This window comes from Cajanus cajan, chromosome 7 (genome assembly GCF_000230855.2).
Source record: "Cajanus cajan strain Asha chromosome 7, NIPB_CcT2T_4, whole genome shotgun sequence".
NCBI classification, from domain to species: Eukaryota; Viridiplantae; Streptophyta; class Magnoliopsida; order Fabales; family Fabaceae; genus Cajanus; species Cajanus cajan.
The window spans coordinates 56680696-56822164 of record NC_138523.1 but is presented as its reverse complement, the minus strand read 5'-3'; the positions used below and the strand labels follow the sequence as shown (position 1 = coordinate 56822164).

General features: G+C 34.0%; 17 protein-coding genes across 39 annotated transcripts in view; 9 read left to right on the top strand and 8 right to left on the bottom strand.

The window, feature by feature from the left end:
- Positions 1-2259: 2259 nt before the first annotated feature.
- TIC21 (translocon at inner membrane of chloroplasts 21) lies at positions 2260-4630 on the bottom strand. Of its 3 annotated transcripts, none has more exons than XM_020381688.3 (5): positions 4283-4630; positions 3892-4149; positions 3570-3773; positions 2724-2839; positions 2260-2624 (listed from the first exon to the last, which is right to left on the bottom strand). In XM_020381688.3, exons 1-4 carry the CDS (start codon positions 4562-4564, stop codon positions 2726-2728), a joined length of 858 nt encoding a protein of 285 aa, XP_020237277.1. In that variant the 5' UTR covers positions 4565-4630; the 3' UTR covers positions 2260-2624; positions 2724-2725. The 3 variants fall into 3 exon arrangements, with proteins under 3 accessions (XP_020237277.1, XP_020237273.1, XP_082916331.1); XM_020381684.3 differs by having other exon boundaries at positions 2709-2839; positions 4283-4629; XM_083060205.1 differs by having other exon boundaries at positions 2260-2839.
- A 4598-nt stretch (positions 4631-9228) lies between these two features.
- Positions 9229-12515, top strand: LOC109795439 (Leucine-rich repeat protein kinase family protein). The gene is made up of 2 exons (XM_083060204.1): positions 9229-11304; positions 11711-12515. The coding sequence occupies exons 1-2, from the start codon at positions 9651-9653 to the stop codon at positions 12352-12354; spliced, it is 2298 nt and encodes a 765-aa protein (XP_082916330.1). The 5' UTR covers positions 9229-9650; the 3' UTR covers positions 12355-12515.
- Positions 12516-14937: 2422 nt separating this feature from the next.
- LOC109794660 (carbohydrate esterase, putative (DUF303)) lies at positions 14938-15964 on the top strand. Its single transcript, XM_020354104.3, has 2 exons — positions 14938-15558; positions 15674-15964. Exons 1-2 carry the CDS (start codon positions 15013-15015, stop codon positions 15866-15868), a joined length of 741 nt encoding a protein of 246 aa, XP_020209693.2. The 5' UTR covers positions 14938-15012; the 3' UTR covers positions 15869-15964.
- A 3797-nt stretch (positions 15965-19761) lies between these two features.
- Positions 19762-22456, top strand: LOC109795032 (D-3-phosphoglycerate dehydrogenase 1, chloroplastic). The gene is made up of 5 exons (XM_020354438.3): positions 19762-20412; positions 20611-20987; positions 21093-21203; positions 21296-21391; positions 21622-22456. The coding sequence occupies exons 1-5, from the start codon at positions 19890-19892 to the stop codon at positions 22291-22293; spliced, it is 1779 nt and encodes a 592-aa protein (XP_020210027.1). The 5' UTR covers positions 19762-19889; the 3' UTR covers positions 22294-22456.
- A 1168-nt stretch (positions 22457-23624) lies between these two features.
- LOC109793767 (sodium/proton antiporter 1) lies at positions 23625-32519 on the bottom strand. 2 transcript variants are annotated; one of them, XM_020353241.3, is made up of 14 exons: positions 32238-32519; positions 31934-32047; positions 31547-31660; positions 28976-29047; positions 28794-28894; positions 28005-28131; positions 27299-27427; positions 26779-26955; positions 26270-26376; positions 25689-25809; positions 25151-25212; positions 24730-25032; positions 24085-24379; positions 23625-23990 (listed from the first exon to the last, which is right to left on the bottom strand). In XM_020353241.3, the coding sequence occupies exons 1-14, from the start codon at positions 32343-32345 to the stop codon at positions 23874-23876; spliced, it is 1947 nt and encodes a 648-aa protein (XP_020208830.1). In that variant the 5' UTR covers positions 32346-32519; the 3' UTR covers positions 23625-23873. The 2 variants fall into 2 exon arrangements, with proteins under 2 accessions (XP_020208830.1, XP_082916329.1); XM_083060203.1 differs by lacking the exons at positions 28005-28131; positions 28976-29047; positions 31547-31660; positions 31934-32047; positions 32238-32519.
- A 5445-nt stretch (positions 32520-37964) lies between these two features.
- MTK (S-methyl-5-thioribose kinase) lies at positions 37965-43363 on the top strand. Its single transcript, XM_020349883.3, has 6 exons — positions 37965-38337; positions 38426-38735; positions 39181-39355; positions 39443-39644; positions 40520-40734; positions 43070-43363. The coding sequence occupies exons 1-6, from the start codon at positions 38152-38154 to the stop codon at positions 43233-43235; spliced, it is 1254 nt and encodes a 417-aa protein (XP_020205472.1). The 5' UTR covers positions 37965-38151; the 3' UTR covers positions 43236-43363.
- Positions 43364-47910: 4547 nt separating this feature from the next.
- LOC109793091 (uncharacterized) lies at positions 47911-48812 on the bottom strand. Its single transcript, XM_020352561.3, has one exon. The coding sequence runs from the start codon at positions 48752-48754 to the stop codon at positions 48077-48079; it is 678 nt and encodes a 225-aa protein (XP_020208150.1). The 5' UTR covers positions 48755-48812; the 3' UTR covers positions 47911-48076.
- A 4178-nt stretch (positions 48813-52990) lies between these two features.
- LOC109795048 (uncharacterized) lies at positions 52991-53900 on the bottom strand. The gene has a single exon (XM_020354457.3). The coding sequence runs from the start codon at positions 53835-53837 to the stop codon at positions 53166-53168; it is 672 nt and encodes a 223-aa protein (XP_020210046.1). The 5' UTR covers positions 53838-53900; the 3' UTR covers positions 52991-53165.
- A 5224-nt stretch (positions 53901-59124) lies between these two features.
- LOC109818173 (basic helix-loop-helix (bHLH) DNA-binding superfamily protein) lies at positions 59125-62019 on the bottom strand. 2 transcript variants are annotated; one of them, XM_020383586.3, is made up of 5 exons: positions 61245-62019; positions 61040-61150; positions 60771-60833; positions 60537-60659; positions 59125-60087 (listed from the first exon to the last, which is right to left on the bottom strand). In XM_020383586.3, the coding sequence occupies exons 1-5, from the start codon at positions 61566-61568 to the stop codon at positions 59884-59886; spliced, it is 825 nt and encodes a 274-aa protein (XP_020239175.1). In that variant the 5' UTR covers positions 61569-62019; the 3' UTR covers positions 59125-59883. The 2 variants fall into 2 exon arrangements, with proteins under 2 accessions (XP_020239175.1, XP_020239169.1); XM_020383580.3 differs by having other exon boundaries at positions 59130-60087; positions 61040-61159; positions 61245-62011.
- Positions 62020-66163: 4144 nt separating this feature from the next.
- Positions 66164-72472, top strand: LOC109792121 (alpha-L-fucosidase 2). Its single transcript, XM_020351500.3, has 10 exons — positions 66164-66463; positions 66667-66812; positions 67010-67914; positions 68115-68247; positions 68720-68878; positions 69566-69790; positions 69882-69983; positions 70131-70266; positions 70748-70943; positions 71839-72472. Exons 1-10 carry the CDS (start codon positions 66196-66198, stop codon positions 72155-72157), a joined length of 2589 nt encoding a protein of 862 aa, XP_020207089.2. The 5' UTR covers positions 66164-66195; the 3' UTR covers positions 72158-72472.
- A 3756-nt stretch (positions 72473-76228) lies between these two features.
- FUC95A (1,2-alpha-L-fucosidase) lies at positions 76229-82975 on the top strand. The gene is made up of 10 exons (XM_020351491.3): positions 76229-76529; positions 77114-77259; positions 77581-78488; positions 79188-79320; positions 79544-79702; positions 80413-80637; positions 80721-80822; positions 80971-81106; positions 81580-81775; positions 82205-82975. Exons 1-10 carry the CDS (start codon positions 76265-76267, stop codon positions 82521-82523), a joined length of 2589 nt encoding a protein of 862 aa, XP_020207080.1. The 5' UTR covers positions 76229-76264; the 3' UTR covers positions 82524-82975.
- Positions 82976-84923: 1948 nt separating this feature from the next.
- On the top strand, positions 84924-87221 carry LOC109789208 (uncharacterized). Of its 7 annotated transcripts, none has more exons than XR_002238809.3 (5): positions 84924-85195; positions 85367-85485; positions 85798-85864; positions 86443-86460; positions 86999-87221. XR_002238809.3 is itself a non-coding variant. In XM_020348129.3 (4 exons), exons 1-3 carry the CDS (start codon positions 85041-85043, stop codon positions 85815-85817), a joined length of 294 nt encoding a protein of 97 aa, XP_020203718.1. In that variant the 5' UTR covers positions 84924-85040; the 3' UTR covers positions 85818-85864; positions 86999-87221. The 7 variants fall into 7 exon arrangements, 4 of the variants coding, with proteins under 4 accessions (XP_020203718.1, XP_020203702.1, XP_020203709.1 ...); XR_014428017.1 differs by having other exon boundaries at positions 85367-85527; XR_014428016.1 differs by lacking the exon at positions 86443-86460 and having other exon boundaries at positions 85367-85527.
- A 2727-nt stretch (positions 87222-89948) lies between these two features.
- Positions 89949-93215, top strand: LOC109795116 (zinc finger protein 7). The gene has a single exon (XM_020354539.3). The coding sequence runs from the start codon at positions 91077-91079 to the stop codon at positions 91650-91652; it is 576 nt and encodes a 191-aa protein (XP_020210128.1). The 5' UTR covers positions 89949-91076; the 3' UTR covers positions 91653-93215.
- Positions 92671-95897, bottom strand: LOC109795115 (TIP41-like family protein). 3 transcript variants are annotated; one of them, XM_020354538.3, is made up of 9 exons: positions 95704-95897; positions 95410-95595; positions 95091-95181; positions 94759-94869; positions 94350-94409; positions 94199-94240; positions 93629-93757; positions 93376-93427; positions 92671-93062 (listed from the first exon to the last, which is right to left on the bottom strand). In XM_020354538.3, exons 1-9 carry the CDS (start codon positions 95844-95846, stop codon positions 93046-93048), a joined length of 831 nt encoding a protein of 276 aa, XP_020210127.1. In that variant the 5' UTR covers positions 95847-95897; the 3' UTR covers positions 92671-93045. The 3 variants fall into 3 exon arrangements, with proteins under 3 accessions (XP_020210127.1, XP_020210126.1, XP_020210125.1); XM_020354537.3 differs by having other exon boundaries at positions 93376-93401; XM_020354536.3 differs by lacking the exon at positions 93376-93427 and having other exon boundaries at positions 95704-95895.
- A 2049-nt stretch (positions 95898-97946) lies between these two features.
- HAT3.1 (Homeodomain-like protein with RING/FYVE/PHD-type zinc finger domain-containing protein) lies at positions 97947-108609 on the bottom strand. 7 transcript variants are annotated; one of them, XM_020369589.3, is made up of 9 exons: positions 108442-108608; positions 107144-108051; positions 105250-105415; positions 105033-105156; positions 104838-104950; positions 104213-104758; positions 103707-103985; positions 98644-98733; positions 97947-98556 (listed from the first exon to the last, which is right to left on the bottom strand). In XM_020369589.3, the coding sequence occupies exons 2-9, from the start codon at positions 107986-107988 to the stop codon at positions 98248-98250; spliced, it is 2472 nt and encodes an 823-aa protein (XP_020225178.1). In that variant the 5' UTR covers positions 107989-108051; positions 108442-108608; the 3' UTR covers positions 97947-98247. The 7 variants fall into 7 exon arrangements, with proteins under 7 accessions (XP_020225178.1, XP_082916326.1, XP_029126526.1 ...); XM_029270693.2 differs by lacking the exon at positions 97947-98556 and adding an exon at positions 100290-100374 and having other exon boundaries at positions 98679-98733; positions 108442-108609; XM_020369594.3 differs by lacking the exons at positions 97947-98556; positions 98644-98733 and adding exons at positions 99700-99909; positions 100290-100374 and having other exon boundaries at positions 108442-108609.
- A 5736-nt stretch (positions 108610-114345) lies between these two features.
- On the top strand, positions 114346-119931 carry LOC109813514 (B3 domain-containing transcription factor VRN1). Of its 5 annotated transcripts, none has more exons than XM_083060196.1 (9): positions 114346-114745; positions 115188-115229; positions 117071-117231; positions 117758-118202; positions 118351-118481; positions 118602-118851; positions 118945-119004; positions 119304-119389; positions 119509-119931. In XM_083060196.1, the coding sequence occupies exons 3-9, from the start codon at positions 117151-117153 to the stop codon at positions 119743-119745; spliced, it is 1290 nt and encodes a 429-aa protein (XP_082916322.1). In that variant the 5' UTR covers positions 114346-114745; positions 115188-115229; positions 117071-117150; the 3' UTR covers positions 119746-119931. The 5 variants fall into 5 exon arrangements, with proteins under 5 accessions (XP_082916322.1, XP_082916323.1, XP_029128937.1 ...); XM_083060197.1 differs by having other exon boundaries at positions 114347-114580; positions 117106-117231; XM_029273104.2 differs by having other exon boundaries at positions 114347-114580; positions 117102-117231.
- Positions 119932-127968: 8037 nt separating this feature from the next.
- LOC145950094 (uncharacterized) overlaps positions 127969-141469 on the bottom strand; it is a 15892-nt gene continuing 2391 nt past the window's right edge. The window contains exons 2-5 of the mRNA XM_083061023.1: positions 130848-132023; positions 130083-130682; positions 129475-129588; positions 127969-129393 (exon numbers count right to left, since the gene is read on the bottom strand). Of these exons, the coding sequence (XP_082917149.1) occupies positions 127969-129393; positions 129475-129588; positions 130083-130682; positions 130848-132023 (3315 nt within the window). The remainder of the gene's footprint in view (positions 129394-129474; positions 129589-130082; positions 130683-130847; positions 132024-141469) is intronic.

Here is a 141469-nt window from a genome sequence, read left to right as displayed (position 1 = left end):
AGCGAAAATAGGCTACCATAATCGATTATGCAAGCCACATAATCGATTATGGGCTTGCATAATCGATTATGCAAGCCCCCATAATCGATTATGTGGCATGCATGGAACAAGGGCATTTCTGATTTTTCACAAATTCTACGTGTCTTTCATCTCTTTTCTTCGCTTTTGTGCGAGGACAGCAACAGTGCTTCTCCCCCCTTTTCTTCGTCTTTCCTTCGTTGCAAATCATCGGAAACAAACACCCACTTTCTTCGCCTTTCATTGCTCGTAAACAGTACATCACCGGAAACAAACACTATGTAAAGGCTAGAGTGAGTTTTGAGAGGTCATGTCATGTGAAGGTTGTTGAGACTTGAGATGTCTCTTAATAATATTTTTTATTTTCAAAATTATCAGACTTCTTTCATTTATATCAACTCGCGATTAATAAATAAGAAAGAAGCAAAAATTTTATATATTGAGTGTAAGAAGAAAAAAATGATTTTTTTAAAACGGAAATTGAAATCACATTGTTCTGTAATCACACTTTACCTGATCTCCGCATTCTTTAGATTTATTGAGTAAAACTATTTTAAAATCAGAGGTAGAAATGACAACACTTGAACGTCTATTATTTCGTTTGATTTTGGAAAAACAAGAAAGATGGTATGTGAGAAAAAAATAGTTATGTTGTATCAATTAAACTATCAATTATGTGATGTTTCAAATAATGAAACTGTGGACTTGCCTCAATCAATTGTCACAAGCTTATTCTAGTTATAAATATACAGCTGCATTAAACATTGAGAGAAGGTTTTGTTATCTGTGCTATCCGTTGATCATCATAATAATAATAATAAAACAAAAAAAAAACAATAAAACAACAACAACAAAAAAACTAAGGCACGCTAACCTTTTAATTCACCTTTTTGAACACAGTCAACATATATATTTGAGAGATCATTTTACTCTAGGAGTAAGTCTACCTAGACTTACTCTGTTCAATAACTCATGTTCTACATCAAATTTCAACGATTCAACCGTTCAATTTAAAGTTTTTAATGCATAGATCAAATCTGCAAATTTTTAGAAAATTTGAAAATTATTTAATACTTCATTTCATTAATTTGATACTTCCTTTTATGAAATTGTAAGTTGGAAAACTAAAACAAGTATGACTTCTTCCGAACACCTAAAGATATAAATGGATCAAATCAAACAATTGAAATTTAAGTTTATCTTATAAAAAAAATTACTGAAATTTGTCTTTTATGTTAAATTTTAAACTTGAACTTGCCTTGAGTGAAAATTTTAAAGTTTGTATATGGTTTGAGATTATGAAAAAGTATATTTTTGTATTCATAAACCATAACATTGACTTAAGATTGAGATTATGAAAAAATATACTTCTTTGAAGAAATTTTATGATCATGCATTTAATGATTCTTAAAAATTAAAATTGTTATAAGCGCATATATAAGACGATAATTAAAAAAAATTAATTTAATCTTAAAGTTTAATTAAATAAACACAGTTGCATGAACATTGAATAAACAAAATTCAAATAATTTACAAATAACCTGCTCTAAATGTAACTCTTATTTTAACTTGTTCCATTTAATAAACTTTTATAAATATCGAATTTTGTTAACCTAGCATTAGTTTTGAGAGGTCTCATGAATTAAGTCAAATATACAAAATTTTATATAATTCAAAATTCTTTAATATTTCATCAATCAACTTTATATTAATTTATAATGATATACTTACACAAAACCAACGTCAACTTTCACATCGTTTTTTTTTTCTTCCTGGATTGTGGACACCAGTTTCGTTTGAGTATTCCTTTTCTTTTTCTCTAAAAACACAATTTATCAATTTCTTGTTCCTACACCTTGAATCTCAACATTGCCATTTCCCACATTCCTGGGCAGTCTCAAATCCCGAGGCGTAGGAAACAGTCGAAGCATTTAAATTAGAGCGCTTTACCATTTTAATGTGTTAACTGAACAAAAAACAAGAAATAAAAAACCCAATGTGTTGGCAGATAGCAGTTTAGCGTGAGAAAAAAATATAGTAACGGTTAGTTTGATCACAACTACAAGTGAAACAACCAAGATAGTTTCAGTTCCATACGCAGTTAGGAGTAGATTCTTAGTCCTAACTTGCACACAACCCATGTGAATATCGCGCATGAACCATGACAAATACTGCACAAGATTCTGATGCATAAATCATAATGAGTGATGCAAATACAAAATCATGGGCACAAAGAAACCCTAACAAAAAAAAACTTTGTTCCTTTGATAAAAAAAACTCCACATCATACTGTCAAACAAGCTGGCGAGTATTTTGAAAAGAAACAAAAACCCGCAGATAGCATGACAGGTCTAATATACAATTATTTCAAAGTTGTTTTTCGAAATTTCTCCTATTGACACATACCGAGACAAGCTATGAAAGTAAGTGATAACTCCAAGCTGTGAAGCGTAGACAGACAACGCGATCTACTCCTGCCATTGTAATAATCAACCCAAGGATCTTCATTTGCTGAGTTATCATGCTTATTAGCAATATTGCACATGTTCTTTTGAAATTGGAAATACGTGATGATGTCAATTGCCTAGGAAGAAGGCCTTAAAACGCTGTATCAAAAAAATGAAAACAATTCATTAAGGAAACAACCACCACCAATAAGGGTACAAGTTTTGGGTGTGATTTCATCATACTAGTCTCGAGACAACCATTATGCAAACTTGGGAAATGGAGTTGCTTCTGAAGGCGGAAGTGTGACTGATCGCAACAACTCGAGTGAGAAAACAAGCCCAAGGAAATGAGAAAGAATAGTGTTCGCTGAAGCCTGTAAAAATAAAATAAGTGTTTAATAGTGTTACACATTTCTTGATGAGTGGCGCCAAGTGGCCAATCATTGCTTTTGCTGAAGACCATATGTTGTATACTTGTGTCTAAGACAACGAAAATCTATGAAAATATTCACCAAGATCAGACATAACAAAAATGCCACCTTTTGTTTCTGGAAACAAGATTTTGTTATTATCATCATTTCCTTAAGAAAATCATGAAAACAGTGGAGGTAATATTTACGGAAATACTGGCAATAGACCCTATCCATCACACTTTTTTCCAACACACTCTACACTATTGGGTGAAATTCATATCAACCCACTAAAAATTGTCAGTTCTACCCCATATAAATTTGGTAGAAACACATAAATTTTACCCAATAGTGAAGAATGTATTGGAGAAAGTGCATTAGAAAATGCGAGATACTAGCATTCCCCATTTTGTAATTGTTATTTGTTAGTTAAAACATATCAACTTCATGGAAAAAAACTAAACATCACAACCTTTCCTATTTTCATAAGTCATTTACATTATTTAAAATTTGTCTCGTCTTAGAAAATGGGTGCATATCAGAGGACAAGGCTTGCAGAACAAAGGGAACAGAGGAAACTAATGAGAATAAAACTGATGAAAACAAGAATTAAACTTAAATTACAGAATTTAGCTCGAGCACAAACCCAGCAAAAAAAAATCTGTAGAAGGGAAACTTTCTACTCAAGACATACCTGCACCAAAAATACATCCAATGCGAGAACTGGGCTGTTACCAGGTGATATTCCCTGATAATACGGGTTGGCTGAGGAAGTGAGAGCCTTTGCAACTAACAATCCAACCGTGGCTTGCATTCCAAGGATAGCAGCACCCATCCCCAATAGGTTCATTATTATACCATTTTTCAACCCTTTCACTACATCAGCGCGAGGGGGTGCCTGAAAGTTATATGTTAAAGATATACAAACAGACAATTCCTTCACATTGACAAAACTAAGTGAACATTGCGAAATTAACATCATTCAGCTCCCTAATCAAATTCAATAATTGACACACCTTGGTAGGGTCATTTGCAGTTCTTTGAAGCTTCTCAGAGAGGCGAATATAGCCAAAGGACCAAAACACGGAAATGAAGGCAGCCACTATTCCACCCGCAGTGGCATAAAACGTGGCCGGCGACGTCACTTTTCCGGTGATGACGACGGAAAACGAGAGTATAACGGCAGCCACGACGGTGCACACTAGCTGACCCCAAAACCCTAAGCTACCCAAACGCTTGAAATGCCTCGCCGTCTTCTCCAATCTCTTCGCCACCTGCACCGCAACAAAACCACATTTTGAAACCCTAGAAATGCAATTCGAGTCGGCAATCGAATAAGACGGTTCAGCAATTCAGAAAACACACACTCATTGGTTGGTGAGGGAGAGAGAAGTGACGAGAATGTACCTGCTCGAGTTTCGCCTTCTCTGATTCGCCGTTGGAGTGAGTGGAAACCGGAGACACTTGCGAAGAAGCGCGTGCGATTAATGGAAGCTTTTTCCATCGTTGACCAGCGAGGGAGGAACCGAGAGAGGAAGAAGAACGAGTCAAATTGAGAGGGAGTGAGGGCAGGGAATATGGCCGGAGAAATGGTTGGGGGAGACGAGGGGCGGCGATGGCGGAGGCTGAGAGAGGAGCCGCCGCCGCGAAGCTGCCGGCGCGTGTTGCCGGCAGAAGTAGCGTTTGCATGGCTGTGGTTGGTGAGAAGAGAAGAAATAGAATGGTCTCCGTTTGGCTTTTATGGTCTCTTCTTTTTCAGTCCTGTACTTACCTCATTACCACGCTTTCAAATTCGAATCCAAGGGGTTGCAAGGCCCAGTTTACGGTTAAGATATTTTGGGCCACTTTCTCGTACCTGTTGGGCCTTCATTACTGAATCATTGCTCACTGTGTTGGCAAATGTTCATACCACCATGCCTCATGAAGATTTGAAGACCAAAACTTGTCCATAGAGCATAATGGGTAGGCGAACTACTTATTAGACTTTTACTATATACATCTTCCAACTTACTAAGCACACTGCACTTCCACTTCTCTTATTTTTTACTATGTAAAATTACTTCAATACCCTTCATTTCTTTTAAAAAAAATACTCCTCGTTTCGTGTTGTGTTTCTTTTTTCTTCTATTCATGTCATGAAGACATGGAAAATAAAATGAAGGTTTAAGATTACAAATAAATAAAGTGTACTTATGTATTAATTTACTCTAAATAAATAAATTAATTAATGAGGGTGATTTATGATTCACGGACAATGTCATCAATTTGGTGCAAAAATAATAAGAAAATATTAAAAGTTATATATCTCTTATGCTATATTATATTAAACCCCGGATCCTCTGTTATTCACGGTAGTTCATGATCTCAAGTCCAAAACTATATTCGTGGATTCACACTATTTTTATATAAAAATAATAATCTTAAGGGCCGAAATCATTTTCGGCTCAAAAAAGTGGCTGAAAAATGATAATTAGGAGGCGAAGACACACTCCTAGAATCACGAGGTCTAATTTTAGACAAAACTTTTTGCAATTTGTTTGATCATAAATAGGCAGACATGTGATGATGCAATGTTGTCGTTATCGAGCATGTTAGGTGACAAATATATAATGTTGTCACACGTGTCGTAGTTCACTGACCTCTCAACGGTAGTGCTGAGAAAAAACCAAAAAGAAACAAATGCATCATGACCGCTGAAAGAAAGGGCAAGACAACCTGAGCTAAAAAAAAAAGTAAAAGAGGGAAGTGGATTCAAAGGTGGATACGGCTTGTCATCCCTTTAAACAACTTTGAACATAGATGGATTCAAAAAGCATCCACTTTAAAAAACTTTGAGCAAAGTAAGGCCAGGTTTTGGGATTTTACTGCGCCATCACCCCTTTCTTATTTCCTTATGTCACAAGTAAGAGGAGATGTTACTTTACCATTTCTTTGCATGCATCTTTATTAATCAATTAAAAAGAAATATAAACTTTCATCCATGTTATCGTTGTTGTCTAGCTTCACTTTAGTCTAGGCAAGCTTGTAAGTTTTTCCGGGTATGCCTTATATACTGCTTTTGGACAACCCTCTCAACAATTAAGAGATCCATTCGAAAAACATGGGGAATAGTTGAAGTAATGAGCCCTCTATATATAGAAGACTCATTACTTCAATTAAGATAATCCAAAATTATTTCATTTTTTCGTTGAAACTTTAGGGGTTCTCTAAAAAAGATAGCGAGAAAAATAATTCCTAAAGTCGAGACTAAGAGAAATGTATAACTATAGAATTGTATCTTCTTTTTTTTTTGTCATTTTTTAAAATCTAAAAATTTTGTTTTGCGCGTACATAGTATATATTGGATTTATATAGAAGTTTATATGGTGATTATTGGACTGTTTTACTTTTACAAGTGAAAGTTGATAAAAAAAAATGTTTAAACACTCTTAGGCACAACAATTCAATTTATATACTCTTTACTTTTCTTCACCTTAACTTGCTTGGGACTTTGTTTATTTTTCAACAAGGAAAAATAATTTAACCTTGTACCCATCACATATCGACAAACAGCCTTGTAAATAAGAAATAATGTAACCTTTAACCTTGTATATAAAGGCATAAACAAATGGGTTGAATTTAGTGGAGGGAGTCTTGCAAAGTCACTAACCAACATTGGTATTCTTTATTGGAAGAGAACAAGTGTTTACATTTATTGCTAAGATGATTGTCTCTAGAAAATTACCAAACAAATAAGAAAAAAACTTACAAGAGATACTTACATATTTAACCACTGAGCTGCGCATCTATTCTATTGTAACAAATCAAAATTCAAGACAAAAGTGTCGCATGTGATTCATGAAACGGGCTCATGGTCTCATATATTCACCATAGAAACCTCGTGTCTATCTCTACTCCCATGGACACGATTATAAACACATCATTCTTCAATGACACTTATGTTTGCAGCCTACATTTTAGAGTTGTTTATTCTTATTTTGGGCATTTCAAATGATTGTTTTTCCTGTATTTAAGAAGAGGGGCACCATTTTTATCCATATTGCTTGTATCTCATTTCACACAGTCCAAAGACGGGTTATAGAGGCTTTTCACAAACTAATTCTTTTGGCTTCTTCTCTGGGACCATTGCTTCAAGTAGGGTCCTGTTATTAGCAGTTGGGGAATACCATTCAATTTCTTGTCATCTGTTGCATGAGTTTTCCCAATCATACCGAAAGAAACTTTTGCAACTGTTTGTGAACTAAAATACTTCTACTTCCAAGTTGTTTTCCAAAATCAGCATAGAAAAAAGAAATGAACTCAACATCATCCATTCATCATCAACTTTTTATCGTCATAGATTATAATTTTATAAGAGACTTGTTGTGAAAGGACAAAAGTACTTTTCATTTTGCAAGTTGGAATGGACCAATCATAACTATATAAACTAATCTTTAATTTACCATTTAAAGTAGTTATTTAGTTCCTACTTGTTGTTAATGATTAATAATTATACATTTTTTAAAGTTTCGTTCCTAAATTCTCCCATTTTATAGCTCCAAAACACTTCTTTTCTTGCAAGTTGCAAAATTCCTTTAGTGGAGAAACTATTGGTCAGGTCTAGTGATCTAGAAAAGATAGACAATCAAGTCCAACTAGTAGTTACAGAAATCGTTGTGCGAGACCATTCCCACATTCTTCTCAGATAGTACACTGGATCTGCAAGTAAGCTTCTGTCGACTCATTGAAATGCATTTAAGAATTTAAGCAATCCAACAAAAGTATTAGTGTGTTCTTAACTTCATATGGAATTAATCACTTACTTGCACAGTGTCCTCGCTTTGTTTTTTAAAAACCGCTTGTTCATTCATAGTCTTGGATTCCGTTCATCTCAGAAAAAGGTAAAGTCTCATGTGAAAGTTTTGTCCCTTTTATGAAGTTACAAGCATACTCACGAATAAAATATATACAGATCTTCAGTCTTGACATATATAGATAAGTTTAAATCTGTTATATGGTAAAACAAGTAAGTAACCTAGTGACTGAGGTTAAAAAATGGAGAATTCGGGACAGTTGATATTAAATATGTGTTGTTATTCTTTTTTTAACAGTAAGGGCTATGAAATTTTTCCTCTTAAAAATTATGGTCTAGAACTACATAGACTACATTAATGATAGACAATAATTTATCACTTTTAAGGTTGGAATTAAGATTATTCACGACATGCCTTTTGAATCCTTCAGTGTCCATTATTTAAGAAAATGATGGTGACACGGGCAGTTGTCACAAGTTTAATTGCTATTGAAGCAGCAACATGTGAAGTCACAGTAACAACTCCCCATTTACTGCTGCCATGAATGCCCTTTACTTGTATAGTGAATTAGAGATTAATGAAATGTTTTTTCTCCCCCATGTAGTTTACTTTATGCCCGTGACCCTCCATCTTGTTATTATTAAACTGTACGTTTCAAACCAGAAAGCACATGTGTCCAAATGGTGATTAGTGACTTTGGTAGCTTAGCTACACTGAAGACTTGAAAATTACTATTTGTTATCACTAACTTTTTTTCTCTTTTACAATGCTGGCAACAAAATTAGAACTTAAGATCTAGGACATATTATCTAAAGTCTAAACTTTACATTACTGGGTTAATCTTTGTGATTTGTATTTATAATCACTAATCACTAACTACTATTGAGAATTTGACACCACTTCAGCATCATTGTCCGAATTGTACTCTTGTCTTTGACCATGATAGGAACCAAACGTAGGTGGTACCGAACCCAACGAAAACGGGGTAAACACAAACAGAAGAAAGAGATGCCCCCGCCCCTTCCGGTCCCAAGGCCTCAGCTTATTGTCTCATTGCAATTTCATAAGGAATTCTAGAAGCTATCTATTATCACTCATCATTCATATTTAAGATTTTTTTAATTTAAAATACCATTTTGTAAATATAAGTAATTTATTTACAACTGAGAGAGAAAACTACCTCCTACTGTCTTTTTGCACCTTGAATTTAAGTATCAATTGAATTTCAAAATAATTGGTCCATAAGAATGTATCTCCTACAAGCTGTAAATCACATGTTAATACAAATCGCATATACTATTATAGTTCTTTTTGTAATGTAAAAGACGGTGCGAAAAATGTAATATAATCACCTTCCTATAAATTTCTCTTTTTTTTTTCACCCATATCGACCACGGAATACTAAATTCACGGGGGTGGTGGTGGACTATTCAGATACTCTGATACAAAATATGGAGTCCAACTCACTCGGATGTCTTGTAGCACCAATTAGATTCCTTTCGGTTCTATTTGCCAATTATGTCTAAAGAAAATTGTTTTTTACCTAAGACTTGATAGAGAGAGAGAGAGTAGGCACAGCAGTACCATATAACTCACTTTTATTATCTTTCCTTCAGTTAGGTTCAGTTCATCTTTATCAACTGCACAAAGAAGGAGAATTATCTTTGCTTTCTGCTGCCATTTTCTCCCTACAACTCAAACCAATTCCACCTTTAGTACCCCCCATTTAATCATTTTTCGTCCTCTTACATACCAGCCTGTTTGTCTGCCACACTAACACTTCCTAGCTACTTCCCAAAAGTCCTTCCACTAATTCTCTAACCCCCCAAGCACCAAACTGATCAAAAGATTTGGTGAACAAAACAAACAAGTTGTAGTTGGTAACCATATCCCTTCACTGTTTGCCTCTTCCCCTCTATCCTCTTTTTCTACTCCATGAACTTGTAGTTGCAAGCCAATATGTTGTATTACCTACGGGAAACATGAGCCTTAACTTCCAAAATCTCCATTTGTGGTGGAGAATCACATCCTTCCTTCTCCTACTTCTTCAATCTGCTAAATCTCTCAACTCTGATGGTATTCTTTTGCTTAAATTCAAATACTCCATCCTCAGTGACCCACTATCAGTCCTAGAGAGCTGGAACTACGATGATGTGACTCCATGTTCATGGCATGGTGTTACATGCACCGAAATTGGACCACCTGGTTCCCCTGGCTTGTTCAGAGTAACTAGTTTGGCCCTTCCCAATAGCCAACTTTTGGGTTCCATTTCTAAAGACTTAGGCATGATTCAACACCTTCGCCAAATCGATCTCTCCAACAATTTCCTCAACGGCTCTCTCCCCAACACTATCTTCAACTCTTCCCAACTTCAAGTGCTTTCCCTCTCAAACAATGTCATCTCAGGTGAACTACCTGAGCTGGTTGGTAACCTCACAAACCTTAAACTTCTCAACCTCTCAGACAACGCCTTTGCCGGGTTGATCCCAGAAAAGCTTCCTACTTTACCAAACTTAACCGTTGTTTCATTGAAGAGTAACTACTTTTCTGGCAGTGTCCCAACCGGGTTCAACCATGTAGAGATTTTGGATTTGTCCTCCAACTTGCTCAACGGTTCTCTGCCAAATGACTTTGGAGGCGAAAACTTGCGCTACTTGAACCTCTCCTACAACAAGATTTCGGGAACAATACCTCTAGCATTTGCAAAACAGATTTCTGGAAACACAACAGTGGATCTCTCATTCAACAATCTAACGGGACCAATACCAGGGTCTGAGGCTTTGCTCAACCAGAAGACAGAGTTTCTATCAGGGAATGCTGATCTCTGTGGTAAGCCTCTGAAGCTTCTTTGCACTGTTCCCTCTACTGCATCCACTGCTCCACTCAACGGCACCACATCTTCACCAGCAATTGCAGTCATGCCAAAAACAATTGACACAACACCTTCAACAAACACAACAGGAACCACCACCCAGAATGTCTCACCAAGTGGCCTAAAACCTTCCACCATAGCAGCCATTGTGGTAGGAGACTTAGCTGGCATGGCCCTTTTGGCCCTCATCATTCTCTTCATCTACCAACACAGGGAAAAAAGATACACAAATCCAAAACCAAACATGAATGCTTCTGTTTCCAGCAACTCAGAAAAGAAAGAGGAAACTGTTTCAAGACAAGTGGTAGATGTGAGAACAGTAACACTAACACCTTCTCTTCCGTGTTCCTGCTTAACAATCAAAGAAGAAGAAACTTCAGAGGCAACAAGCTCCGACAGTGACCGCGAGAGCAACACTGCGGTGGACATCATCGGCGCACAAAACGGGAACACTCTTGTAATCGTCGACGGTGAAACGAACCTGGAGCTAAAGACTTTGCTCAAGGCTTCAGCGTATATTTTGGGAAACAGCCACGTCAGCATTGTTTACAAGGCGGTGCTGGAGGATGGGAGAGCCTTTGCCGTTAGAAGGATCGGTGAGTGTAAGATTCAAAGAATGAAGGAGTTCGAGAACCAAGTGCGTGCCATTGCAAAGCTTCGCCACCCCAATTTGGTTAAGCTTCGTGGCTTCTGCTGGGGTCAAGATGATAAACTCCTAATATGTGACTATGTTCCCAATGGCAGCCTCGCTACCATGGGTTACAGTAAGTTCACTCCCCACCTTATTTACCACATCAAATATCATTCATAATCATAACAATTCATTAGGTACCTTAATTAAACACTTCATGTGGTGTTTTGATAAGGTTTTCCAATCAATCTTGACAACTTTTTTTATTTTTTATAGGAATCAGTAATTCTGATTAGAAATTTATAGTGCTTGACAACAAACAGACGTAGGACTATAAGCTCAATATATCAGTGTGCTTACGTTGTCCATTCTAAATATATATGATTAATGCACAGCTAGCAAAAACAATACTAAAAACTAGTAAAGAACTATATGTCTGCATATTTTAGCTTTTTAAAAAAAATTAATTAAACATTCTTTAAGTGTGATAAATGATGAGAATTATATTGTTTGATGGAGGTTTTATATATTATATTTAGGAAGAGGAGGTACATGTTCTTTGAAATTGTCCTTGGAGGGGCGATTGAAGATAGCAAAAGGGGTGGCACGAGGATTGGCCTTCATTCACGAGAAGAAACACGTGCATGGCAACGTTAAACCGAGCAACATTCTATTAAACTCGGAAATGGAAGCCGTGATAAGCGATTTTGGGGTGGACCGGCTCCTGTTGAATGACGTCGCGATCGCCCACAGAGCAAACGGTTCGGCAAGACAACAAGAGCTAACATTGGGTTCAAGCCCCTACACGACAATGGGCTCATCGTCCAGTACGGTGGGCCTAATGGCCTATCAAGCACCAGAAACGTTTAAAAACATCAAGGCCAGCAACAAATGGGACGTGTACTCTTTCGGCGTGGTGTTGCTGGAGCTTCTAACTGGGAGGGTTTTGTTGGAGCGGGAGTTGGAACAGTGGCATGAACCGGGTTCGGTGGAAGAGGAGAAGAACCGGGTGTTGAAGATGGCTGACGTGGCAATAAAGTGTGACATGGAAACAAGAGAGAGTGTGTTATTGGCATGGTTCAAGTTGGGCCTCAGCTGTGCTTGTCCGGTCCCACAAAAGAGACCCTCCATGAAAGAGGCTCTACAAATCTTGGACAAGATCCATGCTGCTACCCTCAATTAATTCTTCTTTATAAATCATAAGCCTCTATTTTTAGCCTTTTCCTTCTTTTCTTGACCTTGTTAGAGACAAGTGTTTAATTGTTTGTGCATGCATGCTAGTAACAATGATTAATTGTAACATTGATCACCCAATCCAATCTATAATTAAGGTGCTTTTCGCCACTCTTGCTGACTATTAATCTTCCGCAAGAACCGATATTCATGTTTAGTCGTACATGTGAATGATGGAGAACGAGTGCTTCTGAATTTGATTAATGCTTGGACAGTGACAGGGTGGATCTAAAGTCTTTCATAACTGATACTACAATAGACTGCACTCTTTCGTTGTCAGTTTTTAATATTTCTATTTAATTTAAATAGAAATATTCGCTTGTGTTTAAAACATTTTCAATTCTTAAAGAAATTGGTAGTAACGAATATTTATCTTTATAAAATAAGTTGGATTAAGCGCATGCTTCATGGCAATGGCAGCAGTGGAGCATGTGCTTGCTGGTTTTAATTAATATAATAAATTTTAACTCCAAATGCATGTGGTTTCCTGCTGGATCGAGGATAAGAAAATAAATAAATAAATAAATAGTGTCAGGTTGTTGATGGGTCGCATAGATAAGGAGTATCTAATGATGGTTTTTGTTTCTTGGTGAATCATAAAATGGTTTAGCTGTATTTCCAGACGATCCATGAACAACTCTCATCAGCTGCCTTCAGTAATTTCTGATTTACCCACATATATATTCCTCGAAAAATTCATTAATATTATTTAAAAATTCTTATGTAAATATACACAAAATCCCTATCTACCGACACTACCAGATTCCCAACTCTTCATAATGCTCATGACAACAAAATTACAACTTGTTTTTGTTCCACATTCATTACAAAGACAGTCTAGGCCCAATTGCTTGTCATGATATCAAGCTGAACCATCATCTTTGAGTTTTTTTTTTTTTTTTTTTGTCAAAAAACATTAGACTTCTTAACATTAAAGGCCTAAATATCTAGAACCATGTTAAGAAACATTAAGCCCAATGTAAAAATGGAACGTGGTTTTAAATTTACAACATAGCCTTAGCAAAACAAAAAATTACCAATATAACCGCGATAATAGGAGGCTTTGTTGATATCTGCACAGCAACTAACAAGGAATGATAATCATAATATAATAAATGTTTTGATTTTAGCTGTAGAGAAAAATTTGATGAAACAAAACAAGTGTTATTTAAACACACACCTAACAAAAGAAAAAGTGATGAAGTTGAACCACCTAAATACCATTAAAGTGTTATTTAAATAAATTGATGCATAAATATTTATAGGATAATAAATAATAAATTAAATTTTAACCATAACTAAAATTTATTTACATATAAGTTAAAATCAGTTTTATAGAAATTAAATGAAATAATTTCTACATCTTAAATTACACATAGGTTAATTTGAACTTGTCAAAGAAATTTATTTCATTTTAACTTCTTATTTACTTCTCTTACAGACGTTTATAAAAAAGATCATCTAAACAAAATTTAAGATTATAATTTATGAGTTGACTCAAGTTATTATTTAACCAAATAAGAAACAACAAAAAATGAAAACGTGTTCAGTTTGATGGTTTGCTAAATTGAAAATGTGCATGTTTTTGGACCTTATTGGTTGGTTGTTGGTACATCATAAATATAATATCTTTCTTCTTATTTATAAACTAAATTTAGTATAATTATTAATTTTTTATATAAGACTAAATTTGTACATACACTCTAAGTAATTTAGAAAAAGACAAGTAATAATTAAAAAAATATATAAAACATATACATTCTAATTGATTAGAAGATATATCAACATTAATTAAGAAAGCAAAATAATAACTCTATTTAGTTGACTATCTAAAGTGACTGATCTACATCTTTCCTTGTAGCCTTGGAATTGTGTCTTGATCTCCTGGATACACGATTTGAGACTAATCCCTATGGAGATTTTGGTATAGTTTTAGAAGAAAAATATATAAACAAGATAAATTTATTTTTATTCTCTCTAAACTTATATAAATGAAAAAATAATTACAAAAATTAGTTTATGTATTATAATATTGATTATTATTTTTTATTTAAATATAATTTTAGTTATTTAAATTTAAAGTAAATCTATTTTTAATTTATCAAATTTAAGACTATTTTTTTAGTCTAAAATTTTTTAAAAATTTAATTTTAAATTTTTATGTTACCAATAACACATTTAAAATGATAAATTTAAACAATAATATAATAACGATACTAATAAATAAATTTTATATAATACTATTTGATAAATTAATTTAAATATAAAAATTAAAATAAAATTTTAAAAAATTATAAAATTTAACTTTAAAAATTAAAATAAATTTATTTTGAAATTGAACGAGACTAAAATCATAAAAAAAAAAATTATGCTTCATAATGTATAAGCAAAACACAATTACAATCTCAGTCTAAGGTTAAGAACCAAATGATATTAAAGAATGGTATTGATTCTTATGAACCAAATGAATTGGTGCATAATAAAGTTATGCGCAATATGATTTAAAGAAATGAAATTTTAGAAACGAGTTTCACGGGTCCACCTGTTTTATAATGAATAACCACTTGATAGATGGAACAATTGAGAGGAACGTTGGAAGGTAGGAGCCATGGAAACCAACAAGAAAAGGCAAATCTTCATACTCTCAGGTCAAAGCAACATGGCTGGTCGGGGTGGCGTCGTCAGGGACAATAACACCGCTAAAAAGTATTGGGACGGCGTCGTTCCGCCGGAGTGCCGCCCCGACCCTTCCATCCTCCGCCTCGCCACCACCCTCCAATGGGAGCCGGCGCGCGATCCCCTCCACGCCGACATCGACACCACCAAAGTCTGCGGCGTGGGCCCCGCCATGCCCTTCGCGAACGCGCTAGTGCGGCGGGGCGTGGCGGGCGAGTTAGGTCTGGTCCCCTGCGCCGTGGGCGGCACCGCCATAAGGGAGTGGGCGCGTGGGGAGAAGCTGTACGAGAACATGGTGAAGAGGGCGAAGGAAAGCTTGAAGCTTGACAACAATTGTGAAATCAAAGCGCTTCTGTGGTTCCAAGGAGAAAGCGACACTGACACCGAGGCTAAAGCTGCTGCTTACAAACTCAACATGGAAACCCTCATCCATAATGTTCGTCAAGACCTCCATTTTCCTTCTCTTCCCATTATTCAGGTAAGGTTCCTTTCTATTTACCACAATTTTATCTTTTATATATATATATATATATATATATATATATATATATATATATATATATATTTTAACATTGAAAATTCCCTATGTGTAGGTGGCATTAGCCTCTGGGTCTGAGTACATGGAGAAAGTGAGAGAGGCACAAAAAGCGATTGATCTTCCGAATGTGATTTGCGTGGACGCTAAGGGATTGCAACTGCAGAAAGATAATCTTCACCTTACAACCGAGGCTCAAGTTCAGTTGGGTCATATCATGGCTGAGGCCTATCTTACCCATTTTCATGCCTGATCTCATCATCACTTGTTTGTTTGGCTTAATGTGAAACTTTATCTTCCACTTTTATATATTATTTTACTCATAATACAAATGATGAGAATTAATTTCCGTCTCTTCAGCTTATGGAATGCTAAACCAGATTTCTCACAATGTTCAGCTACACTCTTTAACTCAGTGGATGTTCATTTAGAAGTGGTAAGTGCATCAAAGAATTAAATTTACCTTATGGAAAGCATTTAATAATGTTTTGCCGACAAATGAATTTCATAAGAAGAGGATAGTGAATATTGACTATTGAGGCCAGATGTCTTGTTTGCGAATAAACCCATCCCTCCACTTTCTGTTTGTCACAAAATTATGGCCCAGGTGTGTAACATCTCTCATTCGTTGCAATGTCCATTTCATCTTGTGCAAGCTCTTCAATTCCTTTTTTAAATGGCATGCTCCATCTCAAGGATAGTTAAATTCTACTCTAATGGTTCCTTCATTATGAGTCTAAGCAAACTTCTTGTGGGGACTCGTTAGAAGCATAAAGCTCAGTTTATAGTTGCCTACACTTCAAATTGGGAATCGTGTTTTTACCGTCCTAGTCGGATCCCGATCTGATACTCCTTACAGGATTTGATCCGATGATTCTTGAATATGGGTCTTCTCGGTCAGTAGACGATCTAACCTCTCGCATGGGTAAGATCAGTCAGACCGCGATCTCACCCACCCCCTGGACGAGCTCGGCCAGGGTGTGGTCGGTCATGGTGAGATCAGCCAGGGTGTGCTCGGCCATGGTGAGATCGACCTGGGTGTGCTCGGTCATGGTGAGCTCGGCCAGGGTATGGTCGGCCAAAGTCTGAGTGGGTCTCATCCCTTGGACTGGTCCAAGAATCAAGGAAGAAAAACCTATCTTTGATAATCAAATATTCTCAAGGAAAATCATTATGGAAATCTTCGCGCTCACAAGGCCCAAGAGGCCCATGAACAGAAAAATATAAAACCTAAAATCCTAGAATTAAGACGGTAGATTACACTTTTGAATGTTCTGGCTCTAAGGCTTAACCTAGGAAAAAATCCTAATCCACCCTTTGGCCGGAACAGTGTTGAATCCTTCATTCTTAACAATGGGGTTTAATCGTTAGTCTAATTAAGATTTTTCTTTATAGGAGTTTCTCAAAGATGAATGATTATTGTTAAGACTGGTTCTCCTTTGCGCCGATTAGCTTATAAATCGCGTGTGACCCAATAAGCCCCTCAACTCCCTTGATTAATTCCATTCGCATACTTAGCTTAAGAGTATACTAAGGGAAGCTCCTAAACACACACTTGTTTGGACCTTTGACCTACTTTATCACCAAAACACAAACACAGAGGGAATGATTAACTTACACAAATACAAATTACATTTATTAGTACACTTCAAATATTTTATTTAAATTGTTATTTTTACCCATTCAGCATTTAAATTATATTTATATATTACTGAAACTATTTGTATTGAATCTTGTGAAATTTGAACAATAATAAAAAAAATCAAATTATTCATATTTTATACATTTTAAAAGCATATTGTGTATTGACTTTAATGTACATAAATGAGATATCAAATCAAATAATTTTATTGAATTTATTTTATTTTTTATCCATAAATATTACATTGACAGTAATATGATTCAAATTTAATCTAGTGAATATTACCCTCACCCACCATTTTGATTAAATTCTTTTTTAGTGAATTGTGATAATTATAATTGTAAATTTTAAGGACAAAAATCACTTAAATTACTTATTACATAAATATGTGTGGCATAAAAAATATTTTTTATGCAACATTATATGTTAAAAAATTGTAATTTATTCGTAAGTATATTCTATTTAGTAATTATTAATGATTTATGTTATGTATAAAATGTGAATCAATTTGCACAATGTTATTTTGATTTAACTATTTGTTTTATATTTGAGTCTCATATAATAAAGAGAGAGATGTACTAGAAGAATATATAATCTAACCTAAGCATGGTTGTCTTAGATATATAATAAAAGAATGTAATATAAGGATATACGCGATTTAGATTAAATTAATAAATTATAAAACACTTTCTATTAAATGTATACACGTATATTTTTAAATAGTATATTTCTTATATATTAATAAAAAAATTCTCATGACATGTAGTCTATCATGCTAGAGAGAATTCAAAGATAAATATTAAAATATATTTGTTGTTAGAATCAAAATGGAATCTTTTATCTTTTTTTTATTCATTTGTATAAACTTATAATTTGAGTGTGATATTTGAATATAAATTGATGCCGTTAGAATTTGATTTATTTTCAGTAAAAAATTTACTTATTAATTAATTTATCGAAATACTTCTTTATGAATTGAATTGATAAAATAATTATAAAAAAATATATTACTGGATGAAAAAATCGTTGTGACGATGCTGCATAATACAAGAAATTAGAAAAATATTGTTTTCTGTGTTTTGAAATTCAAACAACAAATTTCAAATGACGAGAAGATCATTGAATGAAAATGGTAGTGATTAATGCATTCTTCAATATTCATTTTTTATTGCATATATAAGTCATGCAAATGTTAAAATATTAGTCGGGAACTTGTTTTATGCAATGAGGTTTATATTGAGGTTATATATATATATATATATATATATATATATATATATATATATATATTACAATGAGACTTTTTTTTATTATTGAATTAACTATTTTGCTCTGATACATTATGAGAATAATCTATTTAATGAAAAAAAATTATGTTTAATTTTATTGTGCAAGAAAATTATTTAGTGACAGTTAAACTACTGTGAGGATGATTTGTGTCTAACCTAGTAAATTTGGAGATGCTATTGGCAAAGAAAAAAAGATTTCAAAAACTCAATTTGTATAAGTTGTAAAATAATGTCAGAAAACAAATTTCAAATACCAAAATCTAGAATTAAAAATTTTGATATTTTGTATAAAAAGTTGATATTCAGATAAAATAAAAAGACAAAAACTTATTTCAAAGAAATAATACAAGAATATATAAAAAGGAAAAATTAAATTTACTAATGTGTAAGAATACAAAGTACATAAAAAAAGTTATGTATAGTATAACATTAATTTTTTATATATTTAAATCACAAAATTATTTAAAATAATTATAATATTTGATCAACTGTTATGACTTATGTTCATTAATTTAATTATCATAATAAATAGTATTTAATTAATTTAGTTATTTATTCTGAATAATTTATTAAATATTTGAATTACTTAATTAATAATTAATTAATTAATTTAAAATTCTATTTCTATAAAATTATAATAAAATTGACATTGTAATTATAAGAAAATAAAATAGAATAATTTCAATAATATTAAATTGATAAAAATAATAAATAAAATTGAAAACCTATGGCCACCAAACCACAGTTGAAAAATAAAATAAAATAAAAGGATACCAACCAAAGGGGTCCCACCCAGGTTGATGTTTATTCATTACTCATTTGGGTTGGTGGTGATATCTGACTCACGCGACAAGGAGAGCGTGGCATTCTGTTCCTGTATCTCATAACTCATAACCTCCACCAATTATGCTCCAACTTAACTACTTCAAGTTTCTTCAATAAAACTTCCTGCCTTTTCACTATACTTTAGAAATTTTTAAAGTATTTTTCGTATAAACATTCATCACAATCGGGGAGTAAGGTTAATGATTTATTCTATACTATATCAGCGTAAAAAAAATACTTTATGCATCCGTATATTTTACTTAAAATATAAATAAAATAAATGATAAAAAAAAATACTTTAAGGCAGAGACAAGATTGGCACTTGCGGGAAACGGTGGTTATGCAGACTGATTGAATTGAGGAAGAGCGCGTGGATTTGGAAGAGCTTGAATGTCTTTAAGAAATAAATAGTGAAGAAAGAAGAAGAAAAAGAGAAAGAGAGTGATAAACCCTATCATTATAAAAATTAAAACCCCACACTCTCACTTGTCGCAAACACCATACTCTTCATCGCAATAATGGCCACCGCTTCATCCCAAACCCTTCGATTCCCCACTCTCTCACTCTCTCTCTCCTCCAAGCTTCCTCTCTCCTCCGCTTTCTCCGTCTCGCTCCGACCGCGCCGCCGCCCTCTCGTCCTTCTCGTCTCCGCCGCGCTCGACGCCAAACCCACGGTGCTCGTGGCGGAGAAGCTCGGCGACGCGGGGCTGAAGCTGCTCAAGGACTTCGCCAACGTGGATTGCTCCTACAACCTCAGCCCCGAGGAGCTCTGCACTAAGATCTCGCTCTGCGACGCCCTCATCGTCCGCAGCGGCACCAAGGTCACGCGCGAGGTCTTCGAGTCCTCCGCCGGCAGACTCAAGGTCGTTGGAAGAGCCGGCGTCGGAATCGATAACGTCGATCTCGCCGCCGCCACCGAGCATGGCTGCTTGGTCGTTAATGCTCCCACCGCCAACACCGTCGCCGCCGCCGAGCACGGCATCGCGCTCCTCGCCGCCATGGCCAGAAACGTCGCTCAGGCCGACGCGTCCGTCAAGGCTGGTGAGTTACTCTTTCAATAAATAGCATTTAGATTTGGATCCTGTTGTTGTACTATGCTTGATTTGTAACGAAATTTATATTAATTTGTATGTGGCTGATAGATATAACATTAGGTTATGATTTATTCTTTGGATTTGTGTTGTGGATTGTGTTTATTGTTGCTTTGATGAATTAAGATGGATGTCTTTGATAAACCAGGGAAGTGGCAGAGGAATAAGTATGTTGGAGTTTCCCTTGTTGGGAAGACACTGGCTGTGTTAGGGTTTGGGAAGGTTGGTTCTGAAGTTGCACGGCGTGCCAGGGGGCTTGGTATGAATGTCATTGCGCATGATCCTTATGCTCCTGCAGACCGTGCTAGGGCCATTGGTGTTGAGCTTGTGAGCTTTGATGAGGCCATTGGCTCTGCGGATTTCATCTCTCTGCACATGCCTCTCACAGCTGCTACGTCCAAGATGCTCAACGATGAGACTTTTGCGAAGATGAAGAAGGGCGTTCGCATAGTCAATGTTGCTCGTGGAGGAGTCATTGACGAGGATGCGCTTGTTAGGGCGCTGGATTCTGGCATTGTTGCTCAGGTTCTTGCCATCTCACATTTGGAAGCATCAACAGTTTGTTCATTCTGATTGAAAGTAAACAATTGGATGAAATAATGATTATGCATTTGTGCTGTGTTTTTTCAGGCTGCTCTTGATGTTTTCACTGAGGAGCCACCCCCCAAAGACAGCAAGTTGATTATGCATGAGCTGGTTACTGCAACACCTCATCTCGGTGCCAGCACCATGGAAGCTCAGGTAAGTTACTTAAAGCATTTGGACATGATCATGGACATTTCCTTGTATTCCTTGTAACTGTTGTTTTTGAAACTCTTGAAAATGATGACCAGGAAGGTGTGGCTATTGAAATAGCAGAAGCTGTTGTTGGGGCGCTGAATGGGGAGCTTGCTGCCACTGCAGTCAATGCACCAATGGTTCCTTCAGAGGTACTTAAATGCTTAATGAAATGTCAAAGTTTGGTTTGATAAATCCGATTGGAGCAATTGGAAATACAGGGAAATTTTTATTCTTGAATCATCAAATTTGAAAATTTGGACTTCATTCAGTGCTCCACTTTAGTGGGCACATGAGAATATAGAGTGATTATTGAATTATGCTTGGTTTACAAAAGGGGTCGGCCAAGTTTCACATATATTTCTTTCTTTTGTGAGTGCAGGTGTTAACAGAATTAAAACCATTCGTTGATCTTGCTGAGAAACTGGGTAGGCTGGCTGTCCAGCTGGTAGCAGGAGGAAGCGGTGTAAAAACAGTGAAGGTCTCTTATGCTACCTCTAGGGCCCCTGATGATCTTGATACTCGTCTTCTCCGTGCCATGATAACCAAGGGTCTGATTGAGCCCATATCCAGTGTTTTTGTGAACTTAGTTAATGCTGATTTCACTGCTAAGCAAAGAGGAATCAGGATAACCGAAGAGAAAGTTATTCTTGATGGTTCACCTGAGAATCCACTTGAATTCATCCAGGTCCAGATTGCTAATGTAGAATCCCGATTTGCTAGTGCCATATCTGATTCTGGGGAGATCAAGGTTGAGGGACGGGTGAAAGATGGTATCCCCCATCTGACAAAGGTTGGTTCTTTTGAAGTTGACGTGAGTTTGGAAGGTAGCATTATACTGTGTAGGCAGGTAGATCAACCAGGCATGATCGGAAAGGTTGGGAGCATTTTGGGTCAGGAGAACGTGAACGTGAGTTTCATGAGTGTAGGAAGGATTGCTCCACGCAAGCAAGCTGTAATGGCAATTGGAGTGGACGAACAACCTAGCAAGGAATCCTTGAAGAGGATTGGAGAAGTTCCTGCAGTCGAAGAGTTCGTTTTCCTCAAGTTGTAAGATGAATGAAACTTTAGTCTCTATTATTTTTTCCTTTTCCTTTTTTTTTTTTGGTAATATGGATTGGGCATGGTTGCCGGATGAGCCCGATTTTGATGTATCATCATCAATTGAGTGTAGCGGTAGTTGTAGGGGACGAGGAAAAGAATAATTTTGTTGTGCATTCGATAGTCTTAGTCTGTTTTTTAGCGAGTTCTTGCTTGTTCATTTTGCCTTTTTATTTGAAAAATAAAGAAAATAAAGATCACTTGCTAAGAATATTTTAAATTTACACTTGTTATCATGCGGGTAACATAACATAAATTATTCGCCTAGTTGTGAAAAAAGTTAGCGCAGGGAAAGCCTGTTTCCCTAAACCGTAATGACAATTGTTGGATCTTTAATTAATTAGTGTCTATTTTGCTTATGGATTCTATATTTGTTTTAATCCTAATACACAATGATAAAATTCATATGTAAAATTCATATGTTATTATTTCATTGTAATTCTCGATCTGAAAAGTGTTTGGACGAAGAATTTAAATAAAGTAATTTATTTATTTTAAAAATTTAAAGTTTTTTGAGATAAAATACGAAAAGTTAAAAAAAAAATTAAATTTAAATATTTATGAAAATTTTTAAAATAATAAAATTTAAAATTTCTCATGTTTATTTTTTTAATTTTATTGATATATTTTATTTTATCACTTCATTATTTTAATTATTAAATACTTAAAATATTTTAAATATTATTAAATATTATTTCATATTAATTTTTAAAATAAATAAATTAGTTAGTATTTATTTTTATAAAATTTAATTTAAAAATTTTAACATATAAATATATTTTTTAAATTAATTTTATCATGATATAATCAAATTATGATACTCAAATTAAAATTTTAAAATTAATTTATTTAAATAAAATATTTTTAAGATGATAAAAATTGAAATTAAAATAATTTAAATACCAAAAATTTTAAATTTCTTAAATTTGTAAAATCCTTCATCCAAATACACAATAAAGTCTATAATTGCATTTTGTTAGATTTGAACCTACAACCTTATTTTTAAGGGTGCACTTTTTAATCAATTACTTTTTTAATTTGCATTTTTTTTTTATATTTTTGGTCTGGATGACAATTGCTTTAGAAATTTTCAAATTCTCTATATTTTTGCTACAAATATTAATAATAAAGTACAATAACACAAGTTATTTTCAAGAATACATTATTTAATATATGAATATATAACTAAATAGATAAATGTAAGTTATATGGATGAAATTGTTAACTTATTATGATATTTATGTTATTTTAATACAAACGTAAGACAAGTGCGACACGTGCAACTGACGCAAGTGCATGGTTAACATACTTTTTATATATACAGGGCACATGGAAGATATATAAAAAAAATAAAAATCTAAACCATTCATGCTTACATAGATAATTAAGATTAACTCTATACCTAATTTTTTGCGCATAAAAATCTTAACCATGACAACTTATACAACTGGTTGACTTATATACATTATTTTAACAAACTATGCTGCTTTTGATACCATGAAAATCGAATTGAATGAAGTCCGAATTGTCGATTTAGGAATTAGAAAGGGAAGAAACCTCAGTTGGGGTTGGTTGGGAGATGTTGAGTTTATGAAGCGCTAAATAGGTAGCAATACCAGCAGCATACCCTGCTAAGGCAAAGCCACTAACCTGCAAAAAGGACACAAAGGACTTCTCTCATGAACTATGATCCAACATTTTATCACATCAAAATGTCTAACAGTACAGAAGGAAATAGTAATACCTTCCGTAAGTACCAAACAAAGTCCACCTTTTGCATCCCCATGAATGCAACTCCAGCAGCTGAGCCAATAATTAATATTGATCCACCAGTACTAGCACATAATGCAATCAATTGCCAGAACTCAGAATCTTGAGGGAAAGAAGAGACATCATACATTGCCATTGTTGCAGCAACCAATGGAACATTGTCTATTACTGCAGATATCATTCCAATAGCACTTGCAATAAGTTCACTACTTGGAACACGTGCATCAAAGTAATTTGCTATTTCCCGAAGAATCCCTGCTGCCTCCAGGCTGGCGAACATTATGGTTAAAATTGATCAAATGCAACCGATTAACATGAGTAACTAGGAATTTAAAGATATGTCATGAAAGAATATGTAATCACAGGTCATGAAAAAGAACAAGCATATGCTTCTCATAATGTAGAAAAAGGTAAACCAGAACATATCATCTTTACAGAATTATTAGACTTTGTGGATGTCAGATCTATTAAATGAGTCATGGCAAATTCCCTACTACTCAAATGGACAATGACTTTTTTGTTGATGACTTGATGCGTTTTATTATTGATTTAAATGCATGAACACATGGTTATCGTCAAAACTTATCGCGGCAGAAAAATTAAAATGTTTCCTCACTACCTACTAACGGATAATAGAATTCCCAGGAAAAATAGTGCTCCTTGAGTGTCTATCCTTGACAGAGCCTGTGGCACTTTTAGCTTCTGCCTTTCAGATTCACCATAGTGGATAGCATCAGTGAAGATCCAAAGCACGCCAAGTCCAAGCAGCATTCCCATGTACGGAGGTAAACCTGTGAGGGCCTTGAACACTGGCACAAAAATTAAAGCTCCAAAACTCACTGAGAAAACAAGCTGCCCTCGAGGAGCAATTTGTTCAGAGGCAAAGACGTCAGGAGAATTTTGTCCCTTCCCATTGACTCCACTGAAGAAGAAAAGGTGAAGTACTAACATCATCTAAATTGTAATATGTTAAGCTAAATCTCACTATTCAAATCAGCTTTTGTGGATGACCTTTGCAGTGTAGGAAGAAGAATGCCTACCTAGTCAGGGACATCAAAACCAGAGGAACAGCTAGAGAAATGACTGAAGGTACAAACAAACCCTGTAAATAAAGAAAATGCAATTACGGATACTTGTTTATTTCGCACTGCACTGAGTTGAATCCAAAGTGTTTATGCAGTCAAAGATAAGTAACAGAAACACTTTGACCAAGGAAATCCTAATTTATGGCCATAAATTATGTATGAGAAAAGGCTAGCAAGTAGCGACACACTTTCTATTATTTGGTGAAATTCATGTATGACTCACTAAAAGGGGAGCAGGACCCACTCATTTAATGATTCCCACATGAATTCACCCAATAGTAAAGAGTGTGTTGGAAATGGTACGTCAAAATGTGTGTTACTAACATTTTTAATGATATATTTCTAAATTCTAATCACTATATCCAAAGAATATCTTAGGATGCTACAATTGCTTAACTCATTATTCCACTATAATTTATGTAGTAGTTTAACGCAAACTTTTCACATGATCCAAACAGATTTATCACACTGGAAGAATTTTCCAACAGATAACCTTTATTGTTTGCAAAGCTGATATTTGACCATGTATCCACAGCATAGTGGTGGTAACAGCACCAATAGGACTCCATGCACCACCAGCATTTGCTGCTATTACAACAACAGCTCCCAAAATCCTGTCAATATAATCCAGATCAGCTACTTCTTGACAATATGACGAAGTGTAGTCAAACCTCCAAATAGCTGGAGAATAATAGATGCAGCAAATTTAGAAGATTCACAGACATGTTTGAATGTTTATCCCCTCAACAAACACAAGCGCAAATTTCAAGTCACCTATGTATTATAAGTACAGCAGGAAAGGATATATTGAAATGATCAAAAACTAATTTCTGGAGGAAAATTAATCAAGATCTCTCAAATCAATTAAATATTCTGATTTTGTAAGAGAGTTGAAAAAGCAAGAGTAATAATATAAAATTTCTCCCAGTAAGGTCTAATGATTGAAACCTCAGTTAATGCATGAATGTTTCCAGTCAATCATTATTGTGGTATTGTAGAAAATATGGTCATATTTAGTACTTCACCTCAAGGGCAAACTATTACACTGAAAGCTAACACAAAAGACTAACATACTTCTGATACTCTGTTGGAGGTACTAATTTCCGCAACAGAGAAATCATGACTATGGTGGATGCCAGACTGTCTAGAACTGAACTGAGAAAGAATGTAACAAATCCAATCTGCAAATTCAACAGTAATTTGTCAATTTCCATTATTGAGGTAAAAAAAAAGTAATGCAAACTACAGAAAATTTAGAATTGTAGTTTGGGGAAGGAAGAATTTGGTCTTGTCGACTCTGTTAATGATGCCCTTTTACTCTTAAAATATTGATATTTCTAAGTATAAAACAGTGAAAAGTTTGCTGTCATTGATGCACAGCCTAAATAAATATACTGCACCCTTTTTAAGAAGGAGCTCTTGAATCTAAGCTCTATCTATTGTGTGTCATCCAAATTTGAACATAAACCATAATGTTGAACAACTAATGTAGTCAAATTTCCAAGCTAAATTCGCAAAGAATCTGATAGGAACATCTTTTACTATGGTCAACAAAACAATGCAGTGAAACTCAAAGCACATACCACCCACAGGAGAAGGCGTGGGCTTCGGGTCGTTATATTGTCTGTAACCAGCTTAAATCCCTGATGAACGTCAACTACCTCAACAATGGTCATTGCACCAAGCAAGAAAAACACTATTTCACCGACTTCCGCAGATGCATAGATTAGCTCTGAAACAGCTATATCAGTTGATGGAGCCTGTAGACGAATCAATTAAGAATAAAAATACGCAATCTTCAAGCTAGAATGTTGTTTAGTATGAATGAAATCAACTCAGATTCCTTAGGTCATGAAATCACATCAAGTGTAAGTGTAACAATGTTTCCCAACATGTGTATGGTTCAGCCAAAGAAAGTTGATCTATTCAAAGCACAGGTACATAAAAAAATTTAGGAGGGAGAGGAGGTTTCCCCATTCCAAATCCTTACTTTATCCTCTTCTCAAAAGTTTGACCAATAACGCAAAAAGTTCTAACTAATCATTAATCAAGAATTAACCAATAATCTCAAAAGTCAAAGCACAAAAAAGAATAGACATTTACCCCAATACTCCGAACCACCCATAAGCTTACAGCCATCAACAGTCCCACTCCGCTTTTATTGAAGGCTAGATATTGTTCTAATATGATGCCTGCATATCCTATTACAAATAGCAAAGCCATAGCAATATCCTGCAGTGCAATGTCATAATAACTATTGAAACAATAAAGTATATTTAGAGACAATTTCCCAAATACGTGTACTTCATTGTGAAACATGCAGTAGTAAAATCAAGTAAGTGGAAAATGATGGACTTGATTTGCAGCCACCCAAGAATGATTAGTTGCCACTGCCTCAGTTGCAGCTGTCACAAATATTGGCATATTGTAACAACTTTGAGCAAATCAGTCTTGGGCTTGTAGTTGTACTCAAAGTCTTGTGAGCTTGTTACATCAAGTGTTAGCGGATCACAAGTTCCAGATTCTGGAGTCAAGTTCTAATACCATTTTCAAAGTGCAGTTTAGTGTGAGCATTATTAGCATATAAGGAGCAGATTCTGCAACCTTGAAACAGTACTAATGTGCACTTTTCTCCACGATTCTTGCGTTAACTAACAAAACCACAAAATTTAACCCTTTAATTTTACGTCCTTTCATGGATAAGTGAGGTGCACCTAACCCAGATTATTCACCCAAGTTCATATATTAGCAGACCGTAGTAATTAAAAGGGTCTTCTAAGAACTTGGTTAATGGGTCATACAAAAGAACCTGAAATTGTTGCCTTGAAGTTTGTTGAGGCTGAAACGAAGAAAGTGTAGGATTTTTGGCCTTAGCTTCAGCATGTGCCAAATCATTATGATGAAGCAATGTGGGAGTGGTACTTTTGAACCTGGTTCTGCAAAAATGAGAGCCAAAGAAGCGTGAGGTTTCAACTGTGCAAAGGCCATGACCATTAAGTGGAACCAAACTAATGGAATAAGCCAAGTATTGTTTGACTTATGTCTAGTGATTGGGTGAAATGATGAAAGAAAAGGTGCTGTTTGAATAAGATGTGAGGCAGGGAATAGTGCGGATGTGTGTTGAAATTTCTACTGGAAAGGTATGATCCTCTTGTGTGAATGTTGGGTACCATTACAGAACTTCGGAGTCCCAACTCCACTGGTGGGTGTCTTGACGCCAGTTTTCAGCTTCCAATCAGCCTCAAAGAACTGATTACGTATTTAGGCCTGCTTAAGCTCTTAAGTTTCAATTTTCAAGATGAAATTTTATCATTTTTTTCCTGTAATACTTCTTTTGGTGATGCCTTAAGTCTCAGAATAATGGCGTCAACTTTCCCTGTCGCCTTTATCCAAATCAATCTTTGTTATTGCCGTTGCGTTAGTTAGTTGAGAATTAAGGAAGAATTTCACTTGTAGTATGTTAGTGTGGATGGATTTGGAGGGAAAAGGAAGAGATGGTTAATTTGTTAGTTTGAAAATTAGGAAAGCTAGAAATACATTGAAGAACATATGCAAAATAATGAGAAAAAAGTAAAGAAGGAAAACTGATATATCAAACCTTTTGTGGTTCAGTTGTTGAATGTCCTTGGCAAGTCCAAGAGCTGCAGCTTCAACCTTTTCTGCTATCTCCAGTTGAGTGAAGACAGCGAAACTTTTACCCTACGATGATGGATGGGAAATATATGCTATAAAAACCAACAAAGAGCATGTGAAAAGGATGGTTTCAAAATTCATCGATACCTGTGAATGTCCGAGTACAAATAGCTTTGAGTTTGTTACGGAATTAATGTACTTCATCATCTCTACAAGGTCCTGCCAACTCCAATCTCAAAAATGCTATAAAGGGTGATTTCATAACTAAATTTCAGGATTCAACTTTCAATGCTAAATTTTCTATTTTATCAAACATATCTTTGTTGACTCTACAGACGAGACAAAAGAACCTTCCCGCTAAGGCGCTAACTAAGAAAATGAAGTTACGCCGACTTCCCTTTTATGTTTATTGAGAATCCACACAACTTTCTATTTATTTAATTTTTAATATTTACAGTTGCATACCTTAACGAAATTAGTGTAATATGTAAGAAGTGTGATTATAATGTTTTTAAATAATTAGAGTTAGTGTAGTTAGACTTGGTATAGTTTATTTTTTTAAAAAAAGTTGTATTTTTTTTAACTAAATGTTTTGTGATTTTGTAAATTTTGCTATTCAACTTTTAAAACTTCATATATTTTGTAATTTTATTAGTTTAGTTGATTGTTTGACATGATTGTTAATTAATGTGACATATAAATGACGATATGATATAATATGTCATGTTTATAATTAATATGTTATATCAGTGATTAATGATTAAACAATCAAATATTTAATTAATGGAACGATAAAATATGTAAAATTTTGTAAATTGGATAACAAAATTATATGGATAATAAAAAGTGTAATTAAGAAAAAAAAAACCAATTACATAAGAAAAAAATATGAAATTTAAGGGCAAAAATAAAAACTAAAGACATAGAGAAAAATGTTAATAGTAAACCCTAGTTTTGGAGAAACTATTACATGATTTAGGATTATTATCATACAACTAATTTTTATATGAGACATGATTGAATATTATTTATTATTTTTTATAAATTAAAAATGTTGACGTACTGCGTCATGTAGAGATGGATTAAAATTATATACATTACCATCTAATAATTTCATTCATTTTTGGGTTGTATGGATAGAAACAAAAGGAGAAATCATTAATTACATAGTACATAACTATCAAATGTTTATATTTTGACTGATTTATGTATGATACATCCAAATTTTCCAATTTACAAAAAAAGAGATAATAAAACTTGAAAATGTATGGCATGTAGGGATGGAAACGAGGCGGGTCGGGTACGGGTTTCATGATATTTGTTCCCGTCTCCGCGAGTTAAACCCATTCCCGTCCCCGTCCCCATACCTGTCGGGTATAGATTTTCATTCACATCCCCGTCCCCGTCGGGTATCGGGTATACCCGTACCCGTACCCGTACCCGTCAATTTTTTTATTTTTTATTTTTTATAAAAAAAAATGATATTTTTAAATTATTTTTTTTATTATATTCTAATTATAATTAGGTTATTTCTTTATCTTATGTTATAATAAATAATCACACAAAAAAATATTAAATTTTTTTTAATATAATTAAATTGAAAGTGAGTATTAAATTAAAAATGAGAATGGAGACGGGTACGGGTACGGGTACGGGTACGGGTACCAGGCGGGTAAGTACATACCCGTACCCGTACCCGTACTCGATTTAATATATCGGGTTTTACCCGTACCCGTACCCGTACTCGATTTAATATATCGGGTTTTACCCGTACCCGTACCCGTACCCGGTCAAACCGGGTATTTCCCGTCAAAGTCGGGACGGGTTCGGGTATTATTCGCGGATACGGGTATGTTTGTCATCCCTAATCGCATGGAAAATGACCGGTAATATGGACCATTTAATAATTTGTCAAAGAATAAAAAGAAAAGGAAAAAAATTGATAGATGTAACAAATGATACGTGGAAAAATGAAAGAAAGAGAGAAAAAAAAAGTGAGTTGTAAGAGAGGTTGAATGTACTTCTTTTGACCTCGAATATAAATAAATAAAAAGTCTCATTAATTTTTAATATAAGTAAATCTTAATTTATTTTATTTTATTTAATGATAATATTTTCAAAATACTCCTTTAATTGTGATCATATTACAAATTGACTTATTTTTATTCTTAATGAAATTTTTTTAATCAATATTAATTTAGAAAATGAATTACTATTTAAATAAAATTAGTAAAATTAAATAATATTACTTACTTTTTTAATGTTACAAAAAAAATTAATTTTCATAATAAGCATGAATTATTATTATTTTTTCTATATTTAAAATCAATTTTTATATATTAAATATGAACATCTATTTTACGTAAAAATGTATTAGGAATTTTTTTTAACAAAAGAATTTGTAGATATTTTTTAACTTTTTATCAATTTTTTATTTATCATAATTATGTATTAATTAAATAAAAATATTTTAAAATAAATTATTAAAAAATAAAGATAAAATTTGTTATAATATAAATTATATATGATAAATTTAAAATATAATATATATATATATATATATATTCATTAAAATTCATTTAAACAACTTTTTAATAAATTTTAATTAATAAAAAATTATGTTGAACAAATATATTAGAAAAGATGTTATTTGTCATGTATATAATTACACTTATCTAAGTTTTATAAGATAAATTAAGGATAAATGAAGGTACGTACCCCGTGGCTGGAGCGTGTTTCACACACATTTCGTACCCAAACATCAAAACCATGATCCACAAGTATGAAAGCAAGAGATTGGTCTGGAGTATATAGGAACCAACCATCACCTTCCTGATATGATCGTAACAAAATGACGTCAAGTAAAAGGCATTTAACAGCACTCTCAAGAGAGTACTTAAAGAACTCTGCTTCCTTAAAAAACACAAAGATAGGAGAAAAGTTTTAACCCTAGCTAGCCCAAAAACCACATGCAAATATGGCGGTGGCGTGTAGTTTGAAAAACATTTGCACCTTAAGCAGTAATTGTAAATAAATAATTACTAGAGGAATAAGGAAATTGAAAACAAAAAAGTATTGCATAGGATGGTAAGATGAGGTGGTGACCATATGCAGAAGCAGAACCGGATGGCCTCGTTCTCCATACCCTAGAGAAGAAGAAGAAGAAGAAGAAGAAGAGACGCGGTAAAGACCTAATAAGAAACCATCCTTCGTTCGAATCTGAAAGTAACAAAACAAATCCATTGATGATCGGAGAGGAGTAGGAGTAATACGAAAACTAGGTTTTTGGTAAAATCTGTACGGACGTCAAAGGTATACATATATATTTGATTATTTTAAGAAAGGGGAGTGTTGTGTAGCATTATAATATTAAATTAAATGACGTGGTTGAGTGAAAGAGAGTATGAACCGTATGTAGGGAGCAGAGGTAACCGGAGGGGAGGTGGAAGCTCTGAATCTCAACTAACAGACTCAGAATTAATCCCACTGTCGCTAACATCTGCATTCTCAACCTCATTCCCAACTTCTGCAACCTGCAGGTCTGCAACTCCCACACTTATATATTGCTTCGTGGTTGGATTCGCCACGCGCCTCACACCGCGTCATTTTCAGAAACACCACCATATATACCTTCAGTTTTTACAAGTGTATAGGGAACAAAAATAACTAAAGTGCTATTACAAGTTTTGGAACAAGTAACAACACGCTCCTCATCAATCTTCATATGATATAATTTAAATTTTCAATTTATATATAAAAGATTAATAATAATTAGTTAAATGTCACATAGATATGGTTGGTATTATAGTGATTTTAGATCACGTAATAGTTTCTCCTTGGATATACTTCAAAATTTATTAAAAATTATAAAATTGGGAATAGCATTCATTAAATAAAAAGTGAAAGTTTCTATTCATTATATATTAAAAGTTCAAATAATTATAAAATAAAATTATACATCCGGGAAGAAGTAATGCTAACAAACAATCAAGCATATATATATATATAGCAAAAGTGAAACGGGAGTGAATTTAAAATAAGATAAATAGTATTTGATAAAATCTATTTAAATATATTTACTTTATTATTCTTATTTTTATCTTAAGAATAATACGAGATTAATTGATTGTTTACTTATTTCGTTAATTTTTGGCTAAATAATATTATGAAAATTTATTTTATTATACAATATCTGAACTATCCATCGCGTCTTATTTCATTTACTCAAATATATGTTCAAATTTAGGCTTTTTTTTTCCAATAATTGAAAGTTTTAGTTTATAATTAAACTTTAAGTAAATGAAGTATTGGATTAAATAATAAATATTGAGGATATTGGTACGTTTCAAAGCATAAAAAGTACAATGCTACAGGGAAACCACCCAAAATAATATACTAATTTGTTGGTAAGTTTTCGAATACTTTTGTTATTTTAAAAAATTGGTTTGAAATTTAACTCAATCTTATAAAATTAATTAATTTATAAAGTGAGGATTATTTTATTTATTTATTTATATATATATATATTAGTATGATTATCTCATTAGTCAATGTGAAATCTCCAATATATTATGCATAAATATATTTTTCTAACTTCTTTTTAACATTGAGTTCAAAAAGAAACTTTTTTTTAACATTAACTCACAAATATATCATGTGTTACACACTTACACTGGTTTATAAATAGGGTTTGTATATTCATGCTTTCAAAATTAGAAACATAATTTTAAGTAAATATTTATTAATTTATTTCATTTTATGTTGAATAATTGAAATTGGTTGGGAATCTATATATATAATTAATCTTGGATTGAAACAATATGACATAATTTTTGTACGGGATACAAAAATATAGTGAGTTTTCCTATTAATTTTCTTATTGAATAAAAAAAATAAAAATTTGTATATAAATCACATTATTTCATGAATTTTAACTTGAATCGATTCGAGTTTAATACTATGAATGTAATAAATTTTATTTTTTAAACTGATTAAAAATGATCGTTAATACTACATTTAAGATAATGTAAAAATTAATAAAGTTATTATAATATAGATGACAAGTTATAAGTTACGTAAGATGAAGTTTACAAACATTGATTGAGACACAGGAAATATCGATGGCGTTTAAGTGAACGTGGCATGATCACTTCAAAGGTCAATTTATGTTATCCTTTGGATGTTGCAAGCTTTGAAATGGGATGAGTTTCCGTTGCATGTAAATTTTGGGAATTTACGAAGCAGATGATTGCGGAAGCTACATGAACAGAGCACGACGAGTACGAGGAAAGAAAAGCTTTGGGAGCCTTCCACCATAACATAATCCACGCGCATCTCACAATATTACCACCATTCACCTCAATCTTCACTCTTTATGTTTTGTTGCTGCCTCCACTTTCCAACGCCACATACTCCTTCCTTTGTTTTCGGTCAACATTTATAATATAAATTTTGATATTACCACTATTGCGTATGCACGATATTCTCCAGTGATGTGAAAATCTTGAAAAATATCATACAAGCGGCTCACGTGTGACATATAATTATCTTGTTGCTGTTTGCAAATTCAATATGTTTTGAAGTTTGGACCCATGTGTTTAATTCATGGTCGATATGAAAGGAATGAGTAAAGTGGAACAAGACTCTTTATAGTTGACAATATTGGGATAATAACAAGCATGAAGCATGCTTTATCTTGTTTCTACATTTGCAATATTTTATATAATTTTTAATCTTATTTTCTGATGATTTCATATCCTTAGTCATAATTTTACTTTTTTATCTATTTTTTTCTTTGATTTTTTTTTGTTATATAATAAATTTCGTATTTCTTTTATACGTAGAATAAAAAATACATCTCAAAATTAGTCTCATATTTTTATTGAATGTAATATTATTACTTTTATCTATATCCCTATTGTCTCGGTTAAAAAGTATTTTTCTCTATACCACTATTAGTCTAAGTTAAAAAAGTAATGTTGTACTAGATATTTTTAATAAATAAAATTAATTATAAAATTAATTCTGTAAGTTATTTTTATTTATTTATTAATTTTTTAACCTGTATAAAATATCATAGAACACGATTATTGAAAATAGAAGTAGTATTAGCTGGCATCGAGGTACCAACAGCTTTTCCCCTTGAATTTGGAATCCGTGCATTTGGAATCACGATGCAGGCTTAAATTAGACATGTGAAATAGGTCAAGTTTGTCTAATTCACTTTAATTTATTTAGGTTAAATGTTATTTTAGACTATATTGATTTGATCAATAATTTTTGTTGTCGTTTTTTTTCAACGGTTTAATATGACTTATATTAAATATTTAATTAAATTGATCTAATTAAAAATATATTTTTTAAAAATTAACATAGTTAATATTTAGTAAGAGTTAGAATCGCAAGATTGTACTAGCAATAGACAATAAAAAATATATGATAATTGAAATGTGATAAAAAAATTATTATAATCAAAAAATTTATTAACTAGGTAAATATATTTGAATAATTGAGTGAAAAAAATATATCTATTAAAAGAAATAAGATTTCTTACAAAATGAAGTGATACATTATATTTTATGAGTAGTAACAATTAGTAGTTATTGTTACTTTATGAATATGAGTTTTTTTTGACGAATGAAACAAAGATAATGAATCACGAGATGAAGTCGTTAAGAGGAAAATGAGATTATAAGAGTGACAAAACTCACATGTTTTCTCTCTCACCTTTCTTGTTTAATTTTTCTTTCTCACCTTTCTTCTTTTTCTCTCCTCTTTTCTTCCCTGTATGAGTTTATCTTCCCCCTCTCTCTCTCTCACTCTCTTCTTCTTTCTCTTTTTATTCATATATCTCATTTATCATTTCCAAGATTTTGTAGGTTGTGATAATGACCTTCAAAATGAAAATGAAGTATTTAATTTACATTGTGCATCCTTAAAAAATGTGATCGATATGTTATTTGGTATTTTTAAATCACACTTCACAATTTTCAAGTCAACATCTTCATTTCTATTTAAAACATTAGTTGAATTTGTATTAACATGTGTGGTATTGCATAACTTTATTTGCAAATAATAAAATTTTAATTAAACCAATGAATAAATATTCATTTTTGGTGCTATCGATTAATAAATATCACAATTTGGAATATATTGCTCAAACTCGAGTGAATGAAAAAGAATATGTCAATGCATGAAGCGTTAGTATAATTTTAGATACATGAAGAAATATTAATTAAGAAGACATTATAGTCAATTATTTGTAAAAAAAAATGTTGATTTTACTTTTCTCAATCATTTGTGTTATATTTTTTCTATTATTAATTTTTATAATATTAAATATATTTTACAAATTCATGTTTTTCTACGAAAACTATAAAATCCCTTAAAATCTTATATATATATCCATCAAAATTTGTTAAAAACTGAACTATAAAGTCAGGATGAAAATCCATGTATTAAAGGTCTTAAAAAAAAACTTAAAAATTATGACATTTCTTTAAAATCTGATAAAATTTACAAAAAAAATTCATATTAAAATTATCTTTTAAAATATTAAATTTGTAATCACAACTTTGTAAACAAATATAAAAAAAAGTAAAAAATTATTACAATTATAATATTATTATATTATATTTTATTATTTTATAATACATTATAAATTAATATTAATTTTAATTATTAATGTAACAGATCAATCTATAAATTTATAGATCAGTTCAACCTAAATTCATTAGACCTGTCAAACTTAATGGATCAAACTAAAATATCTAATTACTTAGATAATCTTTTTAATATCCAACTTAATTTCATTTATGGATTAATCTATAAAATTAGACTCCAATTAAAGACTTCCACCATAATCATTCATTTTTTTCCTCATATTAAGAGTAAAATAAAGAAGTGAGAAATAAAATTAAGTTAATTAATACTAATATTTTGTTGATAAGTGAAATTAAATTTAACTAACCGTGTGTTTGTGTCGTAACGAACTCAGTGTAAGGTCTCATGTTGATCTGTTTTATACGGACAAATATGGTTAGCCAACAAGAAACTATTTATTTGTGTCGACATATATCAAATGTTTAAATGATTTTTAATCTCTGAAAATACCATAAATTTAAGTTTAATTTTTTTATAAAACAAAATTATTTTAGTTTTTATAGTTTTGGTCTTTCACTAAAGAATAAAAAATGCATTTTTTTTATTAAAATGTAAGAATTAATTTTTTTTTAATAAATATTAAAACCAATGTTTATAATGTTTTCAGGGGTAAAGAAGTATTTAATCCCATATAAAATTTACAAATCAAATGAATTATAATAATTACATGTTATTATCTCAAATACAAAGTAGTTTTTTATATATATTAAATATAAAGTAGTTAGATAGTCATTTTTTTAATAATATTTTTCAATGTAAAATACAATTTTTTTTGAAGCAGTAAAATACAATTTTAAAAAAAAATAAAGTATGTAACATAATTCTTAACTTATTAAAATTTATTAATCAAAGAATTTTTGAAACACTTTTTATACTACGCAAATAAAATATGTATGTTCTTCATTTTTATTGAATTAAAATAATAATGTATTTTAAATTAAATAAAAATAATTTCTTCAAGCTTACACATTTCAAATCTAAGGATTCTCCTAAAATTAACTTTGTCCACTCCCTAGTCCCCAAGTACCCCCAACCTCACCTGATTAATCAAAATTCTGTCCAGGTTCATTGCATTGCCTTTTTTACTTTCCAAAACAAAAAAGTCTTTCAATTACTCATTACCTTTCTCTTTATTTGACTCTTCAAAATTTCTGATTTATTTCAAAGAAAAATCGAAGTATTTTGATCATTACTAAAAATAATATTATAATTACAATTTAGTTATATTAAAGATTATGCTAGAGAGTTTTTTTTTTTTTTAAATTTCTTAAGAAATATATATCATAAAGGCATTTATCAACATCCTATTTTCGTTGATTTCATGTCGGGTTAAAACTCACGCCTGAATGATTGGAAAATATACCAGCATTTATTAATATTTAACATCCTCTTCTTTTTTTTTCTTCCGATGTTTATTTACCAACACCCTCTCATCTATTCAACACCAATATTTCATATTCCCATCAATAATTTAATCACCGTTACTTTTTCTCAACAAAAATTGGCACCAGAGCAGAGACATCGTGTTAGAAAAATCAAATTCTAGTAACCAAATTTTTAGCGTATTTCCTCCGAAAGCAAAAGAAAAACGCACTACAAGAAGAGCACAAACATTGGTCACTCCCACTCCCACTCCCTCTTGGGCACCGTCGCTGGCCACGATGACGTTCTCGGAGTTCCGACCACTCGACGAGAAGTCCCTCATCGAATACATCAAGTCCGTCCCCTCCCTCTCCTCCAAACTCGCCGACAACTTCGACCACTTATCCATCAAAGAAGTCGGAGATGGCAACCTTAACTTCGTCTTCATTGTTTCCAACTCCGCAGGTTCTTTTGTCATCAAACAGGTAACACTTTCACCATCCAAACAAAACCCAGAATTCTTCATGTTCCAAAAAATCATGGGCAATCGCCAATTTCGTTTCTTTCTCACAGGCTCTGCCGTACGTTCGTTGCATAGGGGAATCGTGGCCTATGACGAAGGAGAGAGCGTATTTTGAGTCACTGGCACTGAAAGAAGAGGGTCGTTTGAGTCCCGAACATGTTCCTGAAGTGTATCACTTTGACCGTACCATGTCTTTGATCGGTATGCGGTACTTGGAGCCCCCACACATAATCCTCCGAAAAGGGTTGATTGCTGGGATTGAGTACCCTCTTTTGGCTGATCACATGGCTGATTTCATGGCAAAGACACTCTTCTTTACGTCTCTGCTTTTCCGTTCCACTACTGACCACAAACGAGACGGTATAACCTTACCCTTGTCACTTTATATACAATTTAGATGAGGGAAATTCTTAAAATGTTAGTATGTAGAGTTTAATTCCTATATACTGTAAAAAATTACATTGTCTAACACTCAATCAGAAATCATAGGTATTGTAGATGCTGTGTCCATTTGTGATAAAAACTAAAATAAAATATACAAGTAGGGACAACTCTCATTTTATAAGTTAGTTTTATTATTTATAGAGTTGAATTAGACTCAAAATCATATTCTAACAATAGGAGACACAACCTTTTAGTTGGTTTTTATAAAAGTTAACAAACATATATGTTAACAAAACAGTTTACACTATCAATGCATAAATTATTTGAATTTTAACTCGTGACTATAAGGAAGTTCTTACGCATTTAATTATCTATTGGGGTTACCATTGGATTGAATTGAATTCATATGGGCTTCATGCAGTTGCCGAATATTGTGGGAATGTGGAGTTATGCAGGCTCACTGAGCAGGTCGTTTTCTCTGACCCTTATAAAGTTTCTCAATATAATCGTTGGACATCCCCCTTTCTCGACAGTGATGCTGAGGCTGTTCGGGAAGATAATCTGCTGAAGCTTGAAGTTGCTGAGCTGAAATCCAAGTATTATGACTTGTTTTTGTTTACCAATTATATGCAGTAGTTTTTATTGTTATATTTTTTCTGAGAAGAATTTATATTCCTCTATAGGTTCTGCGAGAGGGCACAAGCACTAATACATGGAGATTTACACACCGGTTCTGTGATGGTTACTCGCGAATCAACTCAAGTTATTGATCCAGAATTTGCATTTTATGGACCAATGGGTTTTGATATTGGAGCATTCTTGGGAAACTTGATTTTGGCTTTCTTTGCTCAAGATGGACATGCTGATCAAGCAAATGATCGAAAAGTATGCCCTATTTTTCCATGTCTTCTGTGGCTCTTTCTTGTCCTCTTCTTTGTATACTACTATACTGTAGTTGTTATTTAGTCTTGTATTTCTTGTTATTCTCCATAATCTAACTCTAAAACTTAAACTCTCTCGCTACCTTTCTTTATTTTTAATGTTGTAAATTTTATTTCACTTTGATGGTTCTGTTTTATGGCAGAGGCTGGTTTTCTTTAAGTGGTCCTACATGTCTTTAGAGATACAAAAGCATTTGTACCAGTGATTCTGTTTTTGATTTTTGCTGTCTCTGCTTATTTGTGATTTTGATTTACCTTGTATTGTTCTCTTGTTTTCTCTGTGTGGTGCCAATGACTAGTGCCTTGTTATTCTTACTAAGAAGGATCCCTTAGTGTTAATGTTGATGTGTAATCAGAAATATACCTTGTGAAATCTGAGATTTCATAGTCTCAGAGACCTATATAAAGAAATTGAACAGCTCAGCTCTTACACTGACTAATTTTTAGGAGTTCTCTTTCTCTGTTTCATGTGTTTCTCTTGTTGTTTGGTCTTTGTTGAGGATTTCTCATCATCCAACCTCATGCACTTCTATATCTTTCTTTTTCTTATAAAATTCTTTCCTTTATTTAAAATAAAGTGAAGACTTGGTTGTAAGTACGTCCTTTGTTATCTGAAGTAGCTTTGTTTTGTTTATCTACTGTTGTATCTTCACCTTATTTGGCTGGTCTTTGCATTTCAGTTGTGTTACTGCATTTCATTGCAGGGTGCATGAAATAATGAGATTTGGCATTTAAACTGTAATCCTCAATAGTTGTTGAATACCATTGATTGTAGGGGTAAAATAGTGTTATTCCTTTGTCTAAAACTGTGTTATGCAGGCCTATAAGGAGTGGATTCTCAAGACAATTGAAGACAGTTGGAATCTTTTCCACCAAAAATTCACTTCACTTTGGGATGAGCACAGAAATGGTGTTGGTGAAGCATATCTTCCAGCAATCTATAACAATCCTGAGGTTCAACTGCTTGTTCAGAAGAAATACATGACAGATTTGTTTCATGATAGTCTTGGATTTGGCGCAGCTAAAATGATAAGGTGGGACTTTTCCTTTTTTTATAACAAAGAATATAATGTGAGATTGCAGATAATCATTTTTACTAGAATGCTATTTAATTTGTGTATATATGATTTCTAGGATTTCTTGTTTATGTTCACTAGATTACCATTCTTGATCTTATAATTTATAAATTCAGTTTGAGATGGTCCTTGATGTGGCATAGCCTTGTGGCATCATTTGATGTATGCAATCAATCCCACCTAGTGATAAAAGAGTCGTTGTTGTTGTAGTGTTGCGTGTAAAATACACCTAAGGCAAGCATGCTTCACTACGGTAGTAACAATGGACAGAGTCTAGATACCATAGCCAAAGGATTAGATTTAAGCAATTGCCAACTTTATTGTGATTTTCAGTAGTTTGAATAGAAATTTGATTTAAAAGAAGATGAAAATTAAAGTAGAAAATAAAAAGATTGAAATTCAAAGATTAAAAACCTTAGGGTTGTGACTAGTTATCCTGGATTTCCTCCAAAGATAAATTTCATAAATGAATAAGTAATGTTACCAATTATACTTGTGAAATTGCTAACAATCCTATGGTTTCAAGAAGTCAACTGTCTTTATTTTAAGAAAAATCCAAATTGATTGTAAATGATTTATTTTAAAAACAAAGCATAAGTACACCGAAGCGAATTAATAAATTAATTCAATTGAAAATTAAGAAAACAGTTTGATCATGCCAATTTTCAAATAATTCAACTATTCTTAGGTTTTTGTTAATTAAAAGAGTTTGATCATGCAACTTTCAATTAACTAAAATAAAAATTAGAAACATTAAAATAATACAATTTAAAAGAAACAATTCATGAATTCATAGTTGGGGGTTCACAAGGAACAATTACATCACAATCCTATAAAAAGAGAAAGAGAGAAAATGTAAAACTAAAATTAAAAACTGAATAAAAATTGGATGATTACAATGTTCTATGGACATCCTTATTTATAGGCAAAAACTAGAGTGAACTCTTGAAGCATGGTCGTGCATATCAAAGAGCACGATTGTGCTTAATATCTTGGGCTTGGGCTTGTTTTAGGGAGCACGGACGTGCTTTGTGTTCTGAAGGAAGCAAGACCATGCATATTGGCAAGCTCGATCGTGCATATTGGTAATTACGACCATGCTTAATATCCTGGCCATGTGCAGTGGTGTGCTTCTCTTGAAGCACAAATGTGCATAAGTCAAGCCTGATTGTGCATATCTTCAACATTCAGATTTGTTCCATTTTATCTCTTAATTGTCTTGATTTCTTTCTTTTTTGAGTTTTCCCTATTTGTTGCACACTTAATAAAACAAGTGAAGTATTGTCAAAGATTTAACATTAATTTCACGCAAAACAACAAAGAATATTAGGTTATTATGCAATATTTTGAAATCTAAGCTGCATCCATCATTTAAAAAAAAGTAAAAATTCAGAACTAGTTATATAACTAAGCATATACATATTCATTCTTTTAGCCCAAAAGGCTCTTGCTTGCGTAGGCATGTTATATATAAAACCATAGATGAACTTTAGTCAGCTGATAGCTTAAAATTGCGAGGCAGATAGTCTTACAGTTCAATTGCCAGCTTATTTAGCAATAAGCAATGGTTGAGTTTTCTAATCTTTAAGCCAGTTTTAACTAAGCATTAAACTAATTGTTTTTCATTTTTTGTAACTAAATTACTCATTATTGTAAAAATAAATAAATAACTCTAGAGCTTTTATTGATCCGTTTATTTGTGTTATTTTGCATTTAGACATTGTATTTGTATGTTCTGTGTTTTCATCGTTCAGTTCCATTTCAATATCTCACTGTTGCACTTTCACTTCTTTTCAAAGTAAGAATCCCTGTATAAGTATATATGTATTTGGAATTCATCTTCCTTAGAAAAAGTTTCTTTCAGTACGATTTAATTCTATTTAATCGCTCATCCCTGTCTTGTCTTATTACTAATATTTCTAATCCTTTTCCCTTTAAATGTTGGAGTGATTTTTTTTAGGCTGCTCCTACCTTAGAGCTATACTATCTTCTTAACCCATATTATTTCTTCAGGTGGAATATATCCATCATAAGCCAAGTCATGCGTTGTTTCCGTTGTAGCATGAATATTGAATTTTAACAAGGGATCATGTACATCTTTTGTTCTGTTATAATGCTCAAAACACTTGTGTTGATGTAAAGTGCAGACTAGCTTTGTGTCTTGATGTTATTTGAGCATGATGAGTTAAAATTTCATGAGCTGTTTCATGTTACCCATCCTCATAAAATACCCGAAAAATCCTTATTTTAGGTGGAGTGGCTAACATTTGCATAATAATTATTTGATTAACAGGAGAATTGTCGGTGTGGCACATGTTGAGGATTTCGAATCCATTACTGATGCTGGTAAAAGGGCAACTTGTGAACGACGAGCACTTGATTTAGCTAAGATGCTTCTCAAAGAAAGAAGAAAATTTGAAGGCATTGCTGAAATTATTTCAGCAATTAGGCAATTCTAGCCATAACTACAAGTTTTTGCTATATCAATAGTTCAATACGTCCTTAATGTATCGTGTGCACTACTAGATAATTGTTTCCTTGTCAACATTATGTATGGAAAATTATATACATTTTTCTGTTTCTTCTATCCGGGACAGTTTTTGCTTTCTAATTAATAGTTTAATACTATACATCGGCCAATAATTATTGGATGCTGCGGAAGAACATGAGTTAGAAAAATATAAAAACAAGTTTGAGAGTCGTTTGGTATGAGAAAAAGCCTTTTTTTTTTCTTTTTTTTTTCTATTCAATTTCTGTTTTAAGTTTATATAGAAAATGAAAACAAAATTTAATAAAAAGATATTTCACTGTTATTTATTTATTTTTTGTACATATAATCTGTTATCAACATCATTTAATTTATATAATTAAGTGAGATTAATTTTTATATACCAGTGTAAACAAGAAAAAATAGTTTTATAAAATTTGTAATGCCAACTTATATAAATCACTATTAGTTTTATTTTTAATATAAATTTAACCAAAGTAAATAAATTTATCTATACTATTAATTTATATATATTTGTGATGTACACTTTTTTTTTACTGTTTCACCCTTAATTTTCAAAACACCATTTTTTTTCTCATTTTTTATTTAATTTTTTTTTTGATACTTTAATTTTTTTTCAAAATTTTCATACTCTCAAATTAACTATTAAAAACTATTCACACCCTCTAATTGTTATTCATCACTCAACTTTAATTATTTTTATATTTAGTTATACATAGACACAGTATTTTTTACGATAATTATATGTAATAATTTATAATTGGATAAAAGTAAAACAGGTTTTTTTTTTTTTTATAAATAGAAATTATTTACCATACACTCTTTTTTTTATTATTTTTTTTTAAAATTGGGATTATACTTGGATATCTCCAAAGTTGGAAGTGACATGAGATTGTTCTATATCTCAAAATCGTTGCTCTATTGAATTATTAAGATTGACGGGTTGGAATGGTATATATAATATCCAATGTCTTCTTAATAAAAATTGAGTCTAATATTACTCATCAAATTTTAATATTATATGTTTTGACCATATATATACATTATATTTTTTAATTTAGTCTTTATCTATATTCTATATTTTATATTAATAATAAAAAGAATTCTTTATTTAATGTCTACTTTTATTTTTATCTTTTTCACTGTGATAATTATACATAATTTCTAATAATGATATAGAAGTAAATTTTGTTTTATTTTTCAAGGAGGCACACTTTTTATTCCCCTTCTTTTCTTTCCCCACCAGTACTTATAAAATTAGTTCCCACTTATGTAATCATTACTCGTCGTATATGGTCTATTCTATTATGATGCCGCCTGAACGATGAGGGTGAAGATCGAGTATATCACATTTTATTTGATTTTCTATAGGATAGCTGACATTAATGTTTGTTTCTTGAATCTGTAGAATCATTTTAAAGTTTTGGTAATCAGAATTAGGTAGAACATGACATATAACTTGCAACGGCTGAATATTTAGAAATGAATTGTTACAAACCCTCATATAGTCGCTTATTTTAAAATGACGAAGCTAATGACTTCTTGATTAGGGTTTATTCCCATACAAATCCACATATAGCCACTCCTCATCAGCATGTTCAACTGTGCCACAAACCCACTCTTGAGACCATCACAATAGTCCAAAAAACGAGCCGTAACATCATACCCTTGGAAGTTGGTCCGATTTCTGTCCCTCCCCTGCTTTCCTCCAGTGGCTAGGTGCATAATTTGCCTTCAGCCTCACATAGTCTGCAATGCCTTCAATTAATCCAGCAGGAGCACCAGTGCACCACCATGCCCGTTCCACTGCCAAATGTGGGTCACTTCGTGATACAACACTCCTGTGATCTCTGTCTTCACGTCGCCGTTATAGTGTTGTTGGTGACGCTGAAATCAACTGCTATTACTCCTTGCATTACAGCTACCAACACAAAGAAACAAAGGCCATGCATTGTCATGGTTGGTTGCTTATTGTAAATTACAAAGATAGTTTAGTGTTGCCTGCTTTATATATATAAACAACTGTTTGGTGGTATTCCAAATATGTGTTTAAAAAGGTCCAAATTTTATATCATCTAAATTTTGTCTTACTTAAAGTTCAAGTAGCTAGGGAGAGGTCTCTTACAATATAAGAGAGAGAGAGTGAATTACACGATACAAAAAGAAGAGAAAAAGAGAACAAAAAATTTGATTCACATGTATAAAGCAGTTTCAGTAAAATTGTGATCCTCATTTTGTTTATCATTGGTTCGGGCTGAAAATTTGACAAAAAGTTCTTAATATAGTGATCTCATTTTAAATGTTAGGATCATGAATTGAAGGTTAGGTTGGAGAAATCAATTTTGAGCAATTGTTCTAATTTGAGGTTTCTTTTTTATTCTTCAATTAGAAAACCTTCTTTCTTTGATACATTGATTGGTTTTAAGCATTTATTTATGTATTTGATTAAACTCTCTTGTACTGATCATAATAAAGTTTGATCAATTGACTTGTGCCTATGAGTCTTTATTTCTCACATTGAAAAAGTTTTCCCACATTAAAACTATGTGTGTTTCTTTATGCTTATTTTCTACCATTTATTTATTTATTGTTCTTTATTGATTTTTGTAAGTTAGAAAATTATTTCCCTACGTATTTTAACACTTTTGATTATTGTGTTGTTGTTTCTCTTGTAACAACAAATGGCAAGTGGGTCTTCTTTCCAGGCGGTTGACGACGTTGATTTTAATGTTTGTTTGTTTCAGAAACTACACTTACTGCATTCAAATCTTCCAGCTAATCGGGGTGTACTGTTGTATGACCTAGTCAAATTTTCTGATAAGTGCCATATGGGACACTCCAACGCGGTCTTTCGATCACATTTTGCTTTACATATGCAAAGACTCTTCCAATGTAGTAAGAGCATGTTTCCTATTAGTTGATCGCCAATTGGCAACAAAGGTAGGTTTCACAAGGAATTGACTCATCTTTAATGGACGTGAGAACCTTGTCGGTAGGTCAAAGCTTTGAGGCTTGCCCTTGTTTTAATGAATTTAACTCACCTAAACTTTGTTAATACACAAATAAAGGATCTAAAATTGTAAACATAAATGATAAGATCAAAATTAAAGGTAGCTTTATTTTGCAAACTTTTTTTTTTTTTCTTGTATAAACTGTCTCTATACTATGGAATATTCTAACGCTAATTCATGTTCAAAATATTCAAAAATCCTAGCATAATTACATCCTATCTTATTGACGGTAAATATATATAGTTATAAATTATGATGCTAAATTTACTCTAGTTGACTTTGGATTTAAAGGATATACAATTTTCACACTTTGAACACATGAGTACAGAGAAGTTTATCGGTTTATGTATCTAACACAACAATCTACATATGTCTTATTAGAATAATTTATATATTCTAATCCGTTATGGACCCTTAGGATACAATGTTTATTTATAAAAAAAAGTATATATAGTCTTATATATTTTAAAAAAGATATGTAGGGAATAGTAGGCAGAAAAATAATGAACATTTGTTATTTCTCATATTTTTTTAGGAAAATAATATAGAAATAAGTAATGCTTTTTATAGTTAAAAAATAATGTAACATTTTCTAAACAGTGGGAGTGAACGGAACTACAGAAGTCAATTAAAGTCGGAACTTTCGTAAACGCCCTTTTTGAAATAATAAATAAATTGTACTTGATATATAGTTTCCTTCTTATATTTAACATCATCAAAAGCTTGTCATTTATAATATGTAAATAGAAAATTGCTAAGAAAAATGCGGACAAGAAGGAATTTTTTGTCTTTGAATTGCGTAATTCCTTTGCTTACTTGTACTAGTACTAGAAGAAGAAGAAGAAAATTGTTCACGTAACTTTTAAGTTATATTCTTCTGTATATGTATGATGTATCCTCTAGTTATAAGATATATCGTGTATCCATCGTAGAAAGAGATAACGAAAATAAAATCATTTTACACTCCTTTAAGAATTATAATTATATCCCTGTAAAAAAAAGTATAATTATATTAAGAAAAAAATTAAAAAATATAATAGATAATATAAAGAAAAAGAAAAGGAGGAATTGAAAGAATAATAAAATGTAAAATGACATGTATAAGAGAAGGAACGACAAACATATAAAATTGTTTTCTGATATACGTGTATAATGTTGGTGTAAAAAAAAAACAACACGGTACGAAAAATGTTGAATAACTCATATCTATCACAATCGAGAAAACATTCTAGATATATATATTTGATACGGAAATGTTAAAAAATACATTTTTTTGAATAGTCTCTATTACCAGTAGATATGTATTAAATAAATATAATATTTTCTTCTCTCTCTCCTACTATTCAAAATTAATTTATAAAATAAACTAAAAAAAAAACACAATCAAATATACTCTTATAAAAAATTTGCCATTTGGCTCATTACTCTTAGTTTTCAACTATTCATAATTAAATAGACAATGGGTCAAACCTAAATAGACTTGACTTAAAGACTTATTCTAGTTGATTATTTGAAGTTAGGCCGAAAACCGACGTTATTGTTTCCATTTGGGTCTCATTTGTGAATAGGATAAAAATCAATCAGGTGAAGTTTTCTCTAAGCAAGAGAAATGCATTTATTTGAAGTCGGAATTGTTTTATTTTCTTGCCAGACATAAAAGTTTCCAGTATACAATAACTGGTAAATGGTAATACATAACAAACATTAAGAGTTGATACAATCTGACAGAAAAGATTGCGATATATCTGTAGTCGCTTATTCTTTAAACTAAAAAGCTCTCTTAGGCAATATTACCATACTTGGCCTTGTAATCTCGCCACAGCTGATCAACAGACTTTCCCAGTAACTGAACAAAGAATTGATCACTATAACCACTCCTCATCAGCTTGTTCAGTTGTGCCACAAACCCACTTTTGAGACTATCACAATAGTCCAAAAAACGAGCGGTAACATCATAACCTTGGTCCCATTTTTGTCCTTGTCCCGGTTTTACCCAGTGACTTGGTGCATAGTTTGCCTTCAGCCTCACGTAGTCTGCAATACCTTCAATTAACCCACCAGGAGCACCACCGTTCCCATTCCACTGCCAAACATGGACCATTTCATGATAAAGCACCCCTGTGATCTCTCTTTTCACATCCCCGTTATAGTTTCCAACATATCTTGCACTTAAATGGATCTGATCGTTGCTAGTATATGCAACCCCATCCATGTCATCGACGAATAAACTCACCTTCTGCACGTTTTTTCTGTCGGCAGGGTTGTTTTGCTGGAAGACATTCCATATGAATTTGGTGGCTGAGTCAAGTGTTTGCTTCGCGTATTCTGCTCCTATTTTATCACGGAAAGCCACACCACCTGGAGTTGCCAGTGCGTTGTTAGTGACGCTGTATTCAACTGCATGTGTCTCATGAACTGCATATAGGAATGCTAACAAACAAAGGACACGCTTCATCATGGTTGTGTTTGATGTCTTTTGCTTTTTCTCTTTCTCAATACAAAGATTGGGTTGGGTACTTTGCTTTATATAGAAAACACAAAAAGAAAAGTCCACCCCATTAATATTTTCATTGAATGCTTGTTTGTTTCCATACGTAACCCAAATTTGAATTTTCAAGAAATTGGAGTGTCATATGGTTTAGGGTTTAGGGTCATATATATGATCAAGTCTAGTAAAGTGGGCCAAATCTATATATCAAATAAACATTATCTTAATTATTACGAATTACTACATGTTTTTAGTTTCTATAAAATAGAACTTTATTTTTTGTTGTATTTTTCTTAAATAGGATAATATTCGGTTTTAGTTCTTTCGAAATAATTTTTTTTTCACTCATTTAAAAAATATTCTATATATTAGGACTACACAAATTAAAAAAATATTGTACACACAAATCAATTTCGTTATAAATTTTAATTAAATAATTAAATGATACCTACTTAATAGAGGATGGATAATAAATTACTGATACGTGTAAATACTTGTACTTTAAAAATTATTTTAATATATAAAGTAATATGATTTAATTTATCTTTACGATGCATATGTATCACAATTATAAATTTTTAGTAAAAATGTGTTAAAAAAAACTATTTTTAATACAAATATAGATTTTAAAATTATTTATTTTTAATTATTTTATTTCTTACCTTTTTAATTAAAATTTTATATTCTAATAAATATTTATGGATACTGGTAAGTATAAAAAAAAATTATAAATAATTCTACTAATAAGACGAGTAACAGAAACTACTATCCATCCTGCACCGTTGTCATCTCTATGTATTTCTATAAATGAAGGTAAAAACATAGTCAATATTTTATTTAATATAATAATCACATCTAATGGATGGAAGCAAGGATGAACTAGCGGGTAATGTGTTATATGGTATACCATTTTTGTTAATTATTTGATATTTATTTATCTCATTCATATTATCATGTCATAAACTTAATGTATTATTTTTTTTTTTTTTTGTGTAACTAATTTTCTCAAGAGAGATGGTCTTGCAAAACATAGAACTTTTGGCAGAAACTACCACCGCAAACTCGTCGAAGATGGGAGATCAATTAGTCAATTAATTCGCAATTACAAAGTTGAACAAAAGCAAATCTTAATTTCTATGCTTTTATTTATTATTGTAATTGTATATTATACAATTGTTCTTACCAAAACTTGCAAGTGCTTCGATGGTAAATGGGATGTTCTCTATACTCTAGTTGTTGACAACAAGGAAGGACACCTGTAAAGGTACTCTAACGTTTAAGATAGAGAGAAGTCTAAGGTAAATGTAAAATTTGAGTTAGAGTAATATCTAGTAGCTTATCATTAAATTTAGAGGTAATATTGCACGATATCTAGTAGATATATCATAGTGGTTGTGTGAAAATATTATTCTTCATAACTTGATTTGGAATGTAATTATCGAATTTTGGAGACTAGTGCAAAGATTATTTCTTAACCATTAGAGATAAAACTGCCTAATTAGGGTTTATCTCCTAGGCCACTATGGGAGAGTTGGTGTTCTACTCGATTTGTTTGAGCTAGGTAGGGATGGTAATGAGACGAGTCAGGTACAGTTTCATGATACCCATCCTCATCCCCATTCTCATACTTGTATCCGTCAGATATATAATTTTTATCTTATCTCTGTCCCCGTCGGGTATCGAGTATACCCATACCCGTACCCATCAAATTTATTTTTTTTGTAAAAAAAAATACACAATATTTTTAGTTTACTTTTCCATTATATTATAATTATAATTAGGTTTTTTGTCTATCTCATATTTTAATCGAGAGACTTCCTCATAATTAAACAACTACAAATATTTTACATCATAATAAATAATTACACATAATTAAATATTAAATTTTTTTAATACAATTAAATCAGGAGCAGGTATTAAACCAAGGATGGGGACAGGGACGGGTATGAATATGAGGATGGAGCGAACAAGTATATACTTGTATCCGTACCCAGTCCAATATATCAGGGTTTACCCATACCCATACCTGATCAAATCGGGTATTTCCTCTCAATGTCGGGACGAGTTTAAATATTACCGACGGGTACGAGTTTATTTGTCATCCCTAAAGCTAGGTAGTACGTAAGCCTCCTAGCTTCGAGTTCTTTTAGAACAAAGGAACTAATAATGAGGTCGTTCTACTGTTGTTGGGGAGGGCGAGATGTTTGGTGACCGTGAGATATTTGGACGAGGAGATATATCCTCGCCTTCAAATGTACATTTATTGCTGTGTTCTTCAAAATATTGGGGTCGCCTTGTTGTTTAGTACATTGGAGTGTGGTTTCCATTTCCTAAGGAAGGGGAACATGGGAGGAGCTTGCTGTCAAGGACAAGGAGATTAAAATGTCTAGGGCTGAGTTGGAAGTTAATTGAGCTAAGAAGGCCACATCGTCTGCAATGGAAACTGGTCTTGATGGCAAGAAGAAAAACTTTTGGAGGAGAAGCAAGCCTGGTTGGGCGAGAAACAAGTACTAGAGGGAAAACTGGATGTTTTGATGTTTGATGCATGCTCTAGGGGAGATGGTGGCAATGGAGAAGGTCGTGTGTAAGGAGCATGTGAGGAGTTTTTAGAAATCCATTTGTCAGGTGGCGTCCCTTGCTCTGGATTTCCTTTGCGGTAAGTTGAACATTGATTTCAATGTTTTCAATGGGGAGTTTGGAGGTTGAACATTGATTTCAATGTTTTCATGATAAAGCACCCCTATGATCTCTGTTTTCACATCCCCATTATAGTTTCCCACATATCTTGCACTTAAATGGATTAGATTGTTGCCATTATATGCAACCCCATCCATGTCATCAACGAATAAACTCACCTTTTGCATGTTTTTTCTGTCGGCAGGGTTGTTTTGCTGAAAGACACTCCATATGAATTGGGTGGCTGAGTCAAGTGTAAGTTTGCCATATTAATTCTGCTCCTACTTTATCACGGAAAGCCACACCACCGGGAGTTGTGAGTGCGTTGTTAGTGACGCTGTATTCAACCGCATGTGTTTCATGTACTGCATATAGGAATACTAAGAAGCAAAGGGCACGCTTGATCATATGGTTGTGTTTTGAGCCTTTTGGTATTTTTCTTTGTGAATAAGTTTATCACTACACAAAGATTGGGTTGGGTACTTGCTTTATATAGAAAAACTAATGGTTCTTCAATCCACGCCATTAATATTTTCAATGAATGCTTGTTTGTTTCCGTACGTAACCCAAATTTGAATTTTTAAGCAATTGGAGTATCATATGGTCAAGTCAAATCTTCTATAAATACCATGCAGAGGAGATTAGGGCAAATCTATATCAAACATTATCTTATGGCAATGATATTTCATTATTCAACCATTTCAAACACTTTATTGACGATTCATATATATTTTTTCCTTGTCTCTCCCTATAACATCATATATCATAACAGGTAGTACTAGTTCTGATTTTTGAGCACTTAGTTTCTCAAGTCGCTCTAAAAACATTTCAGTTTCCATTTTTTTTTCTTTTTTCTTTTAACTATTTTTATACCACATTTTTTCACATAGGGCATGGGAGGAAAGAGAAAACAATTTTTTTAAGAATGTTGTTTGAGTGTTTTTTTTGTCTTATATAACTGTGTAAAAATCATTTTTATAGGTACATGATACGATAAAAAAGAGAAAGATAATTAAAAACAAATCTGAGGGTCAATAAAGTGTTTAAAATATCGGATATTTAAATATGGTTACCCTTATCTTATTATTTAGCCATCACTTCTTAAATATGTTTTTAGCTAATGTAATATAATTTTATTTGTTGTTGTATAGTTTTTGTAAATAGAATAAATTTGCTTTTTATTCTTAAAAAATGTAAACAGTTTTTTCCTCTCATTAAAAAATGTATTATATATATATAATCCTGATACCTTCCTTTGTTAGAGTCAAGGCACAAGAGGAGTCTGATTCGCAAACAATATTTCTGATGCCTTCCAGCCAAGCAATGCTCTCGGACAGTTGTAAATAGCTTGAAATTCAGTATTGTTGCATGTCATGGTGCCGCACCATCCATGAAAACCAATAACCCAATTGCCAATATTGCACAATTCCTTTGCTTATTCTTTTTTTTTTTTTTTTTTATATTTTGAGGCTTATGATTACTACTCAAACCTCCAACTAATTAGGCCTGCTTAATTTTTCATGCTTATGATTCAAAAGACGGAATATTATTGTTTTTATTTTCTCGCCATATATATGAAACTTCCCATTACATGATAAGAGAATACCAAGAGTTGATATAATCTGGTAGAAAAGATTGCGATAAATATATAGTCGCTTATTATTTAAACTAAAGCTTTTAGCTAGCTAAGCTAACCCTCTTAGTCTTAGGCAATATTGCCATACTTAGCCTTGTAGTCTCGCCACAACTGATCAACAGGCTTTCCCAGTAACTGAACAAAGAATTGATCACTATAACCACTCCTCATCAGCTTGTTCAGTTGTGCCACAAACCCACTTTTGAGACTATCACAATAGTCCAGAAAATGAGCAGTAACATCATAACCCTGGTCCCATTTCTGTCCTTGTCCTGGTTTTACCCAGTGACTAGGTGCATAGTTTGCCTTCAGCCTCACATAGTCTGCAATACCTTCTATTAATCCACCAGGAGCACCACCATTCCCATTCCACTGCCAAACGTGGACAACTTCATGATAGAGCACCCCTGTAATCTCTGTCTTCACGTCCCCCTTGTACTTTCCAACATATTTAGCACTCACGTGAATTTCATCGTTGCTAGTATAAGCCACTCCATCCATGTCATCAACAAATAAGCTTATCTTCTGCACGTTTTTTCTGTCAGCAAGGTTGTTTTGCTGAAAGATGTCCTTCAGTGTGACTCGGGTGGCAGCGATAAGTGTTCGCTGGGCATATGCAGCTCCTATTTTGTCACGGAAAGCCGCACCACCGGGAGTTGTAAGTGCGTTGTTAGTGACACTGAATTTAACTGCATGTGTTGCGGATAGGAATACTAAGAAACAAAGGCCATGCAAGATCATGGTTGCCTTTTGCTTTCTCTTAGTCAATCTGTTTGTGCTTGTTCATTACACTACGATTTGTGTTCGCTGCTTCTTTGCTTTATATAGAAAACAATGGCAGGCCTATGCTCCTTCTTAAGATAGTACTATAATAGAAATAGAAAGAGGAATATGAAAAAACAAATTTATGATAACAACTCCCATTACACAACAATCATTCATTCCATGTGAGAAAAGTTAGGAGAATAAAAAGAAAAATTAAAATATTTTTTTATAAATTAAAACTTTATATATAAACTAAAAATGAAATTTTAAAAAAATTAATGAAATAAAAAAAATTCTCTAAATTAATTTGTACATGAACATATATTATTGTTCTCTTGTTATTTTTGTTTTTCAAGTGTTTGTAAAGAAGTTTATCAAAAATACAGTGAATGATTAAAATGGATCGTTTATAGTTTGAATCCACTTTTACTAAAATCAAATGCGATTGAGTGGCCTTTAGAATGTGCAAATCTATAGATATAGGAATATAAGCATTTGGTCTTGATATTTACAATCACTCATTAACTTGTGAACATAGAGTCCAAAGTTGAAAAATTAATGCTAAGCCTTTTAATAAATAAAAAGATACTACGGACAATTAAAAAAAAAAAGAAGAAGAAGAAGATACCTTAGACGTATGAAAGATAAAATTGTTAAGTGAGAGTGCAATCTTATATTAAAATAAAAAATCATACTTTCAATAATTAAGATATTTTAATTAGATTAGAATTCATGTTTTTTCTTTACTTTTTTTTTGGTAAAGATGTTTTTTCTTTACTTGAAGATGCTCTTTTAAATTAAAAAATATTTCAGCGAAAAGTTATTGGTTTAAATAATTATGAGTTCAATTCCTTTAAGTAAAATCTTCGATTTGAGTATTGTATTTTCATTAAAAGTAATCAATCAGGTTTTATAACATAGATTAGTTATTAACTAAACTAGTAAATACTAATAACATGATTACTAAAAAGAAAATTAAAAAATCTTAATACATGAAGAAAAAAAAACATGATTAAGAGAGAAGATTTTACTAAAGATTGTCTGTTAAATTTTTTAACAAAAATTAATTTACGACAAAATTAATAAATATTGATTATATAGTTAAAAAAAATTAAAAAAATATTGATGTCATTCTTCTATTTTTACACATTTATGTCATTCTCATCTTTAATTTACAGAAGAAAAGTGGTGTACTAATTCCGAACAAGTGATGACTCAAATCCAACTTTTATATCAATCCATATCACATGTGGTTTCAATCTATCCCACTACATAGTGCATCGGCGAGCACCCCACTAGATTGGCAAGGAACGATAAATAATTGACCCAGAAAAAAAAAAAAAGAGATTGGGCGATGTGCGTTGAAAATGGGATATTTTTACTTTGTTGTTTAACTGGTCAGTTGGAAATATATATATATATATATCCTTGGAAATCATAGCAGGTAGACTGAGTTGCTTTCTACCGGACAACTTTCTTTGATCGAGAAAGGAGAGACTAAAAACAATGAAAAAAAAAGTTAAAAGTTGGATGAATTTTAGTTATTTGGATGAAAAAAATAATTAGAAGGAAAGAGAGAAATGATATAAATGATATAAATTTCCTTAAATAAAAGTGAAATGAAATTATATATATATATATATATATATATATATATATATATCCTCTCAATAATACAAAAAAGAATATATGCTCTCAGTAATACAACAAAGAATATTAGTCAAGACACAAGATTGATTAAAAAAATCACTTAAAATAGAATACAACAAATTAATAATATAAATTAACTCGATGATGATTTTGTTTTTTCATTCAAATTCATACTTTCTCTCTCTAATTTTCTTTTTAAATTGGAGAAAACAAATTTTGGCACGAGATTCACCAAAATTTTCTTTCCTTCCATATTCATGTACAAATTAGAAAAAAAAAAACATTCTTTCTGAATTTTTTCTTTCTATAATTTCATTGAACCTAAACATAGCGAAATGCCCATTAACTATATAATAATGATTATTTGCGACCAACCCACTCGACTCTTAATTCGCAATCTAATTGAGCAGTCCAAATTAAAAAATACACCGGATTATAAGAGGTAAGTTCGAATTAATAATTCAAAAATTACTCGAGGTATATTTCATTTATATTTTTAATACTTTTAATTTTCAAATACAACTAAATAGCTAGTACGGAGGGTGGTATAAGACATAAAGTATATTATAGATTTGAGAAATATCTGTCATTCATAATGTCCCTCCAATAAAACTCACTCCAACAGAGGATACATCGTACATGTAATCTAAAAAAAAAAACTTATATTGTGCGATTGAGAAGATTTAACAAGATGCAAAACATAATAAAACATAAGAAAAAAATCTATCAATTGCTTTTGTTTTTTTGTTTTCAAAACATTTGTCTTGGAAACAATTTTCAAATTTTAATAGATTTTATACAAGAAATTAATTACCAAGTAGTATGAAATTATTTTACAAAAAAAAATTAAAAGAAAATATTAAGACCAACAAGGTTACATAGTTGACGGAAGATTTTTTAAGCATGCAAATAAGAAACTTATTTCAAAAAAAAATTTCTACTTTTTCTTCTAGAAATGATTGTGGAGAATCTTATCAAAACATATTTTTAACATAATAGTGACACAAAATCACAAGAGCAGTTAAAATGATCACTAATTAATTTCATAAAATTGTTATTACTTATTAAATATTACTCTCATACACAATTATATATAGAATATTGAGAGAATGAATACATGCATTAAGGAAATAATAGTTAATAAATTTATATGTTTGAGTTTGACCACATATTTATACATATGAAATAATAAACAAATTTAATTATTTTATACAAATGTTATATTTACACATAAATAAATAATTAACACCGTTATTATAATTTAGAAAATAAATAACAAAGTCGGACAGGTCATACATAGGGATGATAAATATACCTGTACTCGCGGGTAATACCTGAACCCGTCTCAACTTTGACGGGAAATATCCGGTTTGACCAGGTACGAGTACGAGTAAAACTCGATATATTAAATCGGGTACAAGTAGTACTTACCTGTCCCGTACCCATCCCCGTTCCCATTTTTAATTTAATACCCACTTTTAATTTAATTATATTAAATAATTTTAATATTTTTTTACGTGTGATTATTTATTATAATACGAGATAAAAAAATAACCTAATTATAATTATAATATAATAAAAAAAATATTTTAAAAATATTTTTTTTTTACAAAAAATAAAAATAAAAAAATTGACGAGTACGAGTATGGGTATACCCGATACCCGATAAGGACGAGAATGAAGATGAAAATCATATACCTGACGAATATGGGTACGGGTACGGGAAGGAGATGAGTTTAACTCGCGAGAACGGGAACGGATATCATGAAACCCGTACCTACCTCGCCCAGTTGTCATCCCTAGTCATACCCACCTTTACTTTCCAGCGCTAGGCTTTGAAGATAAAAACTGCAGGAAGATTTTATTTATACCTTTCTTTTTACTCTTCGCATCATTCGTTTATTATTTTTTTAAAATTTTATAAAATATTATTTTACTTAAAATAATTTTTCTAATAAATTATATTCTAATAAATTTAAAAAAAACTTTTTTTTAGTATAATTTTTTTATATTACAATAATTAATTTTGTGTGATAAAATTTACATATAAAAACTAATTTTAATAATGTAAAAATTTGTGTTATAGAAACTAGTTTTAATAATGTATAAACGAATTTATATTATAAAAAATTATTTCTATAATTTATTAGAATATAACTACAGTGTAGACCAACTGTGAAGAAGTGAGGGAATGGAAGTGAGTAAGAGAGATATTTTCGAAACACAAAAAGTTAAACAAAAAATATATTAGGGCGCAAAGAATAAAAAATGAATATGAATGAATGGCAATTCCCAAAATTTTACATATACATGTAATGCCAAATTCAGCCATTAGTCCAGTAATATGTTATTTTATTCCGTAAACCAGCTTAAAATTTTCAATGTTGTTTTAACGACATTATTAGTAAAAAAAAATACTTACCTCTTTATCGGTTTTGTGGACTAAAAATCATTTTTTTTAGTAATCTCTAATTAAAGCAAGCATCGGGATCAAGATTCAAGAATCTATTATGATCTTATAACTAATAATATTTATCCCTTCATCAATTATGTTGCTTAGTTTTATTTTCAATTCCTAATTCAATTTTCAATAGTAACCAATGATCTAGAATCGTTCACAAGTGAACAATTCATAGAAGGAATTAGGATAGAAACAAGCAATCAATATAACCAAATAAACTTCAACTAAACATGAATTCCGCTATTACATAGTATTTGGGTTAGGATTTCTCATCCTTTATCACAAGATAATTAGAAAATCGTAGTTAAAACAAATAAAAGAAGAAAACAAAGCCTAGATGATGAGTTAATGGTGAGATTGGTCTTCCAATATCTTATTATCACAAGCTTTAAGCTTTAATGGGAGAAGATTCCACTAACAATTCTGAATTTCCAACCATAAGCCAACATATATTGACCATAGTTGCAGGGGATTCTGGGCACAAAAACATGCACAAATCAGAAAGCAAACATACCCTTAGTTTTATGCAAAATTTCGCTATAGGTTCACAAACCAACTATTGGTTGATCTTTCTCAAAGTTACATTTATATATTAGTTTCCATCTCTTCAATTCATTGCTTTCATTCTCTTGAATATTTTCCTTCAAATACCAACTCCATCATTTAGTGATCCAAGATTATTGAAATAACATGATTTTCAACCAAACTTTCCACATTTTTAACATTAATGAATTTTTATACAAATTCATGTGATTTCTATCGCATGTTAACCATTGATTATATATTTACAAATTATGATGAAAATGCCCTGAAGAAGTCCATCAAATGTGGAAATATCACGCGGTCAAGAAGGCTAGAAAAGTCGACTCATCTTATTTTATGACAAATTATTGAGTTTAAATGATGAAAAAAATTTAAGAAAAATTGACAAATCAATCTATAAAAAATATAAGAAAAATAGGAATGGTAATTGGATCTAGACCCAGTAAATACCTAATGAGTACTATTTATAATGAATAGAGTTTTAGCTAACAAATGTGTCTAGCTTTAGAAACAGGTATCAAATTTTGCAAATATACGTGACACTCACTAAATCCCAAGCAAACTAAACATGTAAATATAACAAATTGTGATTGTCCCTTTTGATAATGTACAAAACAAATTGCTATATAACTCCAACATGTCACATTCTTATCAATGAAGTCGCGATCACCTTATTACAAGAGCTTTTAAATGGTTCCACAATATCACACGCGTATTCGGATGTTGCACCAACAGTTACTGATCTTGCACCACTATTATTGCGTACAAGACTCCAAACAATAACCACAGCATATCCCGTCACACGTGACGACACCAGTAATAAAAATATCATAATACAATTATTTCAATGGTCATATGTATAGTTGAATATTCTGCATATGCTATTGTGAAATTTTAATACTGTCAAGACTTGATTATTGTATTGTTTTCCTTGCTAAAACATTGCCTCTGGATATTAAAAATATATGGAACAACTTAATTAATTGCCTTGCCTACCGAATTTTACATAGACAGAAGATATAATAATAAAAATATGTGGAATCCTAGACTCCTAGCTAGTTCAGGGTTCAAGGCCACACATCCCTAAATCCTACATAAAATATTTGCTTCCTTTCTTCTATAGAATATTGATATATAGATATAGATGTCCTGAGAAAAGGACCCCCAAAAAAAGATGTTACATAATTAAGGACAAAATCATGACCTCTGATTTGAACCCCATGTGTGAAGTTTGAACCACTCTTGTTAATTGTTATCCCTCTTTGCCATTTCATGGAGTTTCCCTCCTCACCCATCCATCTCCGGATAAGGTCTCATATTAGGTACAAGTCCAAATTGGGCAGACATAGGAACCCATTTCCCAAAAGGCTACAAATTTTGAAAAGGATTCATTGGTTTTGTTTCACTGCTTGGCTTGGCTGATGGTGAAACATTGCTCCCTATTGCAGCAGGTGACCAAAAATCAGCACCATTGCTACCGGCCACGTGTATGGTGCACCCCACAGGGATCAAGCACAGTCCCCTGCTCCTCAAATCCTTCCTCACTTCCTCTTCATTGTTATCTCCGTCCCCCTGAAATATTGCACACACAACAAAACTCTCAGGTCATCAAGAGTTGCCTTAAACGGCAATGTGTCACAGTTTTGACTGTGCTTAGTGGCCACAAGGACCTGCCAACCCGCCTCAGCATTTTTCAATTAAGGTAATGTGCAGTATTGTCACCATCAAGAGGGCCCTTTGCCTAGTTGTAGATTTTGTTTAGTAGTAATAAATCATGTTAATGATCAAGGTTTTAAGAATACCACAATTTCGGCAACAAAGTCAGGGTTTTTGCAACTATACTGCCGCCACATCAGTTGCATTTGTTCATAATCTTTTACAATATCAAAGATCTCAACAACAAAAAACCATGTTTGTGGCCACAAAACCGGGTTTTTGCGACCGCAATTGTGACCACATCAACTACATTTGTCTGCATGATAGAAGACTATGATAATGATGAAAAATGGGATGAGACTCACATGGTGATTTTGATGGTACGAGGAAGGCAAACTTTGCAGGTAAGGAGAGCACAGAACCTGAACTTGATCATGTAGAAATCTTATATAGCCCATGGCCTCGTGAAGCACCGATGCTGTATCTGTCTGCACATGCAGTTTCAGCATTCAAAATCTCAATTCAATTAGCAAAATCATTGATTCATTGATACACAAATTTATAAGTTTCTAATTCTAATAATACTGCATCTCATTCACCTTGCCAAAGGGAGAAACAAGTTGTTGTAACGCTGCGATTCGTTCCCCGAGCTTCTCCTTCCTCTGCCATTCCAAATAATTCATCAAACTATATAAAACCATGCTACGACACAATAATATATAACATATATCCACCTTACAAAATCATATTACGTTTTTTTAATTAGAAAATGACAGGTCGCGTGTCTGTGACTCTGAGAAGGTTTAGTTCAAAGTAAAGACAGAGAAAGAAAACGACATGCAAACAATCCATAGATGATTTTCCTCACCTTTGCATGTCCGGTTGAAGTGGGGTTCTCTGCTTTGGTCTTCTTAGGTTGTCTCTGCCCTCCAACACCCACCTTGGTCACTGCTTCTTTTCCCAACCCATTTCTCTTTTTCTGCAAACTCTTCAACCAAAAAAAAAAAAAAAAAAACATCAACACCACCACCAATTTCTGAGCAAGAAAAAGATATATAGAGAGTCTCACAGACATTGGACTTAGGTAAGGAATTGGAGCAGGTGTTGGTGTAGTTGCAGGAAGAAGCAGAAGAGGAGTCACTAGAAGTGATGACAGATTTCTGAGGGGTTACGTTGGTTTGAGGAAGCAAAAGGCCTTGTTGGCTTTGATGGTTGGCGAAGCATAGCATTTTGGGTGTGTTGTGAATGGAGAAAAGAGGAGAACGGGTAAGGTTGTAAGTGCAAGAGTGGTCCTGGTCGACGGCAAGAGGCAATGCAGTTTGATGATGATCGTCATCTCCAAACAGTAACTGAGAGAAACTGGTCCCTGTGATGAGTTCCTCTTTGGCCTCCTCCATTAAGAGAAAAAGGAGATGGTGGGAAAGGGGTGTATTGTAAGGTTGGAGAGAGTGAAAGAGAAATGTTTTGTGTTGAAGACTTGAAGTTATGGTTTTGGAGAAAGAGAAGAGAACAAGTGTGAAGTGGCAGAGAGTGAGGGGGACATTTGTAAAATGGGAGAGTGGAAAGAAAGGATTTAGGAGGGTGTGTGGGGAAGTTAAGAGTTGGGCTCAGTGTGGGGGACTGGGCTCTTTCCAAGGCAACCAATGGTCAAACCCACCACCTGGCCCGAGAAAACCCTGTTTTATTTGAGCCATCCAACGTTAACGCGCCATTTCTTTCTACACTCATCTATGGAATTTCAGTTCACTACTACCAACCATCCTCATTTCTTTCTCATCATCTCCTTCTCCTTCCTAACTTTACCCCTTCCTCTTCCTCATTCCTAACCATTCTACACCATGCTTTCCCTTCTTCCATCCATATCCTTTCACTTTTTCTCAATTTTATTTCTTATTTAACCATTTTCAACTATTCTTTTCTCAATCTTTATAATTTAGCTAATACTGATCAATAAACGTCTATTACTATTTCTAAACTTTTGCATTTTCGATATAATATTTAAAAGAAAAAAAATCTTTTTCATCTTTAAAACAATTTTAACATTTCAAATAAAAACAAAAATAGCTAAATAAAATTATTAAATATTACAAAAATCTTTACTATACAATAACTGCGCACTAACCTACTAATTTGTGTGTTTAAACGAAGACATGGAGTGTGTTCTTCCACTAGCTATCATTAATTTGGATAAATAAGAAAAAAAAAGTTAGTTAATTAGCTTAATATTATTTTATAAAACATGTGAGAATCTTTAAAAAAATATTACTTCTAGTCTTAATTATAAGTAAGATAGACAAATGATTAAAACCATGAAAAATAATTAAAATAGTCATTTTAATTAATTATACTATTAATTTAAATTTTATTCTAAAAATATCCTTTATTTTAAGTGATTATTATATTTAATATAAATACTCTTAATTTAATGAATAAAAAATAAATGAATGTATAAAAAATAAATTAATAATAAATTAAGAGTATAATAAAATTATCTTTCAATAAATTTAAAATTTGTTAACTATTATCTATAATTAAGATTAAAAAAATCAGTTTATTACTTATGATAAAAAAATAGTAAATATCGGATATCTCATGATTATGCTACCTGCCCTATATAACTTACAACTGGCCAAGGCCAACCTTCCCCACTTCCCGTGTAAATTATTATATTTTCTATTTCCTTTTTGACAAATGGTTATAAACTTATAAGAACAAGACATGAGATAGATTATTAAGAGATTATAAAAATAAAAATATATTTTAGTAAAAAAAATTCAAAAGTACTTTTAAATTTATATCTAAACATATTTTAAAACAATAACATCGTCGTATCTTCAATTTTTTTAATAGATTGAGCTAAAATTTTACTAATTATTCCAAACACGGATTCTGTTTTCTGAAAGTGTGATTGAAACTGAGATTCTAATTGAGGTTTTTCAAAACACGGATTCTTCTAATAACAGAATAATATGAATGAAATTGCATGTGTTAGATGTTTGTTGCATTGTCCGGTTCCTACAGAGAATGGTGTCAGATAGTGTGGGCCTGAATGACTTGAACTGTGTGTCAATTCAAAAGCATCTGCTACTTCATTCTCAACCAATTTTGATGGGAGTTGCTTTCTCATCTCATATTAGCAACTCGTGTGCAAATCATAAATTATTAGAAAGCAATTGAAAAAAAACAATAGCTTGTTCAGCAAAATAACAACAGTTGTGTAGTATCCATACCGTGAAGCCGAGCTCAGAGCTCGGCATCATAGTGCAGATCGGTATCGGACGTGCGCTATACAACATCGACCAAGATAAAGTTCATTATCTGAACAGGTCATAACCGACTTCAGACCCAAAGCCCAGATAAACCCTAATTCACACTAAGGTACGTGCATTACTTATACGAGACCTATACATCCACAAACACTAACTTTAGCATCAGAATCTCTTTGGCAGATACCACCCCCACTTTGGAACAACAAGCGTACCCAGCGAAGGAGGCTCACCAATCTTGTCCAGCAGATCATCCCTACGACCGATCTCCGGTAAGAACAAGTTACTTTTCATTTTTTTCCCCATTTATAATTTGATATTATATAAATACTTTTAAAAAGAATTACATTTGTAGAGTGTTTGGGATAGAGAAAACAAAATATTTAAGTTACTTAAAATAATATAGTATTATAAAAAATATAAATATTATATAATAGGTTAAATTATTCATGAGTTTAGAGACTATGTAATAATTTCTTTTATATTTTATTATTAATTAATATTTGAATGACTTTATATATATATATTATCTCATATTAATGTATATAGAACTAACAATACTTATCAACATACAAAATGCAATGCCTTTTTTAATATATTTATGTTTATCATATAATTATTCAAATAACAAGTTTTTACAATGCAAATCATGTTCAAACTACACACACCTTATGTTCGACATCATCACAAAGAGTATTTTGTCTTGTTCATGTTCAATATCATTCAATTCTTACCCCATATGAATGGGATAAAGAACCATTGGGCTCTCACATTTAACGTGAAAAAACAAATATTTTTTCTCGTGTTTGGCACCACTCTATTGGTGTTTGATGCTAATGTAAGTAAAGATAATTCTCTCACCTCACGTTTAACATGATTCCTCAAGGTTAGACTAGATATTTTATCGAGATAAATCTTATAAAATACTTAAAAACTCCTGAAAAATTCCATAATTCTCAAAGGTTCTCAACAACAAACCTCAAAACAATATAACACATAATTATTGATAAAAATACAATAATAAAAATGTACATTCTCTAAATTATTTATTATTTCTCCTAAAATTATACAATCACTTATAAATGAATACAAAATTATTTATTTATAAAGATTTTAACTAAAAGTATGGAAATAATTATTCTCAATCAAAAGACAACAAATTCTTAATATTTTTACCTTTTAATATTTTTCTATTTAAATTATTTTGGTTTAAAACTAATTATTATTATTTTTTATTTTACATGTACACATAAGAAAATCAAAATTCATGCATCTATTAATATGTGTTATAATGTTGTTTACAATTTTTTTAAAATAATTTTTAACAAGTTATTGTATATTTATTTTTTAATATCGTTTTTAACTTATTTTTAATATTATTATATTTTATATTTATTATTATTTTTAAATTTTAATTATATAATCAATTAATATCAAAACATTCAATTTACTAAAATAATAGTATATTTACTTAAATAAATCGTATATCGGTATAAAATCTAATTACAATATAAAACTACTTACGTCTATAAGTTTTTTTTAATGACTATTATTACATAACTTTTTTTTTTCATTATTTATTTATTTTTTATTTACTCTCATTCTAATTTTTAGTTATCGAATTAAAAATATACATTTTAATTCCTATATACATATAATTAAATTTAGTTTGGTTGTCATTGTTGAGAACATTTTCTAATGATAAAAAATTATTACAATTTTATTTTGACGACCATAAACTACTAAAAAAAATTATACGTAAACTAAATTTTATTTAAAAAAGTTGGTATAGGAAATGAATCTTATAATATAAACATCAACATTGATAACTCATGTTATAAAAGATAAAATGCATTTTTAATCTTTATATTTTTAATCAAATGTATAATAAAGGTCTGGTTCAAGAGAGTTTAGTTCATTTGGTTGAATATGATGTAGATATTGTAAATTATTTAGTACTAATTTGATTCTTATGAATAAAAAAATGTGATAAACATTTATATATATATTTTTTGTTGATGAATTTGATTCTCATACTTTAGGAAATATGAGTTTAATTTATTTTCTTCAAGAAATTATCATATTTTCTAAAGTTAAAAAGAAATAGATTTATATACTTTTTAAAGTTTGAAAATTAAACCCCTATATATAAAAATACAATAAATTTGAAGAATTTTGGGAGAAAAAAGTACGACACTAAAATAGTTTTTTTTTCCTTTTATAAAATATATATCCAAAACTGTACTGAGTTGCATTGATAAAACAGGCCCACAGCTATGAGTTCCCTACATTTTCTGAACACAAATATAAATAAAAATTTAGTTTTGGTTTTCTTGATATCAGATACCATTCTCTAAAATGTTAAAAATAATTACCATTTTCTTTACCACCATAAACTACTATAAAAATCATATACAAGCTGAAATTTATTAATTTTTCAGCATACGAAATAAACATTACTGATTAAGAGTAAAATTTGTTATACTTCGACCAATAAAAATTATTATTGATATAACTTGTAAAATGATTATTATAAAATAAATTCATTAATATAAAAAATTATCGTAATTTTTTAAGTTAAGAAGTAGTACATTTATATATTTTTAAAGTTTGAAAAATAAATAAATAAATATAAAAAATACAAAAGAATCGAAGAAGTTTGAAGAAAAAAAAGCACGAGACAAAAATAGCATATTTTGGTTCTATAAAACATGTATCCGAAACTAACGAGAGCCATAGATAAAAGGTGGCAACAGCTATGAGGCACAGCCATGAGCTTCAGCTTCCCCTGCTCCATCGACTTGTTGTTTACTGTGTTGTCTGTTTTTGCTTATCTTCTGCTTTGGTAGATGGAGAACAGAAGGAGTGGTGGAAGCCAAGTTCAACCAATTATGGGCCTCCGAGGCCCTTGAAGATTACCTTTGATGGGCCTGCAACGAACTGGACCGACGCCATCCCCATCGGCAATGGCCGTCTCGGGGCCATGGTTTGGGGTGGCGTGCCGTCGGAGCTTCTCCAGCTCAATGGTATTCTTCCTTTCATCTCCAATCTTCAAAACTTTTCGCTCTACTTCCTCTTTCTTTACGTTTATCAAAATGCCAACGAAATTGAGTTAAATGTATGCTATTAATATTTAATACAGAGAAATATGCTATGTTTTTGTTTTTGAGTTACAATGACTGCAAAAGGGGTTTCGAAACTAATGTGATGATTTAAAATTGTTTCTTAGAGGACACGCTTTGGACTGGAACTCCTGGAAACTATGTGGACAAAAATGCTTCACAAGCACTGGCTGAAGTCAGAAAGCTTGTTGATGATGGAAAATTCTCTGAAGCTACGGCAGCAGCTGTCAAGTTGTTCGGAACTCCTTCTGATGTATGTAATATATTTATTACAATAACTATAACCATCCTTGCTCTATGTTTTCAGGAACTATGCTATTTATTGTTCTCATTCACCGTCCCCTCTTTAAATGTGTGCTTATTTGGTGTTCATTGGTGCATGTGTTAAAGAAGCTTTGTACAATGTTGGCACTTGGCACTCATCCCTAACTGTTATTTTTTTATATGAAGGTATACCAACTTCTTGGCGATATCAAGTTAGAATTTGATGATTCTCATCTTACATATTCAAAAGAGACTTATCTTAGGGAGCTGGATTTGGATACTGCAACAGTAAAAATAAAATACTCTGTAGGAGATGTAGAATTTACCAGAGAACATTTTGCTTCTAACCCGGACCAAGTCATTGTGACAAGGTTTTCAGCTAGCAAACCTGGGTCATTATCCTTTACAGTGTATTTTGATAGCAAAATGCATCACGGTTCAAGGGTAAGTGGCCAAAATCAGATAATAATTGAAGGAAGCTGTCCTGGCAGGAGCATCCGTCCAAAAGTGAATTCAATTGACGATCCGAATCTGAAGGGAATTCAGTTTTCTGCAGTTCTTGATATGCAGATTAGTAATAAAGGGGTTATACATGTTTTGGATGATAAGAAGCTAAGAGTTGAAGGCTCAGATTGGGCTATTTTGCTTTTGACAGCTTCTTCTTCCTTTGATGGACCATTTACTAAGCCTGAAGACTCCAAGAAGGATCCTACTTCTGAGTCCCTCAGTAAAATGAATTCTGTAAAAACAATATCATATGCTGATCTTTATGCACGCCACTTAGATGACTATCAAAATCTATTTCATCGTGTCTCATTGCAACTCTTTAAAAGCTCCAAAACTGTTTTAGGAAAATCTGTTTTGAATGGAAGGAAATTGGTTTCTTCCCAAACCAACATCTCTCAAATGGGAGGTGATGATTCCATTCCAACGTCAGCAAGAGTCAAATCTTTTCAAACTGATGAAGATCCCTCCTTTGTGGAGCTTTTGTTTCAATATGGTCGATATCTGCTAATCTCTTGTTCTCGTCCTGGGACTCAGGTGGCAAACCTACAGGGTATCTGGAACAAAGATGTTAAGCCTGCATGGGAGTATGTCTTCCCTTCTCTTTTTATCCCTCTTCTAATAATAAATAAATTAAAAAGAATTTTTATGCTGTAATTTCTAGGTTATAAGGTGGGCTGGCTTAGAGTTTTCAGACGGATATGGAGTATTAAATATATGTCTAGAAGTAACTTCATGAAGAATTGTTGAGATTTTGTAATTTGTCTATTTTTCTTATGTCATCCAGGGCTGCTCCTCACTTGAACATTAATCTTCAAATGAATTATTGGCCATCCCTTTCTTGCAACCTACACGAGTGTCAAGAGCCCTTATTTGATTTCATCTCCTCTTTGTCAGTCAATGGAAATAAAACTGCAAAGGTATTTTGTTCTTTTCCCTCTTTCTTTCATGTTTTTCTTGTCATTCTATTTCAGAAAGAGATCCTTTATGCTTGTAAGCTATCGCCTAAAAGAAACTTTGTAGCGTGCCCCCCATACCAGCAAATCTATAGCAAAGAGCAAAAGAAAATATAGTCTAGCATACTACTCCCTCTATACTTATATGTAAGTAAAAAATACCAATTACACAAACATTAAGAAAGTTAAATGTATTTGATTTTTACGATTTCATATAAAATATACACTACATTTTCTAAAATATTTTTAATCACATTTATCATAAATAATACTCTCATTATTGTCTTAAGAACATTAAATAAATTTGACTTGTTTGAAGTTTGTCTACATTTTAGTCCAAAAAATGTCCATTTTTTTTTTTGCTTATATATAGTTCTGGAGAGAGTATCATGATTTTTATTGTTCTATCCAGATTTTCATTTGATCTTGCGTACAGGTGAACTATGAAGCAAATGGCTGGGTTACACATCATGTTTCAGACATATGGGCTAAAACATCACCATATCAAGGTCAGCCCGTTTGGGCTATATGGCCAATGGGTGGAGCTTGGCTTTGTACCCATTTATGGGAGCATTATATTTATACAATGGACAAAGTAAGTTCTGGCTTTTCAGTAAATTATCCTACCCTTCATTTAAAGCATTGATTCAAGCTGATCTTGTGAAAAGAGCTGTTTAGGGGATTTAACCGTTTTAGATTTCCTCAAGTTATTGAACTTACTGATGATGAACTGTCATACTCTGTAGAGTTGCCTATTTAATGCATGCCTAACTAATCCACTTCTATTTTAATGACATAACTATATGGTTGACCTGAAATATTGAAAGTTGTTATTCATCTTCATGTTGTGATGGGGTTCTTTATAACCAGTTGATCTATTTTGGGGTATAATATGTTTTATGTACTCAGTAAAATTTCAAAAATTGATACTAATGCAAAATAAGGCCTTGTGCAGCTACGATGATTAATAATTCCAGGAACTCAAGGAGCAACATGTTGTACAAGTATTATGAGGTTCAAATGAATTTTTAAACCACAACCAACAAATGTAATTGCAGATTTCAAGTTTCATTTAAGTATGCAACTTATTTACTCCCATTTTCACCAATACCAATGAATATTTGAGGTTATAAATATAAACTAGTTATTAGATAGAGACTACGGAGGGTTGAAAAATCTATTATTTTATGATGACAGATATACATCTATAGTTTTATTTGTAAATAATATATTCATAAATTAGTTACTAGGTAACTGACGGTTGAATTTTCTTTTATATTAGGATTTTCTTAAAAATAAAGCATATCCTTTGTTGGAAGGATGTACATCATTTTTGTTGGATTGGTTGATTGAAGGCCGTGGTGGATTACTGGAGACTAACCCATCAACTTCACCTGAGCACATGTTCATTGCGCCAGATGGAAAGCCTGCTAGCGTGAGCTACTCATCAACCATGGACATTTCAATCATAAAAGAAGTTTTTTCTATAATCATTTCTGCTGCTGAGGTGAAAATGATGTTAACACTCGAACCAATACTAAATTACTAATCTCATATTATCCTAATTTTGTCTTAGGCACTAAATTTCTCAAAAACAGGTTTTAGGAAGACATGATGATGCTATTATCAAAAGAGTCACTGAGTCTCTATCTAGGCTTCCTCCGACAAAAGTTGCCAGAGATGGTTCCATTATGGAATGGGTATATATCTGTATTCCTTCCCTCCATCTCTCTACTGTCCATCTGGCCAATTTTTTTCATCTAATATCTTGTTCTGATTTACAACGATCAAGTTCTACTATAAGCCAACAATTCCATGTTAATTATTACACCATGCTTATTTGGCAGGCAGAAGATTTTGAGGACCCAGATGTACATCATCGACATGTTTCGCATTTGTTTGGACTATTTCCAGGGCACACAATTAGTCTCAAGAAAACTCCAGACCTTTGTAAAGCTGTGGAATTAAGTCTAATTAAAAGAGGTCTTTTATGAGAACTTTAATCAAGAGCTAAACTCTTTTCAAAGATAATAGTTGTTTTTTCTTGCAATATGTATGACACCACATCTCTTATTATTTGTTATGTTGAAATTTCATATGCTTAGATGAACTAGAACCCATATGTAATATTAATATCTCATTGGAAGACACTTGTATAAAATACTGTCTAATGGTACCATGTGTTTATTGCTTATGAATAGCTTAAATGACTTTATGTGTCGAGACCTGAGAGTACTTTCGAAATACATAGACTGTGCTGTCTTTAAGCCTCTAGTTAGTTTAGTAGACAATTTTAATGGTACTCCAGGAATTGTATATGGCTTTATTGAATTAGGAATTACTGTGTTTATGTTCAACCTTGTATATATGACTACATGACACAAATCTGTATTATTTTTATCTTCAATGCTAAAAGTAAATATTACAATTCAACAGTAAATAACATTCTTGCACTGTATTACAGGAGATGATGGTCCAGGGTGGTCAACAACTTGGAAAGCTTCACTGTGGGCACATCTTCACAATAGTGAGCGCGCATATCGCATGATAAAACACTTGATTGTCTTGGTGCACCCTGGTCATGAACGTGCTTTTGAAGGAGGAATTTACAGCAACTTGTTCACAGCACATCCCCCTTTCCAGATTGATGCAAACTTTGGGTAAGGCCCATCTGTGTTAGAACTGTAAATCTGTGTATCATGTCAATTTCACTTTCTCTCTCATTTATGGGGAAGGAGGGAGTAGTTCTGCTGTTGCAGAAACAATGAAGTTTTAATATCATGAAACTTGAATCTTGTGGTAGAAGTTCAAATTCTACCTTTCATGTTAAGTCTTCAACTTTTTATTTTTCCTTGTGTTGAACATTTGTGCAATTATCATATCTTGAATATGTTGCATCTTATCAACATCACAACTCTGGACTTCGGTTCTTAATTTCTTCAATCATATTTCAAACTGAATAAATCTAACTAAAAGCAATTCCCTAAATGTGGAAAATTTCATTTCATTCTATAAATTTTTAATTGGAACCATGGCGGCATTGTATTATTTTAAAATTCATCCACATGTTTGGAAGTTATATGTAGAAACCTTTTCTAGTTTGTGAAGAAATTATTGGGAAAAATCCAAGTCCTATATCGACTAGAGATAAGACAATTAAATAGTATATAAATAGAGAGCAATATACTACTTTATACTTATAGTGCATGTATCAATGGTAGGTGACCTATTTAAAGTGGATCTAGATAGTTCTGTAGGGTGAGAATTGTTCTCCACTAGTCGATGTGGGACTTAGATTTTTTGAGTCTAACTTAACCCTATAAAACCGACTTGTAAGATGAGAATTGTTCTCTACTAATCGATGTGAGACTTGGATTTTTTGAGTCTAACTTAACCCTACAAAACCGACTTGTAAGGTGAGAATTGTTCTCTACTAATCGATGTGAGACTTGGATTTTTTCTAATATAAACTGATGCTAGCATTAACAAATTGGCAAAGATACTCATTTTGAATTAGTTTGATTGACAGAAAGCATTGTTTTTGTTTGGTGTCAGTTTTACAGCAGCAATTGCAGAAATGCTTGTTCAAAGCACAATGACGGATCTGTACTTGCTTCCGGCGTTGCCGCGGGATAAATGGGGCAATGGTTGTGTGAAAGGATTAAAAGCACGTGGTGGGGTGACAGTTAACATTTGCTGGAAAGAAGGAGATTTGCATGAAGTTGGGCTTTGGTCAGAAAGTCAGAATTCCCGAGTGAGACTACATTATAGAGGATCCGTGGTCCTGACAAGTTTATCACCTGGCAGAGTTTACTCGTATAATAACCGGTTGAAGTGTGTGAACACATACTCCCTCAGCGAAGTGAATCCTTGAATCTTTGCGACAAATCTTCATAAGGAGCATCCATTGCTTTTATAAAGGCAAAACATGAATGAATCTTGGTATAAAGTTACTCTTCTAGATGCTTGAACGCTTGAAGTTGAAGAGGTTTAAATAATGTTAGATATTCAGGCACTAACTTATAGCTGATTGCAAGCCAATTAGCCAGAGAGACTTGAATATACAAGAAGTTTGATAGATATGTGACTGAATATTTCTGAATTCTGTTTTTCATTTTTCCCTGGTACATAAACTTAAAATTAGTAGTGTATAAGAAAGGGCAGCACCATTTGTTGGGATGCAAACAAAGTCTAACATCGTTCAAATAAAAGGATGGACATGAGTTTATATACATATAGTTGTCTCTATTGGTTGAGAGACCTTTTGGGTGATGTCCAAAAATACATCCGTGAGAGCTTGGTCCCAAAATGAACAATATCTCACTAACATAGAGACATGTATATATATGTGTAGTAAACCCCTTATCCTCAACACCATTCTCATCATCTTGCACAAGGCATTGAAGAGATGGGATTTAGTACCCAAGATACGAGTTGATGGCACTATTTTCAAGCATTATGCACTAAAAAATTAGTGGCCATTCCTTGATTCACCTATTAAGATGTAGAGAAACCGGATATTTATAATAGAATTTACCATTATCAAAAAGTGGGGATGACTTCATCTGTTTTATTGAGGTAGACATTATTCATATTATAGCAGCTATTACGGTGCGAGTTTTGTTTAGGCCTATATTTCTATATTGACTGCCCGGTGCAATGTTTGTATCTTGATGATCATAAAAAGAAAGTTGGCAGAATACCCTTATATTAGGGTCTATCTAAAATCTAAATATTGTTGATGCATAGAGAAACTAATTTCATTAATATTAATGTCTACTTAAATATTTATTCTTTTTCTTGTTTTGTTTTGGGATACCAAGTTGCATAGTAAATTTTTTGCTGCAATTAATCAACTTCGCACTGATATTTGGTTCATGTGATCAAAGAATATTTCCTTGTTTTATTTTGCTTGACTTGAGAACCTGAAAATTAAATGTGTTTATTTGCCTCTTAAATTTGTATTTTGTAGGTTCGAACATATTTTCTTCAACTGTTATGCAGGGCTTTGCACTAGAGCTGTGGCGGACCTCTTTAAATGCACCCCACTTTTAAAAAAATTATAAATATGCATAAACAATTTTTGCATTTTACCCACCTATTTTTATATATTTGAATTGAACAACTCTGTTACTCTATTGTTAAATTTTATCTTTTATTGATGACAACTTTTTTTTTTTTTTTTTTAACTTTTCATTTCATTTTTAGCTCTTCCGGTTTTTTACGCACTATTCAATTGGATTTTTTTATTTCACTTTATAATTAATTACATTAAATAATAATAATAATAATAATAATGCCTTAATATGTTTTTTATTCCATCAAACTTAAGATAACTTTTTAAGTCTCTCAAATTTAAAATTAAATATTTTTGTTCTTGTAATTTTAAAAAAAGTTTATTTTAATCTTTACGCTCAATTTTTTCTTAAAAAATTTATCGATATTCAGTGTTTTTGTTGATGAAAAATCATAGATACTGCATAATTATTTTAATTTGTCATTTTTATATATGTTATTGACTTATTGATGACTTAAGAGTTTAAAATAAGATTTTTAAAATTTGTAATGATTAAAAATAATAATTTTAAATTTAAGATATTAAAAATATATTTAAGCATAATAATAATTGATAAGATATATAAAGGTGATAGCTTGATTTAGTATACAAAATTTTTAGATAATTTTATCTTTAAATTTTTAAATAATGAAAAATAATATTAAGAAATAGTTATTAATAAATATTAATAATTTTTAAATATTTTTATTAATTAAAATATAGAGATATGAACTTGACTCCAATAATAATAATAATTTTAAAGATTTTGCTCCCACGATCCTAAATCGGTCACTGCATTAGAGAATACTTCATTTGATGAGTGTTGAAGGGCTTACAAGAAAAACGTCATGTGCATACTGCAAGTATAAACTCTAAATTTCTAATTTAGTATAGGTTCCATAGTTTGCTTGAAATAAGACTTGAAGGGGTAATTTTCATTTTATAAATAGTGGATTGATATCCGATTACGCTTGCCTGTCTGAAAGGTACAGCTGGCGAGGCGAAGCCCAACCTTCAGCGCTTCACGTGCAAATTATTATATTTCCTATTTTCATTTTCTTCCAACAAAGATAGAAAGTAGAAAGTAGAAACACGGTCCATTGTCGGATCTACTAATCTAGATTATTTTTTTCGAGGTTGATACTTGATACCATATTATATATCAATTATTTAAATTGTTTTTCTATAAGGAACTTCACTCTGAGAGTTGGAGATTTTAATTTAACCTCCTTAGTAATTTCAATAAATTTATACATAATTTAGCGTGTAAATTTTAGCTTATTTTCAAACATAATAATTCTTATTGATTTTTAAATTTAAAGTCTTATTTTCTTTGAAATGTTTTTTTTGATATTTCTCAAAATAATTTTTAAAAGGTTATTTTAATATTTTTATAAGACTTGTTTAGAATCATTTATTGTGTTTATTATTTTTAGAAAACACTTTTAAATAAAATTATATTAATTAATAAATAACAGTTAAAATATCTAAGTAACTTTAAAAATAGTTATAAAATATAAGATGTTAATAATATTTGTTAGATGTTGTTGTCTGGTTTCCTAAAGAAAATGGCGTGAGTGTGGGCCTGAATGACTCGAATTGTGTGTCAATTCGAAAACATAAGTTACTTCATTCACAGCCAATTTTGATGGGAATTGCTGTCTCATCTCATCTAGTATTAGCAACTCATGTGCAAATCATAAATTAATAGATTCTTCAAGCAAGGGTGTCGCGGTTTGGTTCCACTTTTAAGATTCAAAGTCAAATAAGGAAATTAAGTGGTTATATCGTGAAATTTAAATCAAATGAAATCATTTTTTTTGGTTTGCTTTGATTTTTTAATTTTAAAGATCTTGTTATTTAAACTTAGTTAAAATATGATTATTATGTTATTTGTTTAAGATTTGTAGTGTAGGAAATAATTTTTTAAATATAAACAAATGCATCAATAGCTTATTTATAAGAAAAAAAAATATTTTTAGTATTTATATTTTCAATCAAACGTGATAAAAGTCTCTATATTTTCATGTCAATGAATTTAATTTTAATGCTGTAGAAAATACAATAACTTATTTTATTTTCTTTAAGAAATTATCATTTCTGGAAGGTTATAGTCAAGATTCATACTCGGTAGTTAAAATATTATATATATATATATATATATATATATATATATATATATAATATTTTAATATTCGGTAGTTTTTTTATTTGGAGTTTGATAGTAAAAGTTATAGCATATTCAAATGTTATCTATTTTATAAAATGTTTTAATTCCTATTTATAGTTATAGCATTAATTTATTGCGAGGATAATTATATAACTTTTTTATTTAGATAAATATTTAAACATTATTAATTTTTCTTTTGAGTAGTATTTTTCTTTAAAATTATTATTATTATTTTAAAGATTATAAATGATAGCATTAACAGCGAAATCCCTTTATTAGTCGTCTTTTTATATTAATTTAAGGAATAAAACTACTTATTATTAATACTTGCTAATGGAGTAAGCTTATCATGTTGAGCAACATCATTTATTTTAAATTAATATATTTTTAGAACATAATTAATAGTTTTTTTAATTTATAAAACTATTGTTAACGTTAACACAAATTTTTTTATTATAAATTCACAATTTTTTTTGGCATGTAAAACAAATTATTAATATTTATAAATTTAAATATTTAATATTTTAAAAAATTATATTATTTATTTATTTATTAACTTTTAAATTTGTCTGTATTCAATTTAAAGTTTGAAAAATAAATTCATTAATTAATATAAAAATACAAAATTTCTGAAGAAGTTTCAATAAATAAATAAAAAAAAAAGACTAAAATAAGAATTTTTTTCCTTCTATAAAATGTGTGTCCAAAACTCTAAATAGTCTAATGAGTTGCGTTGATAAAGGGTGGCAACAGTTATGAGGCACAGCTGTGAGCTTCCCCTGCTCCACCGACTTCTTCTTGTTTACTGTGTTGTCTGCTCTTGCTTGTCTCCTCCTTTGGCAGCTGGAGAACTGGAGGAGTTGTGGAAGCCAACTTCAACCATTGATGGGCCTTCAAGGCCCTTGAAGATTACCTTTGATGGGCCTGCTAAGCACTGGACCGACGCCATCCCCATCGGCAATGGCCGTCTCGGTGCCATGGTTTGGGGCGGTGTTCCATCGGAACTTCTCCAACTCAATGGTATTCTTCCTTTCAATCTCCATATTATTCGCTTTACTTCCACTTTCTTACCTTGATCCGAATGCCAATGAAAGTGATGTTATATTATATTTATATGGTACTCATTTACACAAACTTTAATGCTATTAATATAGAGAAATATACTCCTTTATTCACGTTTAAGCATTTTGTTTTATATTCTTTGTCACTAGCTTAGCTTGTTTAAGGCTGCACTCTTACAATTATTTGAGTTTGTGACATTATAATGTGAGTGATACAGCACACATGGATACTGTCCTTCAAGATCTTTGTTAGGATACAATTGCACAGTACGGGACTCGAGTCCCAATCAGAAGGATGGAGGTTTATAACGGCTAGTTTTTGCAGTGTGGTATTCCTAAGGTTCTCAGATTCAATGGGGACTAGGGAGAAATATTTGCTCTGATTTTATTTTGCATCTAGTGGGCGATGTATATTTATATAGTTGAGATTGAGATGTCAAGGACTTGGTCATGCTGCGCTATGTTATGCACAGGGAAACCAATCAGCTGTGTCTTTTCTCTTTCGTGAAACATGCTAATGTGATGATTTAAAATTGTTTGTAGAGGACACGCTTTGGACTGGAACTCCTGGAAACTACGCCAACAAAAATGCTTCACAGGCAGTGGCTCAAGTTAGAAAGCTTGTTGATGATAGAAAATACTCTGAAGCTACGGCGGAAGCTGTCAAGTTGTCCGGAGACCCTTCAGATGTACGTAATATATATATCACAATAAGTATAACCATCCTTGCACTAAGTTTTTATGAACTATGCTATTTATTAGATTGCTGTTAGGGGTCGACAACCCTGCAATATGATATATAAACAGAGGAATCTGAGTAGGTGCTATTTTTGTAAAATACAAATCACATGATTTTATTCAACTAGTGCTTTTACACCCCCCCCTCCCCCACCCACCTCCTTTTCTAAATGTGTGCTTATTTGGTATTCATTTGGATTATGGAGTTGGTGGTTAAAGAAACTTTGTACAATGTTGGCACTCGCCCCTAACTGTTATTTCTTGATATGAAGGTATACCAACTTCTTGGTGATATCAAGTTAGAATTTGATGATTCTCATCTTGCATATTCAAACGAGTCTTATCATAGGGAGCTGGATTTGGATACTGCAACAGTAAAAATCAAGTACTCTGTAGGAGATGTAGAATTTACCAGAGAACATTTTGCTTCTAACCCAGACCAAGTCATAGTGACAAGGTTTTCAGCGAGCAAACCTGGGTCATTATCATTTACAGTGTATTTTGATAGCAAAATGCATCACAGTTCAAGGGTAAGTGGCCAAAATCAGATAATGATTGAAGGAAGCTGTCCTGGCAGGAGGGTCCGGCCAAAAGTGAATTCAGTTGACGATCCGAATCCAAAGGGAATTCAGTTTTCTGCAGTTCTTGATATGCAGATTAGTAAAAATAAAGGGGTTATACATGTTTTGGATGATAAGAAGCTAAGAGTTGAAGGCTCAGATTGGGCTATTTTGCTTTTGACAGCTTCTTCTTCCTTCGATGGCCCATTTACTAAGCCTGAAGACTCCAAGAAGGATCCTACCTCTGAGTCCCTCAGTAAAATGAATTCTGTGAAAAAAAATTCATATGCTGATCTTTATGCACGTCACTTGGATGACTATCAAAATCTTTTTCATCGTGTGTCATTGCAACTCTCTAAAAGCTCCAAAACTGCTCTAGGAAAATCTGTTTTGCACGGAAGGAAATTGGTTTCCTCCCAAACCAACATCTCTCAAATGGGAGGTGATGTCTCCATTCCAACTTCAGCAAGAGTCAAATCTTTTCAAACTGATGAAGATCCTTCCTTTGTGGAGCTTTTGTTTCAATATGGTCGATATCTTCTAATCTCTTGTTCGCGTCCTGGGACCCAGGTGGCAAACCTACAGGGTATCTGGAACAAAGATGTTGAGCCTGCATGGGAGTATGTCTTCCCTTCTCTTTTTATCCCTCTTCGATCAATTAAAAAAAAATAAAATTGTATGCTGTAGTTTCTAGGTTATAAGGTGGCTGGCTTAGAGTTTTCAGGTGGATATGGAATATTAAATATAAATACACATATATATATATATATATATATATATAAGGAGCGTATCAAGCGAGAAGTTTTTATTGTGAGAAGGTGGAAATATAACCCTTAGATTAATCAAGTGAGAGAAAATTTGGGATTTAATCAAGTGAGAGAAAATTAATCTAAGAGTTATATTTTCACTTTCTCACAATAAAAACTTCTCACTTGATACGCTCCCTATATATAGGGAGCGTATCAAGTGAGAAGTTTTTATTGTGAGAAGGTGAGAAGGTGAAAATATAACCCTTAGATTAATCAAGTGAGAGAAAATTTGGGATTTAATCAAGTGAGAGAAAATTAATCTAAGGGTTATATTTTCACCTTCTCACCTTCTCACAATAAAAACTTCTCACTTGATACGCTCCACGGAGCGTATCAAGTGAGAAGTTTTTATTGTGAGAAGGTGATAAGGTGGAAATATAACCCTTAGATTAATCAAGTGAGAGAAAATTTGGGATTTAATCAAGTGAGAGAAAATTAATCTAAGAATTGTCGAGTTTGTAATTTGCCTATTTATTATTCTTTTTTTTTGTTTTTTTTAATGTTATCCAGTGGTGCTCCTCACTTGAACATTAATCTTCAAATGAATTATTTGCCATCCCTTTCTTGCAACCTACACGAGTGTCAAGAGCCCTTATTTGATTTCATGTCCTCTTTGGCAGTCAATGGCAAAAAAACTGCAAAGGTATTTTGTTCTTTTCCCTCTTCATATTTTTCTTGTCATTCTATTTAAAATAGGGATCGATTATGCCCATAAACTATCAGAAACTTTGTAGCGTGCCCCATACCTGAAAATCTTTAGCAAAGCATAAAAGCAAGAGAAAAAAAAGTCTAGCATATTACCATGTGCTCACTGTGCCATGAATTTTATATGTTCTGTCCAGATTTTCACTTGATCTTGCATTTAGGTGAACTATGGAGCAAATGGTTGGGTTGCACATCAAGTTTCTGACATATGGGCTAAAACATCGCCAGATCGAGGTGAGGCTGTCTGGGCTTTATGGCCAATGGGTGGAGCTTGGCTTTGTACCCATTTATGGGAGCAATATATTTATACAATGGACAAAGTAAGTTCTGGTTTTTCAGTAAATTATTTAATCCTTGATTTAAAGTATTGACTCAAAACTGATCTTGTGAAAAGAGCAGTTTAGACTTTAGGGGATTTAACAGTTTTAGATTTCCTCAAGTTATTGAATTTAAGAGCTGTCATACTTTGTTGAGTTGCCTACTTCATGCATGCCTAACTAATCTGCTTCTGTTTCATGGCATAACTATATGTTGGACGTATAATATTGAAAGCTGTTATTCATCTTCCTTTTGTGATAGGGTTCTTTATAACCAGTTGATGTATTTTTAGTTATAATTTGTTTTATGTAATGTACACAGATTTCAAAATTGATATTGATACTAATCCAAATATGACCTTGTTCAGCTACAATGAATAGTAAATCCAGGAACTCAGGGAGCAACATGTTGTATAAGTATTATGTGGTTCAAATAGACTTTCAAACCACAACCAAAAAATGTAATTGTAGATTTCAAGTTTCATATGGATGCAACTTATTTACTCCCATTGTTACCAATGAACCTTTGAGGTTATAAATATAGACTAGTTATTAGATACAGTGAAAAAACTATTATTTTATCATGGCAAGTGTATATCTATATTTTTATTTGTAAATACTATATTCATAAATTAGATTTGTTCTATGTAATATCTCATGTGTTTGTGTATCAGTTACTTGGTAAGTGATGGTTGAATTTTCTTTTATATTAGGATTTTCTTAAAAATAAAGCATATCCTTTGTTGGAAGGATGTACATCATTTTTGTTGGATTGGTTGATTGAAGGCCGAGGTGGATTATTGGAAACTAACCCATCAACTTCACCTGAGCACATGTTCATTGCACCAGATCGAAAGCCTGCTAGTGTGAGCTACTCATCAACCATGGATATTTCAATCATAAAAGAAGTTTTCTCTATAATCATTTCTGCAGCTGAGGTGAAAATGATCTTAATACTCAAACCAATACTAATTTCATAATATCCTAATTTTGTCTTGGGCACTAAATTTCTCAATAACAGGTTTTAGGAAGACAAAATGACGGTATTATCAAGAGAGTCACTGAGTCTCTGTCTAAGCTTCCTCCGACAAAAGTTGCTGGAGATGGTTCCATTATGGAATGGGTATGCAATTTTATATAATATGTATTCCTTTCTCCATCTCTCTAATGTCCATTTGGTTCATCTGATATCTTGTTCTGATTTACAACAACCAAGTTCTACTGTAGGCTAGCAGTTCCATGTTAACTATAACACCTTACTTATTTGGCAGGCAGAAGATTTTGAGGACCCAGATGTACATCATCGACATGTTTCGCATCTGTTTGGGCTGTTTCCAGGGCACACAATTAGTCTAGAGAAAACTCCAGATCTCTGTAAAGCTGTGGAATTAAGTCTAATTAAAAGAGGTCTTTTATGAGAACTTTAAGAGCTAAACTCTTTTCGTAGATAATAGTTGTTTTTTCTTGCAATATGTATGGCACTGCATCTCTTATTTATTATGTTGAAATTTCATATGCTTAGATGAACTGGAACCACGTGTAATTATTAATATCTTATTGGAAGACACTTGTATAAAATAATGTCTAATGATACCATGTGTTTGTTGCTTTTGATAGCTTGAGTGATTTTACGTGTTGAGACTTGAGAGCACTTTCGAAATAGACTGACTATGTGCTGTCTTTAAGCCTGTAGTTAGTTTAGTAGACAATTATAATGGTACTCCAATAATTGTGGATGCCTTTATTGTATAGGGATTACTTTTTGTTCAACTTTGTATATATAACGACATGACTTAAATCTGTATTATTTTTTTAATCTTCAATGCTAAAAGTAAATAAAACAATTCAACAGTAGTTAACATTCTTGCACTGTATTATAGGAGATGATGGTCCAGGGTGGTCAACAACTTGGAAAGCTTCACTGTGGGCACATCTTCACAATAGCGAGCACGCATATCGTATGATAAAACACTTGATTGTCTTGGTGGATCCTACTCATGAGCGTGATTTTGAAGGAGGACTTTACAGCAACCTGTTCACAGCACATCCCCCTTTCCAGATTGATGCAAACTTTGGGTAAGGATCATCTTTATGTTAGAACTGTAACATCTGTGTATCATGTCAATTTCACTTTCGTCATTTTGAAAGCTCAAACTTAAGTATATTTATTCTCCCATTTCTGGAGAAGGAGTGGGTGGGTAGTTCTGGTGCTCCCATTTTGAATTTCACTGTCATTTCATAAATCTGTGTACTCATGCTTGAAATTTGCTTTTTTCTTATGTTGAACATTTGTGCAATTATCATATCTTGTTGAATCTGTTGCATCTTATCAACATCCTAACCCCGGACAATTGGAACTTGACATCATAGTAGTATTTTAAAGTTCACCCACATGTTTGAAACCTAGCCTGTGATGGAACTGTTGCTTTAGCATTAACTACTTGGCAACGATACTCGTAATTCTGAATTAGTGTGACTGAGAAAGAAAGCGTTGTTTGGTGTCAGTTTTACAGCAGCAATTGCAGAAATGCTTGTTCAAAGCACAATGAAGGATCTCTACTTGCTTCCTGCGTTGCCGCGAGATAAATGGGCCAATGGTTGTGTGAAGGGATTAAAAGCACGTGGCGGGGTAACGGTCAACATTTGCTGGAAAGAAGGAGACTTGCAAGAAGTTGGCCTCTTGTCAGAAAGTCAGAATTCCCAAGTGAGACTACATTATAGAGGAACCGTGGTCTTCACAAGTTTATCACCCGGCAGAGTTTACTCATATAATAACCAGTTGAAGTGTGTGAAGACATACTCCCTTAGCAAAGTGAATCCTTGAATCTTACCCACAAATCTTCAAAAGGAACATCCATTGCTTTTTGCAATTTGTCATTGGATTCAACGCTGGATGTATCTTGCTGGATCAAGTCAAGATACATCTATTTTCATTCCTAAGATTTATTCCTCAAGAGTCATTTAGCCACGGAGGATGTAATTTAAAGGAGGAGTTTTAATTCATGTATTTGGTTTACAGTGTAAAACCTGTTTAATATTATTGTCATTGTCATTCAGTTATTAAACTTCACAGGGGTGGACCATAGTTGTTCTGCTGAGCATCAATATGTTGAGGAATTAGTCTAGGCTTCCCAAATTAGAGGACAAGTTGAGCGTGGTCTAACGATGGCTCTCATAGTTGTTCGGTTCAAGTTGACTCCATAATTAAGAGAATTTCTTGTATGAACACTATTCATGGAACAAGAATTTAAGGTTATTAAACAAAATTTAAGTGTAGCTGGGTGTATTTGTAGTTGTTCTTTAATTAAAAGTTGTAGTTTCATTCTATTAATTTAAACAAAGATGAAATTTTAATGTTTTGCTTAGACATTAATATATTGTTTGGTTTTGGAGGAGAGTTTTTATAAATTTGTTTATTTTTTTTTGAAACTATATTATTGATACATAGTTTTTATTGATTTTATAATGATTAATTTTTATCAAAGAATTTATTTATTTATAATGAATTTTTTCTTCTAATCATATTTTTTTATATACAAGATTCAAATTTAAAATTGTGTTAGAAAATTGAGTCTAATATTACTTAAATTAATGACTCGTTAGTAGATTATTTTAGCAAAGGAGATCACAAAAAATATTTTTCATCTAATTTTAGTTTTCCTTTAGCAAAGGAGATTACAAAAAATATTTTTCATCTAATTTTAGTTTTCCTTTAACATCATCTTAGGGATTTGTAAAAATGACAAAATTTTAAAATATTTTTAGTATAATATTTAAATTATTTTTACTTTATATTTTAAAATTTAAAATTAAGAGATTACAAATGTAAATTGATTTTTAAAAAATTCTTTGTTAATCAAACAAAACAAAAAATTATTTTTCATTTCTTTTTACCAAACAAAATTTATAACTCTTCTACCGTTCTTTTTTCTTATTTTTCCTCTTTTAAAATGTTTATCCTTCTTTAAACTAAATAACTAAAGAAAGAAAAGCAAGAAAGAAATAAATATAGAGAAAGAGTTTTTGGTTTTTATGGATATGGAATAAGATGAAATTTTAGATTGTTCAAATTTTTTTGTATGTTTCTAATTTTTTTATGGTACATAGATTGTTTAAATTTAAAGAAATAAGGAGATAGAAGAGGGAAAAAAATGTTTTTTCTTGTTTTTCTATTTATTTGCTTTGCATAGGAAAAAGGGAAAGAAATTAATTTTATTATAAATACGTTAAATGTTAGATGGCTTTGCTTTTACACTCTTGAAAGAATTGTTTTCTTGTCTTTTTTTTTTTTTTTTTTTTTTGTTTCTGAATGATGGTTAACTTCTTTGCTCTAACTTTTTGTTATCGTTCCTTGACTTTTTCCTGACAGAAAAATGAAATTTTTTGGTGGAATAATAATATCATAATATATATGATATGATATTACACATAAGCTCCGTCTTTATTAAAATAATAATAAAATATTTGTAGAAATCACTATATTATTCACTTAAATTTTTTTATTAATTGTATATATAAATACTATTTTTTTTAATCTTTTTGTTTAATTTATCAATTTTGTTTAATTAACACAAACATATGTTATGAGAAGTACCTAACAAAACACATAAGAAAATAGGTAATGTACTTAAAAATCATCGAGATAAATTTATTAACTTCTACAACTATATTAGAATTCATATAAATCATAATTTATTATTGTTTAACAATGTAATTTGTTATATAATAATGCATAACCAATAAACTCAATATATTCATCTTAGTTGCACTTATTTTTGCTAATATTATTTTTCCTTTGTTTGAAAATTAAAACAGTCATATTAACAAGTCATTAATTTAAATGATATTGAATTCAATTTTTTTAAAATCAGTTTCTTTAATAAAGATTAACATAAAAATTTAACACAATCATTTAATTAGTCTAATAAATATTATATTAATTATTATTATTTGGAAAGTATTTGAAGAGTCAAAAATATAAAGTTTTTATTAAAAAGATTTGCAAATATTTTTGTGTAACTTTACTGTAATTTTTAATTAAAAAATTTCAAATATCGATTGATTAAACAATGTTTTAAAAATACTAATCAACAAGACCTTTATTATATTTTAGTGAGAGGGAAGTCTAATAATCCAAAATATTAGAAGAAAACAAGAAGGTAAAAAATTGAAAGCAAAGTTTAAACGACGCCGTTTTATTTGTATCGTCATATATGGTTGGCAAAACCTATGCTAAGAGACTGAGTAGCTACTAGTACCAGTACCAGCCACCATCACTAAACCTTTGCAAAACCCTAAAACTGCGTTTCTCATTTCTCAGATTGGATTCCGATAATCACAAATGGCTTGGCGTTCAGCATCTCTCTCTCGCTCCGTAATCTCCACAGCCAGGGCTTCTCTCCGACCGGCGGCGCCGTCACCCCTCCCCCGCCTCCGTCCGCCGCCACTCGCCGCCCCTCGCGTCCAGTCCCGCCGCTTTTCCATGCCTGCTTCCAGGTCTCGCTTTTCGCCCTTTCACTTAGTCAACGACAACCAAAACGAAACCTTTTCACAATCAATTTTTACTCAGCCGCCGTTTCAATAATTCTTGCAATTTCGAATCCATTTCGTAATTTTCTTCCAGATGCGATGCTTATATTGAAAATGTGATTTTTTTTTTTGGGACAGGAATTTGGGGCAATTGGGCTGCACACAATCGCTCTTACCTCTGCACAGTACGATGGCTATCACCTGCATGACGTCACACGTTGCTGTCAGTGCACGCGCTTGCTGCGAGCTGTCTCACGGTACCTTCCGACGTTCTTGTCAAGATCGCTAGTAGTCTCTTTGTGAGTCTTGCTGGTTCTAGGACGCATGAAAATCTTCAAATAAATTTTTTTGTCGTTTTAAAACATTTTCATTTCAATAACCCACCCAAAAGTTCCTTTTTAAAAAATAAAAATGTTCTGGATCATAGAAAACCTTAAATTGTTGGCCTGGTAGAATGTTAAAATTAGGGGGTCCTGTCTGTTGTGTTACTCTGTGTGAAGAAATGAGATGGGTAGAATTTGTGAGTTTGTCTAGCTTGGTTCTTAAGGTATTAAGATTCAAATTTTTAGGGAATGGAAAAGATGGGTGATGCGCAAGGACATCGATCATCCAATGGCGAGAGAAGAATGCTGCATAGTAGGTTCCCTTTTTTTTTTTTTTTTTTCCTTTATTCAAAATTATAAATTCGATAATGTTTTCAGTTAAACCATACATAAGTAAGTGATTGGTGATTCTTGGAGATGAACCGAAGCAGTAGCCAGATTTTCCTGTACATTAATTTGTTTCTTTTGGGTCTAATTCTTTGAATTCAACATTTCGTCAATCCATTGCATGTGAATGTAGTGATGCTTTTGAAAACACTATGCTTTAAGCAGTTAGATGTAGTCCTAACTGAATGAAAAACCTAAGATTGTATCCCTGCTCATTTTTCTTTTGCTGGCTTTCTGTCTTTTTATTCACAACTGTATCTAAGGTCATGAAGTTTCTACACCATTCTGGAAATGCTATTACCAAAATAAAAAAGTATTTTATGGTTCCAATAAAAATTCGGAAGGAATAATTTGAGCACTTTTTGTCCTTTCATGTCATGCATAAAATTGCTTACTTTAACAGAAATAAAATTCATGCCCGAGTCATCCTTGAAATGGCTGTATGTCCAGCCCTTTCATCAGTTTTCTAATACTACTAATGGGTAAACTCCATTCCTTTCACAGGTGATCCTGATTCCTGAGGTGAGGTTCTAAATTCCGATTGATTATTATGGTTAAACTTAAATGAACTCCTTGACCCAAATCCAAATCCTTTGCTCTGAAAGTTGAGATTTTTATGCTAAAGAGGTTGCTGCCTTGAAATTCTTCCTACGATGACAATTTGAAAGCTTCAGGCAGCTAGGCATGGCAGTAAAATACTACAGTCTGTCCTTTTATGTGAAGGATGATTACAACCTTTGCCTATTCCTTTTTATGACAAGTCTAAGTATTTTTATAATAATAAAAAAATCAACATTGCTTGCTATTTTCTGTCTATGGTGTTGTATGTTATGACCACTCGACCCTATTTTGAAACTCCTGTTATTTTGGTGGTTTCAGTTTTCAATGTTAACAGATGCAATGCATGCGCACGAGGATATATAATTTCTAAAAGTATCCTTTGTGTGATGTAAACTCATGAGCAATCGATCTGATGCTGGATGTAACAATAATGTCTAAAATCTTAAATCCCGTGCTATATCTCATGCTTATGCAGTTGTGATTTCCTTTGCTGTTGCAGGTACGTGAGGAAGCTGTTGGATTTTCGTAGTTGCCTTTGAGAATATGGGTGATCAATAATTATGAATAGTGCTATCTGCAAAGTAACGGTTGTAGGAATCTTGAATGGGACTCATCTGTTATGCTATTTTTAATTTGTGCTATTTCTTATTCAAGAGGGAAAAACTTCTTTCTTTCAAAATCGGAACATCATTCAAGATTAGTTATTATTGATTCTTCTTGTATCTGGCTTTTGGTTAAATGCTGTACATTTGTCGTCTTTCTTTCAAGTATTTTTCAAAATAATATGCGGATTGATCACTTATCAAGTAATGCACTAAATTAATATTAATGTAAATTAATAATAACAACCATTTTTTTTTTTATATTTGGTGTTAATTTCCAAGTGTATTCGGTTTGGTTTTTTTTTTTTTTTTTCTTAAAAGTAGGGCCAAAGATGAGTTGAGATCGAATTGGTTCAATTCAATCTAATAACATTTGCTTTAGTTTTAGTTTGTAACTTGACTTGAGTTTGAGATAAATTTATTTTTCTTGATTTGAATTTGACTCGGTTTAAGTGTTGTTAACACTTGTTAACTCAAATTATATGAATCAAGAGATAATTTCTTTTGTTATTATATATTTTAAAATTTTAATTTAATAATAGATTTTAGATAAAATAATTGTTTATTTAAAAAAAAGATAAAATAATTTATTTTATTAACTTTGCATAGTTATAAGAAATGATTCTAAAAAAACTTAATTATAATCAAAGTTTATATAAATAAAAATTATATTATCTTGCATAAAATAATAAAAAATCTAATCTATATTCATGAAATTATAAAACATTTTATTATTATTAATTTAAAACTAAGTTTTAAATTTTTAACAAGTTGAAATTAAATAAAAAGTTAATTATAGAAATTATATGTTTATATGTTAAATTGATTCATGAATAACTCCAAGCGTTGATTCACGGTTAAGCAAGGTCAGGGGTTCGAATCCTGTATTGTGTATGCAGTCGTGTTAAATCTTGGGGCCAGCTATCTCACCCTTTGAGGTGCCTTCCTCGTAGCGAGGAGATTAGTCACTGCTCTCGGTCCTGGATACCCCAAGGACGAATCAAAAAAAAGTTGATTCATGAATTAAGCAGGTTAAATTGTACGCAACACAAATTTGATTCATCTATTTATTAAATTCAATCTTTAAATCATGTTTATCTCATTTAGTTCATTAATCAAGTTCAACGAATTAATTATTTAATTAAATTTTAAATTAATTTTGAGTTGATCAGATTTATTGTCGTTAATTAAAAGTCATATAAATTAAATAAGAATATGATTTAAATATATTCTAAAATTTTAATTAAACTAAATTAATTTTTTATTATTTAGTTTGATTTGATTGGACTGTTTTAAAATTTTGCTACTATGCATTAAAAAAATCAAAATATTTATTAATTCAATGTGACATAACAATGCTTAATTTTTTGTTCACTATGTCAATTGTAACTTCAACTTCTATTTTGTATGTACCAAATTTCGGTAATGAATAACTACAACATAAATGAATCTTAAATTATAACTACAATTTACATACATAAAGTAATTAAAATTAGAATAGTTAATAAAAAAATTTAAAGTATAACATTCATTGAACTTGTAAAAGCAACAAATGACCTTAATATAATTTCATGCATGTTACTTGTCATCATTTATTGAAATTAAAGTAAAACAATCATTGAATTTAAATAAAACTATTATTTGTTGTACCATTGAAATTAGAAGAGAACACTCTTGCAAAAATATAATTATACTTGTTAGTATATATTAATTTAATTACTTGTTATTGTACATTTAAGACAAAATATATTTTTATATAAATAACTATTTAGTTTGATTTAGATTAATTTTACGTTTTCAAAACCATAAACTGAACCAACCTCCCGATTTAAGATAAAAATTGAATAAAACTACTAATTTTTAGTTTTCTTTTTGAGTTGGTTTGGTTTTGAAGGCCTATTCATTTCTCTTTCAATCATCTCATTTATTTGTATTATCACATGGAATTATTATGTGAAAAAATAAAATAAAAAATAGATTTTTTTCTCGTTTTTAAAAGGGTTTTTGATTTGCAACAAAACGATTTTATTCTTGTCTTAACACAATTTTTTTATGTTACAGTTTAATTCAAACTAACCAATGAATTTTATTGAGTTTAATTTTCATGTATGATGAATATAAAGATTTTTATATTGTTCATTGATTAGAAATCATCTTAAACAAAATAGTTACTATAAAAATATTTCATCATACATGACAATCCATAATTGATGACAATATAAAACACATTTACTGTCACTATATTTTTATTAGCATCTTAAAAATTTGTGAAGCATAAAATATGATTTGGATAGAGATTAGCTCTCAATTTAATATGATTATATGAACGAAAGTGGAGCAGCAATATTCCCTGATTTTGGCCTAATGATGCCTGGAAGAATATGCCGTTCTGTTCGATTCTATCTTCCAGCATTTTGAGTAACTATTTCACAGAGATTGCGATAAAAATGTGGTGTGATCTTTGATCACATCATGATTAATGCTCATAAAAAGCGCTTGTTTACTTGCTTACGGCTTTCTTATTACCCTTTTCTATTCCTTGTATATCTCTAGGCAGACACACATAACCCATTTTTCACTTTATACAGTATATGTACTTTGATCTTGTTGGACCTAGATTACAGGTTAAAATAATCTTGTTTAATCAATTTAAGTTGGACTGGTTCTTGTTTATCTCTAAATTATTATACAATCGATAATCCGAAGAGAGAAATTATCCATACGTTAAACTAGAAATATATATCTGTAGCAAAAAAACAGAATCTAGAAATATCTCTTGCCCCCCCCCCCCCCCACTTGTTCTCAAAAGTGACCATGAGACAGAAACCATGACACTGTTCCTTGAATTCGGTGTTATGTAATGCATTACCAAGAACCAAACACTTTCTATCTTCAATCTACATGCACTCCACAAAGCTGAGCTGTGATTGGTTGGTAAGGTGTCTTTTTCTATGGTCTGTTTCAGAGAGAAAGTGTGCGGACTGTGGATAAACACCTTTACATAACAGGGAAATGGTGGAAATTTCCCGTTAGACTCAGTTTAAGGGAAAGACAAAGTACAAGTGGCTTTGTCTAGGACCATTGAAAGAGATAAACTGAGTGCAAGTGCAAGTGCAACTGGACCCTTTTAGCATTTCTTCCTCTGTACATATACACACTCCAACTACAAAGTTTGGAGAAGAACACCAAAAAGCCCCAACAAGAAAACACCCACGCAGATGCCCTGGATGGACATGGAAAACTGTTCTGAAATAGCTACCGACCATGCTATCTTGTTTCCAACTTTTTACTAGCATTATTGGAAATAAGAAGGATACCCTTCTCCCCCACAACACATCAAATCAAAAAGCAATGAAAAGCCAAACCAACCCTACCTTACGTATGCTTAAACTCAGAAGTCAGATCCTACTTTCACTATCAATAAGAATATAAAAGGTGGGAAATAAACAAATCAATCCATATAGCAGTGGATAAACATGAAGACTCCATCTTAGAAACCCATCATATCTGATATCTATCCTACTCTAGGAAAAAGTATAGCATATAGATTTGTTACATGATGTTGTAAGGAGTACACATGGCAGGCAGTTCAAATAAATTGTGAGATTTGATTTTGACAACGGATGGAATGATTTAGTATTGTCAACCTAATATTTATATGGCTATTCCTAAGATAGCCAGGAAAGAATAGAACTTTGCAAGGATAAAAGAGGAAAAAGGAGAAAATAAGATAGTGGGGAATCCTAAGCTTGAAGGGGCGCAACAGTGAAGATGACATAAGCATTGTTCCTTACAGAACCAAGCATCAACAGGTGGGGTTAGTGATTGGTATGACAAAAAATAAAAAACATCCCATCTCACTTGCATTACACTTTGATACCCCTGTCCATTAGGTTTTTGATCTAACCTTAAAAGGATTCCAATGAGCCTTTTTTCATCTATTCAACTTCCCTTGATCACCAGAACTCATCTAAAATGATGATCAAAGAAGATGAAACAACTCTTACAACATCCAAAGAACAACAAGGTGAAGTAATGAACGGAGACAAGGACAATTATGGAAGCGAAGATGACAATCCCAAAGAGTGGTTGAACCTGAGCATAGGAGGCACTTCACTCTCAAATGCTGGAGACTCTGATTCACAATCAAGACCATCCACTGCCAAAGTTTTTTCATGCAACTTCTGCATGAGGAAGTTCTTCAGTTCACAAGCATTAGGAGGTCATCAGAACGCCCACAAGAGGGAGAGGGGAGCTGCAAGAAGATACCAATCTCAGAGGTCCATGGCTATAATGGGATTCTCCATGAATACACCCATGTTTCGGTCACTTGGTGTGCAGCCTCATTCACTCGTGCAAAAGCCATGCAGAGGTGGTACTATGGTGGCACCGAGCTTTCATGATGCACATGCAAGGCTTGGGGTGGCGTGGACACCTTTCTCGTCTGAGGATCAAACGGATATGGTGTGGCCAGGAAGCTTTCGCTTGGTTCCACAACAGCCTCAGCCACCACAGGAGCCACTCAAGCTTGATTTAGACCTCAGACTCTGATTGGGTTTTTCGTCTCAGCTTGAGACTTTATCCTCCTTTTGAGCCAAAAGACCCTGATCGTTAATCTAAGCAGGAAAAAAGACAGTTTACTTGGCAGAGTCGATAACTCAGATGATGATGGTACTGCATGGTAAATGGTAGGAGAATTGTAGTTTCCTTTGTCTATTTATGCTTACATCTTTAGCACCAGAAAACCCAAACTATAACACCCGGCTATCTATTTTCCTTCATGCTTAAAATAATTCCACATGCGTAGTGCTCACTTGACATGTTGCTGACATAAGAAGATTATGCTTTTCGACATTAAAATTGTGATTTTCTTCCGGCATGAACTTCGATCATCTTAATCGATTGACAAACAGCAACAACTACCTCAACACTTTGTGGATGCTAGGTACGTTCGAGATGGGATGCTTCCAAAATATGTAAAGCTTAAATTTTTATCAGATAGATTTTAACAAATGATGACAAATCCAGTGAGATTTTCCAGAATGAAATTTTCAGTAAGACAGTTGATGCTACTATGGCCATGTACAGAGGGGGAAAATCCTGAATTATTTCATAACGCTAAATTCACAATGATTTCTATTCAAAGTTCGGAATTTTTAACAGGCTTTCACAAATCATAGCTGTGTTGACAAAAAATATCTTTGAAATGACGGGTCAAGGTACGCTTATGTTTGCCAACACTAAAGTAATACATATTCCTACTTTGCTTAACCTACGAGGGGTTTTGTTATCTAAGCCATGCTTTACTTCAAAATAATGATTTAATTGTAGAGTGTTATCTGCTAAATACATTTGACTTGCTTTAAAATAGCGTTTCGTGAACAAAATACATGAGCGATAGATACAGAGGCAACCCCAAAAAGCCTTTCCAAATGCATATTGTAAACTTCTGCTCTGTTCCATGCATTTCCTTTTTCCTTTAAAATGAAAGACATTACTTTAAAGGGGGGTGTGGAAAGTCATAGCTATTAGAAAATTAATAGTTAAAATTGTGATCAGATGCTTAAGCTTGTATATAAAAAGTGAAAATTTTTATACGTCATCCATTGATTTTGTAAGTAATGGCTATAACTTCTCACTTTTTCATGTAAAATGGATCCCTCGTAGAGAAGTCAGATCCCTCTCCCCAACTCTTATGTACAGGAACAAAACATGATCAACATGCATCTAGAGCTTATCTCATGAGAAGCAAATTATGGTTTCAAACTGCAATGGTAAAGGATGAATACAATATGAACAAGTTAAGAATTGATTAGAAACCCTTTTTGCATTATGGGAATTTGCAGCCTTATATCTTTAAGAGGAAATTGCAAGCTTTTGGGTAGTATGCTTTATGATGGGGAGCTTCTGGCTGATGATGCTTGGATCACCATACGCAGCAGAATCAAAAGGGTGCCCTTTCTGCATCAATCAATCAGACAGTCAAGTACAATTAGAAAGGCGCTCAGCATTAAAATGTAACTTGTAAATGATAGCCAACATGGCAACTATTTACAATTGCTATATATTTTTTCTTATATAAGTGGGAAATATTTATAATTGCTATATAATCAATTTTGTGCTTTCAATCTTATAAATGTGTCTTTGAGAATTCAATATCATATAGGCACACTAAGCGTCACAACTTCTATCATTAGTATTGTTTCTTGAAAATATTCGTTCAAAATTTTGAAAAAGGTGAAGAAGCTTTAAAGAATCTAGACAACTCAATCACCTCTCGTTTTGAGTTGTTGAAGCCATCTGGTTAACACCACTTGATCCGTGATCTCATACAAAAAAAAAAAAAAAACATGTATAGAAAAGAATAAAGCAGTAGACAAAAAACCTAACAGCCTTATTATCAACTACCACAGCACAGATCAATCACCCACATTCTTTCTTCCTATACTATGGTCAACAACAGAAAAAGAAATTAGCATTCTAAATTAATGTAAGAACATGGCATGCGCTGTATAGTACAAACTTACAGCAGACAGAGCTTGAAATGTAGATTCTCTCCAGCAACTCTCTCGAAGTATAATGGGATTTGTACATCCACCAAATACGCAATGCATACGTGTTTCCCTCAGTCTAATCAACACTCCATCAACTCTAAGCTGTATTAGAGCCAAATTAATCAGTTAAAATTACAAGTTTAGGGAAAGTGGTGTGATGATGTGCTGACACAGATACTAATCACAAAGTTTGTCAGGAGCATTATAGATCCTTTGCAATAACTTCAGTATTTTAGATGACCTACATGATTTACAAACATAAGAGTAATAATAATGAAATAACTAATTTGCAAGCAAAACTTCATTTAAAAGAGTAACTAATGAAATAACTAAATTTTTTGTTCTTGACTATCATTAATATATAGCAGATTTCATTAAACTATTTCACTTGTGCAGATTAACAACATGACCATTTTCTAAAAAAAGGACCACGCAGTATAGAACTGACTAGAATAACAAAATACCAAAATTGCAAGCCAAACATCACTTAAAAGACTACGAAGAAATTTACTAATTTAGTACACAAACAGAGAGATTGCTCACCCAAAATCGCAACAGAAGAAACCAAGAGCTTGGCATGACTCTCTGTAAAACCAAAAAGTAATGTCATGAGAAGTTGGTAATCATATTAATTTGCATAACAAAAACCAAAAACCAGACCCAAATCAACACAAGAAACCAAAATAATTATTACCACTTTCACAGTAAGAAGTGATACTCCATTATCGGCAAGTTCATCCTCGTATAACACCACCTGTTCATGATAAGGATTCATTTTTGAAGAAAAGTAAATACCATCGAAGAAGAGAATATGGATAAACAAGTAAGCACGAACATATCTATTTTGGATTTTTGGTTCTTGTTGACTATCATTAATAAACAGCAGATTTCACTAAACTATTTCACCTGTGCAGATTAACAGCATGATAAATTTCTAAAAAACGGAGCACTACAGTACAGAACTGACGAGGGTTAGTTATATGGTTTTTCTATCTTTCACTTGAGCTCTTTTCTCATGAACAATGCAAAATTGTTTCTCAAAAAATGATTTGCATGCAAAAACAGTTCTGTGCGTAGAGGTTTCCAAAGTAGTCATTACCCACCTCGTCATAGAAAAGTATGGGCTCTTTGGATGCAAGTGCAACTACATCAATTCGATCCCTGCAGTCTTCCCATTGGATATCGCTGGTTTCCTTAGAAATCTCTCTCCCATTCTACCATACAAAAATTAAATATCTTGAATAACAGCGTAAACAATAATATTATTGCGGTTTCCCTTATTTTCTTATAACAAAAGCACCGATATGTAGCTTTGGGCATTTAACAAACTACTGTATGAATCAGAAACTCACTGCAAAATTGTACCCCGTGAATCAAATAAACGGCATTCAGTATGACAGTTTAGTCTATGGACAAACAAAGAAGGAACGCATACCAGATCTTTATCAATCTCAACAGAGCCACTTCCAACATAAGGTGTTGTAAATGTATAGTCGTAATCTAGTATTACTTGCTCAGAGGGCTTACTGCACATTTTACGCAAAAGAATGTGAGACAAATGATGTGGACTTTGAGTCACATCAACAAATTTACACATTCTATTCAATAGGACCGGTGGACAGCACAAACAATTAGCAGGCAGTTTCATACAAGACATACATTTCTTCAAAGAAAGAAAAATAGCAAATGAATCAAAGCACACCTATATGAATATAATGATAACAGGATATTGAGATATATATCTCTCATCTCACCTTCTAAATTTCCATTTGGCGGCTGCAGGAACTTCAACTGGAGGCAAGGCTTCCTTTTTCCAGCCACACAGAGCATCAAATGCATTGAAATGAATTTTTGTGCCACTACTTAAGTGTTTCAGAATTAAAGTGTTTTCCCCAAAAACCATTTCTGGTAAGTGAGACGTATCAAGCTTCTGTTCCCACCTGCAAGGCATATCCATCATCAAAACAAAATTCTCATAAAAAGCACTGTTAAAAGCTCAGAAGTAGAAAATAGGGGAACTAGGGTTAACTGATGCGAGAATCACTCACTCTTGGATGGTAGAAGAGTTCAGTATGGAGTGCCTCCGAGACTCGATCAACCATCCATTGATGCGAATCCCTCGCCGGCCACCGTCGGTGAAGAGTTCGGCGCCGGCGACTTTCAAATCGTTCTCGTCTACTTCCAAATCCATTATCACTTTCGGGTTTCAATTCGCTCGGTAAATCCCGATTTACAGTCGCAGGGACTCGGTTTTTAAGAATTGGGTATTGCATATGGGCCCTTCGGGTCAGGCACTTAAACCTATTTTAATTCAGGCCGATTAGCCCAATGTCCAATTTACTCTTTTGTTTTTTAAGAATAACTAGGACATACACTACAAATACTTGTAAAAGACTAGTCCAATTGGTTGGTGTAGTAGTGAAATTCTTTATGCATAATCTTGTGAGAATAATTTATTGAATGGAAATCCTGTATTTAATCTCCACCATGTGTAAAAATTGTTCAGGTCATTGATATATCACAATTCACAAATAAGATTAATTTTAGACCGGTAAACTAAAAATACTGTAACAAAATAAAAAATAATAATGTAAAATACCTTACACTATTTTTTAGTTACAAGTAATGACAAGTTTATTGATTTTTATTATATTATTTTAAAATCCACATTAAGAATTAACCAGAAATATTTTATTTTTGGTTGTTTATCTTTTCATTAACCAGAAAAATTAAAATTATTAATACATTTTTCCATAATCTTCATTAGCTGTATATCATTGTAAACTACCGACTAATAAATATTCAATCTATTTAAACAATTTCAATTATATAATGATATATATATATATATATATATATATATATATATATATATATATATATATATATATAGATTAGAGATGTCAGAATGACATGAATGAACATGGATGCGTATTATAATTTGTCCTATAAGTATCAACAAGTTCATATTTTTTTTAAACATTACACATTGTATTTTTATCTTTTATTTTTAAATAAATAAAATAATTTAATTATAATGTATTAAAAAAATTTACATCCACATCATATGATAAATTTTTAAATTTTATAATAATTACTTTAAAATATAACTAAATAATCTCTAAATAGTTAACAGTGTAAGAAAATTTAGACCAGAAGTATATAAAAATTAAACTAAAAAATAGAATTATTACTATTTTTAATATTTCTATAAAAAAATTACATTCATAATATGTTAAAAATATTATATTATTCTTTAATATAATATTAAAATGCAATTTATTTATATTTTATTTATAAGTTTAATTAAAGTTATACTTTAATTTTTTAAATATCCACGGTAAATGGGAGCCTACCATAAAACCATAAATATGTTGAAGCTGTTGAGCGCACACCACCTTTAAATTGAAGGGAATTAATCCAGAATAGCCAAGTTTTACTCTTGCGAACATCATATACCAGGCTTATATGTTAAGCTTCGGTGATGGCTCATTCCCAATTTCCTCTACCAGAATATATCTCTAGCCCCCAACTTCGGCACTTCAAAACGACTAACCAACAAGAATTATTAACCACGTCCCCTTATGTGTTATTAACCCCATAGTCTACAAATAATCAGAGGTTATAAGGTTAATGATTAATATATTCGTCTAACCTCCATTAAGGGGCCCATGTTTTAGTCCCCACAAGAAAACATTGGTAACTTATATCCGTACATAATCGTTGAAACAATTTATCACTATTGTAAAAAAGTTAAGATCTCTGATTTTGGTACAAAGAAATAAATTTTTTTTTCCGAGCAATTACAATTTTCTCATATAAGGGCTAAAACTTACAATAAGGACAGCTATATACATCAAGTGAAAATTTTAGCCCAAGTTAATCAACATTATAATAAGTGTGCAGCGATTTGAATGTATGATGCCTCCACCCCACTCTACTACTTGAACTACAGATCCATAACAAAACCAAAAAAATCCCATTTAAATATATGGGGTTTGCAACAAAAAAAAAAAAAAAAAAAAGGCAACCCACGTCACGAGCAGCTTTAAGAGTCCCGAAGACCACCTTCAATGCCACACTATAAAAGATCAAATTTAAGATGATCACCCTATCCATATGTTGTGGACAATCACACACATGGAAAATGTTATATTTACTGGGGATGCCTGCAGGTTAATACAGTAATGACATTGAATCCTGCGATACAAAATAGATTGTTCCCCCATTTTCATTTTTTTTTTTCTTTTTGTACTGTTAGTAAACCCCCTTCAAAGAAAAAAAAACATCATTTGGAACAAGGAATGGGGTCTCTGTAATTAAAAAAATCTAAATTTTAAAACTATTAAACTGAACTATTTTAGTGTTTGCACGAGGGGCAACACTAAAACTCACCTGAGATCAATACCTGGAGAGCTAATTTTAAAATTACAAACAATGGCACACAGTTATGGTTACCTTCCTGAATGAAACAACTCCATCGAGATCCGAGCAGAACATCACAATTCTCATGGGATCTCAATCTCACAAAAAGATGGATACTTTAATTTGAAGCCTTGGTAAAAGGTTAAACACGAGTTTTTAATGAAGTATCATTTCCTTTTCCTTGTCTTCATTTTATTGCTTGTTTGAATTTCATGAGCATTTGGTGAACTTGTTGCTGATCCATTGATATCCAGTCGTGCTTCAGATGCTTGGGGTTCTGAGAAATGTTTCCTTTTTCTAGAGCTTGGGGTTTTTGATTTTTCTCCACTGAGCTCCGGGGACATTAATTCACATTTCCTCTCCTCATTTTCAGTTCTGCCATCAGTAGCTTGTTGTGAAGCATTTCTACCTGATTTCGTTTCCATTTGTGATGAATGACGGAAGCTCCAACGTGTATTGTCAAACCATTTGGTAACCTGAAAGTGAAAAAAAAGTGATAACTCAGAAAGCCAAGAAAGAAAGCTAAAATGTGTTCACTGTAGTGCAGAGCTAAAAGATATGACCTGCTGATAAGTAAGCCCTAGTTCTAGTGCCAATCTTTCTTTTGTTGTTCGATCTGGATACTGATTTTCTTTAAACGATTTGTGGAGTCTCTGAAAATACAATAATAGTCACTTTTAAGGTAAGCCATGTACCTTAACACGCATGCAAATGTTTGCATGTCAACCTCCTCTTGAATGACAAAATAGAATAAATCAGTAGTACAAGATTAGTTGTGGTATGCAAGCTGGTCAATTGTTACCCAGACAAAAAGGTTATTTTAAGAGATGCAGGCTTTAAAATAGAATGTGAATGATGGAGCTGCGGTGCATTAAAAAAAGTGCAAGAAAAAGCATTTCCCATCACATTTGACATAGATTTTTGGACAAAAACAACAATCAAGCATTACTCATTTATTCCACTAGGAAAGTAAAGGTTCAACTACACAAATTATTCCATAACTGCCAAAAATGATTTTTTCAAAATGAAAAATTAATGGTTTCTCCCAATGTTTTGATAGGTCGACCTCTACCATTTTAATTGACTATCTTCCATGACTTTTCCAACTAGCTTCTATTGGTCATCTCACATGACCAAAACCCCCTAGGCTAGTTCCGATTAACTTCTCTTCAATAGGTGCTACACCAACTTCATCTAAAATAAATATGTTCCTTATCTTGATTTCTCTCATAGGTTCAATCATCCACCACAACATTCATATCTTTGTCACAACTATCTCATGGTTGTTAATCGTGTTCTGTAATGCTGTATCTCATAGGTGCTACACCAACTTTATCTAAAATAAGTACGTTCCTTATCTTGACACAACTATCTTATAGACGCTGCACCAACTTTATCTAAAATAGGTATGTTCCTCACCTTGATTTCTCTCAGGTTCAATCATCCACCACAACATTCATATCTTTGTCACAACTATCTCCGTTGTTAATCATGTTCTGCAATGCTGGCTATCTCAGCAGAGAATCAGCACAACTTTGATAGTTGAAAACCCCTGTTTACCTTTACAATTATACTGTATCGGTCAAGGCTTCTTTGTGGGGGGGATTTAAGATTTTGCATTCCTCATGCGGGGATTTGAAATCATAACCATATTCTCAAACAGCCATGCAACCATGTCTCTTTGAAACATGAGCCACTATTCTCTGGCACCATTTCTGACATTTTCCAGCACCTTCCAGGTGTTTCCAGCCTGCTTTGTTCCCTAGCACAATCTCCGACATTCTTTCGGTTATTTCTGCTTAGTTCACTCTCATTATTCCCTGTTCTCTCTGAGAGAGAGTGTAATCATTAGCAGATAGCTGAAAATCGCAAAAAACTGAATCCACTATATCATATGACGGATTGCATCACAGGCACATTGCAAAAGAGGCATAGCAGTTGAATTATTACATACCAAAATTCAAATTGTTGGAAGACAACAATGAAGGGGAAAACAACAGAATGAGAAAAAGGGTAAAAAGTGGTAACAAATTACAAAAAATCACAGGAAAAATTTAGGAAGAACAAATTTTTGAAGAGAGAATGGAAAGGGAATAAATTGAAATTTAGAACAAACAAGGATAAAGAATAAAAGATTTTGTTTTGGAAATGCAAGAAGAATAAAAGATTAAAAAAGAAGAAAAAGATTAAAGGGAAAAAAAATTGTTACCTTATAAGAAAGAGGCATAGACCAGTGGGAATAAAAGACCAATGTTGGGCTTTTTGAAAACTATGGAAGCCCAAGTCAGAAAAAACTGAATAGAATAAAAAAAGGCAACAATGAGGATATAATGTAATAAACATGTAAAACACCCTCTCCTGACTTATTTTAAAATGCTCACGTGAGTTTCAAAGTGTTGCATGTGAGTTTTAAGTTTTTGCCAATTTCAAACAATCTGCAACAGAATCTTGTAAGGCCCAATTTTAACTCTCTAATTTTGTCTCTTCAGAACAGTGACCTACAACCCATATGAACACTGTTATTTTGTTTTAGTTCAGGAATGGCAAACCCTAAATGCCCACCCAACCTATGCCACGAACTCCGCTGCTGCTATGCTCAATTTGCGGCGCAAGACCTGCGACAAGCACAGTGGCCAATAGGAGTAAGGAGGTCACAATGGCATCTCTCAAAGCCTCCCAAACATGACACTGTCGCAATTGTGTTTATGCTTAAACCTACTATGCTATAGCGCCACTATGATCGATATTTAATAACACTGCTCAGAGATTGTTCTCGCACAGGTCTTTTCCTCCTTGTTCTCAATTGCTAGTATATGAATGTTTATAATTTTGGGTAATTTTTTTATATTTGAGCATATATAGAGAGCATGTGTAGTGAAAGGACTCTATTATGTAAGACTGAGATGTGTGAATATGAATCTTAAGATGGTATCATGAATAGCCAATATTAAAACATACAAAGTCATGCGAGTTTTTCTTATGTTGATCCTCATTTTGCGTGTTTTAATATTGGTCATTCATGACACCATAAAAATTGACATGATATTAACTGCAAACATGACAACATAGCAGCCGCTATGGCAGACAGACCCGTGATCAGGGATTCAAGCAATCCAGCAATGCAATAGCATTATAGTACCACTAAGGCGGCTATTTAACAACACTGAATATTAGTAACTCATGTTACTATATTTACATTACATGTACTCTGTCTCGCTCCTAATTAACCAAAAATAATTTGATTACAAAGTCTCTCCATGACTTTAGTTTTGAATTAACTCTTCCCCAATCATCAACTTGGGCTATATCATGGACAAAAGGCACACTTATTTCCATTTATATTCCATTTGCATATGATATTCATAGAATAAGACTCATTAATATTTAACATAAATGAAACTTTTAGATGAACTATGATGTTTTTACAATTAGAGTCAACGTCTGTATGATTAATAAGAAGCTAATAATATTTAGTTTATTTACGTGGTATATTTTTAAGTTGATTGAACAACATATTTTGTTTAAAAAAAATTATCTAAATAAAGCTTCAAAATATTAAAGTAGGTTTGAATAACGAGGAACTAATTGTGAGAATGAATAATAAATTACCAGCACAATCAAAGTAAACAACATATTAGAACAATTTCATCAATGGTATACTACAGATAAAGTTCTAGAGGTTATAAAAGGATGTAATATGGCTGGACAATAGGGAGTACCAATAACCATATCATTGATTTTTTTAATAATTCTAAGACAAAATTTGTAAGAATTATTCTCTAAGTTTTAGTTGAGGTGTATATATGGTGTAGAATTAAATTATTACTTGGATGATATACTCTGTAATTTTACGGAGCAAAAAAAAACAGTAAACATTGTCTAATTTTACTAATCTTGCTAGTATTTTAACATGTGCAATACAAAAACAAGATAATTATTCAATTTATATAACTAAAATTTATAATTTATAACAAATAAAACATTTTGGAATGTAAAAATTATATTATAATTAAAATTTGCTATAAATAAATACCTTTTTAAAATATAAATTATATTTTAATATATTGTGATAGAAAAATATTTTTAGCCATTGACATTTAAAAAAAAAAATATATATATATATATATATATATATATTAAAATTAAATGTAGAAATAAAAATTAAAAAGATAAATTGAAAAAAGAAAAGAAATTGAGAAAAATTCCTAAAAACACTCATCAAAAAATGCTTCCATAAAAACACTCCCATTCAAGATAACAAGTCTAATTTATGTAGAGATAATTTTAGATTTATGGTAAATAAGTATGATACAAAATTATTTTTAATTATAGGCAATTTATTTTAAAAATATTAAAATTTAAATTGGAAATGAATATGAAAAAAATATTGATATACATAAGAGGTTAAAAAAGTCTTAAAAACTCCCATCAACAAATTTTTTTTAAAATCTCCCTTTGAAGAAAAAGTCCTAAAAGCACTCTTTGAAGTAAAGCTCCTAGAGATGCTCTCATGCAATATAGTTATTCTCATTTTATATATAGCATGATTTATAAAAAAAAAATTAATTCCTTTTATTGTAACATGATATCAAGAATTAAAAAGGGTCATTGGAAATAGAATCTAAATTAATTGAAAAATATAATAGAGATGTTATCATTAAATAGGATGAAGTTAGTTAAAAATTGTTTATTTTTCAGTCCGAAAGAAGTATATATTATCAGGAGTGTTGTAGAAGATAATTTATTTTGAAATCAAAATCTGATCAATCTATAAAATCTGATCAATCTATCTGGCTATACATAAAAATCAAACTGAGTTCAGTAACTGATGTTAGCATTTCATCTATGATTTCAAGATATTGAACACCAAGTTGATTCAGATTAAACTTAAGTTCAATCAATGTCATTAGTAACTCTAAACTCTAGTAAGTTCTAATTCCCCTTTATTATTTCAAAATAGACGCATTAAAGACTATCCCAGTCAACATGAAACTACTATTTGTAACCTAACTTTTCTCTATTTAGCAAATTAATGGCTTTTAACCTTACATGCTCTTGAAAAATATATAAAATTACTAATGCAACCATCATATAATTAACAGGTTCTAATAAAACTATAATATGTTAAAAATTTAAGTAAAAATAAACAAACTTCAGCACTCATTTATGAAAATCATTTTTGTGTTTTACTTATCCATATGAATCATGATTTGGATAACATAACTTGGATAACATAACCAAATTTAATATAATTTTCATAAAATTGAAATGACTAATAATGAAAATATATAAAATTAAAAAAAAAATGAATTACAGAATCGCATACTGCACCAGGATGATACATAGTATTCCCATAAACGTACAAGGTATGTATTATGCAGTGAAACAAAATATATTATCAATATTATTCCAATAATTCTAAGTCGTACACTAAAAGTAAAAGAATACTATCCCACCCCCCTCACTAGTCACTACCAAAACTCTTCTTCACACGTATTATGACTAGAGGACACAATTTAATTGAAATACAATGAGGAGGTTAACCATGCAAATTAGGGACTCGATTGAAAGATTCTCTAAACAGAATAAATTTAAAAAACAAAGTTTGAAGTTAATTTACCATTACCTGAACTACAGCTTCTCCTAGTCTTTTGTGTGTTGAAGATCCAGACTTTCTATTCCTAGAACCAGATTTCACACGGCCATCACGTGATTTAGTGGGTGAATTATTTATATTTTCAGCTTTATTCTGATGGGCATTCCTCTTAGGAACATGCACAGAATTATTTGGAGCATTTCCGTTTGGTGACAGTGGAGTCACATTGCTGGTGAGTTTCTTTTTTCTACTTGGAGTAGCAGTGTCAGTCCAATCATCATCATCACTAGTATCACTGTGGTACGTCTCCTACAAAAAAAAACATACCTGCCTAAAATATTGGAAGAGGGATACAAAAGATTGGGATAATAAATAATGTTGACTCTACACACTTGCTGGTGTATGCATACAATACACACATTATGTATCATATGTCAAGTTATGCAATGTAAAACCTACTTCAAATGAGAAGGCAGACCACACATGTAGAATTATATTGCACTATTTTAAACCTTAATCCATTAAAATAAACTTACATCATACAGCTTTTTGTAGTCCAACCTTTCCACGTGTCTTTTTCCAGAAACAAGAGAGGAACCCTCTTGGCCAGAATCTGGCTGTAATAAAGATGACAGTTCATCAGCCATAGGTAGCTTCTTACCAACTTTACCCTTTTGTTTGCTAGAACTTTTCAAGTACTTAACATCATCCAATGATGCAGATATGTCTCCATCCTGTCCAGGGGACGTGTTATCGTCAATTGCAGCAGCAAGATCCTCAGAGTCAGATGTGAAATCAGAGCTTGAACTTTCTTCATTGACTTTACAGTCGACATCTGGGGCTTCGGGATCATAATCACCATCATCAGAATCTTCAGATGGAAGGCCCAAGTATTGATCCTCATGTGAACCCTCCAGTTTCTCAGAAGCAGAAGCATACTCAGATTCATCAGAACTTGACTCATTTCCTTCAACATTCACATCCTCTGGACCATTAGGATTATAATCATCATCATCAGAATCATCAGATGGAAGTCCCAAGTTGTTGTCCATATTATTTCCAGCAGCTTCAGGAAAGACCCTCTAAACAAGGATCAAAACATAATCAGGAGAGGAAGATCCAAAACATTAATGATTGACAAAGATTAAAATTGCCACTGACCTCCCAGGGGTCACTAATACAGAGATTAGTTCCAAAGGAGTCATTGACAAGGTCCATGCAGTCGTCTTTGCAATCACATCCAGGGCATAACCAACCCTCATCATCAGGCGGAACTGTAAGCCACAAAGTAAACACATAAATGATAAATAACTGGAAGAACAAAGTGACCAATCAATTAGGTGGAGCAGGCATTACTGTCTTCAGTTAACAATGGAGGATCCAAACAGAGCTGGTGAAATCCACGGTCACAAACACCGTCACAGAGAATTATATCATTATTAGTGCTCAACTCTTTGGACTGACACTTTGCACAGAATATCTACGCCATAAAAATTAAAGTAAGCATTCACATCTCCAAAATATTAGAAAATGAATACAAAATTCAGGAATTAAATATAGAGGATTAACCTACATCTTCACTGTCAATCTCTCCCTCAGAATCAAACAAAGATTCTGGAAGCTTTCCCTCAGCACACAATGAATCCAAATTTCGAAATAGATCCCTAATTTTTAATTTGCGTCGAAGAATTTCAGACTTAGCCCGCTGAAGCTCCTTCTCAGGCTTTAACTTTTCCATACTGCAAAGTTATATCGATCAAACAAATAGATACAAATTATCCAACTCATTAACAAATAAAAATGAATACAAGGTCAAGCATTAGAAGGTTCATAAGTCCATCATAAGACTTTTGTAGGAGGGCAACTACCAATTATACTCAGATTCACAATAAAACAAGAGCAAACAAACTCCTAGCAAAGGTTAGAACAAAAATTACAGAATGATCTAATATAATCTTATTATAGCTCTACAATTACAGATAGGATAGAAATATACAATCATGATAAAAAATACCAAAAAAGAGGACATAGAATTACAAAGGCTTAAATGCAGCATAAGAAAAGCATATGATAAAAATACCGAAGTGTATTTGTATGTAAATATAAATTTCCACAATATCAGAGTAAATAGATTTTGTTCAAAATAAATAAAGATGCAGCACATAGAGGATAAGCTCGGAACAACTGATTTACTTAGCTCAGTTGCTTAGTCCTGCATGAGGATTGTGATAACACGTATTTTATTTTAAACCACTTTGATTAGTAATAGAAAAGTAAGAAGAAAAAAAACCTAAAGGACCCATTGAATGAATCCTGAAGCACATGAAGCATTAAGATAAAGTTCAAATCATAGAAGGTTGAATATCGTGATAAACATTAGTAATTGTGTTTTTACATAATTAAAATAAAACTCAAATGGTTTACTTTTGTCAATCTCATCAAACCCATGCATGGATTGTATTTTAAAAACAAGATCTCAAAAAGTATCTGGTGGAGGTGAAATATTGTAAATCAAAGGATTGTAAGACAGATCATATGATTCTACCAAAAGACACAAAACGATACACAGATATACATATGTAAAATTGCATAGATAGGGAAGAAAGAGGCAGCAGTTGCAGCATCACTTGTTAACATCTTTTGTACAGAAAAACAGAGGCAAACAGAGAAAGAACAGAGGAAGAAGGCACAGTACAATGTTGATGGAAGAAAACTACAACAAGCAAAGAATCAAAAAAGAACCACAGCAGCCCAACCAGAAGAGAGGAGACATCACATAACAATGCTGAAGGTAAGAGCCGGAGAATGAGAGGGGGATTCAACCCAGAACTGGTCTATAGGATCAGCACTGCATAGCATCCCTCAAACTAAGAAAGATTGTGACCTTGCTCGTTTCCGATCATATGTCCAATTCAGCACACAATTACAATCTTAATTGCAATCTTGACAAGTCAATGCACCCTTTAGGTGGAAATTCAAGTACAGGGAAAGTAAAATATTTATAAAATTATTCTTCTAATATTTATTTTTGGAAATAATTTAATGGAGAGGATTTAATGATCAAAATAACATATGATATAACGTCTGAAAACAATGTCAAAGTCAAATCCAAATATCTAAGATCCCATTGATTTGTTCTATCCAAATGCAACAGAAGGAGTTCAAGTCTACGTTCAGAACACAATAGCATAGTAGCATATTGTTTCAGAACTCGTAACATAAAAAGACTCCAACACTACAGTTAAAAAACTACAAACATTCTACCCGTAAAAGTATGGGCGCATAGCCTCTGAAGCACTAATGGCCAAGAATATTCCAGATGTAGTTCCATTTCAGTTTCCCAGCAATTTACCAATAGAGATGATATTAATAAATATAAGCTATAAGATCTAACGTAGATCAGGATGCAAATCCAAATATAGATTACAAGTCAAACAAAGCACAAGGTAATGATACAATCTACTCACCTGTATCCTTTCCAGCCCTCACCAGAATAAGCATCAATCAAGCTTTTCTCATAACTTATTCGGTTTAATAAATATCTTAAGTGAGATCTGATTCTAGAATATTGATCAGTAATTCCCTCCTCTCGTTTCTTTTTCTTCTTCCTCCCACTTTTCTTCTTCACTCCATCATTATTACCATCGACCAAATTACTACTTGGTTCGGGTTCTTTAGGTTTTTCTTTTGTTCTTGAACGCAAAGCTCTGTCACTTGACCGTAGCATATACTTCTTCAATAATTTAGAGTTCTTTTTACCCCTGCGCCTCAATTGCAAATGAGTTGGACTAATTGACATTCTTTCTGAGCAATTGGAACTAATATTGTTCACAACATCTCCAGAAGGGGGATCCAACAATTCATTCGCAGAACTCGCATTCAATTGAGCCGCACTGGATTGCATTTGGCCATCATCAGCAGAGGTAGGAACGGATTCTAAGGGTTCACTTAGAACATTTTCAGACAATGGTTGGCATTTGTTTTCAGGCTGGTCATTAGATAAAGGAACAGAGGCTTGTTCACCAGTACTTTGTTGAAGGCTTGAGCCTTCTACAGTCTGACAAGTCTTTTCCAAATCATGTTGCGGTGGGGCGGCCAGCAGAATAACAGAATTCTCCGCCACATTGGCAGAAACTTGATTTGATTTTTCGTCAATAACTGAACTGGCCAACACAGTATCAATCTCCTTTTGTTCTCTGCCTAAACATTCAGAGCCTATCAGTGTTTTTTCAGAAAATTCACATTGTTCAGTTCCCATCCGCTCCGCGGTACCGTCGCTATGGCTGGTCAATTCTCTAGTTGGACTAGTCATAGGTCTTAAGAAACACGCACCACCGCAGCATCCACCACTATAGTTTCAATGTGAGCCTAGTAACTACAAAGAAACAAAAAAAATAAAAATAAAAAAATAATCCTTGAGCTTTTCCACGACATATATGAACACTTAACATCAATATTTAAAAAAGCAATACACTCAAGTAAAAGCACAGCCAAAATATTCACTGATACAACAGACATACACCAATCAGACAATTGATTATCGAATTCAACTACAACAACATCGAACAGCGTAACAATAACAAGCAAAAAACATTGGCACGTTTATATTGCTAAGTGTGAAGTCAGTTACATCAGCGAATCTTATTTCCAAGTTGTGAACGAACAGCATAGTAATGTCAGGAAATATTCGAGCATTTAGCTCCAGAAACAAAGCCCTCGTTCGCCTGAGACGGTAAATACGAAGTGGCATGAAAGAGGAACTTACGTTGTGGGTGTGAGTCGGCAGCGAATGGGAAAAGCAGTGCGAGGAAGAAGAAGGGTTTGATCTGAAATGGGTTGGGGATTGGGGTGCGAAGAGGGTGAGGGAGAGAGAAAGAGTTGAGTTTCGTGAGAGTTCCCTTTTCTCAATCTCAGCGCCAAAGCGAGAAAAAAGCGGTGCTTCGTTTATACTCCATACTCCTCTAAATCTGGGCCACCGTTCGAACCACACACCATAGGGCCTGCGTCTGTTGGACCTTCCAACCTTTCCTGTCATTCTGTCCAATGGGCTTCTTTTGTGATAAATGGCCCAGTATGCGCTTCTGGGATTCTAAGACCTTGTCAGTGTCACTCTGAAATTTTATGAGCCAACATTTACAGAGTTAAAAGATGTGAGTATTAAATAAAATGGTTTTTCAAAATTATAAACTCTCAATTAAAATAAAATATCAGAACATTTACGAAAAATTAATAAAATTGTGGAGATATATGTATTTATTAATTGATCCTGCTGTATGGAGATTGACTTGTCCCCAAAGAAGGAAAATCTTGGTCTCGAAAATTTACAAAGAAGCCCAAAAGGTGACTTAAATTGAAGAAGTAATAAACATGGTAAAGAATCGTGAATTAAAAGTACTACTCCCAACATTTTCAACCAATTCATTTATAATTTATCCAATAATGTTAGCATTCCAAACATCCTCCGTATATTTTATTTATTTCACCGCTGGACACATATTCAATCATATTGTATTAGAAACTTATTTTAATTGGATTGAATTTCTTCCAAATTTTTTTCAGTCTCTTTATATTCGGTTTAATCATATTGTATTAGAAACATATTTTAATTCGATTGAATTTGTTCCATTTTTTTTAGTCTTTTTATATTCCGTTTGAATTGTATTGATTTATTAGATCTATTTGTAAAATTTAAAAAAAAAATCATCTAAACAACTTGTAAAATATATTTTTGTATCATTAATCGATAAAATATTCAATATAAACATAGTTATATAACTGATACTTAACTTTCATGAATAAGAAACATTCAAAATAGGATAAATAAAAAATTTTGAATTTTACTTTTGTCCTTTTTATGAATATTTTTGTCCTTGGTATTAAATGAGATGGGCAATTTCAAAAAAAAAATGTTTAATAGATCACTTATCACTTTTCATCTAAATTTGATAACTCAAAATAAATTTAATAAATTAATAATAATAATAATAATAATAAAATTAACCGGATGGATTGATTCTTAGAAATCAAAATATAACATCTGATCCAAATTAATTGGATTTTCATTATTTTAAATCCAAACAGATCCGATAATTCGAATCAATTTAATTTTTTTAAGTTTAAATTAGATTGAATTTATTATATCTTCAAGATCTTTTAATTGAATTGGATCGATGACCACCTTAATTTAAACTATGAATTATGACTTTCTCGAGTTCAAAAAATATGTACTCCTGGAATATGTATAGTGTTCCTTTTTAATTACACATATAAGTTGTTTTAAAACGTGTAAAAACTAACATTTATAGTAAGGTATTTTGCTAGTTATTTATATATAGAGACGAAAGATTCACTTATTTAAGTTTTTTTAAACTTATTTCACACAATGATTCATGTTTCACATTAAATCTTAATGATCTAACTATTGAATTAAAAAATTTTAATTTATAGATCAAAATTGTAAAATTTTAAAAAAAAATTTAAATCATTTGATAATATAATTCATTAATTCAAATTAATATGTAATCGTAAAAGTATTTATACGTTAATTTAAATTAATGAAATAGAGTATTAATACTTTGAAGAAAAATCTAAACTAGTTCATTAGGAAATATGGTGTTAATAAACTGGATGTTTCTGAAGTCTCGAGATGGTATTGAATGGGAAGTATATTGTCTCTTTTATTATTTGTAGACCATAATTTTTTTATTCTTTTGTTCCACGAAACAACATGTGCAACTAGTATCTTCAATCTTTGAAGACTTATGTATTGCATCAAGTTTGAAAGTAAATTGTAACAAGTCTAAATTCATGGTGTCTAAGGAGGTGGAAAGCCTAAGATATAAAGGTTTGAACAAATTCTAATTATGCACCATAATTGTTGCATGGGGAAGTATTTGGGCATGCCAATGATTCGAGAAAAGGACTAAGTTGCGAAATTTTCAACATGTCGTTTATCGTGTAAATGGGAGATTAGCAGCCTAAAAAGGAAGGTTATTGAATAAAGGTGAAAAATTATGTCTCATCAAGTCCATATTAATCTCGATTCCTATTTGTGGTATGCAATGTCCATGGTTCTCATATTGTATATGCAACATTATTAACAAAACATAATGATCAATGTTGTGGGCAAAAGATTGCAGCTCCCGATTTGGGTCTTTAGAGGGTTGGTCCATGGTCACTCAACCACTTGCGTGTGGTGGGTTAAACACACAAGAATCACAACTAGTGAACATAACCCTTTTTGGTAAGTTGACATAGGAGCTATTGAGTTCACCACATAAGCCTTGGGTGCAAGTCTTGCGGGTTAAATATTTGAGAGGTCACTCGATGTTGGCTAAGGTAGAACAACGTGGGCAATCCTATGTCTGACAAGCATTCTTAAAGCATTACCATTTTTAGCGATATAGCTTCACTCCTTGTCTTGGTTAGAGAAGTTCATCTTTTTGGTATGAAGATTGGTTGGGAGTGGGACCGCTATGTCAGCTGGTTCTCTATGTACACATTAGTGATTATGAAATCAAAGTTGTTGAATGTTGGCATGAGGGTTCTTGAAACTTGAACAATTTGTACACATTACTTCCTTAGGAGGTGGCTAATTGCATTTTACAGGTGTGTATATCTATGAATCCAATAGGGATTGACACGTTTAATTGGATGGGTGATCCATCGTGTAGCTATACTATAACAATGGGATTCCAATTATTATGCACGAAGGGATAGGCTGCGGGAAATTCATATTAGAAATGTCTTTAGAAATTGTCTATATCGGAGAAAATAAAGCTTCTTCTTTGGTAAGGTATGCATAATGCCCTTCCGATTAATGAGGTTCAATTGTAGAGTAATTTAACTTCGAGTGAAGCTTGCATGAGATGTTCACATGGGATGAAATCTATACTACATGTTGTGTATGATTGTCCTCATTCGAGATAATTAGATGCAGTTAAGGAATATTTCATCCTCTCTTTTTTGTTGAGTTGTCTATTGTGGCTCAAGAACTTGGTTAATCATTCAGATGCAGCGAGATTGGCAATTGGGACATGGTGGATTTAGCATTTTCGAAACCATATGGTCTTTGAGACAGATTGGCCATGGATTGTGAACTATGTTTTGAGATAGATAACATTAGATATATCACATAATACACTCTACTTGAGGTCTAAGTCTCTTTAACAATAACATGACAAATGGAGCCCACCAGATTATCCCTTTGTCAAGTTGAATGTTGATGGAAGTTGGCTAGAAAATTCTCGAGTGATGGAGATTGTTGGAATGGTGAAGGATGTTGTTGGTAGATGGAAAAGGGGATTTGCAAACTCGTTTAAAAGATAAGACCCCTTACATGTAAAACTTCTTATTTTGGAAGTGGGGTCGCATTTATGTTGTGAGTCAGATTGTGTTTCTATTATCTCCATCATTTGTGAGTATTCACAATATGACTTTTATGGACATAAACATGTAGATATTATTGTCAATATTAAAAAGTTGTTGACTTGTAATTGACAGATGTATTGCAATAGTATTTCTAGAGAGAGCAATATTGTTGCTTATGAGTTAGCCGGATAAGAAGTCAAGTTTAGTTTGATGTTTGTTAAATGAAGGAGTCCTCCAAATTTCATTTTATATGAAGTTGGTTTAGATTTCATATAGTTCTCTTTATCTGTTTCTATTCATTAATATACTAAAAAAAAAAAGAGCTTAACAAGTGACTATATCAATATTGTAACCTGACAACTATGGTGATATAGTGTTGATGGTAAGTAGGCAATAATCATAGTGACAATAACAAAAATTTCATAAAAGAATCATTTATAATTAAATTTTAATTTCAATGTTAATTATCTTTCAGGAAAAAAGTTATAAAATATATGGATTATTTTACACTATAACCCTTTTTTTTTATTTATATAAACGGGATAGGAGGAGGCAGTATTATTTAACATTTTATTCTTCATAATAAGTGAACTAATACAATAATTAAGGTTGAAATTTGGGACAACCTCCGTTGTTATTAAATAAGGTTTGAATTGCTTACTAGTCATTAGGGATGAGAATAAGTTAGGTTTTAAACAGAAGTCTATGGCCTGACCTATTTAAAATCTAGCCTATTCTGACCTGTTTAATAAAAAAAATCAAATTTAGACTTTTAAAAAAATCTATTTATATAAAAAGATCAGGCTTAAACTTATAGAAAAACCTATTAGACATGACAGGTTAGCTTATTCATTTATAATATATATATATATATATCATTAAAAATATAAATAAATAAATTTATAAAATAGAAAAATTTATCGATATTTAAATTTTTTTAATACAATTATTATTTCTTCATTATAAGTTTATAAGATTAACCTGCATGAATGTACATCAACATATATATTACGCATGAATTATCCTTTCAAGAGAAAATGATTCAATTTTTTTTCTTCTGTATTTCTTTTAAAATTTAAATTTTAATAATATTGAGTAAATTATATTTTAAAAACAATTTATTAGTTTTTAAAAATTAAGCTTATTAGTCTAATTAACATTAATAATTTAAATAATTTTTTAAAATAGACTAATAAGTCAGGACAAACTTTAAAAAGATCAAGTCAGACTTATAAAAAAGCCTATAATAATAATAAGTTTGACTTAAGTTTTAATTTTGTAGAACATATTTAACCTTTATATTTAAAGAACATGTCCAACTTATATATATTCAAAGTCTAATCTCACCTATTCTTATCCTTACCCGTAACTAAGTTTGGTTGAACTAGATTTTAATAATCTATTTTTTTCAACAACATGAAAACCATCTGAGTTGAATGTGTGTATCAAGAAAGTTGAAAAAATAATATTATTTTAATAATTGATTACATTTATAATCGATTATATTAAAATAAATTTGTTAAAAAATAACTTTGTAATATTTAATTTCATTTGAATATATTGAAAAGTATTTTGTAACTAGTAGTCTCATGGAGAAAAAATTGTTAAAAAATAATCATAATATTCAAATTTCTAACTTGATAAAAATAACTTAAATTTCACAAAATAAATCTGTTAACAAATTTAACATGTCCTAAATATTTAAAAAAAATCAAAATAAAAGCTGAAATATGAAATTATAATTTTTTCAATGTTATTTTAATTTCTATAGTTTTAGCAACTTTACTTTTTAATCTTTATAATTAAAATGTTATACTTTAGGTACCTTTGTACATATTAGAAAAAGACTAACAATACACTCTCAAACATGTTTTTTTAAATATATTTTCTCAAATTAGTTGAAATTTATTATAAAATATAAAATTTGATAAGTCTCATATCTTATTTAATAATCATATCTTTTAAGTTTGTAATTTTTAATAAATTATAATTAATAAAAATGTGTGTATATATATATATTACTAGTAATTTTCTGCATATTATTTTTATTGTTTTTTTATTTTTGCGTCATCTATTTTAAGAAGAATTAAAATCTAAAGTTTATGAAATGAGAGGAACTAGTTTGTATATAAACACAACATTAAGAAATTTTGATAAGTACAAATTTATCTATTTGAATACGAATGGTCACTGGAAGTGGAACCAAACTTTGGTTAAGGCACGTATTTGTTTAGGTGTAGTGAGACATACATGATACATGGGAGGTGTGATGTATGTAATAATGAAATATTGAATTATATATAAAATAAAATATAAGTAATAATGAAAGAAGGAAAAGGAGAGAGATAGGCAAGATAGAATAAAATCATGTGATCCACCGGTTCCTCTACCCTAAACTATCCCTGCTACATACCTGTTGTAAAAAAGGTGTTTTAGTGCCCTTCCACAATTGTACGCTGCTGTACGTTGGCAACAACATCTCCGAACACGAGCCATCAGCCATAGCCAGCACCTTCCACTGCCCTCAAAACCACGTAAGTTCTCTATTACACCCACAACGGAGCCAGAAACCACAACACCATCAACAAGCTCAACGTACATCTTCAAAGCCACGTACCCACCATAACTGAACCCAACCACCACGCACTTCTCCACTCCCTGCTTCCCAAACCCCGCCGCCACACACTCCGCTCCAAACCGTAACAAATTGTTTTTCCTACTCTTTTTTTTTACTGTTTATTATTTCTTTTCTAATATTAAAGCAGCAAATTATTGTCTACTTATTACTATTACTTATACAGGTTTTGGAAGATTTAATTTAATCTTGTATAATTATTCTACTTTTCTTTTAATCGTACTTCAGTTTTACTTTCATATTTCTCAACACAAATATATATGATCTTAATAATGAGCTAGCTTTTCAATTAAGTTTTTATTTTTACGTTCATAGTGTTACTATTTTAGTAATCATTTTTTTTTTTTAATATTAGCAATCAGGTTTTTTCTTGATATATTCTCATACATTTTTTTTCCTTGTAACTTAATATGTTTGTTTTAGTTTGTTTTTTAATGTTAACTTGTTTATTTAATTGCATATATTTGGTGTTTATTTCTAATTCCCTTTTCGTAATTATTTTTCAGAGGTCCCCTTTCGCATTAGCATTTATCAATTGTTGATTTGAGGTAAGATCAACATTTCTTACTTTTGAGATTCATATTGAATTTATTATAGCAATATATTAAGAACATTTCCTTCACCGTAGAAAAACCTATATAAATTTAGAATTGTTATATTTCTGCATTTTGATTACGCTTTTTTATGATGTCTGTAATGTGTTTAATATATGTTGCAAGCTTTAGAATTATTATATTTCTGCACTTTGATTACGCTCTTTGTATAATGTCTATAATGTGTTTAATATATGTTGCAAGCTTTTAGCAGTTGGCCGCGTATGTAACATGTCTAACATGTGAATAATATATACTAGAAAAAATTCCTGAACAAACATGCAAGTCTATTAATATAGCATTTCTGTGTGAATTTCTCTCATGAACTATTGAATTCATACATTATAACCTGAAGTCATACGCAATTCACAACCCTTTAAAACATAAAGCTTTAATTTGATTTAATTTCTAATTTTTTTTAAGAAAAAAAATATGTTTCAACAATAATAGGTAGTTCAAAAGAGACTAATATTATTTTTAATAATTAAAGTGTCAATTATTTCTAGAGAGTAATTTAATATGAGTATTATTTTTAAAGCTTTTATTAATCGAATATTAAAGTTGACATATCTAAACTTCTCTTAATTCCTAGTAAATCTATGTGATAAAAAAAAACCAAATTATCATGTTCTCTTAATATTTGAAGAAAATTAAACATGAAATAAAAGCTTCAAAGGATTTTTTTTTATCACTAGAGCATATTTTTCATAAAATAAAATATTTTATCAATTACAATACAAATATGAGTTTTATGTAATTTTTTTTAATTTTATAACTCCTCGGTCCATTAAAAAAATTAATTTTAAATTATCTATAACATAATAAGTATTTGAAAAATTAGATAATAACATCTATGTGTCTTGAACATGAAATTATAAAAAGTTGAATGTTTACGAAATGACTCCCGTTCTTATATTACCCAAGATAAAACAACCCAAATCATATTCTTTTCTATTATTAATTTTTGTTTTGATTTTTTAATAAAATTCATTTTTAAAGTTAAATTAAAAATCAAAATGTTTTTACAACATCTCAAACAGTTGCCCTTTTTCATTATGGTATTAAAGCATTTAACTACATAAAAACTAAAATTTATTTTATACAATTTATATTTCCAGTCAAATTAAAATTCAAAAAAAATCTCCAAATTATACGAATAGGCAAAAAAAGAAAGTATTTAGACAAATAAATAAGTGATAAGATATTTTTTTTATTATGAATAAACGAATTAATCTGATTAATAAATTACTTTTTATTTAAATAAAATACGAAGGATGAAGCGTCTTTATCTAACTAGTTATGTATAAACAGTATTTTCAATTAAGGTTTCAATAACTGATCGAAAATGTCGACTATTTGAAATATTCTTCTGCTGTAGAATTGTAATTTGCAGACAATTTTGGTTTGAATATTTTGTGTTATTTATCAAAGCACGTACGCCTAGTGCTCCAATTAAAAAGTTTGGAGCAGCGATCGACAAATTAAAATGGTGAAAATGTCGTAACAGTAATAACAAGCTGAGTCAGAGGCATGCAACGGAATTGTGTTTGCCTCTTCCTCGCATGTACAGTGGCCAGTACTGATTGTCTGGCTGTACCTCCCTGACATAAAGATTTTTGTTTTCTTATTTCTTGGAAGTGGCTTGTGCTTTCTTTGCTTTTGGCATTGGTAGATAAAAATAAAACTAAACAAGCACAAAGCGAGTAACTGTGTAAGCTACATTATCTGATTTGTAATGTGATGTGGGTTGTTTTTTTTTTTTTTTTTTTTTTTTCACCGTGTTTCCTTTCTCTCAGCTTTCTTCTCATTCTCACTCACTATTGCTAGCTAGCTCCTCACTTGCACCACGAGAGGGATAGAAGAATATCCAACAGCCATGACTTCTAACCGTCATCTTCCCTCCGGAATCCTCTTCTTTAAGATTATTCTCGATGCAACTCTTCAACATGGAAAACTTGTAAGCTTTCATCTCCTCTTTCTCAACTTATGCGTTGCGCATTTTCATTTTTGTTGGATTTTGCAAGATTGATGATTTCAGCTTCGGAGACTTTAACATACATGGAAAATTTACGACATGAGAATTTAATATCTATACAACCGAACAGTATAGTGCATGTCAAAGTAATGCCTGCCGTCGTTCCATATTGTCCCTACCCCATGTTGTTTGTTAAGAAAAAAAATGCAGTGCCAAACACAGAAATTACTATCATGGTCTAATACTTTTTGTTTATTACAAATTGCACGTAAAACCGTTTCGAAAACGTTAGCATTAATTTTCCATTTTAGTGATCATTTCTCCATGTCTCTTTTTTTATATACAAAATTTTTACAAATAAAATATATAAATCCAATGCATTTTAATATTATTTTTCCTTTATTTGTTCCAATGAAATGAAGTAATTATTAGTTATTTTTTAATTTCACATGCATAAGTTGAAAATATATTCAACATGTTACATAACTAACAAAAAGATTCTTTGCAGAAAATTCCAAACAAGTTCACTAAAAAATATGGCGGTAATCTGTCAAACCCAGTGTTTCTTAGGGCTCCAGATGACATTAAATGGGAAGTATATTGGAAAAAACATGATGACGGTGGTATTTGGCTTCAAAAGGGTTGGAAGGAATTTGCAACCTATTACTCCCTAAGCCATGGACATTTGGTGTTGTTTAAATACCAAGAAACATGTCATTTGGAGGTACGCATATTAGATGAGAGTGCCCTTGAAATTGATTACCCATTAAATGGTACTCAGAATGAAAATGATAGCGTTGAGCACATTAGCAACAACCAGCCTGTTGAAGATTTGGACGAGGTGACTCTAAGTCCTCAACCTCGTAAAAAATTGAGGACACGCTCAAGTGGAGTTGTTGGACAAAGCTCCAATTTGCCGGAGCATGTTGAAACTAAAGTTGAACATTCTCAAGGTACTAATTTTGTATGTCAACTCACAAAGAAGTATTAGATACATTGTACTGTGTATTTCGTGTTTAGATTATATCCTTTTCTTTTCAAGAATTCGTTGTCTTTTTAGGGTCAACTTTTCACTGCATACCATGTTGTTCAATGTTTCAGAGGATAGGGGTGGTGCCACTAAAAGCGTAAAAGTAGAGCAGGTGACTTCTAAAGTTGTTGAAACCTCTAGATCTAAAGCTCCCTCTTTTTTTATTGTCTTGAAGGCTTCCTATGTGAACGGACATTCCGTGGTGAGCTTTTGATATAGGCTTCATTTCTATCCATTAAGATAGTTTGGTATGTTTTGTTTGAAGCAACAATACAACATATTACTGTTTAGATTTTCTAACTCTTGTGCAAAAAACACTTAGGTCATTCCATCGAAATTTGTAAAAAAGTATTTAAAAGAAAAGCGAAGTGATGATATCCTGCTTCGGGTCTTGGATGGGAGAACTTGGACTGTTAATTTTAGGAATGGCAGATTTTGCGCTGGATGGAATAAGTTTGCCTCGGATAATCATTTGAAGGAGGGGGATGTTTGTGCTTTTGGGCTCACCAAGAGTCAAGGCCACTGCTTTGAAGTAACAATCATTCGGATTTCAGAAGAAACACATTTATCAGGTAATAACAGTTGGTCTTAGTTTTAAACTACTATATTATTATTTGTTTGTGCAAAGTAATGATTTTTTTTTTCTTCATTTGAATCGGTTCAAGGAAATGGAGACTCTGGGAGGATCCCAGATTTGAAATGTGTAACTGACATCCCTATCAAAGGTAAAGAATAACTTTAAATGCTTGTATAACATCCTCTAAATGCTTTTATAAGTTTTCGTACAGTTTAGCATTTTTCTTTTTAACATATTAGAAAGAAATAATAGTTATAGAAAGATATATTGTATCAAAGTAAATCATAGACATTAGTGCCTTGTGACCAATTGGTAATTAGTATTTTATTATATACTATTCCCTAAGGGAAGCTAAAGTTGAATAAGTAAAAATGCAAATGTAGGTATTTCTAAATTGTGTAGTGTTCATCCTAAAACCATGCGGTTTTGTTGTATTCACAAATGCAGCTATGCAAGAAGCTAGGAAGTTCTCCTCAGAAAACCCGTTTTTCATAGTCAATATAAGAGCAAATGATGAAAAGGATTTCAGACCGGTAAGGCTTAGTTATGAAGCACTGCCATTAGTCTCCCTATGTAATCATGCTATAATTATTTATTATAGATAGTTTGGCTCTGATACATCTTGCGGTGATGAAATTATAATTTGTTGCAGCGTGTACCAGTTTCCTTCATGAAAAAATACGTGAAGAACAAGCAGGTTGTGACCTTACAATTTGGAAACAAATTATGGCCAGTACACTTGATCGGTACGGTTCGGACAAAGTTGTCTAAGGGTTGGAGCCAATTTGTGAATGCAAGCAAGGTCGGAGCTGGAGATATTTGCGTCTTTGAGTTAATCAACAAAGTAGATACAGTGCTTCATGTCCACATTTATAGAGACCACTCTTAGCAATCATTTTTGAGCTCTTGATTCTACATTTCAGTCTCTAATGACATTTCATTATTATTGTAGTTATTAATCTTTCAACATGTAAACCGAACGAGAACACTCATGTTTTCACTTTGCAATACTATCATTAGGTACGAGGACATCGTATGCTTAACGTCAATTATATATGCATACTTTTGTGGTATATTTGATACTCTATGTTATGCATAACCTTAGTTGAAACAATGAGTTTTGTTTAACTTTATTATTATTATTATTATTATTATTATTATTATTATTATTATTATAACTAGAAACTAAATGTGCTTTCAAACAGATCAGTGACGGTTCAGAAGTTGTCGTTAATGCGCCTAATCTATGACTTCGTGTTTGAGCGTTTAAAAAGATATGGTTTGCAAAAGGGGAGAAAAACAACTACCGAAGGTGTTGTTTTATTTCCTTAGCTGAATAAGTAATCTGAAGCATGTGTTTAATTAGTTCATTTAAAATATAAAACTTGACTTTAATTAATTTGCATAACTTGTATATTAGTAAAAAGTAAATAAACAATTTTTGATCTCCGATGCTTCAATCAATTGAAAAGTTCACAATCTTCTACTTCTATGTTATAAAGAACTAAGATATCATTATATGTATCTTATTTCTTTTAGAATATATATATATATATAAAGTTTAATATAGTAAATTTGACATAGGAGTTTATATATAAGAAAGTAGTGAGTATTGGGTAATTTTAGTTGACGATTCAGAGATCAGTTAAAAAATAATATAGTATGAAAAAACCAAATTGAGTTTGGATAGAAGATGGAAAAGTGGAGTAACTATGATGTGCAGTTACATTTGAGAAATTAAAAGGGCAAAATCAAAAGATAAAAAATGTGAAAACCAAAATGAGTTGTAGAAAATGGAAATTTTCGAAAAGATTGAATGCTTTAAATTTGAGTTGAAATTTTGACACAGGTTACATTGAACTACTGAAATTATGAAAACTATTTATTTTTATTTAGTTTGGAATATATATGCATGAGAGAGAGTGAGAGTCGTGTAGAGAATAAGAGAAGTATATGGCATGGTATAGGGTAGGTAACCGGACCTGGATAAAGTGCATTGTTATTTTAACAGAAAAGGACGCAGTAGCATAAATGGACATTTGACCGAGCAAAAAAGGGTGGAGTATGGAGAAAATTTGACAAAATATTACCACGTTAGACATGTTTTGCAGCTGGAATATTTGGCGTCATCTTCCACTATCACTGCACATTACACACAAACACAATACGTTTCTCCTCTTACTTTATATTTTCCTTATTTTTTAATACTGTTCTTATAATTTTAAACAATAAATATTTTATATACTATTCTTTGTATTTTTTTTCTCAATATATTTCCTATTTTTTTTACATTTATATAAGTACCATGAATTACATTATTTTCTGTATTGAAAAATTACAATCAATGAAAATGTTCAATTACACCAACTGTTTTTTATAAAATACTTCTAGATGAAAAAGTACTTTGTGTCTATAGTGAAAAATAAAATAAATGAAAAATTATCATATTCTCTTCTCTTTTTCCTGCATTAAAAGAAAAAAAATTACTATTCTTATGAGTAGTTAATTAGTTCTAGAGTAAATTAAAAAAGTATATAAATAAAAAAAACAAAAAAAATATTAAAATGAAAACTAAAAGAGAGTTATCAATAAGAGACGTCTCTTTATATAATAGTGCAGATTTAAAAGTAAAAACATAAGTGAAATGTGGTTTCATAATCGTAACAACCTATTATTAATCAATTATTTAACATATTATCAAATTATTCATTGTTTTCAATAAAGTATATTTTATTTAAATATAATTTACTATTTTTAACGTATGATTTGTTTGTTTTGAGATTTTAAAATTGTAATAAATAAATCATCATACCTGTAAATATAAGATTCGTCAGTAAAATGATACTCATGTCTAACATGTGTTACTCCATTGTTTTTTCCAGTTCACAGTTCTTATGATTTTGGAGTATCTCTTTCGTGATTGAGTGTCACAAGATGACAACTATGTGCCCAAGTTTGACCCTACTTTTCTATTGTACAAGTACAACACAACAACCTACTGGCTATCAAAAGCATGGCTTTTTGGCCTGTTTGAATAAATAAAAAATTAAAATTACCAAAAAAAATTATGAATGAATAATTTTTGTCACCTTAACAACTGTATAAACAAAATATCACTAGCCTCGGACATTTTGTGTTGAAAAGCTGTACATCGAACTTTTTTTTTAATTTAAAAAACAACACAAAACGACTAGGAGTGAGTGTTTTGTGTGTAATGAAAAAGGAAAAAAAAAAAAAAAAAAAAAAAACTACACCAACACATTTTACAACCCATTCTTTGCTACATTCCCCTGACAAAAATTATTCATTTCAATAAATTGTTATTTAAATAATTTATTTTTGTAATTTTAATTTTTTATTTATTTAAACTGACCAAAAATCCCAAAAGACATTTCGAATTAAGCTGTATATCCAGAATAAATAGAAAATAAAATAAAATTTATTGAAATAAATTATTTTTAAAAAATTACCGAAATAAATTACTTTTAACACATGTATACTTAAAAAACGCCATTGGCTTTGACGTGTTCCATGTATGAAAAAAAAATCAAAGAAAATGTCGTGATTCATAACGTTTTATGCATACAAAAGAATATGAAGAAAACGTCTCCTACACTTAGGCTGTTAGGCATGGCAACGGGGCGAGTTTTATGTTCCTCGCTCCCATAAATTTAAACCGCCCCTGCCCGCGATACTCGCTGGAGGTAAAATTTGGTACCCATTCCTGTCCCTGGCGGGGTTTGGGTTTTCCCGCCCCGCCCCCGGTCTTGGTCCTATTTTTTTTTTTCAGAACAAATTTTAAAAAATAAGTATAAATAAAATAATATAAATTTTTACATATAAATATTTATAATTTTGGTTTATATATATTTAAAAATAATTTTTTAATTATATTATTAAGCAGGATGGAGGCAGGGACGGGTACGGGGGCGGCGACGAGGCGGATATTAACATCCCCGTCTCCGCCTCTAATTTTATCAATCGAGGAAAATTCGAACCCAAACCTGATAAACACGGGCTTCCCCTGTCCAAATCGGGGCGGGTTAGATTGTCATGCCTATCTATACTGACGTTTTATGCATGGAAAATAATATATAGAAAATGTCAACTACACTGACGTTTTGTGCATTGTGCAAATCAGAACCAAAAACTTCAAATTGGAAGACGTTTTGTGCGAACACGTGGAATGCATGACTTAAAAAAACATCACACAAGGTGACGACTTGTGCATGACTACAAATTGCATGCCATACTTAGAAAGCGTCAAACAGGGTAACACAACTTGACTGATGTTTTAAGCTTCCATGGAAATCGTCAAGCCAAGTGACACTTTCAGGTTTTTTATGGTCAACGAAAAACTTCTCTGCTTCTTTGATGCATGCAACATTGTCACTGACCTGCATGAGGAACACTTCTTTGCTTCTCTGATGCATGCAACAACCTACATGACGAACTCATTAGCCAGGTTGACATTTTTTGCTTGCATGGAAAACGTCACCTGGCTTGACATTTTGTGTAGTTTTTTTTCTCTTACTTCGATTGCCATGATTACATGGAAGGCGTCACAATAGGTGACACATTTGAAACTCGTCACTACTGTTCATGTGCTAGGATACACACTCCAATTATCCTTGTTGTAACGAGTCGGGTCTTGGGTCGAAGGTCTCAGTCTCTTTGTTCTTTTCCGAATAGTCCGAAGTGTAGGGGGGGCCTGCAAAGACACTCCGACGCTCAAGTTAGTGGTCGGTGTAATAAATGCGGTAGGTGGAAAAACTAACTACGAACCTCGTTGGGGCTCTATTTATAGGTGTTCGTATTGGGCCGCGATTAAGGATTGGGCCCCGGAAAATTAGGGGGTTAATCCGATAGATTACGGTAATTAAGCTTTTCGTAATCATTCTGACAGATGCGCTGGCTTGGCCGACCACACCGAAACGTTTTAGTCGTGTACGAGTGGTCGGCGGGCACGGTTAATCGGACTAATTTCTGCGGGTTCGGCCCGGTCGGCCTTTTAAGTGTTCGGCCTGGTCGGCTACCATACGGTATACAACCCCTGCAGCGTCAAGGATGGGAAAGACGAAGACGGTACAAGAGTCATAGTTGTTGGGCTTAGGGAATAGGTGGATCTCGACAGGATTCATGCCGAGAACTCTGTTAGGCTGACGCCGTGGTTGAGGACTCAGAAACGTGAGGTCTGGGCGAGATTTCGGTTGGACGATGTCAAGGCCGAGGACTCAGGTGTGCAAGGTTTGAGATAATTCTCGGTTGGTTGTTGGCTTGGCCGAGGACTCCACCGCGCGAGGTCTAGGCGAGCCCTCTGTTGGGTGGTGTATGAACCGAGACCACCAGTAGTTGGAACCGGTGCCTTAACCTCGGTAGGCTTGGCATGCCATGTTGGCCCTAGCGGTTAAGGGCCCAACGGTTATCAAATCTGGACCGTTGGATGGCCCAGATCGAACAGTTAGGGTTTTGGGGCGTCTTTTCACTTCCTATGTTTACCTTACCTATAAATAGGATGAGGGGGGGTCTGAAAATTTACTTGCTGTAAATTTTCCGAGCGCTCTCGAAATCTAATTCGTCTGAGCTCACCGAACAAGGTAAATTTTGTATTCTTTATTTTTAGCAATAAATGGACGAGGGGTATTCTTCAGCAAGGAGTTGGACGTCGTCGGAGGCGTCGGACGCTGAGTCGAAGAGAGGGGTCGGACTCGAGTGAGATATCGAGGTTGCCGCCGTTGCAGTGTGAGGTGGTGTTCCCTTCCGACCATCCCCGAGCGGGAAGATAGCGATGATGAGGTGGTCGAGGTATCGCCGCCTGTGACTTTGGCTGTGGCCTTGGCACGGGCCACCGAGGTAGATGATCGCGGTTTAGGTCGGGTCGGTCAACCAAATCCACATGCTGAGACTACCCAAGTTGAAGTGGGCGGGAAAGAGTTGGAGTTGCCTGCCGATGCCCATAGAAAAGATATGGTCGGTCCAAGCCGCCAGCCAAAGGCAAAGATTGATTATGGCACGGTAGAGATGTCCGGGTACGAATGGGTGGATGGGGAGGTCGGTATCTATTTTTCCAAGTTATCCGATCAAGAACTGTTAGACACGTTCGTATCTCTGGAGAAGTGTTTCGGGAACGACGATGATTTTTCGTTACTCGCCGAGGCATGCGTGGACGTCGGGCCGGACATGGACTTCGTGTTTTTGGAGCCGGAGTCCGACGAAGACGAACACTTTTATGCTTACATGTGCTGGTTCGAAGACCTTGGCATACAGTTACCCTTTGACGACTTTCAGATGGGAGTGCTCCGGACACTCAACGTGGCTCCGACCGAGTTGCATCCGAACGCTTGGGCTGCTATGCAGTCGTTTCGAAACCTATGCCTGTGTTTGGGTATCACTCCCCGACCCCTTGCCTTCCTTTATTATTATACCAGCCGACCGAACAAGCCGGTGAAATGGGTGTCATTGGCTCGGGTACCGAAGCGGGGATTCCTCCGAGCCTTTACCTCCTCCTATAAAGGTTTTAAGAGTGGTTTTTTCAAGGTCCGATGGGGGTCGAAATTGCGCAATTGCTTTTACGACCGAGACGGGACTCCTTTGTTCCCCTTTTACTGGACGAGGCGACCGACGCGGTACGAGGCGATACCAGAATCCCAACTCCCTGCCGAGGACAAAGAGATCGTGGATCTCCTCAACCAGTTACCAAAGGGCTTGCCTGTCCGAGGCCTTTTGGATATTTTCGAGACTTCTCACTTTGAGACAGTCTTGTTAGGTATGTGCTTTAGGCTTCGATACTTTTGTAGTTTTGAATTGATGTTAAGATTTCTCTTATTGCAGGTTTAATGGCCGGAGGCAAGCTGGATGTGACCGCCATGCTCGCTCAAAGGGCGAAGGAGGCGAAGGCAAGTGGGAAGGTCCCGCCGGCGAGGTTGGGTTTGAAAAATCCGCGAGATAAGCCTGGTCATGTGATTATTCCCGTGGCCGATGCTAGAAAGAAGGCCAGCACTTCACAGGTAAGGGTTGCCGAGCACAATATTGAGACGGATCGTCCGAGCTCTTCGATCAAGCGGGCCAAGCAATTGTCGTTGGAGCAATCGGGCTGTGGCAACTTCGTTATCCCAGCCGTTGTTGCCGGTTCAAATTTCCTGACTCCGACTGTGCAGACCGAGAACTTGGTTGGTCTGGATCTTGTTACTGGAGGTGGATTGCAGTACTTGGAGGGCATGTCCGCCGAAGCGGCATACAAGCTGTTTTGTGAGCTTGATACTCGAACCTCCCTCGTTGCCAAACACGTCATGAACAAGCATGCCGTGTCCGAGGAAAGGGTCCACGGCTGACTTAAGGAGGCCGAAACCACGGTAAAAGAGGCGTTGGCTGCGAACGCCAAGTTAACCGAGGCGGCTGAAGAGCTAAAGAGGGTTGCCGACGCCCACCGACGGGAAGCCGACGACTTAAAGTTGGCTGTACAAAGAATGAAGGCCGATGCTACCGCGTCTGCGACTGAGATTGCTCGGTTGAAGGAGGCCGTCGCCAAGTATGAGGCCGAGGCTACCGAGCAAATACTTGCCCAACATGATGCCGGCTTCCAGCATGCGGTGAGGCAGGCCTATCATTTTTGTGAGGTCCCGGCTGATTTTGAGTTCGATGTTAGCCGAGACTTTTTGGGCGACAAGTTCATGAGCTATTCTGAGTTCCCCCAAGGGGCTCAGCCCGATGCCGAGGCCCCTCGTCATCGCATCTCCACTCGAGCTCCTGCACAAACAGCCGAGGACGACGATCCGATCATTGACGTGGTCGGCGACGGTGATGGAGGTCACCCTGGAAGTCCAACCGCTACCTAAGGGATCGGCTTGTTAATAGTTTTAGGTTTATCATTTTTTTTTGTAACCGGGCTGTACGCGGTTTTTGTCAGTTTTGCCGCTGGCGCCGGTAGGAAGAATTTTTTGTAATTAGTCGTGTTGATCGGCTGTAGTCAATGACATTATTTTTGCGATTTATGCGTATTTGTGTTTATTATTCGGCTTGAATGTTGTGCGTAATGCTCGGTTTAAGTGTGTACTTAGCGCAATTTTCTTCGTGATTCCTGTATATCGATCCGAGTAGCTATATTTCTGTGTTGATTTGTAGCCGAACTGTACGTTTAACCGAGGGGGGTGCGAATCAAATTTAAATTGAGTTACATTAGTGTTTGGTTTAACAGCCTAGGTCGCGACTCGATTTGAGGTGCTGAGACGAGTACTCGGCGCGGGTGTGTTCGGCCTGAGTGCCTTGAGTCTCGTAGGTGAGTTGTTTTTGGATATTCGGAATAATATATCGCGGGAGGGGTCGGAATTGGGACCTGAGTCTTAGCAGGGAAAGCTGTCGGCTTACATGGTGCTCGGCCTAGGTGTATCCTTAACCGAGGAGGTTACTCGGGAGGAAAACCTGAAAGGCTCGAGCACACGTCGGAGTGATCAGCCGAGAATAGCTCAACTGACATGGTGCTCGGCCTAGGTGCATCCTTAACCGAGCAGGTTACTCGGGAGGGAAACTTGAAAGGCTCGAGCACACGTCGGAGTGATTGGCCTAGGTGCATCCTTAGCCGAGGAGGTTACTCGGGAGGGAAACCTGAAGGGCTCGATTTTAAGTACGCGTTATCATTCAGCGCTCGGTTTATGCGTGACCTAGACATTACAAAAATAGCATTATCAGTGTCGTTGTCGGCCGAGTCTTGCTCGGCCTCGTCGTGGTTGGGATAGTGCTCGTCCTAGGTGCATCCTTAGCCGAGGAGGGTACTCGGGAGGGAAACCTGTTGGGCACGAGTTCACTTTGTCGTTGTCGGCCGAGTCTTGCTCGACCTCGTCGTGGTTGGGATAGTGCTCGTCCTAGGTGCATCCTTAGCCGAGGGGGGTACTCGGGAGGGAAACCTGTTGGGCACGAGTTCACTTTGTCGTTGTCGGCCGAGTATTGCTCGGCTCCGTCGTATTTGGGTATAGTTCTCGGCCTAAACATAGAATAAGAACACGCTATGATGAAATTTTGAACTTTTTATTAATGAAGTGCCTCGTTAAAAACCTTGCCGACCCAAAATCCTCCTTAGGGAAAAAGAGTCGGTCAAGGAAAAGAGTGCACTGATACATCAACTGTAGTACATTTTCAAATGTGACGAGTTCCAAGTCCTCGGAATTGGTTCTCCTGACAAATACTCCAGCTTGTATGCTCCGTTGTTCAAATTATGTCGGACGCGGTATGGTCCGTTCCAATTTGGGGCGAGCTTCCCTTGTCTCGGGTCCTTTCTAGCCTCGCCTGTAGCTCTCCAAACCAGGTCTCCTTCTCGGAATTTCCTAGGCTTTACCTTGCTGTCAAATCTTCTTTTGTAGCGTTGTTTGGTGGCCTCGACCACGACCAGTGCTCGGTCACGCATCTCTTCTGCCACGTCTAGGCTTGCTCGGAGTTCGACCTCGTTGCTTGCTTCATCGAAGTGGGCTCGACGGAATGATGTCTCTCCTATTTCAACTGAGATCATTGCATCGGACCCATAGACTAGGCGAAATGGTGTTTCTTGCGCGGTCGATTGGGGGGTGCATCGGTATGCCCAGAGTACCTCGGGAAGCTGCTCGGCCCCTGCTCCTTTAGCTACTCCTAACCGTTTCTTCAGTTCTGCTAGGATGACTTTGTTGGCTGACTCGGCCTGACCATTCGTCTGTGGGTGCTCGACCGACGTGACCTTGTGCTGTATCCCCAGGCCGACCAAAAACTCGTTGAGTTTTCGGTCAGTAAATTGGAGTCCGTTGTCGGTGACCAGGGTATGGGGTATGCCAAATCGGGTTATGATATTTTTCCAAAAGAATTTTTGGACCTGACGGGTCGAGATGCATGCCAAAGGCTCGGCCTCGATCCATTTTGTGAACAAATCCACGGCTACGATGAGAAATTTGCATTGCCCCTTGACAACCGGGAAAGGTCCGAGTATGTCGGCTCCCCAAGTGGCGAATGGCCATGCCGGGGGAATGCAATGTAACTGCTCGGCTGGTTGGTGTATCAAGTTACCGTGTTCCTGGCAAGGTCGGCACTTCCTCACAAACATTGAGCAATCAGAGTTCATGGTCGGCCAATAGTAACCTGCTCGTAGGAGCTTTGACACGGTTGTCCTCGCACCTGAGTGCAATCCACAAATCCCCTCATGTACTTCTCTCATCACGTAATCGGCCTCGGTGGGGTCTAAACACTTGAGAAGTGGTGTAGTGAAGCCACGCTTGTACAACTGTCCTGCAATGACGACATATCTACTTGCCTGAGTCCTCAAACGCTTGGCCTCGGCAGGGTCGGTGGGTGCGGCACCAGTGTTGATGAATGCTTTAATTTCGTCTCTCCAGTCAGGTGAGCCATCCTGTCCGGTGTTCTCGGCCTCGAAGTTAGCTATCATTTCCGCTTCGACACTTGGGTGGTCAATTTCCTGCTGAATGATGGTTCTCAGCTGACCTGGCCTCTTGGTCGCGCCCAACCTTGCCAATTGATCGGCGCGCGCGTAATTCTCGCGCGGTATGTGCTCGACCGACACCTCCTAAAAGCTCGCCTTCATTTTTTGGTAGGCATGGTAGTATTTTATCATCATATGGTCTTTGACTTGAAAGTTTTCACCCACCTGCTCGGCCACAACCTTGGAATCGGTCGAACATTTGATTCTCGAGGCACCCATGTCCTCGGCCAGCCTCAATCCGGCTAATAGAGCTTCGTACTCAGCCTGGTTGTTCGAGGCCTTGAATCAGAAACGCAGGGACTGTTCCAATGTAATACCATTCGGCCCTTCTAAGATCACTCCTGCTCCGCTCCCCTGGCAATTTGAGGAACCGTCCACATGGAGGGTCCACCATTGTTCCTCAAAATGGCCGTGTGGGTGCAGCTCGTTTACGAAGTCCGCCAAACACTGCGCTTTAATTGGCCCTCTCGGCTTGTATGTGATGTCGAATTGTGAGAGCTCCACTGACCAAGCCATCATTCTCTCGGCGAGTTCGGGTTTGCCCAAGACCTTAGAAATCGGGCAGTCGGTGTGTACTACTATTTGATGCTCTGGAAGTAGTGTCGCAGGCGTCGGGAGGTGTGCACTAATCCGAGTGCAACCTTCTCTATCAGTTGGTACCGAGTCTCGGAGTCCTACAGGAGTCGGCTGATAAAGTATATGGGCGCTTGGGTCCCCTCCTTTTCTTGCGCCAAAACCGAGCTGATCGCTTCGTCAGATACGGCCAAGTATACCAAAATCGGGTTCAAAGGAATAGGTCTCGCCAGGATCGGCGGCGTCGCCAAGGTTGCCTTCAACGCCCTGGAGGCCTCATCGCACGGTTCGTTCCATGAGAACATCGAGGCCTTGCGCAAGAGCTTCATCATCGGGCTAATTTTGTCGCCCAGACGCGGGAGAAATCGGGACAAGGCGACTAATCTTCCTAAGAGGCGTTGCAATTCCTTGAGGTTGCTCGGGCTTCGCATGTTTAAAACGGCCTGGCATTTGTCTCGATTTGTTTCTATGCCTCTTGCCGATAGCATAAAGCCCAGGAATTTGCCTCCTTTGACCCCGAAGGTGCACTTCTTGGGGTTCAGCTGCATGTTGTGCTTGCGGAGTTCGCCAAAAATTTCAGCTAGGTCTGTGATGTGCTCGGCGAGAGAATTGGACTTGACCACCATATCGTCCACATAAATCTCGATGTTTCGACCGATTTGCCCCTGAAACACCTTGTCCATTAACCTCTGATAGGTCGCCCCGGCGTTCTTCAGTCCAAATGGCATGACTCGGTAACAGAAGTTGGTGTTCTCAGTGATGAACGTCGTCTTCTCCTCGTCGGATGGGTGCATCCTTATCTGATTGTAGCCGGAATAGGCATCAAGGAAACTGAAGATGGAGTGCCCGGATGCTCCGTCGACAAGTCGGTCAATGCAAGGAAGCGGATAAACGTCCTTGGGGCATGCTTTATTGAGGTCGGTGTAGTCGGTGCACATTCTCCACTTTCTATTCGGCTTTTTCACCAGAACCACGTTGGCTAGCCAAGTCGTGTACGTGACTTCTCTTATGAACTTAGCCTGTAACAACTTTTTCACCTCGGCGTTCGCGGCCTTTCGCTTCTCATCGCCCATCTTTCTTTTCTTTTGCGCGACGGGTCGCGCATCTCTACATACGGCTAATCGGTGGCATAAAAATGTGGGATCTATTCCCGGCATATCAGATGCCGTCCACGCGAAGAGGTCTCGGTTATCCCTGACTACACACTTGACTCGGCTTGAGTCGGCTTCGCTCAACTGAGATCCCATGTTTGTGACTTGTTCGGGTGCTCTGCCTAACTGAAAAGGCTTAAGGTCTTCAGCCGGCTCGATTCTTTCTTCTTCACCAAGCCGAGGAAGGTCAATGTTTTCCGTCGTTTGCTGCCCTACTGCATGCACACCTTTTGACTTCGGGGAATCGGCCAGTGGCTGTATCTTAAGGCTGGAGAGATAGCATTCGCGTGTTGTTTTTTGATCGGCATGCATGGTTATCACTTGTCCATCTCTTGACGGAAACTTCATGCACAGGTGGGGGGTCGAGACAATCGCCCCGAGGGCATTGATAGAGGGTCGGCCCAATAAGATGTTGTACGACGTGTTCGCGTGCACCATAATGTATCGGATTTTGACTTCTCGGGAAGGCTTTTGATCGAAACCGAATCGGGTGTACAGGTCAATACACCCTCTCGTCATCACTCTCTCACCTGAGAAACCTACTAGTGGTTCGTGGTATGGTTCTAGGCTCTCCTCAGGAATTTCGAGTTGTACAAATGTATTCCAGTACAAGATGTCGGCTGAGCTCCCCTGGTTGACCAACGTTTTCTTCACAATACAGTTGTGCATTTCGACTGAAATCACCATAGGGTCGTCTTGAACGGGGTCGACACCGCGGAAATCCTGGTCGGAAAACGTTATAGGTGGCATCCTCGGCAGCTTCAGTTGGTTCACGCTGTTAACCGATCGGACAGCGCGGAGGTGTCGCTTTCTTGCCGAAGAGGTGGATCTGCCTCCGGCTATTGTGTTGATTATCTTCCTCGGCCGATCCTTGTCAACCCGGGAACTTCGTGAATGATCTCTCCTTTCAGTCGAACGGGACCTGTGGCGTCGGTCTCTCAGCTGTGGCACTTCACGCGGGTGCTGATCCCTCCCTCGTGTTCGGTGGGCCTGCGTCGTTACGAAGTTTCCAAGGTGGCCTTGCTTGATAAGGTCCTCAAGTTTTTCTTTTAATGCCGAACATTCTTCTGTCGAGTGCCCCCGGTTTCGGTGAAATCGACATGCCTTAGCCTTGTCGGCCCTGTCGCCACCGGCCCGAAACGGGCTTTCGGCATTCGCGAGGGATGGTTGGACTCGTTTATTTGTTTGAAAAATGTGGATTGCTAGAATGACCTATTCTCAAACTGAGACCTCGTCAAACGAGCAATTTTATTAAAAGGCTCACTAATCCATATTAATCCCAAGCGGGACCCTCCATGGATTAGTGGTTTTCATAAAAGGAGGGTTCGTGGAGTCGCCACCAATGTTTTACTCAAAACATTGGAAAAAGGGATAAGGCAATTGATTTAAAAATCAACTTTGGCCACTACAACCAGAGTTGGGTAAGGGAGTCGGTTACGCGTGGGGAAGGTGTTAGCACCCCACGGCGCCCCTTTCGGGTTCCCTATGACAGATTATTTTTAAAAGAACAGTATAAAATTACTAAATTACCCCTATTTATTCTAAACAATTATAAATTGACTATCTACATGATGACAGTTTAAGTATGCACACAGAAAGCAGTAAAAGGAAGGATTGAAGGGAAACCTCTTGAAGCGTGCTTTTTTATAAAAAATGAACTGGGAAGCGTTTTGGCGTTCCCACGCTCTACAAGCCCGCTCCTCGCTCTCCTAGAACAAAATTTTAACTAAGGGAATCAAAAAGATTTCCCCTCGACTAGGTTCGATCCTCAAGCAAAATGGCTCGGGGCTCAAGAACTTCGTCGGATCGACTCCCAGAGAGATTTCTAGGGCAGAACACTGCTCAAAAACCCCAGAATACCCAAAGAGGGAGTCAAAATTGTGTGAAAAAGTGTGGAATGACGTCCAATTGACGTCATATTTATAGGGAATAGGCGCAGTACGGCCTACAGGGCCAATACGGCCGTATTGAAATTTTTGAACTTCAATACGGTCGTATTGGGGTTCAATACGGTCGTATTGAAAGTCAGAAATTTCAATACGCCCGTATTGAGTTCGCAGCGGTCGTATTGAAGTGTCAATACGGTCGTACTGACTTCAGTATGGCCGTATTGAAGCTTCAATACGGCCGTATTGAGTTCAGTACGGCCGTATTGGGCTTTTTCCCTCCACTTCTTTATTTTGAGCTATTCTAAGACCTCTAGACCTACAGAGAACCCTCCTAGGGCTTTCCAGGAGTCCTTCTGGCTGATTATCCTTCAGTCTTCGAGAATCTTCAAGCTTTTATTTCCGACCCGGACAATTTTAGGGGTCTACAGCTGCCCCCCCTTTACTTAGTCGGACGGCCTCTTGGTGTATCGGCTGACAAGTAAAGGAGTTGACCCAATTGTCCGGGTATTGTGCCGACCTTCTGACTTGTAGCGTCTTCCGGTGGGAAAATGTTGAGTAGCCTCTCCAGGTGGGTGCATACCTCGGCGCTTCTGACATCCTCGGTAGCTGAGTTTACCTTCTCCAAGGTCAACTTCACTCGACGCCCGAGCCGGAAGTTGGACATCAACGCGCCTCTGATGACGCTGATGGTTGAGTACCGCCTCTCTAGGCTTAGCTTCACTCTTTGTTCGAACCGGAAGCTAAGTACCTTTGTGACGACGGTGAGCGGTGTGAGTTTCGCCTCTCCAGGCCTTGCTTTGCTTGTTGCCCAAGCTGGAAGCTGTAAGTACCGTCTCTCCAGGCTTAACTTCACTCTTTGTTCGAGCCGGAAGCTAAACACCTTTGTGACGACGGTGAGCAGTATGAGTTTTGCCTCTCCAGGCCTTGCTTTGCTTGTTGCCCAAGCTGGAAGCTGTGAGTACCGTCTCTCCAAGCTTAACTTCACTCTTTGTTCGAGCCGGAAGCTAAACACCTTTGTGACGACGGTGAGCAGTATGAGTTTTGCCTCTCCAGGCCTTGCTTTGCTTGTTGCCCAAGCTGGAAGCTGTAAGTACCGTCTCTCCAGGCTTAACTTCACTCTTTGTTCGAGCCGGAAGCTAAGTACCCTTGTGACAACGGTAAGTAGTGTGTACCCCTTTTCCAGAGATAGCTTCGCTCATTGCCCGAGCCGGAAGCTGCATACCTCCGTGTTTGTGACGACGGGGTAGCGTGAATATCTCCTTTCCAGGGATTCGTGATGATTTTGTCTCCACAGTCCACGATGCTGCTTCGACGGTTGTTTTTTTTTTTTTTTTGATTTTGTGCCACTAAGGGCTGGATAATGCAGGGATCCGTCTAGGGGATGTGCAGTTACTCATAGGTTCTTGTGTCCCAACTTTCCATTGCGTAGTTGGTTCCCACTGGGGAATTTCTGATTCCTTTGGGTGTAGACACAAAGATGCTCTTTCTGATGTGAGCGGTGCCTTATGATTGGCTGACGTCCTTTCGACGTTGGTGGAGTATCCCGGTTATCCTTGTTCGGGTGTCTCTTTTGGTTTTTTGATTTTGCTGCCTCTGTGCAGGCTGTTATCCACTGGGGGATTTTGTCGTTGATTTTGATTAGCCTCTTCTGTTAGGCGTATCAGCTTGACGTTCAATGATTGGCTGAGCCAGATTCCACTTGGGGAATGATTATTGATTTTTATTTTCTTCTCCTTCTGCAGGGATGCCTCTTAAGTAGGCGACTGGGGATTTGGGGATCTTATGTATCCCAGAGTATTATTTAGGAAGCCTCTACAGGCTTAGCCTCACTCGACACTTGAGTTGGAGAGCTATCTTCACTGAGGAAGTTTAAGTCCTTTGACTTGGATATTCTGCTTGGGAGATCGTACTTCCATTGGGGATTTGACGATCTTGTTTGATAACTCTTGCTGGGGATTTTTGAATCCAAGGGTATGAGTTGAGGTTCCCTCTGGGGAGTATTATTTCTGCGAGCCTCTCCAGGCTCAATTATTTTGAGATGTGGGGGATGAGGAGTATTGTTTCGGCGAGCCTCTCCAGGCTCAGTTATTTTGTGTGAACTGGTTGTTGGATTTTCTGAATCTTTGTATTTTGCTTGCTGCTGTCATACACAAGCAATTTTCTATTTTTCTATTTTATGCAGTTGCCTCATGATAAGGTCTTTGAATGTGCAACTAATGTGTGTGATGCACAAATGCAATACAATTTTTATTTTTGTTCATTTATTTAGAGAAGTGAGTGGCTCTCCCTATCCTCCTCTTCTTGGAGGACTTTCTGTCATTGACGCGAGGGAGTATTTTTGTGAGCCTTTACGCAGGAGATTATGGATTTTACAGGAACCCCTCCAATTTTCTTTTATTGACCGATTATTAAGAGTTTCGTACAATTTTTAGAAACATCAATTTTAAAGGCATAATCACAAGGTCAAGAAAGAAAAGAAACAAATGGATATTTTATTAATATTCACAAATGTTTACACAGAAAGATTTACAAAGGGAATTTCTAAAGAATGGCTGGCCAAGGTAGGCTATACATTTTTGGCTTAAACAATTATATCTGTAATTGTCGCTTTTCTCGTTCCCCTAATCGTTTTGGGTGAGATGCCTGAGCCAGGAGTGTAGATACTGCAAGACGCTTGCTTCTAGAAGATTATCACTTGAACCGCCTTTCGGTTTTCGGTTCAAGTGATCGTTGCTTGCTTTACTTTTTGCATCTTATTCTTTTGCCCCTAATTTTTGCCTAGGACGTGTCCTAGCGGGGATAATTTTGCCTTTGTTTTGCCTAGTACCCTTGTACTGGCGGGCTTTTTGTTTTGCCCTAACTTTTGCCTAGGATGCCCTTTTTGGGTTTTCATCCTAACGGGCTGATGCAAGCAACGTCTTCAAGCATAATACTTCTTTACCACGTCAGCGTTGACTGGGTATCGAAGTTCTTCTCCGTCCATGTTTGTGAGAATCAATGCTCCTCCGGAGAAGGCTCGCTTCACCACGTATGGTCCTTCGTAATTTGGGGCCCACTTTCCGATTTTGTCCTTTTGAGCTGGTAGCAATTTCTTCATCACCAGCTCTCCCTCATGGTAGATTCGAGGATGGACTTTTTTGTCGAAAGCCTTTTTGATCTTCCTTTGGTAGGCTTGACCATGGCATATGGCGTTCAGTCGTTTTTCTTCGATAAGGTTCAATTGGTTGTATCGACTTTGAACCCATTCCGCCTCGGAAAGTTTTGCTTCCATGATTACTCTCAGAGAAGGTATTTCGACTTCAACTGGCAGAACTGCCTCCATTCCATAAACAAGGGAGAATGGAGTAGCTCCTGTGGATGTACGTACTGAAGTCCTATAACCATGGAGAGCGAAGGGTAGCATCTCATGCCAGTCTTTGAATGAGACAACCATCTTTTGTACTATCTTCTTGATATTCTTATTGGCTGCCTCGACTGCCCCATTCATCTTTGGTCGATATGGGGAAGAGTTATGGTGCTGAATTTTGAACTCTTTGCACAGCTCTTCCACCATCTGATTGTTCAAATTGGATCCATTATCAGTGATGATTTTATCGGGAATACCGTATCTGCATATGATATTCTTTCTGATGAAGGATGTTACCACCTTTCGGGTCACATGAGCATATGATGCCGCTTCTACCCATTTGGTGAAATAGTCAATGGCCACAAGGATGAACCTATGTCCATTGGATGCCTTTGGCTCGATGGGTCCAATAACATCCATGCCCCACATTGCAAATGGCCATGGTGAAGCCAGAACATTGAGTGGCGTTGGTGGGACATGAATATTGTCGGCATATGCTTGACACTTGTGGCATTTCCGGACGTATTGGTAACAATCCCTTTCAATGGTCGACCAGTAATATCCTGCTCTGAGAATTTTCTTAGCCATTGCAGGCCCGGGAATATGGGTACCGAAAACCCCCTCATGTATTTCTTTGATTACATTTTGAGCTTCGACTTGGTCTATACATCTCAACAAGACCGAGTCATAATTCTTTTTGTAGAGGGTTTCTCCAATCAACAGAAATCCCATGGCCCTCCTTCGGATGTGCTTTTTATCATTATCACTAGCCATATCAGGATATTCCCCTTTTGACAGATATTGTTTGATGTCATGGAACCATGGATGATCATCAACAGCTTCATCTATCAGTAGGCAGAACGCTTGCTTATCGTGCCGCCGGATATTGATGATGGGCATTTCATGCTCCTTATCCAAGGCGAACATCGATGATAGTGTAGCAAGGGCGTCAGCGAACTGATTCTCCTCCCTTGGAATGTATTCAAAGATGACACTTTGGAAGAATTGTGTCAAATCTTTGATATGCTCAACATATGGTATCAGTTTAGGATTTCGGACTTCCCAGTCTCCTCGTAGCTGATGGATGACTAAAGCCGAATCTCCAAATACTTTGAGTTTGAGGATACCATTATTGATAGCCGCTTGGATTCCTAACGCGCAAGCCTCGTATTCGGCCATATTATTTGTACAGTCGAAATTGAGTCTTGCTGTTAGAGGGATATGCTTTCCTTGTGGGGAGATTAACACTGTCCCGATCCCCTGTCCAAGCATGTTGGAGGCTCCATCAAAATACATGGTCCACACATCGTCCTTAGGATCTTCATGTTGTATACTCATTACATGTTCATCGGGGAAATCATCCTGAAGGGATTGATAATCATTGGTCGGCCCATGTGCTAGATAATCAGCTAGGGTACTGCCTTTGATGGCTTTTTGTGTGACATGTATGATGTCGAATTCTGATAATTGTACTTGCCATCGGGCGATCTTCCCAGTGATTATTGGCTTGTCGAACACGTACTTAATTGGGTCCATTTTGGAGACCAACCAAGTAGTATGCCTTATCATGTACTGCCTGAGCCTTTGTGTTGCCCACGCTAACGCACAACAAGTCTTTTCTAATGGCGTGTAGCGGGTTTCATAATCAAGGAACTTTTTGCTCAGGTAGTAGATGGCTCGTTCTTTCTTTCCAGTTTCGTCCTGTTGCCCTAGCACGGCTCCCATGGACTCATCAAGCACTGTCAGATAGAGGATTAATGGCCTTCCCTCGACAGGTGGCACCAATACTGGTGGATTGGCCAAGCACTGTTTGACCTTGTCAAAAGCTCGTTGACAATTCTCATCCCAAGTTTCGGAATGATTCTTGCGCAACAGCTTGAATATCGGTTTGCACGTGTCAGTCAACTGTGCGATGAACCTTGCGACGTAGTTCACCCTGCCGAGGAATCCTCTAATTTCTTTCTCAGTTTTAGGAGGAGGCATTTCCATTATTGCCTTTACTTTATCGGGGTCCACCTCTATGCCTTTTTCACTGACGATGAACCCAAGAAGCTTACCCGACCGAACTCCGAAAGTACACTTAGCCGGGTTTAGCTTAAGCTGATACTTACGAAGCCGATTGAATAATTTTCTCAAATATTGGATGTGGTCCATTTCGTCTTTTGACTTTGCGATCATGTCATCCACGTATACTTCTATTTCTTTGTGGATCATATCGTGGAATAGAGTCACCATCGCTCGTTGGTAGGTGGCACCCGCATTTTTAAGTCCAAAGGGCATCACCCTGTAGCAGAAAGTTCCCCAGGGTGTAATGAAAGAAGTTTTCTCACGGTCTTCTATATTCATCTTGATTTGATTATACCCCGAGTATCCATCCATGAAGGAATAGAGTGTGTTTGTGGCGGTGTGATCCACGAGTGTATCAATATGTGGCAAGGGAAAATCGTCCTTTGGGCTGGCACGATTCAAATCCCTATAATCAACACACACTCTAACCTTCCCATTCTTTTTGACGACCGGCACAATGTTAGCCAGCCATTCGGGATACTGGGATACAACCAAGAATCCCGCGTCCAATTGTTTTTCTACCTCCTCCTTAATCTTTAACGACCACTCGGGCTTGATTCGTCGAAGCTTTTGCTTAATAGGTCGAAACCCCTCTTTTAAGGGCAACTTGTGTTCGACAATGTTGGAGTCCAACCCGGGCATATCATGGTACGACCATGCAAATACGTCCTTGTATTCCCTCAATAATTGAATTAATTGCGTTTTTATTCCATCACTGATACGGATCCCAATGTTGACCTCTTTCAATTCTTGACCCTGCCCCAAGTTCACGGTCTCCAATTCTTCTTGATTCGGTTGGAGTAGACGAGCTTCTTGATCTAGCAGTCTTTGCAGATCCGGAGAGATGGTCTCCTCATCACTGTCCAACTCAACCCATTCACCCTCGGCTTTCGGATCCCGGTCAGAGCGAGCAATCACAGACATAATTATTTATTGGTTCTGTTTAGGTTTAGAGTTTATTAATATAAATGAGAGAGAGAGAATAGAACAAAAATGCGAGAATAATGTGTGAAAAATGCCTTTTTATTGATATATGAGTGTAAAACTATACAAAACCCTTTATTTACATGAAAAGGCCCTCATGATCTCGGGTACTGATCATGAGTCCCTAAAAGAAAAAAAATGTGGAGGGGCCCTATCATGGCTTGCCCTTCTCTCTACTCCTGCTGCGGTAGAGGATTCTTGCTCACGTCGGGCGCCGTCGAATCGAAAGTGACCCACCCAGCGTCGATAAGGTCTTGGACCTTATACTTGAGAGCTCGGCAGTTCTCCGTTGAATGCCCTTGTGCCCCCGAGTGGTATAGACATTTGTCTTGTGGATTGTACCAATCGGGGTAGGGTGGATTCACCTTCTTTGGTGGAATGTAAGCTATAAGACGTGCCTCCACTAGCTTCGGCAGGAGATCGCTATAAGTGGTCGGAAGTCTATCAAACTTCTTCACAGCGTTGTTTTGCGATTTTCCTGACTTCGAAGCGGAAGAAGACGGAGCAATGGTTACAGCGTTGACTCCTCCTTCTTTCTTCTTCCCGAAGGCCTTCTTAGCTTCATATGATTGGGAAGGCTTAGCCAGCTTCCCACTTTTGAGTCCTTGTTCCACCCTTTCTCCTATGGTGATGATGTCCGAGAAGAGTGTCGTTGTGTTCCCTATCATTTTATCGTAATAGGGACCAGTCAACGAGTTGATGAATAAGGACACCGTCTCCTTATCCGACAGCGGGGGCTCTATCTGTGCCGCCAACTCCCTCCAACGTTGGGCGTAAGCCTTGAAGGATTCATCGTTCTTTTTACTCAAGGCTTGAAGATCAGACCTATCGGGTGTTAGGTCGATGTTGTATTTGTAGCGCTTGAGAAAGGCGTCGGCCAACTGCCTCCATGTACGTACTAGATTTCCGTCTAGCTGCATATACCAGTTGAGCGCGGTTTCAGCTAAGCTCTCTTGGAAACAGTGGATCAAGAGCTTTTCATTTGTGGCATATGCAGCCATCTTGCGACAGTACATGGTGAGATGACTTTTAGGGCAAGTCGATCCCACGTACTTTGGGAAATCTGGCACTTTAAATTTAGGAGGGAATTGAATGTCCCTCACTAAACACATGTCGGCGGCATCCTTAATGTCAAAGTCATGCCCCTCCATAGCCCTTAGCCGATCCTCGAGGGCATGGAATTGTTCCTTTGAGACCTCGGGCTCTTTTATTATAATTCCTGCCCCAAGGGGTACGGCGTTTGGAGGATCTTTTTCATGCTCTTCCTCCTCTCCCTCATGATGGGACCCATGATCACTATGATGAGAATCATGGATGTTGTGATGACGCATGAGCTCCATCATTTGCGCCATCTGCTCCTTAAGCTGTGAAAGCTCGGTTGTGAGCTTTTTGTTTTGCTCCTCCAATGCTTCCATTTTCTTGATTTTCCGTGCGCGCGTAAGGACAGAGAGATGACCAGCCACTTTCTAAAATGAATGTTTAGTTAGTTTATTTTATGGAATGAATACACTCTTTAACATGAGCTTGATAAACCTCCATCTTTAAGGCGCTGCCTTTTTAAGACGGAAGTTTACCACCCTTCTTTATCTATGATTTCTCCCCAACGGAGAATCTCTATAGTCATGGGTCTCTTTCACTCATGTCAAGAGGTATTGGTGATCCTAAAATGTATGTTTTCATGAGGACGCATGATGTCTTATTGGTAATGATGTACATGCTCCTCACTTTTATTATATTTCCACACATGGTCTTTCCTCTCATGTCATGGTTTTTTATGCATGGGGATTATTTTTAGACCTTATCACGAGGTTATTAATGCACAAACAATTGCACATAAGCATTTTACACAAACAATTCACTCATCCGCGAACAGTCACGAGCGAATCACGAGGTAGGGGTCTCCTGCAGAAATGGTGCATATTCAAGGTAGGTTCTAACTGTTCTCACCAGTCCAAGGCCCCCAAGGTGCCCCCATTATAGGGACCCAATTCCTCTCGTCGTAGGTCGATGGAAAGTTCCAACGCACCGTCGGACTCAAGTTCATGGTTATCACCTTGAGTGATGTTTTCCGACAACGGTCTACGGGCACCTATAGACCCATTCGACAACCGGCCGTACTAACATCCACTCCCTATGGTTAATCACTCATG

Excerpts from the sequence above, each read along its gene's own strand:
- TIC21 (XM_083060205.1), bottom strand. The coding sequence starts at position 4,564 with ATGCAAACGCTACTTCTGCCGGCAACACGCGCCGGCAGCTTCGCGGCG. Across the intron at positions 4,150-4,282 it reads AGAAGGCGAAACTCGAGCAG|GTGGCGAAGAGATTGGAGAA; the intron begins GTACATTCTCGT and ends GTTGCGGTGCAG. Across the intron at positions 3,774-3,891 it reads CTGCAAATGACCCTACCAAG|GCACCCCCTCGCGCTGATGT; the intron begins GTGTGTCAATTA and ends TATAACTTTCAG.
- LOC109795439 (XM_083060204.1), top strand. The coding sequence starts at position 9,651 with ATGAGCCTTAACTTCCAAAATCTCCATTTGTGGTGGAGAATCACATCC. Across the intron at positions 11,305-11,710 it reads CCTCGCTACCATGGGTTACA|GAAGAGGAGGTACATGTTCT; the intron begins GTAAGTTCACTC and ends TATTATATTTAG.
- LOC109794660 (XM_020354104.3), top strand. The coding sequence starts at position 15,013 with ATGGAAACCAACAAGAAAAGGCAAATCTTCATACTCTCAGGTCAAAGC. Across the intron at positions 15,559-15,673 it reads CTTCTCTTCCCATTATTCAG|GTGGCATTAGCCTCTGGGTC; the intron begins GTAAGGTTCCTT and ends CCCTATGTGTAG.
- LOC109795032 (XM_020354438.3), top strand. The coding sequence starts at position 19,890 with ATGGCCACCGCTTCATCCCAAACCCTTCGATTCCCCACTCTCTCACTC. Across the intron at positions 20,413-20,610 it reads CGACGCGTCCGTCAAGGCTG|GGAAGTGGCAGAGGAATAAG; the intron begins GTGAGTTACTCT and ends TTGATAAACCAG. Across the intron at positions 21,392-21,621 it reads CACCAATGGTTCCTTCAGAG|GTGTTAACAGAATTAAAACC; the intron begins GTACTTAAATGC and ends TTGTGAGTGCAG.
- LOC109793767 (XM_020353241.3), bottom strand. The coding sequence starts at position 32,345 with ATGAGGTTGAGAATGCAGATGTTAGCGACAGTGGGATTAATTCTGAGT. Across the intron at positions 25,810-26,269 it reads CCTCCAACAGAGTATCAGAA|GATTTTGGGAGCTGTTGTTG; the intron begins GTATGTTAGTCT and ends TTATATTGACAG. Across the intron at positions 25,033-25,150 it reads GTTTTGATGTCCCTGACTAG|TGGAGTCAATGGGAAGGGAC; the intron begins GTAGGCATTCTT and ends TTTCTTCTTCAG.
- MTK (XM_020349883.3), top strand. The coding sequence starts at position 38,152 with ATGACGTTCTCGGAGTTCCGACCACTCGACGAGAAGTCCCTCATCGAA. Across the intron at positions 38,736-39,180 it reads TACTGACCACAAACGAGACG|TTGCCGAATATTGTGGGAAT; the intron begins GTATAACCTTAC and ends GGCTTCATGCAG. Across the intron at positions 39,645-40,519 it reads ATCAAGCAAATGATCGAAAA|GCCTATAAGGAGTGGATTCT; the intron begins GTATGCCCTATT and ends TGTGTTATGCAG.
- LOC109793091 (XM_020352561.3), bottom strand. The coding sequence starts at position 48,754 with ATGATGAAGCGTGTCCTTTGTTTGTTAGCATTCCTATATGCAGTTCAT.
- LOC109795048 (XM_020354457.3), bottom strand. The coding sequence starts at position 53,837 with ATGATCTTGCATGGCCTTTGTTTCTTAGTATTCCTATCCGCAACACAT.
- LOC109818173 (XM_020383580.3), bottom strand. The coding sequence starts at position 61,568 with ATGGAGGAGGCCAAAGAGGAACTCATCACAGGGACCAGTTTCTCTCAG. Across the intron at positions 61,160-61,244 it reads ATTCCTTACCTAAGTCCAAT|AGTTTGCAGAAAAAGAGAAA; the intron begins GTCTGTGAGACT and ends TTTTGGTTGAAG. Across the intron at positions 60,660-60,770 it reads TTGTTTCTCCCTTTGGCAAG|ACAGATACAGCATCGGTGCT; the intron begins GTGAATGAGATG and ends CTGCATGTGCAG.
- LOC109792121 (XM_020351500.3), top strand. The coding sequence starts at position 66,196 with ATGAGGCACAGCCATGAGCTTCAGCTTCCCCTGCTCCATCGACTTGTT. Across the intron at positions 66,464-66,666 it reads GGAGCTTCTCCAGCTCAATG|AGGACACGCTTTGGACTGGA; the intron begins GTATTCTTCCTT and ends ATTGTTTCTTAG. Across the intron at positions 70,944-71,838 it reads CAGATTGATGCAAACTTTGG|TTTTACAGCAGCAATTGCAG; the intron begins GTAAGGCCCATC and ends GTTTGGTGTCAG.
- FUC95A (XM_020351491.3), top strand. The coding sequence starts at position 76,265 with ATGAGGCACAGCTGTGAGCTTCCCCTGCTCCACCGACTTCTTCTTGTT. Across the intron at positions 78,489-79,187 it reads GATGTTGAGCCTGCATGGGA|TGGTGCTCCTCACTTGAACA; the intron begins GTATGTCTTCCC and ends AATGTTATCCAG. Across the intron at positions 79,321-79,543 it reads ATGGCAAAAAAACTGCAAAG|GTGAACTATGGAGCAAATGG; the intron begins GTATTTTGTTCT and ends TCTTGCATTTAG.
- LOC109789208 (XM_020348120.3), top strand. The coding sequence starts at position 85,041 with ATGGCTTGGCGTTCAGCATCTCTCTCTCGCTCCGTAATCTCCACAGCC. Across the intron at positions 85,196-85,366 it reads TTTTCCATGCCTGCTTCCAG|GAATTTGGGGCAATTGGGCT; the intron begins GTCTCGCTTTTC and ends TTTTTGGGACAG.
- LOC109795116 (XM_020354539.3), top strand. The coding sequence starts at position 91,077 with ATGATGATCAAAGAAGATGAAACAACTCTTACAACATCCAAAGAACAA.
- LOC109795115 (XM_020354536.3), bottom strand. The coding sequence starts at position 95,846 with ATGGATTTGGAAGTAGACGAGAACGATTTGAAAGTCGCCGGCGCCGAA. Across the intron at positions 95,596-95,703 it reads AACTCTTCTACCATCCAAGA|GTGGGAACAGAAGCTTGATA; the intron begins GTGAGTGATTCT and ends TATGCCTTGCAG. Across the intron at positions 93,758-94,198 it reads TTCTTCTGTTGCGATTTTGG|CTTAGAGTTGATGGAGTGTT; the intron begins GTGAGCAATCTC and ends GCTCTAATACAG.
- HAT3.1 (XM_020369589.3), bottom strand. The coding sequence starts at position 107,988 with ATGACTAGTCCAACTAGAGAATTGACCAGCCATAGCGACGGTACCGCG. Across the intron at positions 104,951-105,032 it reads TCCATTGTTAACTGAAGACA|TTCCGCCTGATGATGAGGGT; the intron begins GTAATGCCTGCT and ends TGTGGCTTACAG. Across the intron at positions 98,557-98,643 it reads TAGGGCTTACTTATCAGCAG|GTTACCAAATGGTTTGACAA; the intron begins GTCATATCTTTT and ends TTTCACTTTCAG.
- LOC109813514 (XM_083060196.1), top strand. The coding sequence starts at position 117,151 with ATGACTTCTAACCGTCATCTTCCCTCCGGAATCCTCTTCTTTAAGATT. Across the intron at positions 118,203-118,350 it reads TAAAGTTGAACATTCTCAAG|AGGATAGGGGTGGTGCCACT; the intron begins GTACTAATTTTG and ends TCAATGTTTCAG. Across the intron at positions 119,390-119,508 it reads ATGAAAAGGATTTCAGACCG|CGTGTACCAGTTTCCTTCAT; the intron begins GTAAGGCTTAGT and ends AATTTGTTGCAG.